Raw genomic sequence first — 136,737 nt, 5'->3', positions numbered from 1 at the left:
GAATTATGTTTTCACGTATATTCGAATTACAATCCGATGCTACCAGATAAAAGAGTTGAGTGTTCGTTGAGTCGGTGCTTCGACAAGAGAACCATATTGAAATACAGCGCAACAGGATGGCACAACACAGAGGAAGACGAACAGAGGCGCAATTACTAACAACTAGTTTCATTGAAGCCAGATCCACTGGTACATATTTATCCACAAGCTGTGCAGACGCACCGTTTCAAGGAAAAATGGAATTCGTCGAACAGGAAGTCATGCTACAGGAAGTCATGTTACAGGAAGTGATAAAAGTGATGTTAGATATTGACCCATGTCTATGCTGACAGTTCTTTAGAAAGGGGTAGAGAAAGTTATGCAATGGCAACTGTACCAATTCCTTGAAAAACATAATGTGATTTCACATACCCAGGTTGGTTTCAGAAAACACCAATCTGCAGAAATGGCTTTAATGGAGCAAAAGGAGTTTATTCTATCCCAGTTTTAAAACAAACATGCCATGCTAGGCATATTTGTAGACTTTACCAAAGCGTTTGATAATATCCAGCATTCTACGTTGTTTCAGAAATTACAATGCTGTGGAGTTAATAAAAAGTTATCTAAACATCGCCAACAATTAGTCGAGATCGACAGGAACTGCTCGGAGATGAAGTCTATATGTAAGGGTGTACCGCTAGGAAGGATCCTTGGGCCTCTTCATATTATAGCCGAAATAAATGACTTAATTCGCATTTATTCTGACAATACATACGTTCTATATGCCGACGATGTCAGCATACTTGTTTCGGCTGAAGACAGTATAACACTCCAGGAAAGAATGAACCAGATTATTGCGAAAATGAAAGATTCTTCATGTTTTAATAATTTAGACGTTAACACAACTAAAACAAATGCGGTATAATTGAGACAAAAATAAGCCAATAAACGATAATTTGCAACTTACATATGGTGATGCAGAAATTGAGCTGGTAAATTATATAAAGATTCTGGGAGTTAGGTTTTCAAGCAATATGCTTTGAAACGAACATGCCGACAGGATGCTGAACCAGTTATCGCTCGTTGTGGGTATGACATATCGATGTAAAACAGTGTTGCCATTTAAAGTAAAGCTTTTGCTTTATAATTTGCTTTTTTTTCATTCCTCACTTATTGTTTTTTGGTACCGGACTGAACAACTACTGCGAACTTGGAAAAACTATATCTGATACAAAAGAAATATATCACAATACTTTTTAACTTACAGTGTGATGCCCACACGGGTAAATTTTATCATCAGGCTGGAATTTCGGGAGTACAGAACCTCTATACTTGTGAGTTAACCATAGCGATTAGCGGCGAAGTGAACGAAAATCGAGATTTTCTACATGACCTTTCACATCTACAGCAATACATTACACCGCTTATTAGACGATATAAAGAAATGTGGAAAGTGATAGCGCCGAAAACAAATTATTACAAAGATAAGTTATCCTACATAATGGCTACACTACTTAATAAATATGCGAAAGCTGGTATAGATTTTCCGCAGTGTACACAGGTCGAATTGCGAAAATTGCATATGCTAGGTTTTAAATTGCATTGCTTCTCTGGGCCCCCTTATACTTGTTCCTGTGTTTTGCCGCTTTATGAAATCAAGGTAGTCCCTGCACTTTTTAATTTCTTGCTGTATGTGTGTGGCATCAGACAAGGGCGGTCGGCAACCGATCATTTTGTGCGCATTGAAGGATATATCCGCGATGCATATTACACAAACAGTATTTCCTCTCGATATTCCTCGACATGGAGAAGTCATATGACACAACATGGGGCGTTACGGGATCTCGCGAGACTTGTCCGGGAATGGGCATCCGTAGAAATATGTTGAAAATAATTGAAAGCTATTTGTCGAATCATATCTTCCGCGTAAAAATGGGCAACGTATTATCGCGACCTTTTATACAAGAAACTGGTGTACCCCAGGGAGGCGTACTCAGTTGCACACTCTTTATCGTAAAGATGAACACACTACGTGCTTCACTGCCACCGGCCATTTTTTATTCCGTATACGTAGATGATATACAAATAGGCTTCAAATCCTGCAACCTCACCGTGTGCGAAATACAGGTACAGCAGGGCTTAAACAAGGTGTTCAAGTGGGCAGACCAAAATGGATTTAAAGTCAACCCCCCCAAAAGCTTTTGTGTTATCTTCACAAAAAAAAAGAGAGACCTGGTCCCAGACCCTTGTGTACAACTGGGCGGACAACAAATTCCTGTCAACAAATAGCACAAATTTCTTGGTGTTATACTTGACTCCAGGCTTACTTTCATTCCTCACATAAAATATCTTAAAGAAAACTGTTTTAGAACAATGAACTTACTTCAAATCCTATCCCACACAACGTGGGGTAGCGACAGACAGCGTTTATTGAACATTTACAGGAGCCTAGTTCAATCACGATTGGACTATGGTGTCCTGGTTTATCACTGTGCCGCTCCGAGCACGCTAAAGATGTTAGACCCCGTCCACCACTTGGGTATCCGCCTGGCCACTGGCGCCTTTAGAACAAGCCCTGTCGAAAGTCTATACGTAGAGTCAGATAAGTGGTCACTCCATTTTCAAAGAACATACACCAGCTTCACCTATTTTCTCAAAGTGCGCTCTAATAAAGAACATCCGTGTTTCATAACTGTAAACGACTTTACCTGTGAAACACTTTTTCATAATAGACCCTCCATGAGTCTTCCTTTGTCACTCCGTGCAAGAGAACTTAGTGATAAAATGGATGTCCCAGTTCTCGAGCATCGCCTAAAGCCTCCAGCTAAGCCATTACCGCCATGGGAGTGGCAGGTGATAGACTGAGGTGTCCTTTGTAGATGTTACAAAGCACGCACCTCACCTTGAAATCGCTATGCATTTCCTTGAACCTCAGTCGAAGTACTCGTGCTCAGAATTCTACACAGACGCGTCAAAATCACATTCTGGCGTATCTGTTGCTGCTGTTGGTCCCTCATTTTCTGAATCTGACGTATTGAATCCCTTAACAAGTATCTTGAAATGTAGGGGTCCTGGAAAATTCTATACGTTGGATCGCCGGCCGCTTTGGACGACACCCTGCTTACCTTTTACACGGCGTTTTATGGTAGCATCGCTTTTTGAAGTCCATTAGACTCAAGAGGTATCGAACAATCTCACAGGTGTTGTTCGAACACAAGTTGCTACCCACTGAGAAGAGTATTCATAAACTTTCCCTTAACACTGTTGGCTGCAAGAAGACTCATGCGACGATTCATGACACGTATTTTACTTCACAGCATCACGCCTGTTCATGCAGTCCACATGGATTTCGTGTAAATTGTGGAACGTGATGTTATTCGGCAGTTTTTTACAGGCAAGCTGTGTACCTCTACCGCCCAAGAAAATTTTCGTGTCGTTGTTGGCATGGTAAGGAAAAAGCTCCCCGCACGTGGGCCGATACCGAAGATAGTCCAATACCGGCCCGACCCGCGGGTGAGGTGAAGCAGGCGTTAAACACTCCCCATACTTGGGCCGATCCCGAACGTAGGGCCAAACCGGGCTGAATCGCGGCAGAGGCGAAGCAGGCGTTAAGCACTCCCCATACGTGGGCCGATCACGAAGATAGTGCAATGCCGAGCCGACCTGTGGCGGCGGCGTAGTTCGCTATTAAGGGGCCCATATACACAGCTTCGCTGGTCACCCTTCTTCACAGAGTGGAAGGGCACTGAGACTTTTTATATGTGATCGTACTGGCATCCTGCTACATGTTGACACGTGTATTTGGTTATCGAGATACTGCGTTTCATCGTCCAACAAATGTTATCACTCAGCTCAAGCGCGCCGTCATGAATCGGAGAATTCTGGAATGTTACCGATGGTTCTATATGCCGTCTGTTGTCACCGAACCTTGTGTTATCTGACTGTATGCGCGACTGTAATTGTGTAGTACTTTCCGGAAGACACGCGGGCACCAACGATTGCTCTGGAACATTTGATGGCTCACGTATAAAAGCCGACGCGCTTGACCCTCTGGTCAAATTTTCGACAATCGCCGACTGTGTTCGCCGCTATCTTTGCAGATTGAGTGTGTCTGTTTTTGAGGGCACAGGTTAGCCCAATAAAACACCAGTTTCGTCATTCGCAGTCTAGCTGGTTACTTCACCGTCACAACCGCGTGGCAGTACTAACCTATATATGCCCAAACTCAGAAAAATTGACAAAATAACACTTTTTTTACAAAAAGGGCATTTGCACCCTCAACAGAAAGTACAACTTTTTAATTTATTCTCAGGTAAGTACAACACTGTTTTCCAAGCCGTCCTACATGTAGTACACTGGGCATAATTGCTGCTATGAACGGGTGTGGTAAACCTTAAAGCATTTCACGTGTACACCCACGTGACTCTTTTCGCACCAAGTGGTTGTTTTCCCGTGGCAGTGAGCGCACCTTTTCTGTTTGCATTGAGGTACAACAACATGGTCAGTGCGGTCGAAACGACTTTGCGCCTGCATGGCGGGCTGCCGGCATTTTCCGCGGGGCGGCGTGCTTCCGCATTTCTGAGGTAGGCCACTGCAATCGCCCTCCGAAGCGAAAGGTGCTCAATGTTCCCGTTCTTTAGCTTATACAAATGTAGAGCGTTGTTTACGGATGCGTCGAGAAGGTAGGTAAACAGAGAAGAGTACCCCTTTTTTCCTCTGATGGCCATCCTGCACTTTGAGATGATCTCGTTCATTTTGTCTACACTTCCCGTGTTGGCATTGTACTTAGCAACCACTGACGGCTGATTTACCGCAACTTTTGATTTCTTTTCTCTTGAGTATCGATTCACCTGCTGCGTTGGCTCAACCCCTTGAGCATTTGAGACAACAGTAACAAAACTGCTGTTCATCCAGCGGCATACCTTTGCTTCCTTATCAACGTCCACTCTGTAATCAAAATTGCCTTGATCTTCACATTTCATCGTTTTTTGTGTAAGAAGCAGACATTTGTCAATCCTGTTTTCACGAACGGTTTCAGTGCATTTCACCCCGATAGCAGTCAGTTTTCGAGCAAGCTTCAAGCTCGTGAAGAAATTGTCAAAAAATACGTGAAAACAGAGGTCACTTTTATTCTTGAGTATGCCAACCATGTCCATCACAACGGAACCACAAGACCAAGGTAATTTTTGCTGTCGGTCGTCCCGCCAAATTTTCCTCGGTAGGGCTCAACTGACAACAAATAGCCGAGCGGAGTGCACAGGCACCACCACAGTTTGTATCCTAATCTGATTGTTTTTCCCGACATTAATTGCTTGCACCCATGTTTTACAAAATATTCACACATGCTCTCGTCGATACTGTAGCATGCAGAAAGCGGTGCATGAAATAAAATTGTAATTGAAAAGCTTGAATAGCGGCCGCATCTCGCAAATCTGTCATTCTGAGGCAGGCTGTTCTTGTCCGCAACATGGACATGTGAAAAGATTGCTTCAAAACGGTTACGCCTCATGGAGTTCGCAACGGGTTCGTTGTGGCAGTCAGCAGACATTTCTCATAACATTCTTTGGCGAGGTACAGGCACGTACCTACTAAGAAGGAGCACATCTATGAAACACTTCATTTCTTTATCTGTAACTCCTAGGCTTCGATATTTTTGGTCCGCATAGCGGTTAGTTTCCTGCAACTTTCAACCTGTTGGTAGCCCGGTCACTCACTCTGGGGTAATTTTCACTTCAAATCCCGCTTTCTTCCATATTAGCGCTGGATTTCGTGGCCTTTTTGGCTGGATAACCATCGTCATCGTCTTCACTGGACATATTGTCCAAGTCCACAATTTATGCTCGAAGGACGCTTCCAGGCAAGCGAGCCATGTCAGTGTAATTTTCATCGCCGCTTTCTTCGTCAGTCACCGTGGCTGCAAAATTTTTGAGGGGCAATATTGCCAATGTGGAGGGCACGTTGCCTCCAGTGTCAACAATGTCTAGGACATCATTCAGACTTCTCGGTCGTGCTTTGTTCGCATATAACAGCGTACATGAGATTCCTTCCCTGGGGAAAAAAAGCAGAAAACAAGATGAGCTTGTAATCCATTATCTACTTTGGTAAAGTGTTCGCCAGTAAATGTTTTATGTAGTTACAGACGTAAGTATGCAGTGCGGCGGGAAAATACGGGACGGCACTCCAACGCACGCGTCTCATCAAAGCCTGTTCTAGAATAGCCGCCATGCGAAAAAATGCAAACTAAAAAAAAGTAATGTATGATACACCAGATAGTGTAACGTGTCCTTGAGCAGCGCATGAATAAGCGGCACGGTGCTTATCCATGTGATAAAGTTACGTAGCGGTTGCTTCCGTTATTTCACATCGCCCCCTGATACCTGATTTGCCCAGTGTCCTAAATATAGGACGGCTGGGTTTACCGCATTGTAACTTATGACCTCCTGACATTTGAACGACACAACTCAATCCGGTTGATTTATCACCTCCAATGAGCTGGTCGAAAAAGTATTGCAATAAGTCGACGGCAAAAAAATAAAAGTGTCATAAGTTGCTGTTTCTTAAGCTGCATGGCATATTTCGCACAGAGTACCCCATCGCCCGGATGAAGTAGTCCACACGTAGCGATAGGAAGGGCAAGCAGTGTGTAGGCTTGCACACATGGAGCCAGAGACTTGCTTGATTCACTCTAGGTGGCGCTAGCCTTCAGTTAAAGAAATATCGATTTTAAAGCTCGTAGAAGAAGCGTCCTTCATGTTGGTCACTGCGCATATATGGGTTAAAGACAGGATTGCTGTCCGTCGTAGGCATATATTGAGTGATATAGTTGATAGAAGGCTAAAGCTAACAGCATGCAAACCGACTATGATTTGTACAACAGCAACATGTTTTGATGATTAGATACGTTTAGGCGTTTTTTGTTCTTTAATTTCGCATGGGGAATTACATGTTTAGAAGCTTCTGTAAAAATAATCATCTGCAACCCTATGAGCAGGGCACAGCTCAAACTAGATTTAAAAAGAATGCATAGAAGCGCGCAAGACACATTAGTGACAAACAATTTTGGTACGGACGGACACCACAATTTTATTTCTACCCAATGGAGTGTCATGACGATCATGAAAACTCAGTATTGCGCACAAAGAGAAAAATAGCCTATCACACATCAAGCAGAAGTTGGCGCACGGCATTAATTGTACTGCCTTCCACAGGAGCTTATGCCTAATACAATCATGCACTGAAACTGCTGAATGCAATTTAATATGACAAATCAGAACGCGCCACAAAACTATAAGCGTGCTTCATTCTGGCTATCAGTTGTGGCCTCTGGTCAATCGACCGCAACAGCGCCTTCCGACGTTTACCAGCGTCAGCTCGAGTGGCGCAGTTAGACGCACTTACGTTCGCAAGACGGCTAAACCCCTATCGTATACATTCCTTCTTACGTCGGTAGTTGTGATGACTGTTTAGGTTTTGTGAACCGACTTACGCTTACTATTAGCACAAGTACTGTAGTTTGCACCTGTGCTGTCATAATGTACACAGCCTCCCCCCCCCATTTTTTTTCTTTTAATACTACGCTCTTTTCGTAAGCATTTCCTACGCCAATATTTGTTCGTAAGTTCCCTCAGTCAATTCCACCCCTCAGTTTCTGCTGAGCTGCTTTGTGTATTCATTGGTGTGATCGAAAAGAGACTGCCAACGTGAAGATAACGTTATCTAATGTTTAACTTTGTAATGACTCACGCCGATGGTTTCCAGTCGGTAATACCTGAGGCACAATCCAATTGAGACTTCTCCATCGCCACAGCAGAGCTCCTCATCCCGGCACCGCTATGACATTCCTGAAAGCTGCCAGGTCACTGTTTTTTTTTTTTTTTTTTTTGCATAGCAGCCGTTTTCTTCCTTACTATGAGGCACCTGTTTATGGTTAGGAGGAGGAGCTCGTGCGCAACGCTTAGCATGGCTATTCCTTAAATGCTGCGCGCCTGGGGCGAAACTTCCACATTTAATACAGGACACCAATCTAACATTTCAAGCACGACTGTCTGGAGGTACCGAACCACAGTTGTAATTCTAGAACAATTCGCAGCATAGTTGGTTTTCTCTTACCAGGTAGAGGTTGATGAAGACTAGTACAGTTCAATTCTCTTCATCCCGGGCGCGCTTAGCGGCTTACCAAGGAGCTGTAAATATTAACTCATAATTTAGTGTTAACTAAATTACGTATATAGAGGCCGCTATAACGTAAAACTATTGCAATCTGCTCCTTTCTAAATCTCCTGACGTCAAATTTACGTAACCTGACGTCAAATTTACGTAATTACGGACGCAAACACCATGTGGCAATCTGCAACATTGCAACACCAATGAAACGTCCCCCTTATTTACTGAAGGTCACTTTTGCTTGCTTTCTTAGGCAATACCATTGCCCACATTCAGCTGTTCTAAAGCGAAATGTGTGTTGGCTCACTAATTACAGTGGTGTCGTGGTTACGAAAAAAACCCAGTTGCTCCGAAAGCAGAGCAGCTGCCGGAAACGAGTTGACAGCTGCTACGGCGCCGGAGGGTGAGTCATCAGTCAGGGCGGGAGCTGCATAGGCGCGCGCTCACGCCACGCGTGCAACCAATCAGAGTCGTTTTGCTTTCGCCGGGGAGGGAAAGGGCAGGAAAGGGTGGCGTTAAATCGTAACATATATATTTACAGTTTATCATGGAGGTTGTCGTTTACCGACCGCTAAACAGAACACTTTATTGAACACGCGTGGGGAATTCAAATGCACAATCAGTGTCACATAAAGAAGCAACCGTGATGCCATTCACTACATTCCCTCGGCATGACCCGCCCACCAATGAAGAATAGCAACTGAAGAACAAATAGTTGAATCTGAAGATGCAGGATGAGATCAGTCTGCGAAGTGACATAGCTGCAGATCAGCAATGTCATATATGTTATAAACTGCAATTTTAAGGCGCTGTTGGGTCTCAAAACACCAAAGGGCATTTGTTTTGGCGCTTCCCACGAGCCAGCTCCCTTCTTTAGCGCCCGCCCAGACATCGGCACAACCCTGGCACCAACTGTTCACCGGTCAACAAAGAATCTCCTTTCAAGTTGACAACGACCACTGGATTCCGTTGACGTGGTAACCACCGTGAAGGCCGTGCATCTTAGGCCTCTGCAGGCGTACCGTCAGACAAAGCCCACCAATTGATGCAAGGAGGCAACGCCATCCGTGGGAACAGCGCTGACTTAAGGTTACCAAATTGGCACTTAGTTGCCTCGTATACGAGGGTGAGCACACAACATTAGAGACGTACTAGAGTAGAGAGCTGCGACGTCATGGGTGCCATTTTGCGAACCATTCGACGATTGTGACTGGCCGAAATACAGCCATCAGATTTTCTATTCTAAAGACCTAAGGGAATGAACTGCTTTAAAAGCGCTTACTTTAGGTGCAGTAGTGTGTCCTTACACCTGCTGGCATGTATGTGCTGACGTGTCTTAATGTACGCACACACAGCTTTTCTTCTGGCGCTCCTACTCGCGGATGTACTCATCCTTGCGCCTTGAGGATTCCTGACCTTAAACGCTACCCCGAGCCGCAACAACTGGGTGATAGTGGTGAGACGCCACCTGCAGCCAACTCCAGTCGCCAACATCTGGTGCGCGAGCGGATCGCAGCGCTGAGATGGAATCTGCAACCAACGTCAATCGCGAAGAACTGGTTCGTGAACTGCTTCGTGGTTCGTGAACGCAGTGCACCATGACTGCACGGTACAGGTTAAGTGGCTGGCTTTGTGTTTGAGTTGTTGAATCTTTCAGCCTAGGCTTACTAAGGCCGATATGCGCCTACAACTGCGTAAAGGATCTGCGTAAAGGAAATCTAAGTACACGGGTGTTTTCGCATTTCGCCCCCATCGAAATGCGGCTGCCGTGGCCGGGATTCGATCCCGCGATCTCGTGCTCAGCAGCCCAACACCATAGCCACTGAGCAACCACGGCGGGTGAAAGCAAAAAAGAAAAACAAAGGTGAAACGCGGGTGGCTTTTACTTCCGTTGCAATTTGTGTGAGTTGCACAACAAGCACATATTATGTACCGCTGAGTGAAAGCTTAAAGTAGTGACCATGGACCTCATGAGTTTGACGAGGGCTAGCTTGTTGCGGTTGTGTGAGGAACTCGACGTCGAAGGAAATGATCCCAGGTTGGTAGCCGAAATTCGTAAAGCTATTTCAGAAAGCAATAATGATGAGGAACAAATGGAATATTTCTGGAACCTAATTCTAGAAGAACGAGAAAAGGAGGACCACGAAGAGCTAGCAAAGAAGGAGCGTGAGCGAAATGGAGAGGCAGGAAATAAAATTAGAAGAAACAAGTAGGGCATGTAAGAAAATTGACAGAAGCTCTAAATCCAACGGTTGAAACAATGCAACAGAAATTTGAATCAAACCAGCATAAATGTCTGGCACCCGTAGAAATAGCACTGGGAAGGTGTGAGGAAGTCGCAGACATGGTTCTTCCGATCGTAGAACGAGAGGCGAATTTTCATGAGCCTAAAAGCCTTATAAGCCTAAAAGTGCGTTCATAGGTGCTACGGCATCCGCAGACCACGGCGTAGAAAGCGAAACTGATCCTAGCGAGCCTAAATGTACGTTCCTGGATAATGCCAGATTCGTAGACCGTGGCGTAGTTGCTGAGGAGCCCGTTGATGGGGTATTGAGTATTGAGTATTGGGTATTGAGCGTATTTAGCGCGAGGAGATAAAGTGAAATTAGAATGTTATGGAAATAGCTACGCTAGCTGTTGACAATTCAACACAGTTATCAATGGGGTAGGTCGCGAAGATAGCTCTTGCAGCAGTCCTAAGTGGCTCCGACTGATTAGACAAGAGCACCAGTGCAAAGCTCAATCTGCCAGAAAACAGCATCGTTGCGCGATTGCCCCCACATGCGAGGCAACGACGTGACGATCTGGAAACCTGAAGTAGAGACAGTTCCCACGGTAGCTCTCAAAGTTGGCCCCTTTCTTCAGTGAGTGGGCTCTCTGTGACGGCCAGCTTGTCAGGGTCAGGTTCAGGCAGAGTGGTCTTCGCGGTAGTTACCGCTTTCACGGAGGGCGGCGAGTTTTGTTACCTCGATGTGAGCTGTTTACACGTTGCATCTTGGAGTCCCAGCAATGGTTTCGTTGTGGCCATCTCTCTTGAAACACAATAGCACACACACAACCACAGTGCACATGGAAGCGCCGTGCTCTCACTGAGAGCCGTCGGGTCTAGCGGACGAAGAAACACACCTGCCCTATCTAGTAAACACTAAAAAGTAGCCATCTAATAGCTAAACATTCGCTGAAGCTTACAATTTTGTGTTCAAACCAGGTTTCGCAAACTTCTGGCGGAACATACGGAACATATATGGGATACGGAAAAGTCATCCCCAATGACAAAATACCGCTTGGCGTGCAAGCGCCCGATATCCACTTAAATCCACCAGGCTTCGCTTGACCCAATAACTTGAACCTAAAATTTTGTGCCTCCAGAGCGAGCTCTCAAGCTTCTCAGAGCTCACCCAAGTCACACTGTCGCGCTGCAGGAGACCAAAGGCAGGATAGATACACAAGAATGCTCCAAATAACTAATAGAAATATCGTGCACCGCACAAACGCCGTGAATAGTCTGTTTTCACTCTACGTCCCTTTTAGTAAACCAATGAAGGGGGCTAGTTGGTGAACGTTCATGGTTATATCGCGCTTAATTTTACACTGACAATATTAAGTGAAGGACAGGACGTGGATGTAGTACGTTCTTGCGCTACGTACGTCCACGTCCTGTCCTTCACTTAATATCGTCAGTGTAAAACTAAGAGCAATATAACTATGAACATCTACGCCCCTATTAACGCACGTACTAGAGCCACCAAGAGCAATATTTGCTTCATGCATGTATCAACAGAGTCGCTCTCACTTTGCGGTCAAAACATTTAACTCACATGCGCCACTAACACACTAACGTTTTATTTCTCTTGTGCACAAAAGACACGCGTTAAAGAAGCAACCGAAAAAGCGTTGCGTTAATTATGCGTCAGAAGTGCAACAATGTTCGCCCACCTATTTATAAGCAATTCCCCGGACGCTCTAAACGAAACTCAATATGCTGCCGCCTTCTAAATACACGTGCGAGACGAGCACCAATACTTTCTTTCTTTGTGTGAGCTCAAGAAACGCTTGAAGAGAACGATACAAGCACTTTCTCAAATTGTGCACTCTAAACAACAGCTCCTCCAAGTAACGCATATTACTTTTAAACAAAAATCTCGCAAACACTACCAAAACTCAAATGATACTGAAACGCGCCACTACAGGATTTGAAAGTTTAACGGGAACTTGACGTTCCAAGCGTATCTTCCAAGAAAGAAGCCTATCTCCTTAAAAACAAGAAGACATATCGAGACAATAATGTTTAAAAACATTATGCGGTTGCAAGCCATCGCTTTGAAAATATCGGTGAGCTTCTAAAACAAACAATCTAAGCAAAGCTCGAAACTTGTTTATTGAAATGATCTCTGGTATTGGAGATCTCAGAACTTCTAACCAGTCACTGATACAAAGAATCGAACTGATTTTTCCACAAAATTTGTATCCCGCTTTTGATTTCAAATCGCCTACGATTTCGTCATATCTTTAAGCCGTACTCGAGGTGGGCAAGGTCTGAAAGCTCTTGTCAACCTTGTCATCCGGGGAATACAAAGGGCACGTTAGCCTTTTCCTTTGTTGTAGACTACGGACACTTCACGTATGGCAAAATGGCTTCTGGACATCGTGTTACGATTTCAATGCCGCGTTTGACCAATTCGGGTCGTCTTACCGCGTCACTCTCATGTGCTGTGCCTAAGAGAGCTCGAAAAGGACCCAACTTCGCATCATCACATCACTCTATTTTCTTAAGGACGCCTACAGGTGGCATTAAATAAGAGGAGGGTTTACAACGCCTGTTTAAAATATAGCCACATGACGTGACTCATAAAGAAAATTGGTTACATCATTCAAGTTGATGAACAATTTATTGGCGCAAATTGGGGGTGGGGGTGGGAGGGTCGTTCCAGTGTGAAGCTGAGCCTAGAAAAAAAATGAAAAAGAAAATGTAACGGTGTGGTCACATGTGCGCGCCACTTGAAGTTCATGGGCGAGGCGAGACATAATTGCCGCCTGGATTTGTTCACCTTCGAGCCAAACGTCCCTTTCTTTACTTCCTCATCGCCAGCTCGGACGTGCTCCGATTTGAAACATTCGAATCTACAAACACGCCGTTCTAACTTTTTCATGACGCTCTCTACAAGGTTTTAGAGCCATTCGCTTTATTCGGTCGCTTTGCCTTTTCTGCCGCATTCTTAACTCTGCGGCACTTCTTAGCATGCTTTCTGGTGCTCGCTTTCTAGCCTTCAGCTCGTATCTCGGGCTCACCGGCACTGATATTGTTGGTCACGATTGCCATCTTAACCACGCAGTCTAAATGATATGCGGGTAAATAATCCTTATCATAGCAACCTCGACCGTCGGAGAACTTTAAACAGTATACGGGACATCGCAGCTATAATAACTTGCGCCACGTTGCACGCATACTTCGGAGCTGTCCGCAAGTGCACTGCTATCTATCTATCTATCTATCTATCTATCTATCTATCTATCTATCTATCTATCTATCTATCTATCTATCTATCTATCTATCTATCTATCTATCTATCTATCTATCTATCTGCTTGCGAGGACAAACATGCCTAAAATATCTAATCAATGGGGATATCCGGTATGGGCACGTGGTCATTATGCGTCATGGTAGTTCAATGGCGGCCATTCCAGATTAGTAATCTGACTCTCGTCACGCCGTTGTCATCACGCCTTCTACGCCAGCCCAGTGGTGCAAGTTGTCTAATAGCCTGGGCTATGATTATGCGCTTGTCATCGTGCTGTCATTTTGGTTGTTGCATGGTCGTCATGCCAGAATCCGACACCCGTCGTGCCTTCATCTACACGCCATCGTCGTCAAACACGCTTCGTGAGACAGTTGTCATCATACCGCTGTCACCATACCCACTGTCATCATACCGTTGTTGTGCGTGGTCTTCTTTGTGTCGAAGTCATGATGCCGTCGCGGTCATTCCATTGTCGCCATTTTAGCTTCCCCATGCGACTCTCATCATGCCATTGTTGTCATGTAGCCGTCAACACCTTACCGCCTTTGTCGATCCGTCCACGTCATTCGTTCTTCGTTATGATATCGTAACCATGGTGTCGTCATTCAATCGTCATTATGTATTGCATTGTATTCAGAAGGACGCTATAACACATACGGTGTCATGCCGTTGTCATCTAGCTTTGTCATGGGGTTTTTATATCATTGTCGTCACGCCATCGTCGTCGTACAATGGTTGCGATCCTACTGTCCGCATTCTGCTGTCGTCGCGCCGTGGTCTTTATACTGCGGTCATAATCGTAATGGTATCGACACGTGTATTCGTATATCTCTATCGGGTGACCGCGTTTCACCGCCTAACAAATGTTATCGCACAGTGCAGGACACGCCTGCATGTATCAAAATTTTCTCGAATGTTATCGATGGTTCTATCCGCTGTCTGCTTTTATCGAACCTTGTGTTATTTGATTTCATCGCGTGACACGAATGGTTTAGAACTTTGTGGAAGACACGCGGGTCCCAGCGATTAGTCTGGAACATTCGACGACTGATGTATAAAAGCTGACGCGCTTGACCGGCTGATGAGATTTTCGACGATCGCCGATTGTGTTCGCCGTTATCGTTGTTGTTGAAGTGTAGCCTGCTTTTGAGGGCACAAGTCCGCCCAACAAAACGATAGTTTCGTAAACTACAGTTTTCCTGCCTTCTTCATTGTCACTACCACGTGACAGTATTAAGGTGTAAGCCTTTTGTGGCTCATGAGTGTCCGGGCGCAGTCCGTGGTGGACGCAGGAAAGCGGTGATCACCAGCAAGGGGAGCAAGGAGAGGAGGCACCATGCAAGTAGCGCTGTGCGAGTGGGCGCGTGGGAGAGCGTGGACATGCGCGTGGGGGTGCGCGCACATCGGCGACAAACCTTGCAGCCATATGGTTGTGACTGCATCTCATGCTCGCGGCCACAGCGGCGTCCGTTCGCAGAACAGTTCAGACACCCGCAACAGAGGCATTCATAGGCAGGCTTTCGCCTATCGCAGTTTGTCGTCATGCGTAGTCGTCATATCGCTTTTGTCATTCCATCGACGTTGTTCCTGCTTCGTCATTCCATTGTCATCGTTGCGTCGGCATTACAGAGTCGTCGTCACGCCGGCGTGCTCATGGGCGACCTCGAAGGCCAGTTCCATAGCAATGTGGACGGATACGGAAGTATATTGCTTATAGCGGAAGCAACGGAACGCTCACAATGACCACTGCAGATGATAAGCAAACGTGGCTTCAGAAGTACTCCACGTCGCTACATTGACCGAATGATAATCGCGTTCCCACTGACAGTCTGCGAGATTAGTTCTGCCATATTCCCCTCTCTCTCTATCAGCGCGAAGGAACCCTTTTCCATCCACCTCGAGTTACATCTACATTACGCATCAATTTTCCTAACTCAATCTCAATCCCAATTTTCTGAACCTCATCACCCAGCATTATACCTTGCCGTCATCGGCTTTGTTGTCCTTGCATTTACACCCATCTAATCGGCGTCTGGTTATTTACCCTACACCTATCTCACATAGCCTGCCAAACTTTACTTATTCCTCTAAGTTTCAATTAGGAAACCAGCTACCCCATTTTTATTGCAGTGAAGGTTGCTCTTTCTTTATTTTTCTGATACTTTTGCCTAGAGGTTGAGCATGCACTTGGTATGGCCTAGATAATAGGTTCAAGTTCCAATACTGCAGGAAACCCACAATTCCTTCTTATTTGAACAGTGTGGTGTTCATGTGTGGTGCTGTGTGGTGCTCCGCTGCACAAATGGGATTATCATCTCCAAAAAGTCTTTAATAAGCTCTGGTGGACACTCCCCTTATTTTTTCCAGGCACATGGGCACCCATATCTGTCTGGCGCAAGCCGTGCTTCACAGCATGGCTCGCGCCACATCATGGAGACAAAGTCATTGCCATCGCGTGCATTCCAGCAGAGCCCATTGGGCTATGGATCAACGATTTGACAACAAATGTGTGATTATGACTCAAACGTAAATATTCGGCTGATATTTGCCTGGTTGGGAATGATTGAAATAAATTGAACGGTGTTTAAGTGCGCCAGCAAATAGTCTACCTAAGATGACTTCACCTCGCAAAAAAACAATCGTCCACGTAGCGCAAAAAAAGCTTTAGCTTGAGTGTAAAAGTGCAAAGCGCCCGTTTTTCCGTCTCCACCATTGCGAGTGCGGCGACTGTAGTGAGATTGCGGCAGTCGTAGCAGTTTAACTATTCTCTTTCTAGAACTGGCTGTATAAATAGAAGTAAGGGCTTGAAAAACTGTATGGAGATAACGCAGTGTCGAGGTTCGCATTACAACGGTGGCCTAATGACGATTTAGTGACTGCGGCATGAATAGAATGGAGTGAGAAAGAATGATAGACGCCGATGAAAACAGGATGGTGACGTGACGGGGACGAAAATATGAAATCAATGGGATCATGACGAATGTACGATGACGATGATGCCACGACGACCGCACGAAGCTGGAATGAGGACGATGGAACGGCCATGAAGGCATCACAACCGAGAGGGGAAGGGGAACAGTTATTATATTTGCCTATGCCTCCACCCTGCTGTCAGATTGAACGCCGCATGCAACAGCGGCGTCCAATAGGGGAGTAGCTTTGCGCCGCCCTTCACTCTCTTCCATGCGTAATAATGCGAACGACAATTAAAAAATGGAGTCGGATATTTCGGAGCACGGACACGCTAGAAGAATTTTTCCAACTGAAACTATGTAGAAACACGAGTGCCTCTAACTTTTCAGTACAAACACACCCACCTGCTGCAGCAAACAAAAAGTTAATTATTCAATTTCATGTAATTGGGCTGGTGACAGCAATAATTGTAATCTTACTTTGCATTCCCTGGCCTCATAACTTATTTGCAAGGTTGTTCTTCGCGTGCCTCCCTGTGCGTAATTTTAAGAAAACCATGAAAGTTAATTTAGAACACCAGGTATATACAGGGTGTCCCAGCTGATTGTAGCCAGAGTTTTAAAATATGCAAATGCAACGTGGCTGCAAAGAACAAACGTAACGTTGTTTGCCGACGCTTGGAGACATTCCGAATATTTTTCGAATTCCGCTTAATTAGAGAATTCGTCTTAATTAATTATTCAACTTCTCAAATATTATAATGGGATGAAAAGCGTCAAAAAGAAAATTGTAGAGCGACATAAAAACCTCCCGATACAGCTTTCTGTTGCTCAACACGTGCTATATAAGTGTTTTTCCGAGCGCGAACGAAGCCTGAGAATAAACGCAAAGTACGTCGAGCGGTCAGTCCCGCGGCAATTTTGCGTGCATTTGCCGGTTTCTTTCGTACTAGGGAAACACATTTATGTTGTACGTATTGAGCAACAGAAAGCTATATCGGGTTCTTTTCATGCCACTCTGCAATTTTCTCATTGACACTTTTCACCTCATTATAATATTTGAGAAGTTGATTATTTATTTAAGACTAATTATGTAAGTAGGCAAAATGAAAAAGATATTTGGGTATCTCCAAGCAATGGCAAACAACATTGCTTTTGTTCAATCTTGCTACGTGGCATTTGCATATTTTTACACTCTGGTTAAAGTTAGCGGGGACGCCATGCATATATGCAAAGGTACTGTCATTACCGATTGTCGGGTACCGGACATAGTGTAAAGCTGGATTGAATCGGTAGCACAGGGGCAACCCTGGAAGCGCAGACGCCGCAATTGTTCTGGCGTCAAAAGAGGAATCATGTGACGCGTTTCGCATCGTGAGACCGAACGCCAATTTTGTCGTGCTATATTGGAGGTTTACTTTATTGTGATTATTCATAAATGTTGCCCCTTTTTATTGAACAGTACTAACGACCGCATTAGAGGTGAGAAAAAAATTAATAGGCTTCTAATGTTTTTCAATACACTCACGCTGTCGTCATTTCGTCGCGTTCATGCCTCCGTTGTGATGCCGTCGTTGTCGCAGAGTCGTTCTGATGTCGCCGTACTCACTCCACCTTTGTCATACCAGCTTCGTCATTTTACTGTCGTGTCATGCCATCGTCGTCACACAATCGTCATCTTAATGTTGCCATGCCGTCTTCATCATTCTGCTTTCGCTTTTCAATTCACGAACATTTCCATCGTCGTTTCATCAATGGCATTGTGTAACCGCCTTGCCTTCATGATCTTTCAACCATCGTCAATCCGTCGTAGTCATACAAGTGTCGCCAGGACGAGTTTTTCATTCCATTGTCACATTACGTCGTCGTCATACATTCGAGGTCATATTGTTGCCGTAATACCGTTGCGCGCGTTCCGTGCTCGTCATTCGAGCTTTTAGCTTCGATATGCTATTGTCATCGTACAGTGGTCGGCATGCCGTTGTCGTCAAACCGTCGTTCAGCCTTCGTCATATTAGAGACCTTTAGCGTGTCCGCTATTCCGGCAAACCGGGGCGGTATTGGTGGATTACCGGATGGTCAGGGGCGTAAGCGTGAGCGGCCAGATTGGTGGCGCCAGCTGGTGGTGCAAAGCTCAAGCACCTAAACACAGAGCCGGTTACTATATTCTTCTTAGCTTGGGTGTAAGTTTTCGGCAGCGGCGTAATTGTGAACACAATTATGCTGCCGCCGAAAATTTGCACCAGCAGTGAAGCAGAATAAATTAGGTTACTGCAATTTTAGCTCGGTGTTTGTCTGATTGAACTCTACCACACCAGGCGGCTGCACCGCTCCGGCCGCTCACTTTTACGCCTCCGACCATCTGGTAATCCGCCCAAACCGCCCCGGTTTGCCGGAATAGCGGACACGCTAAAAATCTCTATTGCCGCCGTCAGTCCGGAATGGTCATCCCGCTGCCGTCACGCCGTCTACGTCATACCATAGCTGTCAGTCCTGCTTATTCATATCACTGTCTTCCTTTCGTGATCATCTCACAGTCGTCGCCAAGCCATCGCGCACGTTGAAGCATGCTGCAGTCATAATCATTCCGGTGTCGTAATGCCTTCGTCTTAACGCTGTGCTCTTCAAACCACCGTGATCACGTAGCTGCCGCTGTGCCATTGTGGTCGTTCTATCCAGTCACTCCAGTGCCGTCATGCTGTCGTCGTCACACCATAGTGGTCATTAGATCGCCGCAATTCCATGGTCATAATTTTATGTCATCATGCGTGGGATCCGCATCTTCGAGTGCCAGAAGTTTACGTAGAGCTGGTGTATCACAGCGAAAATGTGTCAGACTCGGTAACGTGGCTTTGTATTTGGAAACGGTCTTTGGAAATAAGTCTTTGCAAATGAAAACTTCGGCTAAGCCGATTTAGACACTCTGCACATCATCAAAGCGATGTTTGCATTTTTGCGAATACACGAAGTCAATTATGACCGTTGCTGGATACCGCTGTCTGCCGAATATCTCACACGCAGGGCAGCACTACCATTGTTGCCACCCTTGCTGATGTCCTGGCTGCTTTACATCGCTTTCTACCGAATTACTCGGTGATTCAACAAATCACATCAATATATCCTCACTGCAATTCATATACGCCGTAAAGAGCACACTTCCTTTATAAAAATAAACATCTGATGCCTAATTTGCTAGAGTGTGGGGTCTGGCGCGTCTGGTTTGTCGTTATTTCACCCAGTAAAGTGCAGTTTACTATTGCGCTATTTCCAGAATCTGTCCGCTACCCAGAATACGGTGTCATAACAGGAGCTCATACCGGGTACACGGTAATCTGAGTTCACGGGTGCCATGTGTCCCGGGTCTCCGCGTCCTGCTTCGTTCACTGGCAGAGAGTTAATTGTTCTGGTGAAAAACGCTGTGAAAAATACAATCGGCTGCTTGTAAGTCCTTTAGACGCTTCATGAAAGCTTCCCTTCCCAGACTCCAACATGTAGGTTCGAAATGGATATTTTTATCGAAGGTGTGCTTACTATCCCAGTGCTATTGTCGGTCACCTGCTTGAGAGCCTCAGATTTGCCCGCAAGCAGAAACCAGTTCATTCAATTTGCACCGTGCTGCTTGGAGATTATTAATTCTTAGTGGTAAATTCTGCCAGTTCTCATTTCAAATTTGACCCGCCGTGGTTGCTCAGTGGCTATGGTGTTAGGCTGCTGAGCACAAAGTTGTGGGATCGAATCCCGGCCACGGCGGCTGCATTTAGATGGGGGCGAAATGCGAAAACACCCGTGTACTTAGATTTAGGTGCACGTTAAAGAACCCGAGGTGGTCAAAATTTCCGGAGTTCTCCACTACGGCGTGCCTCATAACCAGAAAGTGGTTTTGGCACATAAAGCCCCATAATTTTTTTTCATTTCAAATTCCGGGCAATCTTGGTCCACACTAACATGTACTGCCTTGTCTAGGCACTTATGCCAAGCGCAATATATTCTACTTGTGTACTCCAGGGACTACCAAATTCAAAGAATAGAAGGATCGGAAGTAGTTGTTAGAAAATTACAGCAGAAATGTTTTGAGGAAGGTAATCCACATCTTACAGCTATTACACAATGTGTGAACCAGGCAAGGGACACGTTAAAAGGACCCTAAAGGAAAAATTATTTCACCGGTGTTGGTGAATTACCTTTCCACATACGAAAAACCACATTCTTACCGAGACACGACTGTTGCTACGCCAGAGAAGACGCAACAACAAAATCCGCGACTTCAAATTTGCAACGCCACCTTCGGCTATCCGCACCAGCTCACCATGACGTCATCGCTTTTGACGCCATCTGCTCACGCCTACCAAACTTGCATCACAAAAAAAAATTACTATATCGTATTTTAAAAAAGAAAAATACTGAACTTCGCAAGTTCCAAGAACTTTTATTGAACCACAACCGTCAAAATGCGAAAAAGATACTTTCCAACCAGTGACGCGACAATGACATACAGGCCCCGAGATTTCGGCATGACATTCAAAGTTAGAACACTGACTATCGTTCTTGTTTATAATAATCAACCGATTGCCGCAATACCAATCAAAGTAAAATTCTTCACGAGTACCTTTTCAATCCAAACTAGTTCAGTGCTCTTTTTCAATGTTTCTTCAAGCACTCCATCTTCTACGCAGGTGTACATTTGAGAACGTATACAAAAATTATGAGCCATTCCACTCTGTGAAGGTGGTTGACGAGTAAAGCTGTTTAGCACACGACACGGAGGTAACTCACAATTTTTAACAAAGGTAAGAATTCATTTGTACACTTGATGGGTGGTCATCGTGATGAAAGGTACGCACACATTGTTTGATAATGTCAAATTGATACACGTACTCCGCTAGGTGGTCGGTTGGGTCAGATCGGTGTGGCATCGGAAAGGATGTGTCGCCAACACGGAACGAGTGAACCGCTCTCTTTTTGCTACCGACACATCCACACTTGATTCACCGACAACGCCAACAGGGGCAGTGTTATCGCAGCTAATTTAAGCAAAGTGAGTAGCCATGAACTTTACCCGACTAAGAGTCAGTGCATTTTTTGCTTGCTGATGGGGGTATGAGCCATTGCTCACGAGGTATGAGCCATTCATGATGACAGTTTTGGGCATGCTCTTCTTTATGTTGTATGCGTGATTTGAAAGAATGTAAGCACTGTTCGCTTAACTTTGCTGCGTGTTTGTGGCCTCTGCCTTACGGGGTTACTAGCATTGCATTTTTTCCTTGCCTACGGGAGTATGAATGCTTACAGGTGTATGAACCACTGATGATTATAGTTTTCGTTCAAGCAGAACAAAATATCATGGAACCCTATCCATTTACAGCTTCGCTGTAGTAAATTTTCATATTTACCACGATAGCTTTCATGATCCCTATTAAGTAGAATTTATTTTCTAGCAGCACGCTAAGATGCAATCCCAAGTCCATAGTAGGCGTAACACCCTATATTCTAGAAACTTTTTAAATGCTCTCGCATTTAAAAGAAAACGCATCAAACGTATTTGCCAGTCTTACCATGAACATTCGGCATTACTGCATATTTTCTCAAATTTATTAACATATATTGCTATAGTTCGTCACGATTTTTGCGCAGAGCGCGTGTGCTCAATGTCTGGCTGCCACCTTCGAGCTCTCTTTCTATCGACCAAAGACACGAACGTCCACTGAACGCTCACGAAAAAGCTGAAGCTTCCAAGGACCCAGAACATCTCGTTGTACGAACCAAGGTCGTCCCTGAAGAACCCTGAAAAAAAAAGAGAGAGGCATGTTCAGTACCCCAACAGAAACAAGTTATTTTGGATTTGAATCTATACTCTAGGCCCTCCAAGAAATTAAATAACCTATGAACAAGAATTAACAGTCTCACATAAAGGGCAAGGCACTGATGGCGAAACAAGGTTTAGCGTTACGCAAGAGAACGGCGCGCAGTGTTGGAACTACAGGTGAGTCCGACTGACAAAAAAGAGATGCACAGCTGCGCCAAAATTTATGGCGTCCTTATGCGCGTTAATGCGCCATGTAGGGCCTGTAATGCAATCGCACAGGCGTCACTACATTGCCCGTAAAGAACCGCTCCAGTAAAATTACATAACTTTAAGGTATGAGAACTGGTATTGCTCTGCCATTTCAGCATTTCACATTCTGGTAAAAGTTAAGCTAAAATTCATGCGCTGTAAATTATATGTTTCATCAAGTATGTTTGCAGGACACCATACTCAATTAGCGTTATTGCGATAGCAAATTTATGGAGACCCTAGGCGCATTTCTGCCGTCACCATCGCCGTGATCTTCCGCATAAAATATAAGGGTGATAACACCGCCGCGCGTCGTACGCTGTATGTGGAAGTGAAAGTACGCGAGGAAAGCCGACCATCGCGGCTGAATCTGGCGCGCGCGAACGAAAGAAGGGGAGAGCAAACAGGCCGTCTTCCATCGCGCGTATGACTGCGGGGGGACGAGAGGGAGAGAGGTGGGTGCATTTGTGCTCCGGCAGCAGCTAATGTCCCTGAATGAAACCAATAGGTAGCGATATATTTTATGTTACAGCCGCCGCTACTACCAGGAGCATGCAAGGAGCAGGAGAGTAGGTCTGCCTCTCCGAATTGGTTGAGCGCCATCACGTGGTATTTCTCGCTTGCTTTTCTCAATATTTTTTTTCTTATTTTCCTCTTATCGGTGCACTCACCACCTTGACAGTTGGCCGTCGAGTTTTTGCGACAAGGATTTCGCAAGGTATATCAGAAGTTTTCGCTAAGTTCCGTGGCTATACGCGTCATTGAAGAACTCAGTTTTTGTTTTGAGTTATGTTAGGTATTGATTTAGGAGTACCAGAGGTGCAAACGTTTACGAACGGAACATTCTTCTTTGTTGAAGGGGCACGGGGCTCAGGCATGGGTTAAGCTTACCCAAGCCTGAGCTCCGTACCCCTTCAACAATAGCAGGGGTCCTATTCTCGGTGCTCATGCGTACTTGTTTTCCTTATCGCGCTGCCGTCAACAGGTGTATGAAGGTATGGAGTGCGTAGGCCCTGTTCTCTCATAAATCGTGCTAGAAACGTAACACGTATCATTCTTGTAGTACTGAGAGAGCGTAGCTTTGTCAGTCCATGCTTCTGTTAGGCGCTGCGAAGCTTATTGGCCTTGCTGCGATAGTTTTGTACTAGCGGAGGCTTAATTGTGCTTCTTGGAGGAGATGTCGTCCGAGCCGATGACAGACGGTGCACCATCACTTCAGTCGAGGACGCCTGTTCGCACTGTATCCCGCAAGGATATAGTGTAAGGCTTGTCACGTGGACATGGAGATGTCGGTTTCCTGTTTCTCCAACAGCGTACCAACGTACTCCGACAACGACTACATCTTCGTGGAGGGCAAGCGACTGAGAGGAAAATACCGCAAGACAACCAAAGACGTGAGTGAGCTGGGCCACAACGGACCGCCCACACCAACTCGCAGGATTGCGTTTGTGCCTCTCAACGTCTCTAAGAATTTAAATTCTGTACACGGACACATTCTAAACAACTACGTTCGTAATGTGGCTACAAAAGAAATTCACAGTGCATTTGAACACCAACAAAAACGCAGTCGCAGTGTAAGTAGTGAGGCAGGCCGCCCTAAAAAAATTGAACACCGGGCGCACACAAGGATACATAGAAATCCAGTCGTTCATCGCGCACAGTCGTGGCGCTAGGCCAGATGTTATGCCCAATGCTGTGATTGACATCCGTGTCGAATAGCTACAAGGGCTTCTGTCTCCAACAGTGAAGGTCATCGATTTCCACCCCTTCGGTCACTCGACGAGCGTCAAGCTTCCTTTCGAAGGAGACACTCTACGTGATCATGTCAAGGTGGGCTACGGGAGACACCTCTTGTGTCCTTATGTGCCCCGACGACTGCAATGTCACAAGTGCCTAAAGATAGGTCATGTCAGTGCTGTCTGCATAGGCCAGACAGTATGCCTCCGCTGTGTCGGCAGCCATAACGTATCTTCATGCACAATAAAAGAAATGAAGTGCTCGAATTGTGATAAACCCCATGACATCAATTCAAAGGATTGTCATAAAGAGAAAAGGATATAAAAATACTGATCCAAATGAGCAAGACAAGTATGTCCTAGAATGAGGCGGCAATGTCAGTGCAACACCGGAGGGGACGAATGCGTCGTCGCCGTGGACAAGCTGTAGGTCCAAACGAGAGCTCCATGGCTATAATTTAGCAGGTCCTACAGATGCTAGCTGAATCGGCATCGACAGAGCGCTCTAAACCATTGCTTCAAACGAGCCGTGCAAATCTGGTATCAAATGTATGGCCACGCTTGCCGATACGCACACGGGCCTTAGATTGTCAGCGCGAGCAAGGACAGTGCACTCAGATATCACGATCAGGCTCTGTCATCAAAGCCATGCTGCGACAAATAATCGACGCCCTGCATCTGCGACTGTCTGGTTTAAATACTCCAGTGGCGCTAACACCGACGAAATTATAATAGCTATAGAGAGTTTCCTAGCTACTCTGCAGTAACTTCTGCCCGCGAAGAAAGCTCTGCTGTGCAGTGAAGCGCACACGAACGCGCTGCACAGAAACAGTATGTTGTGCTGTCCCCATCATATTCATCATACCACCACCCTCCTTCCTCTTCACATCATATCTCTGTTATTGCCCCGAAACCCTTCCCCAGCGTGGAGTAGCAGGCTAGAGGGACTTCTCTCAGGCCGACCCCTTTCTGCCATTAAATATTCTCTCACTCTCTTTTATATTTACTGGCGGCCAAGTTCTATAAGTGGGTGCCACTGGTACTGTATAAATCTCTATAGGCTGATGAGTTCTATAGAGATTTATACAGTACCAGTGGCAGCCACGACGATAATGGAAGAGAAAAAAGTCTAGAGGAATTCAAAGTCCACCGAAGGCGGTGGAGCGCAAAGGACACGGCACTTATCGCTCTTTCTGCGTTTCTCAGGTTGGTTTCTTTCTTTACGTTACTCATCTTGCAACGCGCTCTTTCCGCTACAGCCAATCTACAAATTTGTGTTCATTTGTTGTTCTCATTGCCCTATTTTGGAAAGTCATAGACCTGCACAGCTGCAAACGATGTCGCGTTGCTGTGAATGTCGCTCTGTGACAGATGAAAGCGAATTGTTTCAGACTTGTTCACAATGTGAATTTTCGTATCATAGCGGTTCCTGCTCCGGCGTTGCTGAAAGTGCCATTAAGGGCAAACGAGATCAATTCAAAAAGAATTGGAAGTGCGAGTCTTGCAAACCTACAGGAAGTAAAAGCTCCTCCTCTGCTAAAGCATGTAAGAATGAAAGTGAGATAATCAAAAAACTTGCTGAAATGGACCAAAAACTAAACTTGCTTGTTAGTCTGCCAAACAAGGTAGACGGGATCGAACAGGCCATCCAAACACTTTCCGATCACTTTGATGAAATTCAACGAAGGCTTGAGAGCCACGAAAAGGAATTAAACACTGTCAAACAGAAAGTAGAAAAAATAGAGAAGTACGCTTCTCCTAGGGAGCTCAATCAGATTCAGGCTGACATAGACGCACTTGAATGGCACAGCAGACGTCTTAACATTGAGATACACGGTGTACCTGAGGCTGACAATGAAAACCTACTCGAAAAGGTAAATGATCTTGCAAAGAAGCTTGAACTTCAACCTCTATCTAAGGAAGATGTTGTGGCAGTTCACAGGCTCCCGGCAAAGCAAGGAAAAATGCGAGGAATTATTATCCGTCTTGCACGGCAGGAACTGAAGGATGCATGGATTGCCAAAAGGCGAGACTTAAGGGACAATCAGGGCAACATCTTCATTAACGAAAACCTAACCTCTCGCTCGAGGAAGCTCCTCGCCACTGCCAAAGAATGGGCAAAGGAGGCGGGATACCAGTTCGTGTGGCACTCAAATGGAAAAGTTCTCGTACGTAGGGCAAACGGTGAATCGGCAGTTGTCGTTAAGGGTGAAAATGATCTTCATGCTCTATTGCAATGAACGCCAATTTCTTGTTGCTATTATTTGACTCTTTGCCGAAATGAATCATCTGGGATGTATTGACCAGCAGGATTGGTTCACGTTATTGGCCACTCAAAAGAAGGGACTGTCTTTCATACATATGAACATTCAATCAGTCTCCAGCAAGCCACCTGAATTAGAAACTTTTTTTTCTGATATAAACAGTCAGTGTAATGTAGTCATGCTAAGCGAAACATGGTATTGCTCTGATGATGTATTTCGCCTGCCTTGCAAAATAGTATTCTATAAAAACCGAACCTCACGTCGCGGTGGAGGAGTGTCTGTTCTGATAGATGATTCTCTAACATGTGAACTGTTAGCCGAGTATTCTTGTATGACAGAAAATTGTGAAATGTTGTGTGTACAAACACCGGGTGTACTCTTTGCAGTATGTTACCGCCCGCCAGATGGTTTATTGGAACCTTTTTTCATTTTTTTAGAGTGCATGCTAGAATTTGCGTCAGAAAACAAGTATAAAGTGGTCTTAGGAGGAGACTTCAACATTGATATGAGTTCCGATGGTGCTAGGACAACGATATTTCAAAGAATTTTTGTGGCAAGCCGATATATAAATGCGGTTGAAACCTTCACGAGAGTAACAGAAACTACGAAAACCACTCTTGATCTCTTTATAACGAACTATTATCCATTCTTAGTAACTAGTGGAGTCTTAAACTGTCCTCTCAGTGACCATATGCCGATAGTCATGTTTATCCACACAAGAGCAAACGATACCGAAAGAGATAACACTGAAAAAACATTTCAGGCAATAAACGAGCACACATTAACTGCGTTTCAGGATGCCTTGAAACAAGTATCTTGGAATGAGGTTTTTCAACAAAACGAGGCAGAGCCAGCATACAGCATCTTCTTAAAGAAATTCTCAGCTGTTTATGCGCAACATTTCATACATAAGAAAAGAAACCAGAAAGCTTATCGGAAACCTTGGATGACCAAAGAGCTTCTAAAAAAAATAAAGAAAAGAGATAAGCTTTATGCCAGGTTCATAAAATCTCGGAACAGCGAGGATCTAAAATCCTTCAAAATTTTTAGAAATAAATTAAATAAAGAGCTAAGAAATGCAAGAAATCGCTATTATTTACGTACTTTTTCTTCATGCGAGGGACAAACAGAGAAGATTTGGAACAAGTTAAATGAACTAATGGGACGTAAACAGAACACTGAACCTATAAAGAAAGTTTCTGTAAACGGATGCATTTTAACCGGAGATAATTTAGTTAACGCATTTAATGATTACTTTACAGACACTGATTCCCATTTATCACTAAGCCCACCATGTACATTTCAATTCCCTGCAACTATGGACACTATTTTTTTCCAACCGACAACACCTACCGAGGTTTGTTCAGTTTTTCTCAAACTAAAGAATTCATGTAGCTACGATGCTGATGGCCTCCAAATAAGACCTATCAAACACGTCATTTGTGACATTGCACCTGTGTTAGCTTAAATTTATAACTTATGCATAACATCAGGTACTTTTCCTGAAAAAATGAAAATTGCAAAAGTAATTGTGTTATACAAGAAAGGTGACAAGCTTGATTTAAAAAATTACCGTCCGATATCTATGCTCCCGCAGTTTTCTAAAGGTCTTGAAAAAATCATTCTTAACCAATCAACATCTTTCAGCAATAAACATAAACTAATAACAGACGCTCAATACGGTTTTCAACAAGGTAAATCAACAGAATTAGGACTTGTAGCACAAAAAGAATATATACTGCAGAACCTCGAAAATAAGTCACTTGTAATTGGTCTATTCATAGATTTCACAAAAGCGTTCGACTGCATAAACCATGACCTCCTAATACTTAAGCTTGAAAGATATGGCATCAGGGGCCTTCCTCTTCAGTTACTGACATGCTACCTTAGAAATCGACAGCAATATGTGGCTATAAACACTAACATATCATCTACACGAAAAATACAAACAGGTGTCCCTCAGGGAAGTATCCTTAGCCCATTTTTGTTTAACATCTACATAAACGACATAGTTCTTATCCACCGAGAAGCAAAATTCATAAACTACGCAGACGATACGAGTGTTTTTTTATCAAACAACTCTCTTACAGGCCTCATTAGTGCAGCGAACACCCTATTAACCCATCTCTCAAAATGGAGCCAGGACAACTTTTTAAAAGTAAACTCGAATAAAACACAAGCAGTCATCTTTAAAACAAGAGGTACATGTACTCCATTGACCCACAACATATTTTATAACTCTGAGAAAATACAGGTTGTTGACACGGTAAAAGTACTTGGCGTATGTTTTACCGACACATTGCAATGGGACGCTCACGTGGATTTTGTGCTGCAGAAACTGAGCCGCGTAACAGGTATACTACATCGAAATCGCTACCTTTTAGCAATGTCAGCTAAATTTATCATTTATAATGCACAGTTTGCCTCGCATGTAAATTACTGCCATCTTGTATGGGGCACGACATCAGCTTCCAATCACTCTAAAATACTATTGATGCAAAAAAAGATAATACGCGCTATCGCAAATGTGCCCTACAACTCACACTGAGAATCTTTTTACCAAGTACAACATAACAAAAAGTCATCATCTCTACAAACAAACCCTCCTACGCACCTACTACTTTCAGGTAAAAAATAGAAGCAACTTAATTACAAATATAGCAAACACAAAAGAGAATACACCCACATATGATACGCGCAGCCTTGAAAAATGGCTCATACCCTTCTCGAGGACAAATTACGGCCATCAAATGGTCGCAAATACCTTGCCACGGCTAATAAATTCTTACCTAGAAGCCGGCATTGACATCCATGCCTTGACACCATCGGAGCTCATCTGTCTGGTGAAAACTACCATTTAAATCGCCATGATTCCATAAAACCATATGCATTCAATGAAAGAAATCTAATTTATTTAATGTAACCCACTGTTCTTTACTTTTTTCATTTCTGAAAGTGTTCTTCGCCACCGGTCTGCCAATATGTAAAGGGGGCCAGGGACCACTCAAGCTGCCAAAAAGCAGCTTTTACCTTGGCCCCCTCCATTTGCTTGTAAATGGGCACAAATAAAATGAAATGAAAATGAAATGAAAGGTAACGCTGGAAGAAGTAAAGAAAGCCTTGGGAGATATACAAAGGGGGAAGGCAGCTGGGGAGGATCGGGTAACAGCAGATTTGTTGAAGGATGGTGGGCAGATTGTTCTAGAGAAACTGGCCACCCTGTATACGCAATGCCTCATGACGTCCAGCGTACCGGAATCTTGGAAGAACGCTAACATAATCCTAATCCATAAGAAAGGGGACGCCAAAGACTTGAAAAATTATAGACCGATCAGCTTACTGTCCGTTGCCTACAAAATATTTATTAAGGTAATCGCAAATAGAATCAGGAACACCTTACACTTCTGTCAAGCAAAGGACCAGGCAGGATTCCGTAAAGGCTACTCAACAATATTTCATATTCACACTATCAATCAGGTGATAGAAAAATGTGCGGAATATAACCAACCCTTATATATAGCTTTCATTGATTACGAGAAAGCTTTTGATTCTGTCGAAACCTCAGCAGTCATGGAGGCATTACGGAATCAGGGTGTAGACGAGCCGTATGTAAAAATACTGAAACATATCTATAGCGGCTCCACAGCCACCGTAGTCCTCCATAAAGAAAGCAACAAAATCCCAATAAAGAAAGGCGTCAGGCAGGGAGATACGATCTCTCCAATGCTATTCACAGTGTGTTTGCAGGAGGTATTCAGAGACCTGGATTGGGAAGAATTGGGGATAAGAGTTAATGGAGAATACCTTAGTAACTTGCGATTCGCTGATGATATTGCCTTGCTTAGTAACTCAGGGGACCAATTGCTCGCTAGCCTGGAGAGGCAAAGCAGAAGAGTGGGTCTAAAAATTAATCTGCAGAAAACTAAAGTAATGTTTAACAGTCTCGGAAGAGAACAACAATTTACAATAGGCAGCGAGGCACTGGAAGTCGTAAGGGAATACATCTACTTAGGGCAGGTAGTGACGGCGGATCCGGATCATGAGACGGAAATTATCAGAAGAATAAGAATGGGATGGGGTGCGTTTGGCAGGCATTCTCAGATCATGAACAGCAGGTTGCCATTATGCCTCAAGAGAAAAGTGTATAATAGCTGTGTCTTACCAGTACTCACCTACGGGGCAGAAACCTGGAGGCTTACGAAAAGGGTTCTACTCAAATTGAGGACGACGCAACGAGCTATGGAAAGAGTAATGATAGGTGTAACGTTAAGGGATAAGAAAAGAGCAGATTGGGTGAGGGAACAAACGCGAGTTAATGACATCTTAGTTGAAATCAAGATAAAGAAATGGGCATGGGCAGGACATGTAATGAGGAGGGAAGATAACCGATGGTCATTAAGGGTTACGGACTGGATCCCAAGGGATGGTAAGCGTAGCAGGGGGCGGCAGAAAGTTAGGTAGGCGGATGAGATTAAGAAGTTTGCAGGGACGGCATGGCCGCAATTAGTACATGACCGGGGTTGTTGGAGAAGTATGGGAGAGGCCTTCGCCCTGCAGTGGGCGTAACCAAGCTGATGATGATGATGATGATGATGATGATGATGATGAAGTTCTATAACACGCGCGCATTCACTTTGCGACGATTTGGGCCGCGGCCGCACTCAGTAGCAGACCACACGAGCCGAGCTTTGTTGACGGCAATCAGCGCTCTCGTGGGAAAATGTCCCAGGAGCCGACAGTTTCGTCGCAGCAGCCGACGCCAGAGGACAAAGCGCTCTGTTATTCCCTTTAATGGTGGACCACTTCGCGCACATTATTTTTGTTTCCGATGACCGTTTCCCACAGGGTAAGTGTTAAAAGTTATCACTCGGCGCGACGTGCGCCTTCTTGTATTCGAACTTTCTTGCATTACACAGCTGATTTTATAGCGAAAGAGTCTCGTCTAATCAGACAGCGTGCGCGACGCTAATAGTGGTGTGTATTCTGCGACATACGCAAGCACTAGGAATTGCGCTGGAATGTAGGATGAGTCGCGTTTAAGTGGCCGACGCGCTCGACCCGTAGTTGATATTTCGACGAACGACTACGGTGCTCCCCGTTTTGAACACTCGAATTTGAACACTGGAAGAAATATTCGAAATTACCTTACATTTCTCAGGGTAGTTCCTGTTGAGAAAGTAAATTAGTGGTTTCGAAAAGAAAATTTGGTACACTTCGCTCTGGGCGGGAATCGAACCGGTGCCGCCGGGGTGCTGGACGAGCACACTGCTCTAGGTGTCTGGCGTACTAAAGGTGCGCCTAGTGCGTGCCGGCTTGCACATGTCACGTCGCAGCCATCTCACCAGCGAGTTCGTGCGTCATTGGGCGGCACCCGTGATTGCGGAGGAGGTGGCGCCGCGTCATGAGTGTGTAAGTTGAGCGCGTTGATGACGTTTCGAGGTCCAAAAAACGGTATATTTTCGCATTCCCATACAAAGGAGTCTTAAGTACCTGCCGAATATCAGCTTTAGTAATTGCTCTTGCAGGTTTAGTAATTGCTCTCTCAGGTTTAGTAATTGCTGCGCAGAAACACGGTCGCGCGCATTCTGCGCATTGACGTCGCAGTCGGAGTGGCGGCGTCGGCGGCTGTCGGCGGCAGGCCATGGAGGAGCCTGCACGCTTTTGCTGCTCGCCTGGACAGCCGCAGAAGTAAGCAACTGTGAGAGAAGCGCGTGCCGCTGCGCCGTAGTTAAGGGATTGCCTTGGTTCCACAAGTGTACTTCCCTATGCGGTTCGTTATATCTTGCAAGAAATATAGCCCCGATTGTACAACTTGATGCTTTACCAATGTGTCTTACAAATAAGTGTAACGTCGATCGTATAACTGCGTGTATTACCATGTGTGCAGCAGGCTTTCGCCTTCTTCTGTTACAAGAGGGTAACAGCTTCCGAACTTTTAATGTTTATTTTGCTGAACACAAGTTCGCCCAATCAGGAGTTCAGTCTTGAACTAACCCTCCGGCAGTGGTATCAGAGGAGCAACCAGATACGCGCTTCGTCCGTCTCAGTCACGTTCCGTTGTCAAGAGCTGTTGCTCGTTTTCTTCAGACAGGTACCAACCCAACCCAAGTCAGCACGTTATTGCGTCATTAAAATGTACTGTGTAAGCCACTGCCGTGAGGAAATTTACAAGCGTGTTAGTAAGCATCACACAGCGTTTCTCCACTTTCCTTACAACTGCTCTTCGTTCGTCTGCACAGCAAGACAAGCTTTTCAGTCTTATTACCACCAATGCAAACTAAACTCTCTTACATTTTGGTCGTTCACACTTTCCTAAACGGCAGCAGTTATGCGCCGTGCATGCAAGCAGGCAACAAATGAGAAAATGACGCTCACCTACGAAAGGGGCCTTTGCTAAGAGTGCTGGTCCACATAGGGCGCCCAGAACGGTATACCCTGCTGCAAGTTTTTCGATTCCCAAATACTGGGCCATCAGAACGCTGTGCATGGTAATGGCACAGCCGAGGAATAAGGCCACGCCTAGGCACGCCACTAGCAGGACCCAGTAGGAGTCACAGAATGGCAGTGACATAGTGCACAAGCCAAGGAGAAAGTAGTTCAATATGATTAACGTCGACCGCTGCAGGATCCCACGATCAGTTAAAATAGGAAGGACAACCCTTCCCACGAGATCCGTGATAGACGTGTAGGTGATGAAAGACACGGTGTCTTCCAGGGGCATCCCTTTGTCCATGGCGAAGTCGACGATCGTGGAGAAGAAAATGTCGTAGTTGAAGCAGAACGCTAGCCACGTGATCGTGAGAACGTACACCATGGGACACTTGAGCACTCCGAGAATGTTTCTTAGCATTACCGCAGTGGCGGAAACGTTTTTCCCTTGCTTTGAATCCGCTGTGAATATCGATGGCCTCCTTGTCCCCTGTGTGCCTTTTCTCCTCTTGATTCTGTCTCTCTTAACCCATGGTGGCTCTTGGAAGGCAAGACTCAAGGCGACCAAGTTCATGAGAACGGCACCAAACAGCAACAGGCTGCCTCGGAACCCGTAGGTGTCTCTAAAGTACAGCAGCATATGGGTGAAGATGAACGCAGAGGCAGTGGATCCGGCGAACATGATGCCGTTGGCGGCTCCACGGTACCGCTCGAAGTACATGCTGATGAGGACCTGCAGCATGGTTATCACAATGCCAAGGCCCAGACCTGCACATAGCGCGAGCAAAACAATGTCATGAAACCAATACGACACTATGAGAGAATCTGCAGCCCAAATGATGTCTGGCTACACACAAAACAGTTCCTTGTCTATATGCACGTAGAGAAGTCCTTCGCGGCATTATACGTTCAAATTTGCATTGACCGGCCTTGTTCACAGGCATAGCTTTCTGCAACAAGTCCATAGACATGCAGGGTGGCATACTCAAGGTGGTTTGTGTACATCACTTGCTCCCCATTTTTACAACTTCCGTAGCCACTTCTCTACCCTCCTGTGGCATGCCAGAACCTTATACAGGATGCGACCGACAGTACGATACACAAGCAAATTGTGCAGGGACAAGGAGGCATTGTAAAAAGAACATGGAGGCAGAATAGAACAGAAACATACCTCGGTGAAGAGAACGGTTAAAATGCAGTGGTTTAACTTCGCTCGTTTACGCGCATGTATTTACACGTTGATAAATATAGTAATCACTCATTCACAGTCGCCCGCTTTTGCTTTTTTTCTAGCAATGCACTAGCTGGTCCTGACACTGCTGTCCTGCCACTCATCAACGCTCACTTGTGCTCACGAACACTTACGGTGGCCAGCCGCAGTGGCCCGGTAGCTATGGAATTACGCTGGTGAGCTCGAGTACGCGGGTTTTATCTAGTCCACTGCAGCTGCATTTCGTTGGGGGCGAAATGCGTAAACACCCCTGGTAACTAAAATAAAAAACAACCTAGTTTTTAGGTGGCTTGCCTAAGTTATCTTTAGGTTTTGCGAGGTTATGCTAGGTTTTGTTAAGTTGTTGGTAGGCTTGGCTAAGTCGTGTCTAGGTTCTTCGAGGTAATGATAGAATTTGCGAAGTTGTTTCTAGGTTGTGCGAGGTTGGTGTCTCGGCGGGCTTGAGGCTGACAGTTTCCGAGCAGTGGCAGGCTGTGATCACTTTCTCGGCGACGCCGAGTGTTCATGCGCTGATTCTTGTGTTCCCTGGACTGAAACTCGGGTTCCTTGACTCGGCATCGCCTCTTCTCAGCCGCAGTTTAGGCGCGGTGTTCCGGATCGCTTTGGCAACGACGCGTCGCTTCTTGCTTAGCAGCACGGGGCTCTTCCTGGTAAGCCGCTTCTTGGGCGTCCGCAATTCACTCCGTCTTCCCATGGCAGCAGCACGTACGCACGGAGTAGAAGAGGCGAGAGGTGTGTCGCGTGCCGGCTTCTTTTTTATTGCGACAGCGTGCCTTTTGGCATAAAGAAATATTTAGACGTGTAGATACACGCCGGATTCTTGGAAGAAGTCCAGAAATATTAGGTGGTGGGGCCCCAGGATCCAACTGTCTACATCTGGCGGCCGGCCTGGGGGTGATCCACATCGAAGCAGGTCTTTCTGGCGGAGGGCATGTAGAGAGGGCCAAGTCCACAGGAGGTGCCCACTGTCCATCTCGCAGACTGGAGCGGGACAGAAGGGGCAGGAATCGCTGATGGAGGCGCGGTACTGTGCCGACCACGACTAGGTTACCGCATGGGTGAGGGTGACACGGAGACGTAACCTTCGTAGCAAGACCTCTCTCCAGCGCGCTAGGCCGTCAGGGAGGTCGGTGCCACAGGGTGAGAGAAGTGCTCGCTTGGCGCGTCGAAGGTCTTGTTCTTCTGTGAGGAGCCTTGTCTCCGGAGAGGTGGGGGCTAATTGAAGTGGACGAGAAGTTTTATTATGACTTGCTGCATCCTGTAAGGCTTGTGGGGGATGTGCATTGCGACGTATCCGTTGTACACGCACTGTAACGGGTAATTTCTCAACTGTGTCCTGAATCTCCTGCGCCAAAACGTCGCAATTCAGAACAAGCCCCAGACAACGGATGGCAGCTGAGGTATCGGTGAAGGTGTCAATGTGCCTACTAAACGGCGGAAGCAGCGGACAGAGGATGGATATTGCGTCTCATACTGCAAAGTGCTCCGCCTGTGTCGACGGCCAGGCAGGGGAGCAAGCATACGAGCAGGTTGCTATTTATGACAATATTTCCGGACAACCGATAACCGTGGTGACGCGATCATCACTCACGCTAGCCTCGACATACGCTACATGTATGCAGGAAGAGCTTGCACTCGTAGTTGATGAGCTATTTGCTATTATACTCGACTCACTAATGTGGCCGACGGATCGTGTGTGTATGCGAGTCAGAGGCCGATTGTCCGTAACTTGCTGATAAAGCCATGGTGGTCGTGCCAGGCAGGTATCGCAGGGCATCACTGAACCGTCTGCCATATACTTCTCAAGAGGTGCGGCTTCAGGGATATCATGGAACTTTGCGGAACGAGCTCGGCGACGCTGGTGGACCAGTTCATCTAGCGTATTTATGTGCGCTTCGGCCTGGAGTGCGTGAATAGGCTTAATTTGTGGGAGGCCCGTAATAAGCCGCATTGCTGCTCGATTGATAGATTCCAAGCGGTCCCACCCTGTTCGTGTCATGTGGTGAAACTGGGCTTGGCATATCAATCTTGGCTGCAGCACAGTACGTATGAGGAGGAGGGCGATGGTGGTTGTGGCAGCACTTTACTTTTGAGAAATCCTACGGATGAGTTGCAGCATTTGGGATGTCTTCTGACGTGCTGTGCGAATTCAGGGGCCGGCGGAGTCGGAATTGTACAGGTCCAGGCCGAGGACTCGGAGTGAGTTGACGACTGAAATTCTGCTTCCGTGGAAGAGAAGGGCAATATGGGTGGTGTTAAACGCACGGCGGCCGCGCGCATTCGCGACCGTCTTTTGAGGCGACAACGTGAGTCCAACAAAAGAACACCATTGATCTATGTAAAAGCGAGCTTTTAGATAGATCTTGTGGCTTGAATTTGGAGAGACGGGTGGACGGTCCAGACTGTGATGTCATCCTCATAAATGAGTGCGTGCAGGTCAGCAATGTCGCCCAATCGCCATGCCAAAGGTAGGAGGCTAAAGTTAAAAAGTATGGGGGCCAGCACTGACCCTTGCGGTACACGGCGTTGTGGCCGAAATGATCCCATATTCTCTTTGTTGATCCGGATGGCGAATTCACGAGACGTAAGAAAGGTGTGAATCAACTTGCATATGTGGGCGGGTAAGTGAATCCAGCGTAGCACTTCAATGAGGGCAGCGTGGCTGACGTGGTCGTATACCTTGTGCACATCCACGTCGAGAACGGACCTCACTCGGGTCGATCGGCCTCCAATCAAAACTATAGAGGACAAGCGACCTAGGCTGCCTTCAGCACCAAGGTGGGGGCGGAAGCCGACTTGCGAGGGATGATAGCAGTGATTTACGTCTTGCCACCACTGCAGACGGTTAGCCACGATGCGTTCCAACAATTTCCATAATGTACACATAAGGAGAAATCGGTCGAAGATTTGATATGTTGTCGTGAGATTTGCTGGGCTTTCGGATGGCGATTATAGCTGCTTGCAGCCAGTGCTCCGGTACAACTCCTGACAGCCACACAGCGTTTATCGAGCTGAGAACAGCTTTCAAGGTGGCTCTTTATAAGTTTCTAAACGCCTCATAGGTCACGCCGTCAGGACCCGGGGCAGTCTTCAATTTGGCTTGGTCTATCGCAGCGAAAAATTAAGCAACCGTAAACGGAGACTGCATGCCAGCCATAACGTGAGCTGATGAGAGTGCCCCTGCACTCGGCGGAAGCGTAAATTGGGCGGAGACCACAGGTGGTTGCGTATCCTAACCGGGAAATAATGCCTGCGCCATGTCAAATGCAAGGACGTCTGGAATTTTGCCCGACGACAGGCACCGCTGGAACCCGGGTCAAGAGAGCATCCACCAACTTCCATTGCTCGGAACGTTCTCCAAATTGAGGCGACACTGGTGGTCGGATCTAGCGAAGAACACCACGCCAATCAGCGTCGACGTGAGAGGCGAAGTTCGTGGCGTCTAGCTGCAGCTGTTAGCTGACGGTGGTGGCGTTGAGCCTACACGGAGTCTGGGTGTCGGCTGGCATGAACCTCTGCCTGGCGGCGCTGTGCCCAAAGCTGTAGGATCGGGTGCCGGACGAGATTGTTCAACCCATGACGTTAAAGTGGTTGTTCTGACCGCCGATTGTAACCTTGGGATGGGGTCGCATAGTGGGGCGAGAGCGTCCCTTGATAACGAAGTACGAAACATGTCCCATTCGATCACCCTACATTGGCGACGGAGGCGGTAGGTTTTCATAGGGGCTAGACCGAGCCAAATGGGATGGTGATCACTCCCCGCAGTCTGGTTCCCGATGCCCGGTAGCTGTCTGATGGCCCAACCACCCGGCCAGGTCTGGTGAATACGGTGGCATTCGTGGGTGGGTGCAAGGTCTTGCAGGCATGGATACGTCATTAATCGGACTAAAGTTTTTCTGGGTGAGAGTATCAAGGATGACACGCCCACGTTCACTGGACACAGAGTACCCCCCCCCCCCCTCACGGTGAGGAGCATTGAAATCATGGGCGATGAGAATACGATAACCAGGATCATGCCGACGAAGCCAGGTGATCCACCCTAGACGAAGGCCTGTCCCGAGTAGGCACGCACATAACACGACACAAGCGCAATAGCAGACTCAGAGAGTTGCACCTCTAAAGCCACGACTTCTTGCCACGCAGTCCACCATGTCACCATAGTTATAGCCGTCTGAACGAGAGACTTCATACTTGAGGTTGCATGTGATTGCGCTGTAACAATATTTATGTCAAGTATGCACCAACTCGCCCAGAAAGAAGTTTTAACGAACGAGAGAGGTTCGAAATATATAGTTGATTTGCATGGTTTATCACCTTACAGGCACGCACGGCGATCTGGAAAGGAAGGTCTTGCGTAGGTAGTAAACGCCGAGATTCGAGGAAGAGAGTTCTGCTCCTGCAGGAGGAACGCCGAAGCTCGAAGTGAGTCCAAGTGAATGCGTTCTCGGAGCTCACCAACTTTGTTATCGAGACCCCGACAGTTCCATTGAACTACATATGAAGGCGGGTTAGAGGCCATTGTGGCAGCCATCATAATAAGTGCTCCGCAAGAGTGGCACTTAGGGCCTGTAACCGTTGCACGACATAACGCAGAAGCGATGCCGGGTCAGAGACGAGTATAGGCGCAGCTTCACGCACAGACGCAATACCTGAAGCCGGCACTGGTGGAGGAGATTTATGAGGCGTTTGCGCCGCCGATGACCTATTTGTTGTCGACGAAGTGTTCGCAGTGACAAGGCGGTTGCAGCGAGAGTTGAGTTTGGATAATTCGGTTTGCAATCTTTCCACGTTGCGATCGATGTCACCCGATTCCTTTTGAAGTTTCTCCTGGGCCGTTGTTGTAGACGGACGATATATGTGACGAGTCCGGCTAGTAACATCGATGTAAGTTGCCTGTGGAGTAGATACCTCCTTAGATGATGAAGGGTCATCTTCCTCGACACCAACAGTTCCTGGGTATGTGGAGTAGGGCGAAAAGTGAGAAATTCGCCTTTACTTTTCTGAGCCTTGCGTTTCGTTGGGCAAGCGCGATTCATTATTGAATAGTCATTGGATTTTGGTCGTTTTGGATTGTTCATTGGAATGGTCATTGGACATCGAAAGGCTTGGGAGGTGTTTGGCTCATTTGTCTGCACCGGAGCCGGATTACGGCACGATGCACGCATGTGGCGTTGTTGTAGGGACGGATAAAAGTATACTACGCTTGGGCGGTATGAACGAGGTCGAAGGACGCACCCATTGTAGATGAACCGGTTGGGTGGGGTAGCGGGTTCTCAAACTGTTACCAGGCATGTGCGACCACGTCCTAGTTAGCGGGATAGCAGCACATGATGTGTGTCACAAGTCAAAGTATCACGTAGGGTTTCCGGTGATTCATCCGGATCGACCCCTGCTACCACGGAGCGAGAGATGTCCGTGCCAAAGGGCAGGTATGCTTGAACGGGCAGGACGCGTCCAATGGGAAGGGTTATTGCTGTTAATGTGCACAAATGTGCACTCATTTTTTCTAAGGACGGAACCCACACGGACGCCATGTAAGAGGCTGGGTGATATGTGTAGCCTGAGAAGCCCGTCGCGGTGATGCAAGAAACGAGCGTCTTCTGAAGGGTCGTCATAGGGATCTCTTCTATGTTGTAGCCTTCCTTTGGACGGATTGCAACTTCGTACGATCCAGGGGGGCTGTTAGATAGGCGTTCCGGGAGAGCGTCTGGATTGAGCAGACACGGACGCTTTTGGACAGGAGGCAAGCACGGGAGACGCGCCCGGTGATGCAGCGTTGCAATGAGACGCCGGTGTTTGCGGGTGTTCTACCTCGTTTTCCATGGTCTCTTCGTTGGTGGCGTTTACCGACTCAGCAGCAGGAATAGTCGCCATAATCTCCACAGGTAACTGCTGCCGCAGCTGCTCTTTCATGTGTGGCCTTTTGCGCCTTGGCGGGATCGCTGTTCGCGCGATGAGGCGACTAAGCCCAAAGCATTCTGACTCGCTTTAGGCGACGCTGTCTTGCCCTCGGTATGCTCCCGGGGGCCCTCGATGGCTTGGTTCACTGCCACAGGAGTACTGGCTACGCGGAGCGGCCAAAGGTGCCAGATTTCCACAGTTCCAAAGGGGAAAAAACACTTCAAAAGCCGGAGCTGCAGGAACACACGTCCGACTAAATCAAGCTTTGTAGCTCCCTCACCTGCGACGTCACGACTCCGCCCCACGCGCGTGGGTTGCGAGGAGGTTACGTCGCTCGGTGCTCTCGCAGGTGGTCGCTAGGCAACGCAAGGCAGCGCACACCTGGGCCAAAGCCACCTGCCTGGGCTCAGTTGTCTGGTAACGCTCCACGGCGGAACTAAAGCTTAAACAGCTCCGCTGCTAAAATATAAATATATATTTATGTTAAAGAACCCTAGTTAGTCAAATGTAAACCGGAGTATCCCACTGCGGCGTGCTTCATAATCAGATCATGGTTTTAGCATGTAATGTCCCTGAATGTATTATTTACATCTTGGTAATACTCTTGTAGTTACGTCCCCTATTGCACACGTACATTCAAATCTCTCACTCGGACTTGCACTACAGTAGGAGAAATGTATGTGAGTGAACATGAATAACGTCACTCGTGTGAACATGCCGACCTCAGAGTATTTTACACAGCTCGTGGCAATGGGCACGCATTAAGAATATCAGCAACGACGCAAGTGCACTCATGCTGTTCTTGGTGTGGCGACGCTTAGGTTTTCTCATCTGGCTCCATTTATAAAAGTTTTTCGGAAAGAAGCATACATCACTTCCACTACGAACCACTATTTAAAAGAGTAAACGAGAAGAAAGGGGGTTAACTGAGGGGCCCAATTTTTATTAGTCATATCATACGAAGCCAACAAAGACTGACGCCAAGGACATACCAAGGTCCTAGGTGTCAGTCTTTGTCAAGGACTGAGTCGTTGCTCTCATGGCAGTGCTTCCTTTTTCCAAGTGTTGCGTTTGTTCAAATTACCTGACGCTGAAGGCCGACGGCATGCTTTAGCAGCTATAAGACGTAAGCAGCAGGCTGCATGGCAGTCTGACTTCCCTCGAACCAGAGCCCTATACCCAATTTACCGGACCACGTGAAGTGGCTCTTTATAGCGAAATAAAGTTCACATTCCATGCGCATTATTGTTACGACTGACCCGTGAGATGAACAAATCACTCTGTGTCACGCTGCCAATACCACGGCGAAATCCGCAATATTTCAAATACCCCGAGCAGCGACAGCTGTTAAAAAACGCCTAGAAGGCCACACCCGCCGTGGTTTTTAGTGGCTATGGTGTTCGGCTGCTAAGCACGAGGTCGTGGGATCTAATCCCGGGCCCGGCAGCCGTATTTCGATGTGGGTGAAATGCAAAAGTACCTGTGTACATACATGTAGGTGTACGTTCAAAAACACCAGGTGGTCCGAATTTCCGGAGTCCCCCACTACGGTGGGCCTCATACTCAGATCGTGGTTTTGGCACGTAGGACACCATAATTTATTATTTAATAGGCTACAATGGCGAACAGACGTTCCTTAGCCACCGCGCACGCATTCTCGCCTCCTTCCACGCAGCGCGCGGTGTCTGCGTTGGTTCGGCACTGTTTTCTCTTTTCAGCGATCGAGCCAGACGGTTAACGTATGCCCATTCGCTCCTTCTAAAGAGTGTTCAAAAAAGCTTCTCAACTGAAGATGATACACTAAAGGTGAAGCCAGCCAACTCCATCTTACCATGAGAGTCGATTAACGTTGGCATTTGGCGGAGAACAGGAAGCGTTTCCTGCCCGCGTCCAATGATATTCACAAGGCCTGTTTTGCCGTACCGATCCTTCTCGATGTGTCTGTCGTTGCCGCTGGCTTTAGGTTGAAGCTTGAAAGTCTTGGTAACTTGCACGGGAGATTATGATGTCACGACTCAGCCTACGGCAATATTTTTGCCCGAGACATCATTCTGGTATCTTCCAATTAGTCTAAACGTTATATTAACAAATCAAGAGCGGTTTAACTGTGACTGTTCTCCGTGTAGTTAGGCACGCTTTTATTGTTGAAGTAAAGAAAAGCGCTGGCTTCACTTCTGCTGGTAAGAATGTGTGAGGGCTGCCACTCCATAATTTATTTTGATGACCTCTTTTCTCCTTCTACTCGGTGAGGGAGACTCCCGCGGTGTATGAGTGTGCGTGTGTACGCGTCAGTGTCTTTCCCTCTGGTGCGCGAGCGGTACTCGGAAAATATGTTGAGCTTAACAACTAAGATACCGAGTGGCGGCCGCAAGTGTTGGTGTTCCCGAGAGGCTATAAAATATGCCGCCGCAAACGGACTTCAGCATTCAGCACAAGTTTATACAGTGTCTGTCGCTCTCCGTTACGAAGCTTGTAGAGCTGACCGCTCCGTAGTGGTGTAATTAAAGTCCGTGTAACTCGTTACGTCGGTCGTCTTGCGTTTCTGTCTGGGCCTAACGTCCTGGTCAAGCCCTAGACCGATAGGACCGCGCTGCCTCCGTGGTACAGGGTGCACATGCGGTTGTAACAACTGGTGCCAGCAGTGCGAAACGATATCCACTGGTTGTCTGCATGAGATGCAACAGCACATGGAGTTGGTCATGGCCAGAATTTTGGTGGCGTGGTTTAGTTAGCGCATTGCCTTTGCCTGCTGAGTTTTAACGGTGGTTTCTCAGTGTGACAAAGTTGGTAAAAGCTGTCGTTTTCGCCTAGTTTGTGAGGATTGTCAGGAGCTCGGTTTAGCTGAGTCAAGCAATGCACGTTTTGACAGCTTGAGAACGGAGAGTCGGCTGGCTTTATTCAAAAGTAAAAGCAGGTTTGCCTAGTGGCAGTGGTAGCACTCCAGTTAGGCAGCCGCTTCAGTCCAAATAAAGAGCAAGAGACCATAATCCCCATGGCTAGGCAGGGTGAGGTAACCTGGATTTTCAGAGCAAGGGGCAATGACCCCCATGGCGGGAACAATGACTTGATGGACGGTCGCTACAAGGGTTTGTTCGCCGTAGAATGACGGAGACTTATGTGTGAATGGCGGAAGGAACCAAGAGTTAACGTTCAAGATTCGCTGGTTGCACGCGGTCGCACCACGCTGTTTTTTTTGCCGTGAACGTCAATCTTCAAGGTTTTCTCTGAACGCGAAACCACACGAAAGGGGCCTTCGTAGGAAGGAGTCAATGGTGGCTTGATAGACTCGCGTCGCAGAAAGGCGTGCGTGGTTGTGCCCATTATCCGGAAACTAAACACAGGTAGCCGGCGGGCGATTTATTGGGGTGTCGGTCGAAGCTGGTTGATCAAGGAATACAGGCTTAGTGCTGCGCGGCCGCTGGCGAAGTGCCTTGCTGGGCGCGCAAAAACTGGCCTGCAACCCATAGAGCATCTCTGCTGCGCGGACACTGAGGGTATGCTTGATTGTTGTTCTCAGACCCAGTAATTCTACAGGTGGCCTTTCCACCCAGTGCTGTTTGTCGAGCGGGGAGGTCAATGACGACTTCAGTTGTCGGTGGAGACGCTCGATCATGCCGTTGCTCTGTGGGTGGTAAGCCGTGGCGTTATGAAGGCACGGGCCGTGCAGTCAATCGAATATTGGCGCCATAATTGATGGGGCGCGAACGGACGAGTAGCTGCCTGCGATATGTCGCACGTGTCCAATGTTGCGTAGGAAAGCGGCAACTCCATAAGCTGAGGAGACGAGGCTATTTCCAGCAATTGTCGCAGCTCGGGGTCGTTTTCCTGGGCGGAGGCTAGAGCGTGGAAATCCGCTGGGCCAATAGGCACAGAGCCAAGCGGCGTCAATTTCTCAGCTGCCTGATTTTCAGTCCCAGAGATATGGCGTAGGAAGTTCGGAGATGAAGGAAAGTTGCCGAAGCTCACGTTCTGAGTACGAGGAACTGTTGTTCTTGAAAATGAACGTTAACGCCTTGTGGTCGGTCAAAATATAGAAGCTATAGCCTTCAAGAAAAAAATGGAAATGCTTGGCAGCGCAATAGATGGCCAACAGCTCCCTCCTGAAAGTGCTGTAGCAAGATTCTATATGTTTGAGGCGCATTATGAAGAAACCCAGCAGCTTCCAGTCTGTACCATCGTGCTGCTGTAGTACTGCACCCACTGCCCTGGTCAACGCGTCTACCATAAGGCGAGCGGGTGCGTCGGGCATTGGATGAATCAGCAACACTGCAGTTGCCAACTCTGTTTTGGTTTCCTGGAAGGACAGTTCGTGCTGGGAGGATAAGTGGAAGATAGGCGTTCATTTATTTATTTGTTTATTTGTTTATTTATTTATTTATTTATTTATTTATTTGTTTGTTTGTTTGTTTGTTTGTTTGTTTGTTTGTTTGTTTGTTTGTTTGTTTGTTTGTTTGTTTGTTTGTTTTGGAGTCGCGACGCAGTAGGTCATTAAGTGGCTGAATAACTTGCGCACAGGATGGTAAGAAGCCCTGTGAAAATTCGTGAGCCCCAGAAACTCCCGCAACTTTCGGAAGATGTTGGAAAGGGGAAGTCCTCGATTGCACGCACCCATGGTTCCAGTGGCTTCATGCCTTGGGGTGAAATGCGATGGTTGATGAAATCCATGGCTTCAACACCGAAAATGAATTTCTGGGACTTTAGGACCAGGCCGTGTTCATCCAGTCGCTCAAATAGAAGGCGAAGGTGCTCTTTGTGGTCTTCGTCTGAGTGACTTGCAACTGCAATATGGTCAAGGTAGAATAAAATGAATGGGAGCCCGTGCGTAACCTCGTCCATGAACCTTTGAGAAGTTTGCCCCGCATTCACCAAACCATAAGGCACGAGGACAAACTCAAATAGGCCAAACAGAGTGATTGGTTCCTTCGGAGTGTCGCTAGGCTCGACCGAAACCTGGTGCTACACACTCATCAAATTGATCTTGCTGTACATTTTCGTTCTTGCGAGACGGGTGCCGAAGTCATGTATGTGGGGAAAAGCGGATATTGACCCTGAGTAGGGATGGTATTCAAAGCTCGGTAGTCACCTCAAGTGCACCTGTCGCCACTGTCCTTCTTTGGAATCAGATGTGGGGGTGAAGCCCAATTGCTGTAGGACGACATTGCCGAACGCGTCGTTGTGAGAATGGCGGTTGCTTAGGACATTCCATGGGGGGCGGTGTAGTGAGGTACGCCGACAAAATACGACACCACATTAGACCTAAGAATTATCCTTTGCAGGAGCGTATCATAGACTCCACAGAATTCCTTGATGCGTGAAGTGATTTTTCAGGAGTTAATATGGCGTAGCCAAGCACAATGAACATATTTTAACTCACTGACGAGACGACACGTCTCCAGTCATCTGAGAAGAGCGAGGAGACCGAGTGAGCAGCTGCCGCTGTGTAATGCCGAGTCGTCTGCATATGTGAAGCCAGCAAACGACAAGAGTGCCACTGCCTGCATGTTCTGTTATTGGTGCGACCTGCTCAGCTGTGTAGCCACACAGTGAAGTGCATACACCTGTGCATGTCGATGGCGCACTTACTAGCCTGTAGACAATGGTTGGGAAACGCCATGCCCTTCGATACGTTGGTGTTGAGAGTAGTGACAGCCCAAGTACTTCAAAGCAACCAAGAAAGGGAAGTGTCGGCGTTTGAGATTTAGGAGGGCGGGTGCTCGTGCAAGATCGTATTTGGCCCGCTACATCTGACCACATAGAAGAATGAAACACTTTCTAGAGCCACCTTGGCGCCAACGCTACACGCCTCTGCAACCTTACGAGTTTAATTACGAAAGGTATCGATCGGCAACAGTTTCGTCATGCTGAGCGCTACACACCTATAATGTTAAGCACTGATGACTATAACACGTTCGCCGTATTTTGTCACATTGGTTACATTCTATAATGTCAACCCTGAATAAAGGGAAAATCAGACATCCACCCGTTCGTAGCAATTGCTACAAAGGAAACCCACACGGGTTCCTCGAAAGAAAGGCCTCACAGTTGAAGAAAAATTCGTCCTGGTCCGGGACTCGAACCCGGGACCACCGCCTTTCCGGGGCAGCCGCTCTACAACCTGAGCTAACCAGGCGGCTAGCAGATGGCAGGGCGAAGTCGAATTTGTCGACAACACACGAGGCAAAGGCAAGGTTTGACGTAGTAGTTCTGCGGAAACCCGCAAGGTGGAGAGAGGTAATGAATAAAGGAAAAATCAGACATCCACCCAGTTCGTAGCAATTGCTACAAAGGAAACCCACACGGGTTCCTCGAAAGAAAGGCCTCACAGTTGAAGAAAAATTCGTCCTGGTCCGGGACTCGAACCCGGGACCACCGCCTTTCCGGGGCAGCCGCTCTACCACGTGAGCTAACCAGGCGGCTAGCAGATGGCAGGGCGAAGTCGAATTTGTCGACAACACACGAGGCAAAGGCAAGGTTTGACGTAGTAGTTCTGCGGAAACCCGCAAGGTGGAGAGAGGTAATGAATAAAGGGAAAATCAGACATCCACCCGTTCGTAGCAATTGCTACAAAGGAAACCCACACGGGTTCCTCGAAAGAAAGGCCTCACAGTTGAAGAAAAATTCGTCCTGGTCCGGGACTCGAACCCGGGACCACCGCCTTTCCGGGGCAGCCGCTCTACCACCTGAGCTAACCAGGCGGCTAGCAGATGGCAGGGCGAAGTCAAATTTGTCGACAACACACGAGGCAAAGGCAAGGTTTGACGTAGTACTTCTGCGGAAACCCGCAAGGTGGAGAGAGGTAATGAATAAAGGAAAAATCAGACATCCACCCAGTTCGTAGCAATTGCTACAAAGGAAACCCACACGGGTTCCTCGAAAGAAAGGCCTCACAGTTGAAGAAAAATTCGTCCTGGTCCGGGACTCGAACCCGGGACCACCGCCTTTCCGGGGCAGCCGCTCTACCACGTGAGCTAACCAGGCGGCTAGCAGATGGCAGGGCGAAGTCGAATTTGTCGACAACACACGAGGCAAAGGCAAGGTTTGACGTAGTAGTTCTGCGGAAACCCGCAAGGTGGAGAGAGGTAATGAATAAAGGGAAAATCAGACATCCACCCGTTCGTAGCAATTGCTACAAAGGAAACCCACACGGGTTCCTCGAAAGAAAGGCCTCACAGTTGAAGAAAAATTCGTCCTGGTCCGGGACTCGAACCGGACCAGGACGGTCGGATGTCTGATTTTCCCTTTATTCATTACCTCCCTCCACCTTGCGGGTTTCCGCAGAACTACTACGTCAATGTCAACCCTGATTGGGCCTCGTCAAACGTAGGGAATAAGCGGCGGCTAAATACAATCTAACATCCATAAATCTTTGTACAATGTTTTATTTTCGCTCAAACTCTTAAGAGCAACTCACATTACTTCCAGATTACTTCGATAAAGCTTTTCATCGTGTCTCTAGAGCATTTCTACTCACTCTTGCTTCTTTTTGGACGTACTGCTCCATGTAGTGGTGTTGCCGTGAAGACTACGCTTAGCCTCCGAGAAGAGGAGCGTGGTGTGCCGATGGGTGAAAGCGTTGAGAATTATTATCTAGCTTGTGGCCCACAGAGTCGCACTTACTCAGTGGCCGAAGTTCGCGAGAGACAAATGAAAGGGAGGCACATACCCTGGCAATTCATGTTGCAACTCGCTAAGGAATTGGTGTCAACGGCGTCCACTGGAAGGGGCACATAATCAGAAAACTTGTGGCACGGCCTCTTAATGCGTCAGGTTGCTCTCTTTGACGATAACTTGTGAGGGGATTTCGATGCCACTCATCATCCCAGAAATTCAAAGAATATCCTTCGCCATTGTAAAGCGACATATTTCTTGTGGCACATACCTAGTTACCGAAGTTGGCGTCAAAGACGTTCATTGAAGAGCGGCACACACTTCCTCGCACAGGTCCAGTGACCAAAGCTGCCATCAGAGGTTTATTGAAAACCAGCACAGACCCATTGCCACGTAGCGAGTGCTCCAAGTCGTTGTCAGAGATTCTTCGAACAGCGGTACCTACAAAGATAGACATCTACAGTGCCCCATGTCGCCGTAAAAGAGGTTCGTTGAAGTGCGGCACATATGTGCACATTGCCAAGTCCTTGTGAGCCAAGTTAGTCCGATGGTTGATTTCGTACCCTGTTCCCTCAGCACAGCAGCCAGATGCGCTACCCTTTTGGCCACTGACTGATCAATGGACTAGGTAGCAGGGGAAACGGTTACAAACATACATGCATCCATAAATACATACACATCCCCCGGAATGTACGTGAAGTAGCCTAACAATGCTAACGCAAATAAAGTCCAAGTCTGAAGTTTTAGCCATGGTGTTCTGCACCTACTCAGTTCAGTGGAACAAGGTAGTCTGTGGTGCCACGAAGGGGCCTTTGTATTCCTTTAAATACACACATTTTCACAATATGGCAAATGGAGGGTTCCAAACTTGGAAAGTTGCACAAAATTTCTTGCACAGCACACCCTTTGAATTGTTCTACAAGTTAAGGCGTGCAACATGTTCTTGGCAATAAAACATTTCCATGTTACATGTAGTATAAGTGATTCTCTATGCCGGATTGTCTGAGTCAAGTTATGAAGCTATGAATTGAGGTAATCTTTTTAGGCGGGTCAGTGCCGGTGGCTTGGGCTTAGTGCACCCAAACGTATGGCAACGGGTACCTAAAGTGTTCTTTCTTTTCGTGACGCTTTTCACTCAATAGTTCGAGCTTTCTTCTAGCTCAACCTTCTGCATGTTGTATCTAACATAGTAGTTCATGAAATTTTTCTTTGCAGCCAAGTCGTTGTGGGTTTATGAATGAAGTGTACTTCTCCCTTAGGGTTTTAATGGTGACCTTCGCAAACGATAACTTGTGCTCTGTATCACGAAATAACCTATACAGAGATTTGTTATTAATGTTGTTCCCGCCCCCAAATCACCGCGCAAAATACTTCAGCATGCAAGGACTGATATTACTAGCTCGTATGTGTAAAATGCCACTGCCTCCATGTGCAAAAAGCGTTCTTCTTTCAATTAGGTTTGGTAACCTTGCCTGTGAGGACTCGGCTACATTAAAGAGATATTTGCGTGACAGCAATAATTTTCCGCTAGTTAATGCACCCAAAGCAATACAGCGTTGTTTTAGAGGCTGCAGAAAATATATTTTGTTTTGGTGCGTGCTTCAACGAACTCTTTAAATAGACCTTGATCTAAATCCTAATTATGTGCATTAGCTGGCGCCGACTAGCTTTAACAATGTACCCTTTCATATGGTTTTGCTTATTGAAATTGCATAACCGTGCAAAACTTTAATGTTGGATCGAAATCCTAAAGCTGTAATTTCATCAGCAACTCATTTTATTCAAATGATTGTCCAACTCAAAAGTATATGTTAACAAATGAAATTTTTTTCTAGATTACTCGTCTGTATTGTTAAGGTGCTTACCTTTACCACTCTTTTTTCTTGTTTTTGTGGAGATCGGCCATGTCCTTAGCCGCAGTTTTCACGAATGAATAGGTACTCTGTGCTCTTCTGCCTATGTGTCTTGCTCACCGTGCGAGTGGAAAACGTTTCTTAGCTTGTTAATCGCTTTTCCTCAGATGAATCACGTGTGCTGCACTGAAGCGTCGAGGTTCGCATTGTGCCAAGGACGCCCTTGATTCTTTTTAGATCAATGAGAAATTTACTCGGTGGCGAAACCATAGGAAGACACAAAGAAAACTTCCCTCTAAAAAGACTCCTCTCGTCAAAACAGTGTCTTTTATCTTTCATTTTGACGTATGTTCATATTTGAAGCCTTCAAAAATATCTGATCTCACTTTGTCTCCTCGCTGAATGAGTTCAGAACGCCACTTCGCTCAACCACTCTCTCAGTGGCAGACGCGGATTCAATGAAATCGGAAACAAAGCATGCGGGATGCAGAACTGTTAAATTACCATGCATAGCTCCTAGCGTGACGCTGAGCCATGTGATATCCGGGGCAAATGAAGATGCTATGACGCCGGCTGCAGCCAGCACGGATCCCCCAACCAGCACGGGAACTGTGGTGAAGACTTCGCTTAGAGGTCCAGAGATTAGGCCTGCAAAAAATATAAACGGCGTAACATTTATTTTAGTGTGCTAGCAATTATAGGGACACTCGAAGCCAATTTCGACCGTCGTCATCGGCGTGAGAATCTGCATATATTTAGGTATTCTTATGCCACATAGGCCATGCCATGCCATATAACAAGCGGCATTTGCCGGTTATGTCGCGACAGTCACAAGGCTGCTCAACCACATCTTACGTTCTTGAGAAAACTATTTCTGAGATTTTTGAAAATCGCATCCCGCTAGCAAATGTCATAAAACATAGCACTGACAGTGTGAATGGATATTCGCGCCGTTATGCTCACTTTATTACAGTCACTCTCGGATGACTGCTAACTTCTCGCTGCGCGTTAACTAAGCGTGACGGCGCAGGCCGTGTGCTCAGTAGCCATGAATGGAATAGCTTCACTCTTTCGGATTCGCTTCGGGACAGGTTTATTGTGCAATAAACTACTAGAGCGGGGAAATGAAAGTGGGGAAAGAGAAGTAGAAATAACTAAGCAAGGAGGAGTAAGACAGGCAGCAGAAGCCTCGCGGATACGAGTGGCCGCAGTGGCCACTGTCGGGTCAGCGAAACGGGGGCGCGGTGGAATTCCCTTGTTCAGAGACGGTTTTCTTAGGCGCCCCCTCGGCTATTGATGCGATCGCGCGACACATTCCCCCTTTCTTCTCTTTAGTAGCGTTTTCGTTGTGTAATGTGCGTTGTGCTGTCACCTAAATTCTCCACATCATCCCCCGTAAGGAGCACCGGCTCATTACTGGCAGCCATTGTCCATAGAGACTAGCTATTCGTTGTACTTTAGTGGGTGCAACAGTTTACAAGCGCTTATTCGTCTGTCTGTTCCTGGGAAGGTTTCCACAACACGACGCATCTTGCACATCTCGCGAGGAACCCGATCGTACCCGAGGAGAACTGTGTCTCTGTCACCGATACCTCTTCCCCTGCCTGGCTTTGTGGCGACGTCTTCCCACTACGATTACTATAGGAAGTTCTGGCACTGCCATCGTTCAGCCACAATGGGAGAGATCGTTAGTAGATAGATTTGTCTGATCTTCTTGCTTCTGGCTTAAGACGTTATTGTGGCGTAAATTATACGCTTCATCTACCTTCATAGGCATACATATTAAAGCTGTTTACACATTTCTTTAAATGCAGAAGGACTCTGCGAGCACTTATAATCACTGCACATTGCAGCGATTCCGATTGTGCACGCGTCCCTGCCGTAATGGCTTCTGTTTCCTCCTTTGTGCTAGAGGTCCTGTGTTCGAATGCACCAGTCGGACAAGTGTTTGAATGAATATTTCAATATTTAAAACACAGTAAGTTCGTGACAATGATCAGTTTGCGAAGTCACAATGCCATTGAAAGCCAGAAGGACGAAGTCTAGGCAAATTCATGTGCTAGTCAGCATCCCAACGCTGGCTGAACCACCCGTTCGCAGCTCCCATTAAACTAGTGCCACAGCTTAGTGTAGTACAGGCATAAATGTGTGAGGCACGGGCGTCCAGAATTTGGGCAAGATTGTGTAAGGAAGCGCTCTCTCCAGGTGGGGACGGCACCATGACACGGTAACCGCTCCGTACCGTACCAGGAACGGCACTGTGACGTGATGAACAGTCCCTGTGCGGTTCAAACTTCCCACAACCTGCCAACTGGAAGTGCTCACCTCCGCAGTCGATAAGGGAGCCGATGAGGCTGACAGGCCAGGAGGCGAGGCCGCGTTCGACGTTCATCTGCTCCATGATTCCGACCATGAGGAAGCCCGAGCAGCGGCTGGACGACGACTCCATGACGGTCATGAAAAAGGCCAGCACCGCCACCCACCAGCACTTGTCAATACCGGCCGCATCAGACTTCTTTTCGGCCTGTACATGGCTCGGCTTGAAAGCGATGGGGTCACAGCCGCCCAAAGAAAGTCTTCCAGCCGCAGTTAAGCGCCTTGGTGGAGATGGCGTGAGCTCCTGTGACTCCGGCTCCAACCTGCAGTTCATATATAACTGCGTGTATTTAAAAGGAAGCTTCACCGCAAGAGCGACAGAGATATATTTGTTACTATGTGCTCAAGATGTTTGCTGAACGATATGCCTAGCAAGCTACTCCAGGTTGTAATGATTATGCATGAAATGACCATCTTCTACACAGTACGCACGCACACAAATGCATGACTAACGAGCACAGGGATACGCTGTAGCAAGCATCTAGAGCGTCTAGTTAAAGCCAGTGCCATGGTGGACAACTCGCCTGATTCGAATACGCCGGTACGAAGAAATCGCTACAGCAATCTCCACTATGTCTGTTGCATTTCAAATAAAGTTGCTATCTACCAACTGCAGGCAGCAAATTTTTTTTACGTCAATTTAAGCAGCCAGATGAGGCAGTAGAATCCGCAAAACATGAAAAAAGAACTAGAGAATAAGGTTTACAAAACTATATCATTATTTTTAAGCTGCAGCTTCTGTGACCTCTTTAACGAACAAATACGCAACTCCAAAGTGTATCACTAAATTAATACCTAAATTTTCGTGATGCCATTGTAAGCATCGTAACGATTCCACGTAAGCTGTCCGTTGTATTACTGCGTTTTGTTCTAACACATGGCGTATTAAAAATTGCGGTCTGTGTTCATGGTGCAGAGTTAAGGATCTGTAAACTGTGTGATTCCATTTTCTTAGTTTGTCAATTTTCCGCAACATTGCAACAATATTGAAGCCCTATATCAAAATTGTGCTTTCTACTGTCGGTAAATTCGGCCTTCTATCGTAAATGCAACAAATTGTGTTGTCATCGGTTGCGCGCTTCTCTGATGAGCGTAATAACGCTTTTTACATGTATTTGAATTCGGAATGCGGATCTATCATGTGTCACACATAAAGCAAGAAAGTGAGCAACTCAAGTCGGAGATGAGTAGCATTACCGAGTAGGTTCACCTAACTTGCTCAAGCATTATGCGAGCGTGCTCTTCTAACCTTATTTGACCCCTGCTACAATACATTGGAGATGGCCTTGTGTCCTATTCAAAGGTAACTCTGAAGTAGTCAAGCCGAATATTCTCTTCGAACTGAGCGTCAGTGGGAGGCGATACCTTACTAAAGCAGTTTAGTGCTATTCCTGCCATCAACGTTTGTTAAAATGGACGCTAACTTGTCCCTGACCTCTGTGTAAAAGCATCCTTGACATACGTTTCTAGTACCGCAAACCAGAACGACACATCGACATAATATTACCATGCACAATGTTACATATTGATCAGGCAAAGACAAGTGGTTGCTGTGAGAAAAAGCATTACTGCAGTATCTCAGACATCACTACAGCGCATACATAGACAAGAGACCAAAATAACGACGAAGACAAGCGCTGGTTCTATAAAACTTGCCGCCCTTAACATCTTAGTGTGTACTTAACGGCGCTTGTCTTCGTCGTTCTTTTGGTCCCTTGTCTATGTATGCGCTGTAAGTGATGTTTGAAACAATGAAATACCAACTACCCTGTACCCAAACCTTGCTTCAGTATATTACTGCAGTAAACGGTTACTGTCTCGGCGTACATAAAGAGGCTACTTTCAGCACCTAGCCACTGTATATCTCAACAGTCCTGTTTTTCAAGTTTATAATACGCAAGTAGGTATTACGAACTAACTTGAAATAGTATTCTGCCTCTGAGCTGTATTCAGATATCAGCAGGTTAAAGCCAACTTTTTGTGCCAGCTTTAGACTTTATAATTTACGAGTAAACATGGGTTGATTTTATTGGAAAGCTCGATATGTGTGTCTAGCTAGATCCTGGTATTATGTAAGGCCTACAGTATCTTCAAGCTCACCTGTGCAAGGTGTCAAAAAATGTGAAATTTCGCATACACGAACGCAACTTGCAAGAATTGCTGACTGTCAACTTGAGCTACTCCAGCACATATTAATATTAGCTGATGCCATTAACTATCAAAAAATTTGCAGGCAGTTCATCAAGTATTGTTTCGAACGCAAAACTTCGATGGATAATTATTCGACCCTGTTATACAGCACCAGACGGATTGCTTTCCACGAGGACAATTGCTGTGATTTGGAGTTCTTTGGGGCTACAAAAACTGCACGCGATATATGTTTTGAAGTGTACATCAGCAACAGCACCTTGCTATGCTGCGCGATGGAGTTGCGCTCGCATCTATCCGCACGTAAAATTATGACCACCTTTAGAGTCCCTGTCACAGAAAAGAATTGTATTGAAAGAAGGCTTAATCGTGAGGAACATATTGAAATTTATAAACATGTATCATTCAGCGCTCAACAAGACCATTCATTAAAGCAAACAAGCAGCAGCAACAAAACAACAACAGAAAGAATATTTCAGTGAAAGCCATCGGCCAGAAAGCAGTGGAGTATTCTCTTACAACCAGCTATTGGTTGTCCTAAATTCTAGTTGATGCATAGAACTACCCCAAATATGTGGCTGATAATTTTTTTCTCATGCAAAAGCAGTTATCGCTTGCGCATGCGCTTGTCATTGTATTGTTATGAGGAGTCGTAGTGTAGATTGATCTAACTAGTGGCTGTGTCTGGCCGCGTATAGCATAATGCGAAATAGGGGCCTTGCAATATCCTCTCCATCCGGAACACTCATTCCTTTTTCAGAATGCGAAACTTCTGCTTGGGAAAACTTTGCAGTTGATGGAGAGTGAGCAAGCTGGAGCGTACCGTTAGGCTAAATTCAAGCGACTGGAGCACGAATAGTTGCACGTCGCAAAGTTATAATATCTTCAGTTTCACGTAAAACTCATTCAATGTATTACCTATAGCAAATCTATAAAACATATGGCCCTTAAAATGTAAGTGTGTATATAACTGCTAGGGCAGAAATGAGGCAGAAGATGACGGGGCACAAGTGCAACAAAATTTATATTTTTCTCTATATTTTTGACATACCAAAACTGTATTCCAATTTAGGGTGTGGGAAAATTACGAGATGATCCTTTCGAAATAGTTACTTCAAAGTTACTGTAGGTGAAGATTTTTCTATCCGTGTGCGTAACATCCGAAAATAACTTTGGAACAGCAGCAAGAGCAACCGAGATAGGGGCGAAAAAGTTACACTTGTGTACGACAAGATTAAAATCAATGGCCAGGTTTACGTCTGGGACGAACACAAAGGAGCCCGAGTGCCCGTGGTAAAGAAACGTGCCGTCCCAAAGAAAAAAAACTGAGTAAACATGAAACGCCCCCCAGCCTAGTGATAGTGAACATAAATGCCCGAAGTGTTGTGAACAAAAGCACAGAACTTGAGGCATTTGTTATAGAACATAGACCAGATATTTTAACAATAACCGAAACATGGCTTTCTCCTGATGTTTCAAGCAGCGATATCTTCCCTCCGGGTTATACGGTCATGCGCAAAGATAGGTCCTCTCGCGGTGGTGGCGTAGCAATTTTGATAAGGGAAAATATTTACGTCACACCTATGCCTGAAATGGTTGATGCTGAAGCACTTTGGTGCAAAATCTTGACACATCGATCCTCCCTTTTTATAGGCACCATGTACCGGCCCCCTAATACTTCCTATGATATGCTACACGTGCTAGCAAATTATATGGAAAATCATTTTACACATGCTACAAAGATAATCCTTACGGGGGATTTCAACCTTGCTAGTATTGCATGGGACTCCCTTGATAACATAACTGATACAACTCACGCAGAGGTACTGCTTGATCTTTGTTTTAATCAATGTTCAGCGACAGTCCCTGGCATCTGTTCTAGCGCACCTTGACAGTAGACCATTGTCCCTCGACACGATTTTCACATGCCGCCGACAGAAGACATCGCAGGTGAAGGCGACAAAGGGACTACTTCGGTTTTTGAAAGAGACTGGATTGGACAAGCGGCTGTGAGAGTGATGTCACGTACCATGCCAGATTGATGGACTCCAACGGACGATGTGTGTGTGCTGTGCTATGTGCTCTCTCTCCCTCTCCCTCTTCTCCATCTTTAATATCCCCCATCCTTCTCCCATGTGTAGGGTAGCAAACCGGTTAAGCTAAACTGGTAACCTCCCTACCTTTCCTTCTCCACTTTTTCCTTCCTTCCTTCCTTGGCCTTAGACAAATCATACGAGAGCCAACACGTGTTACTGCAAAAAGCAGGAATGTACTCGATTTGTCGTTTGTGAGTGATGCTATCGCAGAAGACAGTGTTTCATGGGAAGTTGTAGACGGCATATCGGACCACAAAGCTACTAAATGTTGCTTACTGTTAGTCGCACCTCCACCTACCCAAAAAGGGAGTACACGAATTTTCGACTGGGCGAATGCCGACGACGTCAGCGTTCTTGATTATCTAGATCACTCTTACTCCACTTTCACAACGTTCTCGAATGATCATACAGTTTCAGTGAATGGATTATGGCCAACATTAGAAAGAATCATTCAGCACTGTTTATCAAAATATATTCCCACAAAGATCAAACCAGTACGTAGGCCAAACCCTTGGATAACAAGAAACATAATACAACTAAAGCGAAAAATTGCCAGATTAAGGAAACTAAGAAATAAACTACCGCTACCAGGCATCACTATTAAAATACGCGAAAACTCTCTGGCACTAAAGTCAGCCGTAAAAAAGGCAAAAGATGAATACATGAATGTCACCTTAAGTAATTTTATCAAAACATCTCCGTCAAAGTTTTGGCGATACCTTAATTCAAAGTCACGGCAGACCAGTAATCCATCACCAACTGAAGCTATGGCAAAGGCTACAGAGTTCAATGAACACTTTATTTCAGTATTTACACAAGACGACAGTAGACAACCCAACCTTCAATCCCTTCCTAGCTACTCAGCAAAACTAGACGACTTAATCTTAACCGAGTCGGGAATTTTTTCCCTCTTACTTGAAATTGACCCAAAAAAAATCCTGTGGTCCTGATAACATACCAAATGCATTTTTGCAGCGCTGCGCGGAATGGATGTCCAAGTTCCTACTGATTATTTTTTTTAAATCATTGCAAATGGGCGAGGTTCCAGTGAAATGAAAAACTGCTAAGGTTATCCCTATATATATATCGGGTGACCCAACCAGCACAGCAAATTACCGACCAATCTCGCTTACTTGTACGGCCGGCAAAATCCTTGAACATATAATCCTAAAACACATAGTGTCATTCGTAGAAAAAAATAATTTAATTGTCCCTAATCAGCATGGCTTTAGAAAAGGATTGTCTACGACTACTTAATTGATTGAGACAATCCACGACTTAGCGATTACATTGGACAAATGCAGTCAAACCGACATGATATTCCTAGATCTATCTAAAGCATTCGATCGAGTTTCCCATCCAAAGTTGCTTCAAAAACTTATCCACTACCTCGGTGACAACAACATCACCAAGTGGATAAAAAGTTATCTTACAGGTCGACGTCAATATGTATGTTTCAAAGACTACTCTTCGGATTTCGGGGATGTGCTATCTGGCGTCCCACAAGGAGCCGTTTTAGCTCCTATCCTCTTTCTTCTTTTTATCAATGATTTACACATTAATACTAACGCCACAGTAAGAATGTTTGCAGATGACTGTGTTATCTACAAGGAAATAACCTGTCGCGATGATCAGATAACCTTAAACAGTGCACTTGAAAATATAACACAATGGTGCCAAACGTGGCAGATGGTGATTAACACAGAGAAAACAGTTTGTATGACTTTAACGAATAAAAGAGCGCCCATGAACTACCCGTATTATTTACAAGGACAGATGTTAAAGAAAGTAGAAGAGTATACATATTTAGGCGTCATAACTTCATCAGATCCTAAATGAGACAAGCAGGTAACATATATTGTTAATAAATCACTGTCAGTTCTATACTCGTTAAAACGCTCGCTCAGATCCGCATCAATAGATACTAAACGCTTAGCATACATGTCACTAGTTCGCTCTATACTGGAATATGGAATAGTATGTTGGTTTCCCTTCCGTAAGCAGTACATAGCAAAATTGGAGAGCGTACAAAGGAAAGCGATTAGATTTATTTTTAATAAGTATCGCCGTCTTGACTCCCCCACAGAACTATTAAGGCGAGCAGAACTTCCCACTATACAAAATCGAGCTCGACTACTTCGTCCTAAGTTTCTTTTCCTTCTCCTTAATGGTAGTACGAAGTTCAATGCGAGTGACTACTTGCTACAGACAGATACACGTAGTTCTCGAACAAAATACACCAAGCACTTCAGAGAATACAGATTTCACAATGACATATTCAGGTACTCCTTTTTCCCGCGTGCAATCCGTGAATGGAACATGTTGCCTGACGACGTTGTCACCTGTACATCACTCGAAACTTTTATCGCCAAGTTATCAAACTATGCTCTGTAGCTACGGTCTGCACATAAGTGAGCTGCGTCGTACAATGGCATTCCAATTCACTTAGCAGTATCTTGTATTCTGCCGTGACATAAACACCTGCTGAATCTTGTCCTTTGCGCATTGCACATCCAAAAAAATTACAGTTTCTTTCCTTGTTCTTCTGTGTGCTAAACCTTCCTGCATAGCGTTTACTATCATTTTTCCCCGCTCCTGTTATAGAAATTGTGTAATGATTATAGAGTGCATATGTACTGCCTGGTTCACCCAAACTTATCTATGTCCGCGCCTACTTGAACTGTGTTCTCTTGAAGATGTATCTTACCCCTTTCCTGCAACAGCCTCATATGTGAGGCTAGCAGTATGTTCAAATAAATAAATAAAATAAATAAATAAAATAATCTAGTAGCTATGTGAGTTCTTCCCAATGTTCACATTCATATTTTAGAATATGAATATCCAATATTCATATTATAAACACACATAGAAACCTCAGTTTGGAGCACGCAGTGCCGTCCATCAATATTTAGCCAGAGCCTGAGAAGGAGACGCTAAACTTCAATGGCCTACCTATGCTCTTTTGTACAGCAAAATTTTAGGAACATCGAGTTCGGTAGCAGATCATAACGTCCAAAGCATTATGAATTATTGTTTCATCACAGAAATAAAGAAGGGCTAGCAGAGAGAGACAATAAGAACGCCGGAACGCCGTCCCTCTCTGCTTGTACTTGTTCATTTATGCGCTGGAACGATGTTTCTTAATGCAATCCACAGCCAACTAACCCAGCTATCCATGCTTTCAACAATGCAAATTGCTCGCATTTGAGCCTTCCACTATTTCATCGTCAATGAAGGGTGAAAAAAATAAACGATGATACGAATAGTATGCAATCGTTGTTTCCTTCGAGGCTTCCTTACAAATCTTATGAGGAGAGTCATTTGCTGAATAAATGTTAGACAGTAACATTGAATATTTACTTACTTGGAAATTGTGAAAATTTCACTTGAAGTTGGACGTCTTGTGTTTGCATCTTCCATTCTTTGTGAATGCCGTCGTTGTTCCATATGTAGTTTGTGAGAGCCCTGCGGGAATACAAATATGAACTAAGCATTTCTGTATTCAGTGGCACTCCTGAATGTGAACATATATGAAAACAATGTATATTCCACAAGGCGAAGTACATGAAGGCAAATGAAGTAACGCATGAAGAATGCGCTTATCCCGTGACAACATGAAACACGAAAAACAAGCTCACCATAGACAATGAAAACGCTGTTTTCAGTACTGTCTTGCAAATTCACATCACAGAAGAGATCAGAAAACATCGCGAAAAATCAAGTATTTAGTAGAAACGCGCCCTAATGTGCAAAGTTCTACTCGTAATACAGAACACAAAACTGTTAAACTTCTCCGCCCTAACCTCACTTAACATTCATCACAATAACCGTTCATAGCATATTCTAATATGTATCTGATCTGCGATTCCTGGTATCATGCAGTAGGCGACGAAAGTATACATCTATTGTGCATGTTCTTTTGCAAGCCGCGTTAATGCACGGGCCAGCCAAATACCCTGCAATGTTTAGCTGCGAAATTGTTTCGCAGTAATTTGTATGTACATTTCGGAGCGTTCGTTCCTGCAAAAGATCTTTCGCCGCCCATTCCTCTTTTGCCATCAGTGCAACTACACACTACGCACTCTGCAGCTCAATCACACTTGCACGGAATAGCATGACGACTATACACGGTGACAACTTTCTGTGGCCGCACAGCCAGACGCAGCCAAAACGCACTTTCGTTACAACGTACCTGTATGTAGACCGCAAATGTAATCATCTGTAGGCTTCGTAGCATTTAACAAAGCGTACAATCTATTATTTCTTTCGTAACAAAAATGTCTTTCTTGTAGTAAATAAAAAACTTCGCGCGTAAAATATTTTCGTTTTTGCCTTGGCGCCGTAAGCTCATCTGAATTCATCTATCAAAGAAAGTCATGGCAATGATGTGTTAGCGGAATATTTCGTTGCGAGCATACGATAACTGCGAAAGATGTGCAACGTTAAACTCATGCCCGAAGCGCAAGTTGATCGCTGGTCGCGATAAGCCGCCTCGATGCCGTCAACCTGGCCGTCATGCGCGAGTCCGCCAGCTGTACAAGCCCAACAGCAATTCCGAACTTTATGTTTCATTTCATAAATTCGTAAATTTTATGGCATACGGAGTCGGTATTCTCGGTCGTTCACTGTGAAGGATGTTCTCATTTTGGCAACATTCCGAGTGTATATAGCACCGGAAGCGTCCGCGTTTGCGGGAGACAGTGCTGCGGGCGCGTTGTGACGACCGCGTTCAGCGTCAGGGATGCAATCACCCTATCGCTTGTAGCAGCAGATACATCGAAGGTCGCGGTAGAATGCTGGCAGCGTCATTTGCACGCACGCGTTCCAGCGGAGCCGCGGTCCACTACTGGGTCCGCAGTTTTCGGTCGAGTGAGGGAAAAACAGCGTGACAGGAATGGTGCTGTCCGTAGACGAGAACGGCGGCTCAGCCCACAATACTAACCCCCGTATTCGGAAATACATCTTAACTTGAAGCCCATGCTTTCGCTGATCTAAATAACTCCTAGCGTGAACGTGCCCAAGACGATCATTGCGTTTCCTTCGGCACGTTCACGACAGCCGTCATTTAATGGGGGCATGACGCGGCCACCCTACATCTCGAGGTTTTTCGCGAGCGATTGTCGTAGAGGGCCCATTATGGCTGCAAACGTGCAAAAACTCGGCGGTAAAGGCGCATTTCTGTCCAAATTATCAGCCGGAACTTGTCGGCTCTACGCACCGCTCGTCGGCGCTTAGAGCCACTTTGCCAAGCCACGTGTCACGCCATGTGTAGAGTGTACTAGACATTGGTCGAGTGGACCAAACGGCGCTCTCCCGATTAGGCGCCCCGTGTCGAAAAATTGTGCGAGGGCGCTGCGAGCCAGCTGGATGGGGGCGAAGGTGTGCTTCGCGATATATTCAACGTAATTTTGACCGATCGAGCCCATACGCCCTTATAATGGTACTTTATTTCAACCGCAAATTTATATTGACAGCTTTCTGCTGCGTATACATATTTAAGAAATGTGTTATACAACATGACGTCTTCAATTTTGCTGTCGTTGTCAAGTGCACCGTCTACTTGCGAGCTCGCGTTCGCGTCCAGGACGCTCGCGGACGCCCAATTTTTCTCGCAGGAAGTCTGCGCAGTAAAATGTTTTTATGGTTTTACTTACTCTGGTGTGCCCGCGACTCTTGTCGACCGGTACCAATTGTAGTTTTCGCCAGTTGAACTAATATTTTTGACATTGTTTTCTAAAAGTAACACGCTATTTTTTGCCAGAGAAGCTGCCTATATCCATCATGACGCTACATAAGAAAATTTTGTTGATGACGCGTCATTTTACGCGCACGTCTTGTTGATGGAATATTGATCACGGACAATGATATAAGGAAACAGTATTATGTTGAAATAAACCAGGGTTATTAATGGCGTCGCTCGAAGAGAAGCAGATGGCCAATGTAACTCTAAGTTAATCTAAGAAGCATGTATATATATATATATATATATATATATATATATATATATATATATATATATATATATATATATATATATATATATATATATATATATATATATATATATATATATATATATATCCACCACCACAAATATATCCAATATATACAAAATGTACTGATTGAAAAAGTGGACACACCCGACCGGAATAAGCGTGTTTCATTATGAAGCTGCACCAGGCCCAGCTGAACCAATTGGCTTTTCGAGAAAAGTATTCAAGGCAATTATTGGACATTAAAATGAACAACTACGTTAGGGAATGGATATTGTCTATGTACTCAGATGGAATCGGGAAGACAGGGAAGTCTTTACCAATGTAAATCTCTATAGCCTGTCTGGCTATCTCCTTGAACGTGCCACCAGGCAAAATGAGATAAAAACATATAGTCTAATAGAATGATATTTGCTTTTCAGATCGTATTCGACTTCAGAATTCACTATTAAAAATTCAGACCAATTCCGTTCTGTGAAAGCGGATGACCAGCGGAGCTCTTTGTAACTATAAACAAAATAAACAACAAAACAATATAACCCATATATGCACGTTGTTAAGGTTATTTGTATTGGTGTTTAGGCCGTGACCACAGTAATTATGGCTTTATGGTCGCTATAATAGACAGCCACGCGCTCTATGGTTACAATGGAGATCTTAGTGAACGGGGAGGGACGAAGACGAAGTGCTTCTCTTGCGGAACACATCTCGCCCGTCTCCGTGCTTTTCTGGACTTCTCACTGCACCTGTGGGGTCTACCGCCCCCTCCATCGCGGTGATGGATGTGCAACACCCCGAGGATCCTCCCGGTTCCCGTTCACCCGCGGACATCGGTTCGAGGAAGCGAGGAAATACATCGAGTGGTAGCGAGGACACAGAGCTGTACTCCGCATCAGGTGACGAGTCCTCGGAAGACGGCTTTCGACTTGTCCAGTACCGCAAGGCCAAACGAAGAATGATCAACTCATCTTCGGCGTCCAGCTCGAACACTGTGAAAACAGCGCCTCAACGATGGCCTCACTCCATCCTGTTTGTGCCACAGAACGCTACTGACAACCTGCGCGTCCTGAACAGGCAAGCACTCTCCGTGTATCTCGAAAACACTGTGCGAAACGAGATCAAGGATGTCAGGATAAACACTAGGCGAAACATCCTGGCAATCGATGTGATGAACCCGAGCGCGCTGACCATACTACAACATGTAATGCAGCTGGGAAACATCAAGGTCCGATCCATCATGCCAACGAATGGTGCCACAATAACAGGAGTCATCTATGACATTGACAATGAAATTCCTAACGCAGACCTCCCAGTTCTTATAAAGCCAGCAAGTGAACGCAACGTCATTGTGCATGTTTGTCGCCTCGGCAACACACGTTGTGTGAGACTAACGTTCAAAGGCGACTGCCTTCCACCCTACGTGAAGGTCGGCCACTTTCGCCACCAGGTTCGACCATTTATTCCAAGACCAATGCAATGCTTCAATTGTCAGAAGATTGGCCATGTGAAGGGTGTCTGCAGAAATTCGGCCGTGTGCCCTCGATGTGCCGAACCCCACTCAGAAGACAACTGCAGCGCAATCAAGTTAAAGTGTCCTAACTGTCAGGGTGATCACTGCGCCTCTTCCAGAGACTGTCCCCAGATCAAGAAAGAGATCACCATTCTTAAACAAATGGTGAGAGACAACTCTACCCACAAAGAGGCTGCTAAGAAAGTACGGCGAAGACGACGTCACCGTCGAAGGTCTTCACGACGGAAAACATCCAGTTTTCTGGAACAGTCAACTCGTCAAGCAGCATCACCAGCGGAAGTTTCGAGCCCTCCGAACACCGATGTTGGAAGGGAGAAAACTGCCAGATCTCTCTCCACAAAGGAATGGCCGCCACTTCCACGTACACGACCGCCAGAAGAGCCGCAGAAGAAGCCGCCCCCAGTACAGCAAGGTGCTGTATCCGAGGAGTCACGGAAAACAGATGAGCAAGTGATAGCACTCATTAGGCCTTTAATGAATGCCATTCGCGTGTTGCTAAGCAACATGCACACACCGTCTGCCAGAAGTGCGTTTCAAGTACTGGACGCTCTGAGTCCGGTGCTTGCAACCCTTGAGTAGATCATGGCTCCACAGCCACGGTCTTTTAGGGAAGAGGTCCGACAAGCAGCTATTTTTCAGTGGAATGCGCGCGGACTCAGAGCGCACCTTTCAGATTTCCGTCGCTTCGTGTACGCCAATATGTTCCCCATTATCGTCATTTGCGAGCCGAACTTATCGAACACAATCAGGCTTTCTGGATATGAATTATTTATGTCTTCAACTGTTTATGAAAACAGTAAGGTTTTGGTGTGTATTCGCCGTGACCTCACCTACACTCATCAGCCTGTACCACCTAATGACAACAATCAATATATATGCCTACACGTAAGGAAAAAGAATTTGGCCTTTACTTTTGTCGGCGCCTACCTATCTCCGTCAAGTCGATTTGATTACAAAAGACTGCAAGACATCCTTTCCTCAACCTCCAATCCCTGGGTCATCACTGGAGATTTCAACGCCCATCATACACTCTGGGGAAGTCTGATGATCAACGCAAGAGGCAGAGCTCTGGTATCTTTCGCCTCCAGTAATGACCTTTGGCTGCTGAATGATGGAAGTCCTACCTTCTTACGTGGCTCCACCTACAGCAGCTGTCTTGACTTGGCTTTCGTCTCACGAAGCCTTGTCAGACGTGCAGGGTGGTTTGCGAACATAGAGACGCACGGAAGCGACCATATCCCCACGTACATCAAGATCAGAGGATTGTCCCCTTCCAAAATACGGGATACGATCCAAAGAGTGGACTGGCCTAAATTTCAGTCTATTATGGAAGAACACTGCGACGCCAATCCATCTTTCGACTTGGAAGAGGCAATCAAGAGCGCGGTGCAAGACACTATGCGCACTCTCACATGCTTTTCGAAACTGAACGAATTTGATGTGGAACTAGAACGACTTCGAGCAATCCGACGGCGTGCTGAACGAAGATACCGACGTACGAAAACAATGGACGATTTACGGACCGCCAGGCGCACGCAAAAGAAGATACAGCACCGGTTAGACAAGCTCGAATCGCAACGTTGGACTGCCTTCTGTGAGTCGCTAGATCCGCGCAAGCCTTTATCGCAACTATGGAGAACGGTGCGCGGTCTCCGGACACTCCCCGTGCAGCGATTCCCATTCAAGGCGCTTGCCCTCACTCAAAAGAGATCGGAGATTGACGTGGCAGAGGATTTCTGCGCCAGATTATCCGGCCAACTCACAGCTACCAACATTCCATCGCCTTCGAGTAACTGTCCGCCACCTCGTGATCACTGGATGGATCTACCATTCTCAATCCACGAACTTAAGGCAGCATTAGCTTTGTGTAGCCGCACATCAGCGCCAGGACCTGACGGAATTTCCTACCGAGCTCTGTGTCACCTGGGTGAGCGAGCGAGAGGAGTTCTCCTTGAGGTGTACAATGAATCTTGGAGAGATGGCACACTACCAACAACCTGGAAGACAAGTCGCCTTTTTCCACTGCTGAAGCCTGGCAAGTCGCCGTTGGAACTTTCATCATATCGCCCGATCGCGTTGGCGAGCTGTGTGGGCAAAGTAATGGAGAGGATGGTCCTAGGACGCCTGGAGTGGTACTTGGAGTACCACAACACCTACCCAGATGCCATGGCGGGCTTCCGACGTGGTCGATCATCGATCGATAACGTCGTCGACCTGGTCACCTACATTCAACATGAGAAATGCCGTAAGCGTCTCTGCACTTCCTTATTCCTCGACGTTAAAGGGGCGTATGACAACGTTACGCATGAAGCCATCCTCTCTGCTCTCGCAGAGGTAGGAGTGGGTGGTCGGATGTTTAAATGGATACGGAGTTATTTATCCATGCGATCCTTTTTTGTAAGCACCGAAGAAGGCCATACTTGTCTACATTATAGCTACCGCGGCGTCCCCCAGGGCGGTGTACTTAGCCCTGTGTTATTTAATCTAACACTAATTGCTCTCCTTGAGCACGTGCCAACTGCAGTCAGGCTATCAATGTACGCGGATGACATCTGCATATGGACGTCTGCAGTAACACGCCTACAGTTGCGAGCGAGAATTCAGAGAGCCGCCACACAAACTGTTCTCTACCTTCGTAATCGAGGCCTGGAAATTTCCTCAGAGAAGTGCGCACTAGTCCCATTTACGCGCAAACCCATGGCCAACTACAATGCAACGATAAATGGCCAAATAATACGACGGGTCCGATCGTACAAGTTCCTAGGTGTCATAATCGACAGGGACTTGTCATGGAGCCCACACGTATCATACGTGAAAAAACGGTTGACAGGCATCTGTCACCTCTTCAAGTTTTTCGCTGGCAAGACCTGGGGAATGTCGCCAAGTGCGATCTTGCAACTGTACAGGGTGCTTTTCCTAGGATTTCTGCGATACAGCTTGCCAGCAATAAACAACACAGGTAAAACAAATCTACGCACAATACAAAGTCTTCAGGGTCAAGTGCTCCGGATCTGTCTAGGCCTGCCTCAGAGTGCTTCAACAGTGGCTACGATAGCAATCGCTGGAGATCACCTTGTCAGGACCCACATTGAAATTGAAGTACTCAGGACCCATATAAGGCATCTGACCAGGACTCCTCGTCACCACTTGGCCTCCATAACAGCGGACAGACCACACACATCTTTCAGCCGGACAATAACCGCACATGATGAATCATTGCCAGCTTGTTTCACCCCGGCTGCGAGACCTTCGACTCCTCCATGGTGCCTCGCTCAGTCAAAAATCAACCTCACAATACCTGGTATCTCGAAAAAAGCTGATCTATCATCGCCAGCCCTTAGACAGCTCACGCTACTACATTTGTACGAGAATTACCGTTATTCTACGCATATTTACACTGATGAATCTGTCCTTCCAAGTAGCTCCGCGGCGGCAATCGTCATACCAGCGAAAGCTACAACAATCAAATTTAAGACGACCCACACGACAACATCGACGGCAGCAGAGCTCGCAGCGCTCTTTACTGCCCTTCATCACATTGGTGATGAACCACCACATAAATGGACAATATTCTGCGATTCGAAGGCGGCACTGCAGTCTCTACTGTCACCTTTACGACGCGGACCACACGAACAACTAATATTTCATATTACAGAGACGTTGCAACATATAAGTGAAGCAGGCCATGAAATAACCTTCCAGTGGCTTCCAAGTCACTGCGGGATTATCGGCAATGAACGGGCGGATCACGCTGCCCGCTCAGCCCATACTGAGGAGCGCCACGTCCCAATTCCTCATTCTAGAACTGACGCAGCACGGAAGCTCCGCCTACTTGCTCGGCAGTGCACCGCGTCGCAATGGAATGAGCCACATTTAAGAAACACGCGACTGTACTCACTTGATCCAACACTAAGTCTTCGAGCGCCATCACAGCTTCACCGTAGAGACGCCACGCTTTTATGTCGACTTTGGTTGGGCGTTGCCTTTACTAAAGCCTATGCATTCCGCATAGGGATGACCGACAGCCCAACCTGTGACCACTGAGGCCATGAAGAATCAATTGGCCATATTTTGTGTGCGTGCCCGCAGTACAGTACACAGAGGGCATGCCTTCGCCACGAACTTGACCAACTGGACGACCAAGCGCTATCCGAAAAAAGAATTCTACAACATCGAAAGGACCTACCGTCACAGAAGAAGGCCGTGCAAGCGCTATTGCGCTTTCTGCGATCTACCAGCCTGTGTGAACGACTTTAACTGGAACGCCTGTCGTGTGTGTGTGCCTCCATGTGTGCGTGTATTTTTTTTCTCTTTTTTTGCATTTTCCTCTCTGTCATCTTTCTAACCCCTATCTCCCATCCCCAGTGTAGGGTAGCAAACCGGAGACTCATATCTGGTTAACCTCCCTGCCTTTCCTCTTCATTCTCTCTCTCTCTTAGTGAACGGGAGGACCGATGTCGTGTCGCGGAGACATTGGTCTTGATGTAACATTGATGGCCGAACCTTTCCAAGAGAAGCGCCAAGAACCACTTTTCGTTGGGGCGAGACGCATCGACGCTAAATGACGATGGAATGGGGGCCCACCGGAAGGACTCACCCAAATGTGATGATCTTAAAGTCTTCAGGGTCCCTCTCTGACGTTCCCGCATGAACTTGTGCGATGGCGACAACGATTCCGTCCCCAGTCTGTACAGGGCAGACGTCGCCACATTGCAAACCAAGGCTCTCGCCCGTCGTCGGTAAGGCCTAGGGCGCAACGGCCAAGCTGTCGTTATTTGCGTAGAACCATCATCCACCATCGATCACCGGTTTTGACACATCTGGCTTCAAACGCAGCTGGAACACATACGCTGATACGTTTTTGCCTCATGCTTAAGCTATTTTACCTTTATTGACGGCGCCATCGTTATTTCCTGCGCACACCACGAAACGCTGGAAACCAGCATAAGACAGCTCCGCAGTGAAATTATCGAATAGCCATTTCCGTTCGAACGCACCGCATAACAACACTTTTGAAGTCTCGAAGTTGAGGGGTCGATGAAAGTGAGAGCTCTCATTCAGAATGATTACACTGCTGGAGAGTCGCGTCTGTGGCGCAGAGGCGCACCAGTTCGTGAGAAAGTTAACGCACGGGTTCTAATCGGTTCTGCTGAACAAGTTCCCAGCTTTCATTGAATAAAAACGCCCCGTTTTGGCGCAGCTCGTAAATCTGCTGACTTGATTTAGGCAAGCAAAACATTTTTCCGGCGGTCTCACCATGTCTGCTAACAAATTAAAACCGGGTGCCCAATGTGGCACGACACTCATCTTCTTCAATGAACACATCAGGTTTACAAATATCTCTACGTGCGCGTGAGGAATACCGTTCCTTTGCTTCATTATTGTCCTTATGGTAGTGCACCGCATAACTGAAAGCAGCCGTTTAAAATACAGAAGTTGCTTAGTTGAGCGTACGTACAGTTGTGAGCGACATTACATTTAGGTGTAAAATATTAGATAAGCGTTAGATGTTTTTTCTCAGAAATTGCCCAGTATATTTTTTTTCTTTACACCCCTAGAAAAAGCAGATGGACGCAGCTACCTTTTTTTTAACTAAGCAAATTCTGGCGTATCGCGTCTGTCAGTGTGATAATAAGGCGCCCTGTTCAGTTCTGACGAACTGTGGTTCCTTAACGCGTACCTAAAGAGAACTACACAAGTGTTTCCCCATTTCGTCTTCATCAAATTCTGCGATCGGGTCTGAACCCGTGAGCACAAGGTTAACAGCGCAACGCCATATCCACTATGTAGCCACTAATCAAGCTACAGTGCTGCATATTTTTTTATTTTTTTTTGAGCATGGGCTGGGCAAAATATTTTGCATGGCTTATGGACCAAAGATTAGCATGTATAATGGCTACCTGCAGCTGTTTTCGGCGCCCGAGGTCCGACCGCAATAATCGAACCCGTGCAAATTACTCTGCATTCGATTGCGCGAAGAAGACAGAAGCATGAGAGCAATGTTGAGCTCCAGGTTTCTTTTTTCCTATGAGAATGCTTCCCGTAAATATCTGTGTACATGGTGTCGAGTGGGGCACACATGTTTTATATGTTTGGAGCGGCAAGTAGGAACATTGCGTATGTTTTTTCCCCCTGCGTTTCGCAAGACCTACTGATGGAAACCTCTATGCGCAAAAATACACAACAGAGATACATGCTGCTTGAAGAAGAAAAATATTTTTTCTCCATACGGAAGCGTACAATAACATAGTAGAATGAAAGCCGACAATGTGGCAGCAATGCACGCGATATCACCGAGCGGCATTACCAAGAATAAAACGAAACAAATAAAAAAAGAAAGGCACCTACTCCTGAGGCATAAACACACGTCATATGCAATCATAAACACTATTTGAGCTGTCTGAACGCATATTCCAGCGTGCGAAGTAGTACGAATGATCCTTCCGAGAAGTAGCGCAAGCAGTTTCCAACGGCGCGACCTTGATGCGGCCCTATCCGCTTCGATTGCAGCGCCGCCGCAGCATTTTTTTGTCGTCGAGCGCCTCACCATAGAGTAAGAAATTCAACAAGAGGGGAAACTCGGCAAAAACTGGCAACAGGAATCGCGTCACGCCCATATCAACTCCATCCGTTAGTTGACGCGAGCATCAGAAAAAAAGAATGTCAAATGAACTTACAGACAACGTGTTATTTTTTATTATTCTTCGCCACTAAAACAAAAAGAAGTTTTGCGTGTAAATGAACTTATACTTTGCGACTTATTTTTCTTGGGTTGCCTAGCAACAAGCCAGCGGCACGCCAGACGCGCGTGCATACGTCATGCGCCAGACAAGCCACAGGAGCCAGCGTGGCCGGCAGCGCATGTGAAGCTCGCGCGCTCGGCGACCCGTTTGTTTTGTATGCAGCGCGTTCTTTTTTTTTTTTTCTTGGCTGGAGCTCGCGGGGGGGGGGGGGGGGAGGCGCCGTTCGCTTGTGTTCCGTCTGCATTTCGACACGGCACCGCTGCACTACTGGACTAAAGCAAGGTGAGAATTTTGTTTCAGTCTGCGACACACTTCAAGCACATTTAGGCTTACCGCACAAAACTGAACCTATATATTGACGCAGTTATCAAAAAACAGCGCCGCCGTCCAGGCGTAGTTGAGTTGAGTTAATTACTCGTACTGGGAGATGTTTGCGACGCTTTCTATGAGCCCAAGCGTTATTATAACTTATTTCGGTAGTTATTTTGGGCACGCTCGCCGCACCTGGCTTTGTGACGAAAGCAGCTCGGCTGTGGAACGCAGTTTCGCGTGTACTGAATCTTACCGGGACAAGTTTTCGCGCTTTCTCTGACTCCAGACATTATTGTAACTAATTTCGCTACTTTTTGGGGTACTTTTCAAGCACAGTGGCACCGCTCGTTGCGAGCCGCAGTTAGTTTCGCGTGTACTAAATCTTGCTGGGAGAAAAGCGTGGCAGTTTGGGCGAGTTGGTATGTCATGACTGTTTTAGGCTTGTAGCGCAGCTCAGGAAGAGCAAAAAAGGAAGGAGGTAGGGGTAATCAAAGGGAACGGAAAACACCCCTACCTCCTTCCTTTTTGCTCTTCCTGAGCTGCGCTACAAGCCCTAAAACATTACTGGGAGAAGTTCGTGACGCATTCTCTGACCCCCAAAATTATTGTCATCCATGTCGTAACTTTTTTGGGATACATTTAAGGCATGCTCGCCACGCCTGGGGTTGTGAAGTTGTTAGAAAGAAAGCAAGCCTGCCGTGGTGTTAGTTATGCGTGTACGGAATTTTAGTGGGACAAGCTTGTGACGCTTTTTGTGGCCCTGCAATAACATATACCTGATTTCGGTACTCACGCTTGCCGAAAACGCGACGAGCGATTGCCGAGAGTGATAACACGGGAGTGTGTTGCTTGCGCTGGCAGGACGCGTAAAAGATAATACCGAGGAGCTCAAGAGCTTGACATTTCTGTCTTCCGAGCGACTGGAAACAAGCTTCGCAAGCACGAATCTGTCTTGAGTACGACTAAAAGGCATTCTGCGAGTGTGTAACATGGTCTGGCTCAGAGCCTCTGTTGTAGCCACCTCTCTGTATTTGGCGTACCATCGCGTCGACTGAGGCCATTGGAAACGCGCAGCCACCCGTGTATTTGTTCTCTTAAAGTGCAGGGAATAATGCCGGGGAACGGAGGGATGCTTGAAGATCGGATGTTTTCTTCGGATGTTATTGCATTCATTGGGAGGGGTCTATTTGCTACGAAATGCATGTAAAAGTGAATTTATCTATAATGCCGCTCGTTCACCACTTAGGCACGTTTCGCCTCTACATGCAATATGCCTGTTAGGTCAATATACCAAAATCATACATGCTTGTAATTTACTCTTTTTCGTTGATGGCATCCGGTAGAGCTTCGTACGGTAACGACTGCTGCTTACCTGGTGCCATAACTTTGGATAAATGCACAAGCCCAGAACGAGGATTTATATAGAGGAAAGTAAACATTTCAACATTTCAGAAGACGTCTTGCGTTTTGTTTGGGAAATTGCACGTGACACAGATTCGGTGGATGCTTGTAAAGATCGTTCCGAATCATTTTCCCTAAATAATAAAATGATTCCGCGCCATGTCCGAAGTTGGTTCAGCAGTAGAAGCGAAAAAAAAAAAATGCCGCGCCGATCAGCGGAACCGGCGTGGCGTCTACCAACTGACGTTCAAAACGCCCGGGCCAAAACCGAAACTGGAAGGTGTTAATACCATCCGCTTGGGGTGCTACTGTCAATTCGGCCGCTGGGCTCTATGGGAGTGTCCGCTCTTTTTGAAAGTTCTTTCTCTATGGCCTCACTGCAAAGCATGCGTCGCCACAGCCATTCGTCCCATTCAACCGTATTCTAGTACCTTGTGCTGAATGCGACCGCGCCCTCCTCTGCTATAAAATCACCCACCACACCACGTGAGCTCAGTGCATAGCTGCCTTCTTTTGCCGTATTTCCATCAGATATAGGGTGACATGTCTTCTACAACTCCAACTTTGCGTTGTTAAGCAAGCGACGAATCTTAGAGCAGCAGAAGCAGCGATGGTGCTACACCCCTCCCCCTCACCCAGTTTGAGTTTGACTTCATCGCTACCAGCTCAGTGACCGTAAAGAACACAGTAGCAATGCTGTGAAAGACGAAACTAACTTTTATTCGGTGAACCTGTGCCCACAAAAACAGGCTACGCTCAAAGAATGGCGAGAGCGGTGAACGAAGTTGCAGATCGTCGAAATGCGATCAGCGGGTCAAGCGCGTCGGCTTTTACACATCAGTCGTCGAATGTTTCAGAGTAATCAATGGGACCCATGTACCTGCCACAAAGTTCTACGCTATTCGCGTCGCGCATACATGCAATCAGATTGCACAAGGTTCCGTGACAGACATCGGATGGAACCATCGATAATATTCCAAAAACTTCCGATACATGCAGGCGTGTCCTGCGTTGTGCGATAACATTTGTTGGGTGGTGAAATGCGGTCGCCCGATAAACAAAAACAAGTACAAAGCTGGCGCGCGCACACCTTGTAGGCCATGAATGAAGACATCCTAGTGAACGTGGTCAACATAAGATAGAGACATTGGTATTGCGTGAAATACTGCTGTCTTTCCGCACTCTTATTTCTTGCTTGCAGCACTGCTTAGCCAGCCGTTGGCGGAAGAACAAGTTTGGTAGTACTTAGCACAGTGCAAATTGTTACGCGCATAGATTGTTTGCTGGCATGCATTCTATGCATCCATGCTTCTCTATCCGTAGTCAACAAAACTACATTTTTTGAAGCTCTTGCGCGTTACCACAAGTTTCTTTTTTTTTCCCTCGGTAGTTGCGTGAGGCACATTTAAAGAAATGCCCGCGCACGTGAGTCCGCGGCGCAAGGATTTAGGGCGATGTACACTTTAGCTGAACCATTACTTGGACCCACTTTGTTGCACCCGATACTGCAAAAAAAAAAATAATAATAATAAGGCTCACGTTTTGCCGGTGCACTGCCAGCCGGATGGGTCGGTGCGCGAACACGGTTGGCTTCGCGCCTGGCGGCAGCCTCAGTTTTCTCACGCGTATCCCGAACTGGGTGAGCAGGCACGTATCTTCGCTGTAGTTGTCTGGCTTGAAGCGTTCCGAGAACAAAACAAAAGCGTCACATGAGCGCCAGTTCTTCCTGCCCACATTCATCTCACAAGCCTTACGCTTGACGGGCTGGAACCTGATACACGATAAGGAGCACTCCTGCCTTCGTTCGCTCTGGCGCCCCGCAGAACTACATTGGCGCCGCGGTGGCATTGTTTCAGCCGCTCCAAGTTGAGAAATTGCAATGGCAAGCCTAACAAAGCAGAAATTTCCCGGATGCGCACAGATTTGCAACACCGATTTTTCGTCGGAATATGCATACTCTCCCGGCAGGCATGCTGCATGGGACGTCAAGGCTCGTGAGCGTGCCAGTGTTGCTCAATTGTTATGCCGTTTGAGCGTAATTAAATAAAAACATTTACAAATTGCTTGATGTCACAAATGCGCTAAACTTTCACCAACGTGTCCTTGAAGGCACAAGGATTACCTGACACAATACAGATTATGATCGAACATTCGGTGTCATCCCCCTTTATATCAAGTCAGGCGTGGGCTTCAATTTAAGATGCGTTGCTCAATACGGGGCAAAGTCTCGTAAAGGTTATTCTATAAACCAGCGGCCTTCGGTCCTCCCTTTTCTCAATAAATGAGTTCCTTTATTCATTCCCCGAGAACGGACAATCAAGAGCGCCAACTTTGTATGCCATGGAATCTATGAAATGGCTTGTTTCCTTTACGTATGCCTTCTAAATGCGTCATTCCTGTTCATTCCAGGGTTTTTTAAAAAATGGTTCAACTGAGTTCAATTGAATTCTCAGGTTTAACGTGCCGAAAGAGAAAAGAAATATTGCTTCAATAATATTTCCTACGTTCCTCCTCTAGATAGAATATTGAGTTCCACAGAACATTATTGCTATGCGTTCGTACGCGTAAGTAAACACCGTACGGCTATGCGTCAAATCAGAGAAGACCTTGAAGTAATGTGTTCACGAGAAGAGCTTCACTAACTCCACTAAGATAGCGGAAACTGAAACCGCCAGCAAAACGTTGGAACCACTTGGCGTAGTAACACAACTACGGTAGCTCCACCCACGTGGCTTTCGCTGTGCTGCTACGGAACTGTACACATTGTCCATGCGTACGAGTTACGTGAAAATGCTCCTTTTTGCATTTGATTTTGAATATGTTTTATTGTTACGAAAATGAGACGCAGAAACATGGCAGCGCCTTTGTGGTAGCCCCTTTTTTCACTCAGGTCTTCCTCTAGGGCTAGTATACTAACTCTGTGGATTCTGCCTTCATGCACCCCTAGGCCGCTTCAGTGCTTGGACGAGCCGCGATGAATGATCGCTTCATGTGGCCTGTCTTCCCGCCCACGTAGTGCTCGAGTGCATGTTAGTGCAAGTCTCGGAAATTCGTTGGAGCGAAAGCCAGCAAGAACCACTCTTGGAAATGTAATTAGTAAGTGAACGTTTAATGCAATTTATACCGTCGTTAAAAGTATAAATATAACTTTGTGTAGTTGTGGAATACTTTCCTATCGCTGTCTACGCTTCGCCTTTCTTTTAATACTAAGTTTCGTTTCTATTGCATCCTGGAAAACACATATCGGGGTGCCATTCACACAAATAAATAACTATCAGTGCGAAGTTGTGACAGCATTCGTGTATCTATCCAGTCTAAGCGACTTTATCAGCATACGCGAGTGGCACTGACTGTGAGGCAGAACAGGCAGCCTCGGACTAGAGGCAGGAAAGTATATAGCTTTACCTGTTGTACTAGTGTTCAGTCGCGGAGGTGCCTGCAGTGAGAGGCCTCAAGAGGTCATGGAGTAATTAATGTGAGAGTGTATAAAAACGAAATAGAGTGAAAGCAACAGAGGTCGTGAAAAGAATGGACGTGCCCTAATGAGAATACGTATTCCATGTGATAACTTTTTTATATGAGCTATATGGCGATTAAATTTTTGGTTCCAGTCAATAATATCTAAGTATGCGCATTCCTCACTTGCTGATGATAAATGGTTACCAATGGAAATGGGCGGAATGCATAGCGATGATTTATTTTGGGATCATAATAAAGGAAATTTAGTTTTAGTGCGATTCATGGCAAGCCTATTCATTTTGCGCCATTCTATCAACTTATGTAGATCACTATTAGGCCTGCTTACTACCGCTGACAGACTCTCCAGAAGAATAATTGTAGTATCATCGACGTATAGTATACACATAGATGTGATGCAGTTAGGTAGATCATTAAAATATAATAAGAGTAACGTACCCAATATAGATCCTTATGGTACAACTAAATTAGTCATCTTGAGGTTTAGAAAAGGCATCGGAAATACTAACCACCTGGTATATGTCTCGTATGTAGCTGCGGGGTAGTAGTAAAGGAGAACCTGTTATACCTATTCAATGTAGTTTAACGTTAAGATTGTCGTTGTCATTGTTATCATATGCATTTGAAAAGTCTACAATCAAGGGTCCTGTGCATTTACCGTCATCAATGGCATTTTCTAATTTCTCGGTAAGGTATACAAGTGCTAGGTCAATAGATTAACCCACTGAAGCCTAAATTGGTCAGGTGAAAGAATATTTAATTTGTTTACGTATTTTATCAGTACTTTCTCACCTATTTTCTTCATGAACTTGCTAAAGGGTAAAACACTGATTGGCCTATAGCAGGATATTAATGAGCGACTTTCTTTCTCAAAAACACGGGTAATCCTGCCAACGTTAAGTTCGCGCTGAAAGGTGCATGTTTTAAACATGATATTTATAATTTCAGATAGCACAGCTTTAAATTGCAGGGTTTAATTAGACACTTTTAGTTTCCTAATTACTGAACACAGAGCTTCGCTCTAATTCCGGTTGTGCTTTTTCAAAGTTGCAAAAAGTGGATGCGTCTTTTATGCGTAATGCTTCCTCTTCATCAGCGAACACCTTTCCCTTAGGTCATACGACAGCTATCGTGATAAACAGAATCTTTTCTTCCAACTTGGTTCAATGTACGCCGCCTTTTTTTCTCTTTCTTATTATTTTTTTGGGGGGAGGGGGGGGGGGCGGGTGATTCCTAATTCCTAAGTGCCACAGAAGTCACTCCACTTTGCGTAGAAACGAAAGCGGGCAAGGGATGTTTGTGCGAGTCTTGTCCAGCTAATTGGATTAGTGAAGAGGATGTAGGTTAATGATGTTATGTGATAACTTTATTTGGAATCGGGCAATTGGGAGGCCCAGGCCTGGGGCCGCCTAGATGGCCACTGGGAGCTGCTGCTCCCGTGCGGCTTCCTTGGCTCGCTGGACGGCCCAAAGTTGGTCTTGGAGTTCTGAGCTGAGCAACATGGCCGACCACCGCGCCCGTAGATTTTCTGGGGAGAGTGCCATTTTATTTTGGTATATTTCACATCCCCACAACATCTGTTGAAGGGCAGCTCTAACAGACTTGCATAGCTTGCACATATCGCTCTCGTATCTATCGGGGTAGAAAGTTTTTAGTTGCACCGGACTCGTATAAGTTTTTGTTTGTAGTCGCCTCCAAGTAACGGACTCAGCTCTGTACAGTTTAGTGTGAGGCGGTCGGTGGTAATACTCGCCTCCGATTGTGATAGAACTCGGTACTATCGCTAAATCTTGTTAATATATTTTTTTCTCTCCAGATTTCCTCCTCCGCTTTCTCCTGACCGATGGAAGTCACTCTTCCCTTAGCTCGGCGAGTAAGGCCTCTAGCTTCGTGGTGTGCTACCTCGTTGAGGTTGACTGCGGCAATGTCTGGAGTCGTATGCGCTGGGAACCAGAGCAATTGCCTGCCGTTCTTCTCTGCATTGGGGAATTTTGCTTCATTGAATCTGATGATGTGCCATGCCTCAGGAGAGATCCTACTTTTTGCATAATTTCTAAAGGCCGCTTCAGAATCGCTAGTGATGTACTGAGCATTCGTTGAGACCAATGCTAGTGCAATGGCTACCTCCTCTGCTGTCTCGGAATCTTTGGTATTAACTGACACGCTTGTCAGGGGTTCTTGCGTGTGATCTACGGCTACTCCTACGTAGCTATTTCTGTGTGGGTATTCAGCCGCCTCTACGAAGGTTGCTCTGTCGTCTGACCCAAAGCTTCGGATAATTTTCTCTGCTCTACTCTTGCGTCTGCCGTCGTTGTAACCTGGATGCATGTTCTTGGGTATATTTGGTACTAGGAGTTTGTCACTAATTTCTCTCGTTAGCGTCCTCTTTTCCCCATATAAATGGTGGCAATTCATTCTTGGTTTGCTTAGTATATGCCATTCCGTTTTGGTTTCGGTTAGTCGTTCTGCTTGAGATGTTTGTTGTGCTTCTATGAGTTCGTCCAGTGTCTTGTGGAATCCTAACTTTAGCAAGAGATCCGTGCTCGTACTGATGGTAATGCCTAGTGCTAGTTTGTATGCCTTTTTATCAGGTTGGTAATTTTAGTCTATTCAGCTGCAAACCAATTATGGAAGGCTGCTATGTATGTGATCTGACTGATTACGAATGATTGTACCAGCCGTATTGTACCAGCCGTCTGACGTGTAACTCCAATATGCGGTGGTCACTACCCAAATCTTCCAGTGTGCTGTGCCACGTCGCCTTTTCAATATTCTTGGTAGAGGTTAGGTCTGGGGTTGTGTGCCTGTTTAGCGCCGTGCCAACTCTGGTTGGAGTGGCGGGTCTGTGATGAGCGCGAGGACTAATTCTTGAGACTCGTTCCATAAGTCCCTTCCTGTTGCTGTGGTATATAAGTATCCCCACATGTTGTGTGGGGCATTAAAGCCTCCTCCTATCACTACCAGATTTTCTCCAGCAAGTCTGAGTGTTTTCTGGAATAGGTTGTTGTAATTGTGTTTATGTAGCGTGGTACTGCTATAAATGTTGAGAATAAATAAGCTACGTCCTGTCTTTTTTTGTAGGATGAGTTCCAATACAACATTGTCAATTAGCGTTATGCCTGTGTTGTGCTGCACGCAAGTTATGTTTCTTTTTTACAGCGTGGTTAATGCCCTGGTCTCTACTTCGGCATAGCCAAAAGATCTGTATCCTGCTAGCTTTGCAATCCCGTGTGTTTCCTGCAGAACTATGACGTCCGGTGCATCCTTGTCTTTTAAATACTGGTGCCAAACTGACTTTTTCTTTTCGTAACTTCTACAATTCCACTGCCATATCCTGAACCCTTCTATAGCGCGCCTCATTTCGGGTGCGACTATGGCAGGGAGGCGGGAGGTTGGAGAGAAGCTGATCTTATATAATTATGTGGTTTTTAAGTGGGTAAGGATTGGGGTGCTTCTGACGCAAAGGAGGGGAGTCCATTACCTGGTGACTGGTTTGCCTCTAGGGTGTCTACTATACTCATAACTGCTGCTATTGCCTTAAACATTTGATTCATCATTTCGTCCCGTTTTTCATTTGACTTTGTATCTCTGCTAGGGTCTTTTGAATATCGAATAATTCTTTATCTACAACTGCGTTATCTTGTTTATCACTTATGGCTTGGCCTTCCGTTTGAGTGGAGGGGGTCATCCCCTTCGTCCATTTTATCGTCCGGGATTTCAGATGGATCTTTCGTGCTCGCGTGTGGAGCGGGCGTTACCTAATTTATTTGGTTTTTTCCTTCCTTGAGAATTTTTGCTTCATCGCTCATACGTGTTAGCAAAATCCGCAGTGGCGCGTTCTCGTGTTTTAGTTGCTTGATTTCGTTATTAATGGCAGTCTCCCCGCCAGCCCCCGGGCGCACGGCATCGACCACGTCTGTCCAGCTCACCATGTTTGTGATGTTTGCTGAAGAGGATGGCCTATTCTGGACCTGGATCTGGATCCGGGTCGTGTACCCGGTGTCCTGGAGCCGGACCGGGATGAGGATTTGGTGGTGGATGGACACCTTGTTCTCAATCTGGAGCGTCGCTTCCTGGCGTTTGGGAGGCCAGGCGTTCCGTGAGACTCTACCCTGTCTTCTCTTGAGATAGCGCCTTCATGTTCTTCTTGTCATTCTGGTTACAGTCTGAGCCATTGTCTCTGTTTAGCGATGAAGAGCTTTTTTTAATTTGGCCTCGCACGTCTTGTCTGCGGTCGGGTGGTCCTCGCTGCATAAATGACATGTAGGTTGGCACCTATGGTCTTTATCTAGGTTTAGTGTTCCACATCCCGCACAAATCTTGTTGTCAGGGTTGGGAGATACATCCCCTCTGTGTCCAAGTCTGTTGCATTGGGGACAGAAATCCACTTGTTTCCTGTACAGGGAGCAAGGGAGTAGCACTGCCCTGTATCGGACATACGTGGGCACTTTGTGTCCTTCAAAGAGCACAATCACTGTGGTAGTATAACTGAGTCTCTTTGCTGCTATCACCGTTGGGTTAATGAAGAACACAAGTTTTATAGATGTCAAACACTGCATTTTCCCATAGTGTAGATTTTACTGTAAACAATCGTATTCAAAACATATTCACTGTACAAAAAATAAACAATGGACAGGAAGTTGTTGCCTCGAAGGCTTGTCTGTCAAATCAGCGGTCGTGTGTTCTCGCTTACTCCACGGAGCACGTTACAAAATAAGGTCATCAAGAATTGTACTGTTAGATTTAGGCATTACTGTGTTATTTGCGCGCCAGCGCAACGTGTTAATGTAAAAACAAATGACTCACAGTGATCTATCTACGAGACTCTATTGTTATCTCGGAAGTGTTGAATACAGCACTGTCTTGCTGCCTTCTATCATTGAAGTCTGAACTTCTACTGCATGCGCCGCCAATGCGTTGATTGGAAAACAGAAATGCAGGGACGCCAGAACGTAAGGCTATTCTAAGCTTTTCTATTGCAATTCTGCAATCAGCCCTCAACGATTGGTCAAAAACATTTAGGGCCACCCCCCCACTTCGCCTGTCGCTCACGCGACGTCACGGAAACAGCGATACCTCCCCATCCGATATGACGTGTACACACTGATTATGCACGATTGGAACGGACAAAACAGAAATAGTTATTTCTCATTCGACGCTTTTCGCCATTATTCCTCGGCTATTGATCTAAAGGTTTCGGGCTGCACCCGCTTCACTTGCCTGTCACGCGACCTCACAAAACCGCGAAAGCTCACCGCGTCAAAGTGACTTGTACGTGTTAAAGATGCATTAATATGCCGAACAATACTGAATTCCTTTCGTAATAGCGTCAGGCTGCTCCGTTCCGAAGGGAATGAAAGGTGGCTGCCGCCGATCGCTCAGGCACTGGCGACACGCACCTGCGGAAGAGCATGGGTTTATTTGCCTATAATAAAACTCTGCGTGGCCATGTAAGGTGTTGGAGAACTTTTGGCACGTGTACGACCTCGCTCTGCCAGCTCTTCCTTGCTGAGAATCTGTTTTGGCGGCATTCTCAGTCTTTCGTTGCACGCCGCCGCTATTTTCGACCAGCCATCGCAAGCTAAGTAAGGGGAACCGGACCAATCACAGGCGCCGCCACCAGCCTCTTTATCCGGTTATCTATGTTCAGTGCATTGACTCGGCCCCATCCAGACCCTCTCCACTTGAGCGTGCCCCTCGCCTTCTGGCAGCCTATTACAAACGAAAAACTACTCAATGTATAGGCAATGCATGTTATTCGTTTTGAAAGCAAAGTAACTTCCAATATTCTAAAAGAACGTTTGATTGCACTGGTGATGTAATGGAGCGGGTCACCACCCTATGCTTGTGTTGGCGGTTATGCAAATTTGACGTCAGGAGACTGCAATAAAAATATATTAGAATAGTTTTACCTCATAGGGCGCCCGTTTACCCAAACGTTGTCAGCAAATTAAATGGAGTCCAGAGAGAATACAAACTATGTTATGCAACCGTTTACTCTTATAATTCTTTTTTTAGCCGCACTGCTAAGTGTTTACGTCAAAACTGCAATAATTATCAGATGACAAAAGCGGAGCGCCATCAGCACAGACATGGACATTTTGCGAGCACGAAAAGAGTTCGCAGGAAACTGATCTACTGCAGAGTAGCGGCATTGTCGTATTCGCACCAATTCCAGTGCACAATACGATGAGCTTTGTGACGCAGGTGCGTTCTCATTGTGACTCTCTTTATCGGCCTCAAATGCTTTGCTAGGTCATAACGTACATTCGGCAATTCCAAGACGTGTGTTCGGTCCAGTGACGTTGACGTGATTTATTTGTCTTCTGAAATACTTCGGTTGTAGAACGCCAATCTCTGCCGTCATGGGCCAACTGCGAGCTCCACACGTTTTCTCTTGTTGCACTCTGGTGCGACCACAGTCTCTGAAATTATTCAAAATGATCTTGTGCTCGAGTTGGCAGGCGTTTTATGTTTCGAGAAATAATGCCTTATCGTAGCGTAGACACTTAAACATCTAATATGCCGTTCGCGTGCTATGCCCGATTATGTTTATCCATGGTAGGTTCACCATATTTCAGTAATGTACAAGCACATTCAGGTTCCATTCTTTAAAGCTGAAATAACATGCTCAATGTTGACGAGGCCCTTTATACGTCTCTATTGTTATATGCTTCTTTTCTCAGGGCCCTTATTTCATCCCTCTGTTTTACAGCCATGGTGCCGTACCACAGCCCGTGATAAGCCATAAGCCGAGATTGTTTACGCGGCAGTTTGACGACTGATACATTATTGAAGAGAGAGTCTGAGGATGCGCTTATGAGGGCAGCTGAAAAGCGCAAACAATTTTTTTAAAGAAGTGCCTTCTCTTTAACTGGCCACTTCGCCAAGCCCTACAAAAGATTGTTAGCCCTAACCACTCCGTATGCGTTTTTTTTTTACCCCTTCTGCTAAACGCTTCAATAAATTTTGTAGATTACAATACTTCTCGTTCGTTAAGGCTTGCTTTTGGTAAGTACATCGACGAAGCGAAATAGGCCGTCTTTTATTGTGCACGCACGTATTGCGTCTTCAACTGAGCATACTGCCTTGCTTCAAATGGATTCCGGACCACAGTGGCATTGAACGCAATGAGGCGGGCGAGATATTTGTGACTGCGGGACAAGCACATTTTCCATACCATAACCAGTCTTGAATGTTCAATAGTAAATTTTAAGCGTTTATTTATGTAGACTTAGAAAAAAAACCTCAGTGAAACCACTTGGTTGGCCGACAAAGCAAAGTAATCTCTTCTATTCAGACTGATTCGTTTGGGCGCTTTACAACTTCCGTACTCATTGGTCGCACCTTCAATACATGCACTGTGCCCTGAAGGTGGCCTACACACCTTGCTTCCTGCATAGGATCAAGAAGTGGCGCGCTGCTTGCGACAACTGTGACACCTCTGATGCCTCTGTAGAACATCCGCTCAAGGAGTGTCCGCTACACCAGCGCCAGCGAGAGACCCTACGGAGCCACTTTAACGGGCTGCATAAGCGTCCTTTATCTGCGGAGAAGGTGCTCGCTCTCTGGTCGTCGCCTTACTAAGAATCACGCGCTCTCTTAAGTCTCCTGCCAGGTAGTGACATTATGAAGTCGCTTTTTAAGGCGATCTTTTGTGGCGATTCATGTCGATCAGCTTGATTCTTGAATTTGCTTTTGTTTTCATGCCGCGACTGTACAGATCAAGACTGTTCTGGTAACGCTTACTGTGACTAGACGCTCGCATGTTTCCGATACAGCGTGCTCCATATTGTGTAACCATCTACGTAGCGAAGTGATACTCCATTCCAAGGCAATTTTTTCTTTCTTTTTTCTTTAAATGCGTAAGCATTTCCGTGCCTACTCAACGAGAAATTTCTACGTTCATCACGTAGGACGAGTGCAATGGCTCACATACCTCGAAAAGATAGCTCATACCCCCTAAGCAAGCAAAAAATGCAATGGCTTATACCAACGTAAGGGAAAGGCTGCAAGTGCTCAGCAAAGTGAAGGGAGCAGTGCATACATTCATTGCAATCACCCGTACAGTCCAATGACCAGCGTGCGTTCCAATATTGTTATTGCCCGAGCACATTCGAAAGGGGAGCTGTACGTTTCGATGAAGAGCAAGCTCTAAACAAGCATCCCTACCATCACTAAAGCATTGGATATTCCCCCTCAGCAATTGTAGTGGCAGTTGCGCAACAGCTTCGCTCGACATCCAGGTTGATAAGGGCCGGCAAAAGTTGATAAGGCTCGGATCATGTTCAATGAGGTTGATAACGACCGACGGGGGCTGATAAGGGTTTATGCTGGTGGAATCAAGTTTCATAACACCGAATATGACACCGTGGGGTGTGGAGATAAGCAAGTGGCACAACGCTTACTCATACACAGACAACTCCCAGAGGAGTTTCAGCGTGAATTTTTTTTACTTTTGTTCTTTTGTTAATTGTGTTTAGTTCGTAGATTGCTGAATCAGTGGATATTATTTTGATAATTGCTTTAGCTGATGCTTCGGTGGACTGTTTTCCCACATGGGAATCAAATTACTTAATAAACAACAACAACGATAGCAACACGCTTATGCATGTATGCACGAAGAGAAGTAATTCGCACGGATAAACGGCGGTCCGAAAACGCTGCTTAAGAACGACTAGTGTGCTGCTTCCGCATAGATTGATGTGAGAGCCCTGTTGCTGGCGCACATTCCAGCTGTGCGACAAACTGGTTTAAAGGTTGTGACTGCTTTGATAAGCAGGATGAGCAGAAAAGTCAGGATATTTCTGCCATGAAATATTTATATTGCTGCGAATGCAGCTACGCTGTATGTAGGATGTCTTGGGAGAGGGCATATGTATGCTTTCAGAAAGAGTGACACAAATCGAGTATGCGGTATTTGCCAAGAATCATGCTTGTTAATGCGCAAAAAATCTAAGCTAAAGCAGATTATACATTCAAAAAAGGAAATGAAGGCATGAACAAGTAAACACCTCAGTAAAAAAAAGGTGAAATAGCGGAGAATTATATCTAAATTCGGAGGATTCTGTAGCTTTCTCTATGCACTAGAACCGTATGGGGTCATCCGCCGTGGTTTCTCAGTGGCTATGGTGTTGGACTGCTGAGCACGAGGTCGCGGGATCGAATCCCGGCCTCGGCGGCCGCATTTCTATGGGGGCGAAATGCGAAAACACCTGTGTGCTTAGATTTAAGTGCACGTTAAAGAACCCCAGGTGGTCGAAACTTCCGGAGTCCTCCAGTACGGCGTGTCTCACAATCAGAAAGTGGTTTTGGCACGTACAACCCCATTATTTAATTTACCCGTATGGGGTCACCTTTGGTGGCCATCGTCGCGATACTTGAAACGCGCGCCGAAGCAGGCAAAAACATGAACCTGGTTTACTCTAAGAAATTAGCGACAGTAGTAGGAAGTTTGTCGGCTACTAGACACCTCGAAGCGCCACTGGAATTCTAGGAATGGGAATTGTCGGGATGACGCTAGAATCAGACATATTACAGCGTGCGTCTGGCTGGCGAGCTTGGAAGATACATGTTGAAAGAGGTTGAGTAAAACGAGCATAAAATAAAAACAGGAGCCAGCATTTGGACTAATGCACGTCTTTTTCAAGGTCACTTGAAAAACGCAAATCCGCTCCTGCTTGGCTCTTGCTTTCATCTTGTTCTCGTTTTGCACATCGTTTTGAATGTTCATCTCCCGCATTCTATGCATTTTCCATGGTGAAAGTCTGTAACATATAAAGCATGGTGTCGGAACACGCACAATAAAACAGGGGGAGGGGGAGGCGCAGATTAAGAAGAAATAGAAGCGTCGTAGGTTCATTGCAAGAAATATTGGTGCCGCCCAACTCCAAATTTTTTGGACAGAATAACATTGTATTGTCGTGGTGAGGAGCGCCGCGACTTTGGTACACGCCTGGTATTCGCGCGGCCACGGTTGGTGCTGGGCAACACCAGTCGCCCTGCGCGCTGCGTTGCGACATGGCGCCCCGGTACATTATTAGAGCGATAGCTCTGCTACTTCCGGTGCGAACCCGGAAAATGACTAGTTCCGTAAATCTGACCTTCAATCTCAGCCAAGGTCATACTGGAACGCGCAGAGCGCCGACGGCGCCAAGCAGCGTTTGTGTGTTTCCCGTAAATCTCTTCTCGTGCGCCATTGAGGGGCGACACCTGCAACTAAACTGGCCCAGTCATCGCGCCAGCCTCTGGAGACGCCTTCAGTGTAACGCTAAACCATGCTATCGCTTTCAGTGCTGCGCTTTCGGGTAAAACTGACAATTTTTTGGATCAGTCTTCGAGGATCTCTAGCGCAAAGCTAAACCTTGCTATCGCTTTCTCTGCTTCGCACTTCGCGCAAAACTGCAATTTAAAAACGAATAATATATTTGTTTGGCTACTGATGCAGTTTTCAGTCTGACCGAATGGAGTCACAGCACAGGGTGGAAACAGTGATTACTTTTTCGCCACCGCATGCGCATAGACGTGAGGCACGGATACACTCATATACACCTATCTCTGCGGTGCTGTTGCTCTCTCAATTTGTGCGCATGTGTGGACACCTGGTCTATTGCCGAGTGAGAGGCAATGGTTGTGGGATTAGTGCGTCCGGTAGCACTCTACGAAACGCAGTGTTGGCGTTGACGGTCGCATGAACAATGGTTTTCTTTCAACTCTTGGTTGAGAACATGCTTTAGTGTTATTTTAATGAACCTTTCATTTTCCCAGCACGAAGTAAACACCGCTAGTCTTGCACACCATGCGCGTGAGGCCACGTACTTTAGTGCCGTGTGGGAGAAACATTTCGAAACTCTCCTGTAATGTGCTGTGCAGAATGCTGAAGAAAAAGAGAGCTCTCTAAACCAAACATTCGTTAGCTTTGCTAATCAATTGTCATCGTTTCTGCGTGATTTTTTTTGTGCTGATGGCGCCCTTGCATTGCGAAAGCTTTTCTTCTGGGGGAGCAAGTTAGGCTGGGGCACGCTTGTACAAATGTCATTGTTGAGAGCAAAATAACATTTCTAAACTTTTAAATGTAAGGCCTAGGCAAGCAGAAGTTGTTCCGTTGTTCCGGGTTCAAAATAGTAGCCCTCGTTAGCAGAGCCAGCCCTTCCTGCGTGGTTGTCAGATGTTGATTTAATGGCTTGCAATCGGAATATAATTCAACATAGATTTAAACACTTCTATTCTGTAGCCGGTCGAACCATCGACAGCATCCATCGGTCTAGCGAGATTGACGATGGCATCAGGCAAGGCCGTTGCGTTCATTGATGCTTGCAGCATAGTCGTAAAGTAGGTGCGCCTTCTACGATTGCGTACCCTGACTTCGCAAGGTCTGCATAAAGTCCGCTACGGTATTGACACCCACACGTTTGCTAACGCTCCTGGCAACAGAGTGCGGTCGTGGACTACAGCGCTAACGTGGACAGCATCAAAAGCTACTTCATGACCATGTACCAGAATTTCTTTGAATCGATCGTCTTAGCTACGCGAATTCCATGATAGCGCACCTGGCTCTTATTGACAGGCGGCCATTCAAGGCCGGGATCAGTCCTGTAGCCTACCTTAAGCGGTGTACCCGATTGCAGCCCAACTTACTCGTCATGCGGAGGGCTTCTTCAGCGAGAGCATAAATATCACAGTGCTTTGGGGGTGGCAAAGGCAAAGGAAGAAGTCAACAAAAATGTCCCGTAACATATATGGCGCTTGCAATCAGGCCTACTCAGTAAACTTTTCTCTAGCGGTTAATAATACGTGTCGGCTGTCGTAGATTTTATGCGAAGGACGTTAACATACTGAATGGGGCGTGAAAAGTAATATTGGCATAGAAATGTGGAACGCTGCCGTTTTCGAGCTTCGCAGAAAGCAAAACCAGCACGGGGCTTCATTATAGTGGGTCAGGAGGCGCTGTTCGGTTGCAGGGAACCCGCGTAGCAAGCCCTGTGGGTTTTAATATCACGGACATAAGTCTCACGACGGAGGGAACGGTGGGGCCTTGGAAGATGCTTGATCTAGAAGCGCGAATGGAGGCGCGTACGGCTGCCCTATCACGCCCAGCAAAACACGTGCAAAACATCATACTGGCGCCCATGGGCCTGTTTCGGTGGTCTAGAGGTCATTTCAGAGCCAGAGGTACCCAACGCGCAGGCCCTTGAGTGCCATACTAGCACCAGAGGCACAATTCGCCTTTGGAACGAAACTTTTATGGGCGTGCCGGAGGCGGATCACGCGCAGGATGGCATTGTGTATAGGTGGGCGTGCTTCGCTGGGGTACCTTTAGTGCATGCATTGCGTGATTTTCAATTAAGGCCCGAGAACGGGACAAGTCGGTTGTTTCTTTCTCCGATAGTGTTATGGGAAACGCCGGGACAATTTAACACGTCAGAGTAGAAAGGCCTGTGCAATATTTGTTTATTTGCTCTTTGTTGTTTTCTTTCCCTTCTTCCATTTATCTGAATGTTCCGAGAAACGTAGAGAGTGAGCGAAACAGTGACCAGTGAGTGACAGCTCAGTTGAACCAATCAAATCAGGGGGGTCGTGATCTGTTATGAAGGTATTTTAGAGAAGCAATGGACGAATGACAACTGGGATCCCAGCCCCTCACGAGGATGCCGGACGCAGGAAAAGTGCTCTGTACTTTCGGCTCTGACGAACTGAGAGTGCCGCTTCCACTAAACGAAAGGTCTGGGTGTACGAGTGGTGGTATTCACTGCCGGCTATGTCGAGTTGTTACGTCGAATTGGCTCTAAATGGCTGTCGATGTATGTATTGTGCACACAAAGTATATTCTTTAAGTACTAACGTCTGTGGTGTCCAATCTCTGATGGAGGAGGAGAAACGACGACGGCGGCAACTGAAGAAAAGTTTCCATCCCAAGAGAGCTGGTCACGTCAGCTCGCAACACTCTGCCCTACAAAGATGAAGACGAACACTTTACTTTTTGCTCTGTGTTTCTTTTTTTTCTTCTTTCCTGATGATTCTCTTTCGCGGTAGTTTCGCAGTGTGCATACAGATATGATATCCCTTTTCTGTGTATTTATCCTCTGTCATTTCAAAAGTTCAGTCACTTTAGTCTACGCTAAAGACGATGAAGGCGAATGTCTGCACGCTCACAAGGCATTAATTTAAAAACATGAAATTGTCATTAGAATGCGTTGTTACTTCCTATAACTTGTTTTCTGCCACTAAGGGACGTGGATTTGAGTGCCCTAATCAACTCTATCTTAATTAATTGTGACTTTATTCACTTCGCCTTAATTAACAGTAGAAGTCCTGTCATCAACCCACACAAATGGTTGAGGGTTCGACCATCATTAGTCGCACTATCAATTTTGGTGTCGTTGAGTTCCCGTCCCACCAAAGGTCGTGGGTTCGATTGCCTTAATTAGCACCAAAACTCGTGGTTTCGACTCTCACAAGCAGTCGAGGGTCCGACCCCCGCAGAAGGTCGAGGGTCTCAATTGATTTCGTCCTATTTAACAACACATGTAGTGGGTTCAACTCCTACTAAAGGCCGAAGGTTTGACTCCAACCAAAGGTTCTGGATTCTAGTGCCCTAAGTAACACTATGTTATTTAACTGTGCCATTATTAACTTCGCCTTATTTAACATCAAAGGTAGTTTGTTCCTATGTCGGCCTTCACGATATCAATTGCGATCTAACTTGGAGATTTATTCGGTGGGCCCATATGTCCATGTTTGGTCGTGGGCTCGAGTGCCTTAAATTCATCTTAGTTGTGTGCATTGATTGACTTCGTTTTAATTAACAGCAAACGTAGTGCTACCAACAGCCACATCATCAGCAGCCCCATCGCGATGCCCACACAGTGAGAAAAAAATTGTTAGAGCAGCTGCATGCGCACGCGTTTTAACACTGGATTAAGAAGTGCGTTTGCACACGATGGTTCTGAACCCTTCCTGTGTAAGCAGCGTTGTTTTGAGGTCAACTGCAGCAGGAAAGCTCCGCGTCCCGGATTGCGGATAATGTTTTGAACGAGATGAATGCCCGTGGTGACTAGTACCAACGTACATACTTTATGTAGTGGTTTGCTGAATATGCAAATTTCAGTGTCAATACAGTAAGTTTCATATCGAAGACTATCAGTAGGGCATCACTGATTTAAATAGGGTTTATTATGTGGTCTTATGGCAATTCAAGGTTGCCTCTCGAGGAGCACGATTATACAATGTGTGGCTACTTCAAATGTATTTTGAGAGAATGAATGAATGAATAAACCTTTATTGAAACAGTGACTTGCCAGTGGAGGTGGGATAGTCCCTTATTCCAGCAACCGTTTGGCCTGGACAGCCCACGAGCCCAGGCGACGAATTGGAGCTGGTTCACCAGGTCTGGCTTCTATATTTCGGCCTCCCACATTTTAGTGAGGAAGTTTGGGCCTGCATCTGCTGTTGCTGCTTGCGTCGCTGGGATGTTTGCTCGGGTTTGCCGACCAAGAATTGTGAGGATTTATTTTTGATTCTGCTTCACAAGTTAACCACTTAAAGTAACCTTAGGCATTATTCCGTGTAATAAAAAAGGCTTGCCACAATTTCAACTCAGATTTCTTGTGTTCCAATAGAATCAGGTTAAATACTCCGGATTAGAACACGCGTTTGGAATCCATATTATTTATATATTCGACGAAGATTGAGTGAGACTATTCAAACACGCCCAATACTTTTTCTTCGCCTCCTCTGCAGCACCTTAAAGAAAGTGCCGACATAAACCAGTGCAAATCGTCGATGGAAGCCTCTGGGCGTTGCTACCCAGCGCTACTCATCTGCAGATCAGCAGCCTTCAGAGGCGGTTCATGAACTCAGTGTCTCATGAACTCATGGTCTCATAGGAAACTTGGCTAAGCGGGGAAGAGAGGAAAAGTTTGTTACGCTTTTGTTCATATACGAAAGAAAGTCAGTTTTGCCCGAAAGGCGGAGCATCGATTGCGATAGCAAATTACTAGAAAACTGTACGAAGAAATTATAGTAGTTTTATCGGCTGTCTAAACTTGTAAACATTTCCTTGCAAAATGGATTAATGAGCGTGGTGTCATGCGCGCTCAAGCAAACACGAACACATCTGACTCGATCGCCGTGGTCATTCGCGGTCAAAATGCTGGCGTGAGGTAGAGCGCAAACAGCAGCGAGCGAATTGGCCTTCCTGCTGCCTTTCGCTTCAACACAAACTAAGCGGTGAGAACACAGCGTACACGAAGCTATTAGCCCTCAACGCGCATAAATTCTGCATTCATTGCTGATCGCTTTCAAGAGAAAGACTATGTGGCCGCGTTCAGCCACAATTATGGCAGCCGCCGCCGGAGTAGAACACGTCCTGCAGCCCTTATAAAAATGGCGCTTGAAATGTTGTTGGCACATTGCTGATGAATTGTTAATACGCTTTCAACAGTACCTCCACAATGATTGAAACACGTAGAAATAACTCAATACAGTTGCTGGGTAGTTCCCAACAAAAATTTCGTTGAGTAAATGCTGTTGCCATATTTTTGGATTCTATTGAGTATTATTGAGTCATTCTTGAGTAGTTCACAACAATAAGCTGGTTGACTGAGTGCTGTGGACATTTGTTGAGTGATATTGAGTACTATGAGCCATTTTTGAGTCTTAACAACACTGAAGTCGTTGACTGAATCCTGTTACCTTTTTGTTCAATAATATTGATAATTATTGAACCATATTGAGCAATATTGAGTTTCAAAATTTATCTAAAGAACACGCACACATAGATATGTGTGTGTCTTTTGCACAACTCTTGTTTTATTTATCAGTTACTCACCATTAGTCATAAACAGAACGTTTCACGTTACTTGAACCATAGACGTATGTACCGAGTGGACAGGGGGGAAGTGCCCCTCTCCCCACCATGCAGATACGCCTACAGTTCAAGTTACGTGACTTGGCCCCGACCCCACTTGTTAAAGTGGGCCACTCTGGCACTTTGCCGGCATTCGCGGGCTTTTTTCATGCTCTGAAAACCACTTATGTAGCACATATTCAGCAACAGAAAGCTGTATCGGCAGTTTTTCATGTCGCTCTACAATTTTCTCATTGACACTTGCCATATCTTTAAAATACTTCATAAGACGAATAATTAATTCAGACTAAATGATTATCTAATCAGGCGAAGTAAACAAATAATGTCAGTATCTCAAAGCGAAGGCAAACAAAATTACCTTGGTTCTGTCCAGCTACGCGGCACTCGCAGATTTTTAAACTCTGGCTAAAGTTAGCCGGGACACAACATATTATATATATATATATATAAGTTCGCAGTGACCATATATATAGACGCAGTGACCAGCAACCAATGATTCGATGCATCCTACATTCTCATCGGCGTCCATTGTCACTGGTCAGTGCCCTGGCTATGCCTTAGGAAACGCAATTGCCTCCACGTTATATGTGGGAAGGATGGTGGAGAAAGTTCAGAGCATTCAAGTCTGGGGTTTTACATGCCGAAACCCCTATTTGATTACGAGGCACACCGTAGTATGCGACTCCAGATTTATTTTGACCACTTGGGGTTCCTTAACGTGTACCCAATGCACTGTAGACGGGCGAGTTTGCATTTTAGCCATACCGAAATGTGGCCGCCGAGGCCGGGATTAGAACCCGTGCGCTCGGGTTTAGTAGCGCAAACGCTTCAGCCACGGCGCCGCCACGACGGGTGCGGCGGAGAAAGTGGCCAATATGGTTTTAAAGCAAAGTTTTTTTGCCTCTTCCTTCCACTTTCCCGCTGTTGCTGCAGTGGCTGCTGCTGCTGTCTTGCACGCCCCATCGGGAGGTGGTTCAAACCGTGCATATATATGGCAGAAGCAGGTCAGAGTGGAAATGCGACGCGAGGAACTCCTTCGGACCTTTGTAGCACTTCGAATGTGATCGATGCCCTCTGGAGCTTCCTGGGCGTCTCCACAATATCCTCTTCACGGCTGTAATTATGCGTGATCCCCCGCAAAGGCATTGCAGAAACTGTAGCGTTTACATTTCTGCTAACTTGCAAGTACAGAGGGAAGGTGGACAGAATGGTAAAGAGTAGAAGGTAGAGGAGGCAGCGAATGGGCAAACCAACGCGGCCACGAAGCGAGTAAAATGAGTGCCTTGGCACTCTTTTCTCACTAGTTGCAAACATTAAGGGAGGGCGAGAGCGGGAAAAGGGACGTGAGAAGGCGAGGAAACGCTATTATAGTTGGTTGCCTCAATGCGCGTACCACCGAGGCACCCTAGTTGCTAGCTAGACAAGAGATTCGTTGAGGACCAAGTGGATGAATTTGAGTTCAAGGTGCTGTACGTTCCGTTTGTGATATTTCTAAAAAATAAACACCATGCAAAGCCACATTAAAGCATTGTACAGTAGAGGCATCGCCATTCAACACTTGTGTCCGCTGTGGTAGCATTGTGGCTATGGCATTGATCGAAGTCGCGGGTTGGTTGGCTATTGCGCTAGCCACATTTAGAGGAGGGAGAAGTGCAAAAACTCTTGTGTACTTAGGATTTGTTTCAAAGAACTCCAGGGGTCAAAATTAAGCCGTAGCCTGCCACTACGGCGTACCTTATAATCCCACTGTGGTTTTGACACGTACAGTCCCATAATTCAATTAAACTTTCGCACTTCTACCACGAAAATTTATGCCGTGGGAGGCAGTGACAATACTCGAAATATTTATGTTCATTTATGTTTGTTACGTTATATATACATACACTCCTGAAGAGCACTCTTAAAATATTACACACTTTGGGTTGTATTTTGTCGCCCAAAGATAATCATCTGTATTGCCCACATTTCCTTTTTTTAACACTGAGTCCGGTACTTCCTAGTCACGAATGGTTTGCGCGTTATCAGTTTGACAGATCATACTCGACTGCAAAGTAACGAGCGGCGAGTTTTCAAGAGAGGAAACACAAGCAAGGCAGATGAATATTATTATGGGACAAGCCCCAAAGGGTGCAAACTTTTTTTAAAGTGAGGCCAATTCGGATTTCTCAAGAGAGCGTACAAGTGTTGTGCCTTTGTAAGCACTGACATTTTCATTTGAATTTAATTTACGTTTATTATGTTGGTCTCCGGAAAAGCCCACGTTGAATGGCTCAAACCAGCATACAAGTATTGTTCTTTGTGATTCCTCGCTACATTTTTATGTTAATGTTTTATACAGTTCCTTTTCAATTTCATCTTTCAAGTATGTTCAATCATTTCCTACCAAACCACCCACTTTTGTCAAGAACCGTTCCTTTATGACACACCGTTTCAAGTTTGCTTGATATGAAAATGTAGGTACGATGAGAAAAATTGGGTTTCATAGGTACACTTGGGTCCTTCCACGTCAAATAAACCAGCCTTTTTTTAACATCACAGATATAGCTGAAAAAATTTACAGATGTTTGTTGAAGTTCCAAACTCATTCTCCCAATTTACTTTCTTTCGCTAAAATTTTCCACTATATTGACAAAAGTTAATTGTTCTTGCCCCGCTAAACTAAAGGGCACTGGTCAACGTTTCATTTCAAACACAAATTGTATGATCCACGTATTCAGATGGTGTTCATGTCAAGACACTGAAGTGGTCTGACTGCAAAAATTGCAAAGTTGAATTTTTTTTTCTCAGAACGCAGGCACATCCACAAGGCACAATATAAATATACAATGGCACCCTGCTTGACATAGTATAGCTGCAAAATATTTGAAGCCTTGGAGGTTCAGTTCATCGCTGTAAAAAACGGTAAAGTTCACTTTTTTTCGTAGAAAGCTTCGTGTTCAAGTTAAAAAAAATTGCTTTGGTGGCCGGTGTAAAAGTACGTGATACATTATTACATAACGCTACGTGTCGGCTATGCATGTGACAAGTTACAAAAAGGTATGATGATTTATATGCGAAAAATTATTTTTTCTAAGGTTCGTTTGTGGACCACGCATACAACATCAATATTGAAGCCTTGTCGTCTAGGAAGGAGAGCTTGTCAATGAAATTAATGACAAAAGCTAGTCAACAAACTGTGACTGCCTTTTTTATCAATACGCAGGCAATCGACGTTAAGCGTCGCAGTCCTCAGTCTTACTTCTTTTGAACATGAGCGCGAAAAGTGGGCGCCAACCACGTCTGACCGTATCAGACTGAACACGGCACATATGAATTCTGTAGCCGAGCGTATTCAAATAGCTTTAACATGCAAAAACACAAGAATTTGTTCATGCTCGTGTAGGCTTCCAGTTGTAATTACATATGTATTTTCTACTTGCGTCGTCATATGACAGTCTTTGGGTTCGGGGGTGCAAGGGTAGAAAGTGTCCTGCTCCCTGTATATCGCAATGCATGTTCAATGCCGCATTGCGTTGCAGTGCGACAAGTCTTTTAAGATACTTTCCCTGAACGATATCTGTGCTCTTTCCGGATTTACTGACTACGTAACAGCAGAGATTTCTTTTTGTAAACTGCATGAAACATATTTTTAACACTGCAGGGCTCCCTCAAAAAATTAACATGCACTGATAATTTATGTGCGATGGCTGCATAGTTTACCAGGCCCACACCAAGCACAAGCCTGATATTAGGATGTGCGTCTCCTAGCAATAAAACGCAGACCACAACAGCGCTTCTCTGTCATCTGTGTTGCAGACGACGCCAGATTTGTCGTCTACATTCCCGGCCAACAAGTTTGTGGATGGTTGGAGAAAAACCAGTGCCGACACAAAAATTCAAAAAAGAATTGCTTGCATTACAAATAATACCTTCTTTAACTTCAGGCATGCATAGCACCAACTTAGAGCAATCTGATATTGTCTCACATATATTTTTAGGCCAACCACCAAAGCTGATTTCTGACCTTGAACACGAAATTTATTGCAAACGATTAGAACTTTACAGTTTGTTTACAGGCGATCAGCTGAACCTTCAAAGCTTCAAATATTTTTCTGCTACACTATGTGAAGTGGGTTACCATGTCTAGCATAAAAAGAAGAATCGTGTCGAGACAGCTGCCATGAGAGTTAGCGTAGAGAAGATAAGATGGAGGATACTCTGTGGTCTCATGCTTCGTGGTGCTGTATGCGCAAGTGATATAAAGTAGTACTTCGTCACCTCTTTCGGCTTGGAATATACATAAATGGATAGCATTATTAATAACTTCTCTCTACCTTGCGGATTTCCGCAGAACTATTATGTCAAATGGATGGCATGTTCACATGAGTCTTGTTCACGCCTTCTACGAGGCCATTGGCCTGCAGGTGATATGGAGTGGCATTTTGGGACTGGCAGGAAGACAGACGTAGGATCGTCTCAACGACGTCGGCGACGAGCTGACGCCCTCGGTCACTGACGATGACTCGTGGAGGACCGTAGCGTAGAATTATAAAGCGAAGCATAAACTGCAATACGTGGAAGGCCACTGCTGCAGGTATTGCAGCAGTTCCTGCGTACCGTGTCAGGTGGTCCACACAGACGACCACCCATCGATTGGCATTGTTTAATCGCGGAAACGGGTCGAGGGGATCGACACCAACAGCCTCGAAGGCAGAGTTGGGAGGTGGTACAGGATGAAGTCAGGGAGGCGTAGTCGTGGGAAGCTTGCCACGTTGGCATTGTTTGAAACCCGTGACGTATTTCTCCGTGTCGTGTCACATCTTGGACCAATAGAACCTTTGCTGGATGCGGTGAAACGTTCGGGCAACTCTCATGTGGCCGCAGGTTGCGTCGTCCCACGTGAAACGAAGAACGTGGGAACGTAGAGTGCGTGGAACGACGAGAAGCAGGCGGGCTCCTTGGCCTGCATAATTCCCTTGTAAAGGATATCGTCTTGGACCTCAAAACAGCTTGGGTTGGCGTGTTCATTCGCAGAGATGAACAGAGTCTCTAAGCCACGGTCGCCATGTTGTGCTTTCCGGAATGTCCCGATATCAGGGAACGGGGCATCCACACTGCTCGAGGTTGTCAGCGTCGCGCTCTGTCAGAGTTAGAGGTAGGTGCGATAGGCAGTCAGCGTCTGCATGGCGGTTACCTCTTTTGTAGCGTACTGCAAAGTGAAACTCTTATAAGCGTAGGGCCCATTGCACAAGTCGGCCAGAAGGGTCACGTAGGCCCACCAACCAACAAAGGGAATGATGGTCGGTGATGACTGAGAAACCATGGCCGTAGAGGTATGGGCGAAACTTGTGAATGGCGAAAACGAATGCCAGGCACCCCTGTTCTGTCACTGTGTAGTTGCGCTCTTTCTTGCTCAGCGAACGGTTTTCATAGGTAACTACGTGTTCAGCATTGTCATGGCGTTGCGTGAACGATGCACCGAGGTCGATTCGGCTGGCATCGGTACGAATTTTTGTAGAATCAAAGTGACGCAGCACCAGCCCCGATGTCAGCATGAACTTTAGCTGCGTAAATGCGGATTCATATCCGGAGTACAGAGGAAAGGCACATTTTTTTTGCAGCAGGTCAGTCAGTGGTTGCGCTCTATCATCAAAATTTTAACTAAAGCGGCGGAAGTATGAGCATAGACGCAGAATACTTCGTAGGTCCCGAAGAGATTGAGCCTTCCTTAAGCTGCTGACAGCGGGGACTTTCTGGGGATCCAGTCTAACGTCATTTCTGTCCACAATGTGTCCCAGAACCACTGTTTCGTGCTCTCCAAAAGAATGTGTTCGAGTTCAATGTGAGTGCAGCTTTTTCCAGAGAGGTTAGAACAAAATCAAGGCGACGGTTATGTTCCTGGTATGTTCGGCCGCATATCATCACATCCTCCAGGTAACATAAATAGATGTTCCACTTGAGGCCCCTCAAAACTGTGTCCATATATCTTTCAAACCTTGGGGAGGGGGCACTACAAAAACCGAACGACCTCCAATTGAACTGACATAAACCGCCGGTCGTAAAAAAATCTGTCAATTCTTCGTCAGTCGTGTCCATAGAAATTGGCCAATATCCGGATCTCAAGTCTGCCGAGGAAAAATACGACGCCGAATGTAAGTAATCGATAACGTCATCAACGCGAGGAAGTGAGTAGACGTCCTTCTTGGTTATGGAGTTGAGACGCCGAGAGTCAACACAGAACCTCCGCGACCCGTCCTTTTTCTTAACCAAGATAACAGGCGCAGGCCAAGGACTCGACGATTCTTGAATAACGCCGGTGGTGAGCATCTCGCTGACTTTCTCTGAAATGACTGCGCTTGGACGCGAAACTCGGGAAGGCCTCTATTGGAGAGGAGGCGCAGATCCGGTGTCAATCTTGTGGCGAGTTTGTGAGCTCGGTACCTGAGTTCCGTGCGCCTTCTGTGCAAAATCAATACTTCAGCGTGTATGTCCGACAGAGTAACTAAGGCCCTGCGCTTCTGCGAGGGAATGGGGCTCTTGCATTGCCCAGGGGGCGCTGCGAAAAAGGTGCTAAAAAGCGCCCTCTGTCCTAAAATGGGTCGTACCAAGCTCGGTCGTCTGCTTCGGAAAGCACGTTTACAATATGGACCCGCCACTGTCGGTTGTGTTCTATCACGGCTTGCAGCGAATATCGGGCGCCGAAGATTTTTTCAGGAGTGGCACGCTGCGTAAAGGCAAGAAATTATGCAGTGCCGAATACGTGTATGCCGTTCAAGAATTAAGCGGCGAAGTTTTAGCGCGGTGTCAATCGCAAGTGAAGCGAGTCGCGTACGAAGTGGAACTTCAGGTAAGGTTTGCACGCTGCTAGATTCAGGCGCACAAACGCGAGGAAATGCTTGCTGTAAATGAATCCACAGCAGCGATAAGCCGGCATCATGTGTACGGAACTGCTCGAGCGCACGACGGTACGCGCGGCGACGGCAGCGGTCTTTCGACATGCCGCGAAACGGCGGGCCTCCTGCAATCTTTGTTGACTGCATGCCGCTAAACAAGTAGTTATGCCTGCGTTGTAGTAGCGGCCATCTGTCCCTTTTAGTAACTGGTAATAACTGATGCAATGCATATGAGCTCGCACGTACGTGCTAATCTCGGTGCAGCGCGAGCTCGTGCGCTGCTCGCTTGATGTAGCTTTTAATGACAACGCTCGAAAATCGATCTGCTGTAATCAATACTATCTTGCTGCGCTGCCTCAACATGCTGGCTTGAGGTCAAGTATGAGCACATTCAACCTCTCTAACTTGTGCTGCTCGTAGTGGGGTAGTGAATTGTCACCGAATCAGCCCGGCCATTTGTGGTCATTTGCACACACCTGGGTACTTCACCACTTCGCACCGGTCGAATTGTTAATTGTCGCTGTGGCCGCGTTTCGAATCGTGAACAACCAGCCATGCCTGCTGCTATGTCGGTCTGCCGTCGGGACTGTAGGTGCAAAAGACCGAATTTTAGAACGCAGATCTATAATCAAGCAAGCTTCAAGACAGGTGAAGCAGTCAGCATGGCGCGAAGTTTCGCTTACCCAGCGCGACGAACTGCAGTTATACAGCGCGCCCGACGCTCCGCTTCGTGAGGCCTTGAAGGGAAACGATACAATCAGATGTTGGGATTCAGGGCTTCTTGTTCATGACAGCCCACGACGCAGCAGTATCGATGGTGACGTTTTTTCGATGCTGAGCTAGGTCCCTCCGGATCGGCGTCGCCGATTCCTTCTGCTTCCAGCATTACGTCCCACGGCACACGGAGAGTCCGTTTTCGTTAAACTATAGGCTGCGACCAGCTCGCAGCGTGGTCGACGTGGTCTGTGAGAAGTGACGAGCCTTTTCGCACTCGCAACAGGGCAGAAAAAAGTGCGAATCGACGCAAAACTCGGCCTAGAAACGTGCTTCGCCACAGCCAGGGCTCAATACGACCCAAGCTGGTACGACCCAGATGTCGTTTCCCGCGCCGCCACCAGGCGCCGCTACTATACCTCAAACTCCAGCGCAAGACGCCCATAGACATGCTAATCATTTTTATGTACTCCGATTAGGTAACAGACGCATGAGCTAGGGTCTTATTGTAGATGTCACACTACTTTTCAAACAGGGCAAGACATACGCATACCCTCCGGCAGCATAACTGACTCGGCTGTACAGTTCACCACCCATAAATGTGTTTTTTCGCCACTGAGCGATACAAGGCGGCGTGGCACAAAGATGTTTTTTCTTCAAACCAAGTAAGGGCAACGGCTCAATCATAATGTCAATTGAGCGAGTACTCGGGTCGCTTGTCGAAACACTAGACGTGGACCAAACCGGCATAACAAAATATTTTACTACAACGAGGTGGTCGCTTCAAGTGGAAGGCTGTTGGGAGAGAGCTGACGATAGTACTTAGGCTGCTCCGCAATCCACAGTCGCACTAAGCTCTTTAAAATAGTCGATGCCAAGGGTGGCGTCATGCGTGAAATGAGCAAGTACTAAAAATTCTGCCTTGAACGCCTTGCGAGCGACAGAAACAGACATGGTGCATACACTGACTGAACACAGACACGTGCCGCTCACTGCCGAAAATGTAGGAGGTTTGTCCCAATAACACATATCCTTACGGCCAAGTCATTCCTTCAAAACTAAACTCATTACAGAAAGAGATACTCCGGTGTCTATCAAAGCTATTGTGCGTACATCGTCAACAAGCACATGAACCTTGTTTAGAAGCTTCGAAACTGGCGGGGGAATACTTGTATGCAATGTGGTATGTCCAGCTACCCCACCTCCATCGGCCGCAGAGGCTAGTTTTGCGGTGGCGAAGATGAAAGCCGCGGCTGGGGTCGTGGAGATGGTGACAGTCGCTCGCGCATGGTAGGCAGCGTTAGGCTTCGCATAGACGAGGGAGAGTCACTGCGGACGTTCTGCCGCCAAACGGGCTGCTGGGCAGTTTGATCCCAAGGCCAGTAGGTTGGATCGGGCCGTTGGCTTCGCTGTGGGAATGCCGCAGATCGCTCGGAAATTATCATACGTGGGCGACGTCGCGTAGGGCAAAACCGGGCGATGTGTCCAAGAACACCGCACTGGCAGCACACACGGAGTACCAAAAGTCGCGGTATTGTGAGTGTACTCGACACGCTGTTTCCACTCTTAAACGAAATAAGGCGGTCGGCTGTTGGAGCTGTAAATGTCCCGGGGCGCGTAAGGCGGTTCGACGTTAGTGGCCCTTGACAGTGGAGCCCTCAGCAGAATCCCGTGTTTCGAGTAGCTGCGCTCGTCAAAACTTGCAGCATTGATAGTTGTGGATGGTATATCACACTGCGTGTCTCTAGTTTCCGCAGGAACAGAAGCATGCCGACCTAGTGTGGTGGAAGAAAGGTGGAAGACATCGGCACACATCGATGGCCGCGACCGTCGTGACATTGGCCACACGTCCAAACTTCGAAGTGATGCGATATGTTCTAAGGGCCTCGAAGGCTCTACAGCGATTAATCTCGCCAGCCATTGATTTCAGGCTCTCCTGGCCGATGAGAAAGTAATAAACATACTCGGCAATAGCTTTGAGAGTATTTCCCACTTTGTCTTCTTCCGGAATTCCAACCGTTGGATCGACTCACCCGCTGACGTGCATGAGTGCGACTGAGGCACTCATGCACGTCGTCGCCGGGTTTTCTTGTGAAGGTTCGTAGCTCCCTGTAGTGGTAAGGAGATGCCCTCGCGGATCGTTGCTGGCAGTGGCGTAGCTAGGTCGTCTGGCACCCGGGGCCCATAGGTCTTCGGTCACCCCCCGCCCCCCGGGTGTAGCCGGCGGAAAGGGTGTCTTCAGACATATATGACACCCCCCCCCCCCCCCACTGGCCCCTTCCACCCGGGGCCCACGGCCCCCCGGCCCCCCCTGTTGCTACGCCACTGGTTGCTGGGTGTATCTGTACGAGCTCTCGAGGTAGTGTTGCCAAGCCCGTAAGTTGACGGCTGCGGCGAAACTCGTACTGTTATGCTTCCGTCGTTAATAGACGCAGTCCCTCAGGTAGCACTGGGCAGTAGCTGGCTTGCCCCGCGCCTCCAGCACAGTTTGTTCGATAGCGGTGCCTACCCAAACCCGCATCTACAGTGACATACGTCGGCGTGAAAGAGGATCGCTGGAGATCAGCGCGTATTTTGCACTTGCATATATTATACGCAAGTTTGTCCTATGGATGGTTTTTAACGCTGTTCCCTGAGCACAGCAGACCGAGGCGCTAAGCATTGAAATACGAACTACACAGTGACGCAGGCAGGCGACAAAATGGATACACACGTACGTGATACTTAGATACATAGATAGCAGACCCAAAAGAATAACAATGCACTAAAGCTTCTAAAATGAAGCGTCCATAGCAATTGTTGTCCACCACGCATGTATGGCGCATGCGCCCAAGCATGCGCCATGTATGCGTGTTTTTGCTAGCTGCCATCTACACTTGAAACTGAACACCACGGGTTCCACACTGGTTGTGCTTTATAAGGCAGGCTGTCATCCGATATGTGCTCCTGCTTCCAAATAACTTGTAAAAAGCTTACTTCTTGCCGCAAAGAAAGAAATGTATCCAAACGAATCGAAGTTTCTGCATGCTATTTGCGGAACCGCGTGCTTTGTCAGAGTCCTCCTTGTTGCAAAGATGGCTGCATCGTGCGCTGTCAAACTGATAATGTCCATTGCACGACCAGAGCACTCACGGGTCCTTCAATAAATGCTTTTCCGCTATTTCACGTTTCGTGACAGCGTTGTGTTCAATGAATTGTTGCTACAAAAAGCCGGGATACGATAAGGTCATTCTCAAGTAGGGCAGCTGATGGTAGAAATTGATGTCCACTTGACAATAATTGCTGGCGAGGAGTGGCCACGAGCAGAAATGGATTACTGGCCGCTCCGATAAGAACCCGTGTCATCCGCTAAGTGTCTAGGGCTAGGCTTAGATTCTACTTCGCTGGAAGCGTGTGAACTCATAGGCACCCTATTAAATAGCAATATTTTGGATTGATGGGCCTTTGCAACCCGCTTTCTTAATCCTGCAATATTGAGATGGGATGGCAACCGACATAACCGCCAAGTTGGCTAGAACATCTTCATACAGAGATTAGGAACTTCGTAGATCCACGCGCAAAAAAAGGACAGGGAATTTTGCCGTCACAGTTTTTCGACAAATTACCGCATGATGTGGCATGTAGTTGATGCTACGGCCGGTCAGCTTCTCCTTTGAGACTCGTTCGTTATGATGATAATAGGTAGCTCCTCGGACGTGTTTTGAGGGAAATTCAGTCAATGCTCTCCAAGCTGACCACAATCGCTTCCGGGATTCCTAATCATTAGAGCTACTTGGTAATGGCCAGCATTTCTGTTTACGTGATTGTGCAATGCTGCGAACTCTGAATGTTATTCCGTTTTCGGAGCTAATAGAGATTCAGAACAGCATGCACAACCATATTTAAAGACATAATGTTATGGGACACAGTGATCTTTACTTCTGGGTGCAGTTTCGGCCCTTAATAAATATATCATTTTTATGAACCCGTGATTAACTAAACTCGCTACAATATGTCGTGGTCGAACATGGAGGCATCAATGGTTCTCGCTTTAACATGAACCCTATGTGATGGCTACCCTCTCGCTATCACTGATCGCCAGGGACGGTTGAAACGGGCTTGTTCCTGTTTCAAAACTCACTTGCAACGTTAGCCATGAGCGCATAGGCTCCATGTTATGAGGAAGTTCGGCAATCCTGTTGTTCACAGGCCTAAGTAGATCCGTCGTCACAAAAATAACAGGATGGTCGCTTAGATATTTTTGGCCCCAGGCACCAGACCTCACCCAGTCCTCTAACTTCTCTCTTGGGTTGGTGTTAACGAAAATTAAACTAAAATTCCTGAGGGAACGCGTACCGTAACGTCCCATAAAGGTGTTTTCGTTTATCGCTACGAATAGCGACAAATGCTATTCTAATTTTGTCTGTTATGTTCTCAAGGGCAGTCGCGTTGAGGCGCCGCGTATTGTATGCATGCGTCCAACTCCTTGTGGTGAGCGATGTCACGTCCGTGAAGAATCATATCCCAGACGACATGATCAGGGCGCAAATCGCACTGCGATCGCCATATGCGCTGGTTCCTTGCCCAACCCCCCCATAGGAAGCGGCTATGCTACTGTGATCTGCGCGTTTAGGCGATTCGACTTTGCTATGCTAACTTGCCAGCACCTATCCCACACAATCATGATGCTGACTTCCTTTGGAGGTAAAGTGTGCAGATTCAAGAACCATGCAAGAAGACGCACTTCGGGGCACAGAAATAGAACCATGTTGCTGTTGAGTGGTTCACTGGTCATGACGCCTACCAGGAGCACTTCTAGAGCGTACAGTGCGACTTTCGTATTTATAAATCACCCAGGAAGTGTGATAGAAAGCTGTCGCCAACGCAACTTATCCCGTGGCTTCGTGTTTCCGAATGTTAACAAACACGGTCCTTCACTACACACTGCGTAATACTGCAACACGTTGGCAACTTGGGTGTGGGCGAGCCAGCGCTGGCTGCTGCTGTCTAGCAGCACACGGGCCAATAGTCACCCATGCTCAGATGTCGCCCAAATGGGGCCGGTCTGTACCAGCACAGACTGGGCTTGGGTGTCATTGCTGGAAGCTGTAGTAATTGTGTAGTACGCGTAGTAGTTCTTGCGACGAGGTTAGAGTCGCAATGTACTGGGACATTACTACGCTGGTATTTATTATACGTGAGAATGCGGTCACTCCGACGAAACAAGTCATGTGCTTCCGCACTGTGCAGTGGTAGCAGAGACGCGCACTCGGTAATCTCCTCTGTTTCTTGTTTGCAGAAGGTTGGCAACGTTATTTTCTATGATGCGAGCGCTGCTGTTGTACTATGTGCAAGCCCGCGTCTGTGGCTGGCTTGACTCTGTCGCTGCCAAAGCTGACGTTGATGAAATGCTAGCATGATTCAGTGACGTGCTGCTCCCTTCGGCAGCATCCACAGGCAGGTGGATGCTGCCGAATCCATTTACACTAAACCTGTACAGTGTTCGCAATGACACGTTCAAGTTCTCACTTTTCCCACGTGCGATCAAAGAATGGAATCTCCTCCACTCAGACATAGTTTCCTCTCCGTCACTTTCATCATTTATCAACCTACTAGACACATCCAACAGAGAAGACGCCACTTAACGCATCCTCATATATTGAACTGCAATACTTACTTCTGCGCATGGAATGTCTGCATTTCAACCCCCAAACTGGTCGCTTCTGCGCAGTTATCTATTAGCTTTAGAACTTCTCTAATCTTACATGTCTCATTTATTCGCCATTTTGATATAAATTCTAGTAATGCTATATTATTATATTGTTATACCCACTATATTGTTATATTGTTATGGCCATATTGTTGCACCAAGCAAAAGTATTGTACTTAACATTGTCATTAGTGATTTCTACAGTAGTTAAGGAACCCTTTTTCTCTTTCCTTTCTTTCTTTTACTGTACCATGTGTCACGACCTGCTTGTTCCTTTTTGTAAAATTGTGCCCTCCTGCTTTGGTCTCACTGAGATTGGCAGTATTGCAAATAAATAAATAAATAAATAAATAAATAAATAATGTCTCTCTGTGGGCGTGCATTTGGCTGATTCGATGACAGATTTTAAAAGTGGCTAGAATCAAGCGGTCGTCGTTTCATTCAACGATTACCAACCAAGCCTTTCACCAGCGGCGTTCGTTCGGTAGACGGTGTATATTTCATTCCGTCTATGCCTGCCTGCCTACGCGCCGCCTAGGCCACGTGACATTATGTTCAATAACCTTAAGTTTTTGTCGGTCGATACGCTTCTCGGCATCATGATTGTACTGTCAAGGTTCGTTGATCGTTGATCCTACGTCGATGGCACCTTTTGCAGCTGCTCTCAAGTACGTCAATAGATATTTACATTTCTCAATCTGTGCATGTTGGGTGTTCTCGCAGCTTGTCATTACTGTACCGATCCTAGAGTTCCTTCCACTCAAGCAAGCCGGCACATGCGTAAGCAACTGAAGCCTGCCGAACGCTACCGAGCGCTGACGCGGCGCATTCTCCTGGCTCTGAGACGGAGCAGCCTGTTCGCTACTACGCTGCATGGTCACTGCCTGGTCGTGGTCCTCTGCGCTCGTAGACAGGTCGCTGATTCCAGCAGGCTGTTGACGCTGCTCTAAGACAAACCATACCTCCAGGATTGCATGGAGGATCGTCGCATCGTAGCCGGTCGCACCCTAGAGTTCGTTGTTTAGAGCATAGTCCTGGGTTGCAGCAATGGTCTCCTTTGTCCCGATTGGGGAGCTTAGCTTCTTTGTATGTCATAATATTAACATATCAGGATACCTCTCGTGCTTCGGTATCAGAATCGTGGACCACTTTAGTCAGCGGCACTACAACGTAAACCCCATTACATTCTTATTTCATTCCAAACTCCCGGCTTCATATTTAAGTAATGTCCGACCCAAGAATGTGAAGTGAACTGCAAGGTTGCTTCCACAACCCAATGAAACGTTTTTCTCGTTTACAGGAGGTGACGCATGTTCGGTTTCAAAGCGAATAGCATTGCCTACAGTATGACAAGTTTTATTTTATTGGCTTACGAGAGGCGATGACCTCACAAAGAAGAGAGGCTTTCAGTGGGGCCGAGGTAGCACAGTACCTGCAGATCGGGTGAGGCAAGTGATGTCCCCTTCTCTAATTTGGCCTGTTTGAACTGCCTAGCTTGAGGTACCCTGTTAACGATTGCGGCAGCGTGCAACACGGAGTTCAAAATTCCGCCAAAAGGGATGCTCAGGGAAGAAACCTTGGCAGTGTGATGTCACATACATACTTAAAGGGCTCGATATCATTATGCTGTCACGCAGTGTATATTGTTATAAGCAAATAAACTAATTGTGACCGGAAACAGCGAGTAATAAGTGTCAGAATGATCGGTGGACAGTCTTATTTTCCTTTTAGAACGGGCAGTCTCCGGCTATTCCAAAAATGTTCATATTTTTCGGCTTATGGATGCTTATTGATACATGCGTATTGCGTGTTTTCCGTGTACAAAGCTCTCAGGTGCCCCGATGAGGACGACGAATGCCCTCTGGCTCTCGAGCTGTCGGCTAAACTGGCCAGCGCTGCAGTTATCCTTTTTAAATATACTTTGTAAATAGTCTCCAGTTCTTTATGCTTCGTTCGCGTAAGATTTTGGTGAAGTGTGCCGTTCCCCGTCCTCGCCACGGAGCTTCGCAGCTGCCGCACCGTCCTGCTTTCCGCCATGGCTCCCGTGACGACAGCTTCTCTGCTTCTTTTCCTGCGACCCCTACAATAACGTACGTTACGGTTACCAATCCCCGCGATCCTGTCATATTTTCCGGTCAAGATAATGTCGACGTTGAGGAACGGCTTAGCCTGTATGAGCGTGTTAGCCGAAGCAACCGCTGGGACCCTACCATTATGCTAGCGAATGTCCTATTCTACTTGGGCGGAACTGCTCGTGTCTGGTTCGGGACACACGAGGACGAGATCTGTAGCTGGTATGCTTTCAGGGAGATCTTTTAGGGAGCTCTTTGGAATGCCAACTGGTCGGCAGCTGGCTGCTAGAAATGAGCTTGCTACCCGAGTTCAGTCTTCTACTGAAAAGTACGCCTCGTACATTAAAGACGGGTTCGCTGTTTGCCTAAAAGTCGAAGAGAAAATGGACGAAGTTGAGAAAGTCGGCCACGTATTCAAAGAGATCGCGGACGACGTGTTCTCCTTGTTAGTCTTCAACAATATGTCCACCATCGAGGTCATTGTCAAGGAATGCCGCCGCTTTGAGCTCGCCAAAAGCTGCCGCATCATTCCACAGTTGTCCCGGCTCCATAACACGGCTACGACGTCGTCTTGCGTCGACCTTACCGCTTTACCACCCTCAAGTGAGCACGTCACACGTATTGTTCGCCGCGAGCTCGAGGCTACAAGTCCTGCGCCGTTCCATTCACGCCCACTTGAACCCACCATTGACCATCCAGCCCCAGCGATCGCTCTCATTCAGGCAGTTGTGCGGCAAGAATTTGCACACCTAGGTTTTCCTGCTGCCTGCTTGTCTCCTGACCTGACACCGGACCGGTGCCGACAGCTACGCCTCACAGCGATCTGTATTCCCCTCCGAGATACCACAACCCTTCCGAGTCAAGAACACCGGACGACAAGCCCATTTGCTTCCGTTGCCTCCGCATTGGCCACGTCGCTGGCCACTGCCGCACTTCATGGACGTCGCCATATTCGAGCTCCTTTTCTCCGTCTCCTCGCCCTCATGCCGACCTGTGCCGTTACTTGCCTCGCCGTGTGCCGCCTACCTCTGACGTATCTGTTGATGACAGTTGTTCTGCTTGTTTGCCGTCACCTCAGCGCCGTCGGTCTCCGTCACTGCAGCCTTGCCGCTATTCGTCGGCGACCAATTATGGACCCTCCTGGACGAAAAACTAGATCACGCAGCTCCTGGAATAGTGCTGCATTCTCTTCATCGTGTCGAAATCCTCCACTGACGCTCCCAACGAACCAGAACTTACTTGATGTTCACATCGACGGTATCCCTTTGACGGCGTTAATAGACACTGGAGCCCAAATGTCCATAATGAGTTGTAACCTCCGTCGTCGAATGGGGAACGTTCTCACGCCTGCTATTACATGAGCCCTACACGTGGCCGATGGCAGCACTGTTGGCAAAGTTCTGACTGGTGTTGCAGAAGTCGCGGGACGCGGTAGTACTGAACTTACCGTCACAAGTTGGTGGCTGGACGTAATTATATTTATTCAATCGTGTTTTTTAGTAATTGTAACAACGTGTCATTATTTATCATTATTTGCGGCGCCTCCAGGACACCAAAGCGGCAAGGGGGTCACCAAAGCTAGAACCTTGACTGGTCCGTGGGTGGGGAGGCCGGCGCGTGCCAAGGGTGTATAAGATCGGCTCTCCGCTAACGCGGACAGCCAATTTATTGTGCAAACACCCCCTGGCACGTTTCGGCCTCCCAGGCCCCGACACACGGGCCACCCTTACCCCCTTGCATGCCCTAGAGATCATGCACCACCTGCTTTAATATAACCTCAGGTGCTCTCCTGAGGCCTCAGTTTGCCCGTTGCATGTGCCCTGCTAGAGCAGTGCTTGAAAAAATTCAATCTATCGTAGCGACGAAAAAAAACGACCCTCGACTTACACAACACCAGACAGAACATGGCCGCACTGTTGACGCCACTGGGATGTGTGCTTCCCGTATAAGTATCGCCGACCGCCACATTCCTGTTTTTCCTACCGTACTGAGCAATTGTCCCCATGACCTAATCCTCGGACTCGACTTTCTTGCTGCGCATTCAGCTTTGATCGACTGTTATGCCGGTACCCTCTGCCTCGAACTTCCTCTACTCGCGCATATTCGTGCCGAACTGCGGAACAACTTTAGTACGACCACCTTCTTCCCCCTGCCGTCTAAAGCCTTGACTTTCGTCGATTTTCTACCATCTTTTCCAGTGCCCGACAGTGATTACGTCTCCACACCTGTTCATGATCTCGTTTTGATGTACAATATAACTGTGCCTCACTCCGTCGTCACCGTCGCCAATAACTGGACATGTCACCCCGTCGTCAATTTTGGCCTGACAAATCAAGTTCTACCCCAAGGGATATCGGTTGCAGCGCTGAGTGCTATTGGAGCTGACCACGTCACATTGTTTGCAGTAGACGTCTGCTCCGATTCTTCACCATGTCCACAGGATGCTATTTGCCCTGACGCAATATTTCGTCCCATGATTGCTACAGACCTATTGCCTGAACAAGCAGCATCTCTGTATCGCCTTTTGGTTTCCTACCGCGACATCTTCGACCTCAACAATCGCCGTTTGCGCCAGATTTCACTTGTTAAGCATCACATAAATGCTGGTGATGCCAGTCCTATTAATCGCCGGCCATATCCAGTTTTGCTCCAGAGCGTAAGGTTATTCAAGATGAAGTGAACAAAATGCTTAGCAAAGGCATTGTTGAACCTACGTCAAGACCTTGGGCGTCGCCCGTGGTGCTTGTTAATAAGAAAGATGGCACATGGGGTATCTGCGTATATTATTGTCATCTAAACCGCATTACCAAGAAAGACGTCTACCCCCTTGCCTTGCTTTGACGACGCCCTCGATTGTTTCTACAGTGCCAACTACTTTTCTTCAATATACCTGAGGTCTGGCTATTGGCCAATTCACACTAATTTAATTTTACTCGATAGGAACACCAAAATAATCAGGCAGGACCAGATTTATCGCACAATAGAAAACATTGAGATTTGGTGAACGTGAAGATCATGTAGGTGTGTTACGCTTTTCTGTGTGTTTCCTATCCTTTTCTTTATCTTATGGAGAGAATGTTTCCTTGGATGGCCGCAGCTTGCATTGGAGTACGTGTAGCTGGAGTTCCTGACCGCTTTTTTCTCCTAAATTACATGCGTCACCAAAATGCGTTACCCTGAAACTTCGAACTAAAAACATGCACCAAGTTGGCATACAGGTATGTACGCTGAAATAATAGCACGAAATTAGAGCAATAAGGATGAAATGAGAATCACGTGCTCTCGTTGAAACTGCGCACGCGTATAACCAGACCAGGACGTTTGGTTTTACTCAACAAATAATGCAACGTTAGGTATTGCGATGCACGAATGGCAAAATAATAAGTGTCCCAATACACTTTCGGAGAAAAAAAGATCCACCAAGTCAGCGTACGTACGTACAGAAGCATAATAATGTTGTAATTAGCCCGAACATGCCGAAGTTAAGCTGGTTAAACCAGTTGAACTTCGGCCAGTGCGCTCGCTGAAACTATGTGGACCCAAAACACGAAACGGAAGAGTGGGTTCTCTAGCTAAGATAATATAGGCAGGTCCAGAAGGTATTCGAGTCTAAGCAATCCACCTGGCACACTAATGCGTCCTAAAAGACCATGACGTTCGTCAATGCCAGCTGCCCTTGAGCCATTTTATTTTTGTTACCCGTCTCTATGTACAGCTTTCATACCACCATTAGGGTGTGTGTGGGGAAGATGTGAGACGCGTTTGTAAGCAAGCGTCTACGATATTCATTTACGGCCGGCCAGAGAAGCCAGAGAAGAGGCCATGGTAGGAAGGTGGGAATGCGAAAATTTCTATGTAGGTTGTGCTGCGGGGCTGGACGTGGCAGGAACGAGAGGCTGGATATTTGGCAGTAGCAAACTTGTCTTCAGGCATCGCTGTCGTGATGGCAAAGATTGAGGTCTGCGTCCGACTGGTGGTGAGGGGAACGTAAGAGGGCGGTGAATTGCTGCGGGTGTTGCCTTCAGTCCTTGAGAACTCCGACGATGTCATGTTGGTGTTACAGTGCTCAAACTAGCAGTCGCGATGGACCACAATAGCCAAGCCCACCGCTGTTTTGTAGGTCGTCAACGGCATGGTAAGCGCAGTGGGACGTTGTGTGGTGCACGCTTAGATGGTTCAGGATAGGTACCTTGACGAAAGCATTCGGTGTCGGAGGACTGCGTCCAGAGTACCGCGCGCTTGTGTATATCAGCACGTGCGACTTCAGGTCGTATTATCGCTCTGTGCTTTTTGACGGTAGGGGGCAGGCTTCAAAGAACGTCAGCTCGGAGGACACCCGCCAGAGCCGTACACCCGAATGTTTGGATAGTGATGACGTTACTATCAAACCCCCAAGATTATCAGGCGCGAACGAGGGAAGCGAAACGTTGAACTCCTTTCATGCTGGTACCAGCATGCCGGTACCTACGCTGGCTAACCTCCCTGTCTTGCTTTCCCTTTTGTGCTCTCTCTCATGTGACCGTGCTGGGAGAAAGAACGCGAATCACGTACGGCTCACTTATTGAAGCAACCCAGTAGATGCGGGCAATCTTTTTTTTTGTTGTTGTTGGAAATGGCAGCGTCATCTAGCGGGCGCTCACCAGGTAAACAGCATGACGTCATCCTGACCCGGTCATCGAGAACGACCTGCTTTCTAGCTCGCGCCTAGCTGCACCAGCGGATCATCGTCTTTATTTGACGTTCTCGAGAATGGTGGCTAGTGGCGAGCTATAATTGCAATAATAAAAGTAGAAGTCCCGTACACGTTTTGTGGGAACTATTTTGGAAATGCTTTGTTCCTGAAGAAAGAAGAGATGTGTGCGCAGTTGTTAAATGTGATGGGCTTGTGCCACTGCTTTGCCCGGGCCGTCACCACCAGCTGCATCAGCGTGCGGCTGTCCCGTGCTCTCCCGGGTCGTGCTCGGGCCATTATTCGTAGTTTTATCTACCTCCTGCTGTCTCGGCCGCTGACCAGGCGTTAGATCGCGATACCCCTAGTGCCTATGCCTGCCTCCCACAGCCCTGGCCTATATGCCGGCCTATGCTCGCACGCCAGATTGCGACGCCAGTCTCGTCAGCCTCCCAGGTGCCCAGGGCGCCTGCTGAGAAAATGTGACCGCCCCATGGTGCTCCTCAGACAGTCCAGGGATTACCGTATCTGCCGTAACTTCGTCCTAAGGCTTGAGCGTGCCGTCTGTTCCCCGATTGGCTGAAACAGATGAACCCAGCATGAACGATGAAACTTGCCAAGGTTGAGGACTGGGCGTGTTGGTATAGCATATTAGAGGCTTGATTGCGCAACATTTCGACGACACACACAGAAGAGAAACCATAGCGCTCCATAGCGTTCTGTGGTGTGTGTTTCTCTTATGTGTGTGTCGTCCAAATGTTGCACAATCAAGCCTCTGATATGAAGGACGAGTCATAAGTCGACACGACGCGGAGTAGCTCACCAGCGAGAAGTATAGTCCCATTGGACGCTCCCACTTTCTTCCCTAATCTGTTTTCTATATGCTACATGTGTGGCTTCGTCACAATATAGTGTTTGTTCGTGCCCAGTACTTACTTCTAGGAGATCGCAAGCCTGGGCCTAAACATCTTCGCATGAGAACATAACATTTATTTCTTTGCGAATACGCTAGGGTACGCCACAGATCTTCGTCACTGACTTGCCTTTCGGCCATCAATGTTCAAAGGAGAACGTTAACATTGTTGATTTGGTCTCAGTGCCACTAAAACAAAGTGAGAAATGCTTGGCAGTACACCAACGACCGCTTAGTTGAAGGCACGTGCACGCAAGAAGATGGAGAGTTGAAGCTAATAGCAGTGGTCGAACAAGAGATGTCTGGCGCCGACATCTTCCCCAGTGAACTGAGTTCTTTTGTGGAATGATCGTCTCGCACTCTGGCGAAGACAAGGCTTGTCTACTTCAGGAGGAAAGCAAGTCCTGAAAATCCTGACGAATACAAAACCCTTGTTCAAACGTCTATTCCAGAACATCTCTTCTTCGACCACCCTTTTGCATGAGAAGGCGTGCACTCCATCCAAATTCGCATTTTATGGCAGCACCACCCGTTTATGAACGAAACATGCAATATTTCCGCCTCAAACACTGCCAACTTTCCTTCTTGCGTAAGGCGAATAACTTCTCCCGCAACCCCACCCTTGCTCATTCCTGCAGATTTTCTGGAATAACTTTGCCGAAATATATTTCCATGCTTTTAAAGTGGAGGATGCGTCAGTTTCAAAGATGTACCACGGTTAATGGTGGCTTTGTCACTGCAAAATGATTCGGTGTATGGTGTACAAGTTTTTTTGGCAGCACCACGCCCCAACCCGCCTCACCCTACGCCAACGCTGTCACAAGTTTTTTCGCACCACCTCCTCCTGCGCAAGCCGGCCAAGTTTACCAGCTTAAAAGGCCGCAGTCGCTGCGGTTCACATAAGATCGAGTATCCGAACAGGCGCAATGAAAACAAGTGCAACGTACGCAAGGTCGCCCTCAGCGCGATGGTCAGGGGCACTTTCAAGGTAGAACCGCTTCCGAGAAACGTCCACCCGCAATTCATCGATGGGCGCCGAAAGGCGAGGGCCCGAGCACTGCTTAAATCGGCTGCCAGCTGCCGGGGACTGGCCGCATTTGTATACGTAGCCCAGTATGGGCGCTGCGACTGGTACGCGGCCGTCTCGATGCGCTGGGATGGGACGATCATTAACCCGGCATCGGTTAAGGGGGTAACGTCCGAAGTGGCCGAGCAGGTGGCAATAGCCATGGCAATGAGGGACCCCGAACGTCCTTACGTGTACACAGATTCGCGATCGGCAACCAGAGCATTCGCCTCGGGCTCGATATCGGGGGAAGCGGTGGCCGTCCTTTGCAACGAGGGAGCCGCGAGTCATCACATCGTCAAATGGTTTCCGGCCCACATGGGGGCAGACGTGCACCCCGACTTTCCCAACGCCAACAAGCTGGCGCACGGCCGCGCACGAGGACTCACGCACCGCAGCGATCGTGGCGAGCGAAGCGGCGGGAAGGAGGGGAGCACCGAGACCCGCTGCTCACCTTCAACGAAATAACAACGCACTATCAGCTGTCGAGGAGGACCTTCCCGCTCCCCCACGCAAAACTAACTAGACCACAGCCATCGATATTAAGAATGCTTCAGACAGGGTCGTTCCCCTCGGGAGGCAGACTGAGACTTTATGCACCAGAGGTAGAGCCCCAATGTGCGGATTGTGGCGAATTGTACTGCTCGCTAGTGCACATGCTCTGGCAATGCTCCGCGTTAAGCGGCGCCGTGTTCAGTAAGAAAGAAGACTGGGTAAACACCCTGCGAAACGACGACTACCCGACCCAGCTCCGGGCCGTCCAGAGAGCTCACGAAAGGGCAGAGGCTCACGGGCTTCCCTTCCCAAGGTGGGTGCGGCCCGTGGCCCCTGCCGACCACTAAACCAAGAGTGGGTGGGGAGGGGTCCCTCAGGACTCAATAACGTTATTTCCTCCTCCTCATTCTGCTGATAATGTGTCATGCTAGTGGGGGTGAAAAAATTGCCATTGTTGAAACTCTGCGTTACCAACTAACTCATGATTGGGCGAAATTTGCCCAGCAAACCGAGTAATACTCAAGCACAACAATAGCGGCGAGCAGAGTCGACGATCTTCTAAAATCTGATCAGGAGGTCAAGCGCATCTTTTTTTATACATGAGTCACCGATGGTTGCACCGTATTCTCTGGTGCCTGCGTGTCTTGCAGAAAGTACTACACAATTCGTGTCGCGCATAAAATCAGATTACACAAGCTTCGCTGACAGCAGACAACGTATAGAGCTATAGATAACATTCGAAAAACTTCCGATAGCTGGAAGTGCATCCAGCGATAAGTGATAGCGTTTAATATTTGTTAGCCGGGGAAAACGGCCTCACGAGAAAGATAAACGAGTGTGTGTCAATATTGACAGGTTAATTTGCGAGGTGTGAAAGCAAGAAATACAGCGGTCCATGATTAAAAGAGCCGCTTTTGTTCTTGTCGTAATTCGGTATCTTCCAAAGTACTTTTAGTACTAAAGGAAAGTGCCAAGTGAAATAGCCTTTCTCTTTTTGTAGCTTCTGATAGCGACAAAATTGAATGGCTTGTGGAGGCAACTGCTTTTCGCACATGTGAACATGCTGTATAATGGCATATCTCATTATTAAGTATTTTCCCAATTGGCGCCTTTCCCATATATATATATATATATATATATATATATATAAATTGCGACATGCTGGCGAACAGTGGGCCCAAGCAGAAACCTGAACTTGTGCTGTAACGCTGAGGTCGGACCTTTATTAGGCCCGAGAGACCTCCGCAAAGTCTACGCTGACGATGCGCCCACGGATGCGATGAAAATGATTATATATATATATATATATATATATATATATATATATATATATATATATATAATCTTACAGACCATATTTCAGTGAACTCATAGTACGAGCGAAGAAAATTAATAGCGGAGGTAACCAGGCTCCAAGGGCACGCAAGATAAACACCATTCATCGGCTATACCACGCAGTCGGCATATGCTATGTTAAGCTTTTAAAAGCAAAACACAAATGGCAACTCGTAAACTTACAGTTGGACGTAGTTCAGGTCAGATCTCCGACAGACCGAATGTGTTCAGAGATTAGAGGGCATGGACGCGCTTTTCGAGTTAAAGACACTGCAGTAAAACATGTGCCGCATTTGCCGAAGCCGTCTCCTTGAGCGAGGTGCTACACTCAATAGCGAACCGTTGCTAAGTCCCGATTTTGACGCCTCCAGGCAACGCCGGCAGGCGCGATGAAGCTTTCAACAAAGCTTACCTCTATTGTTTAGTTTTAAATATACAAGCATAATGGGTTTCACTGAAGCGGGAGGGATATCAAAAACATAAGCATAGAAAGAGTTCAAAGCGTTGACTCGAGCATCACACATGTCTTTTTTTACGGTTACATTCCAGAGCTGCTAGTGTTCTATCTAAATGTAAAAAGAAAAGGAAGTAAAAGAAATGTCGCAGGGGATGAACCTTATATGCCAGCTGGCAGCAACTACACAGATGGTCAGAAAACGTAGGTGCACATGCTTTCTCTTTACTTTTGACCTTTGTTTTCTCATCTAAAGGAGATGGTCCAAAAACGTACATGCAAATGCTTTCTCTTTACTTTCGACCTTTGTTTTCGCATCTAATGGAGCATCCAAAGTGCTTTAAGAACGCCAATGTTCTGATAACGCAAATATGGTACGATTCAATTTCTGCGAAGAGTCACGGTACGGCGATGTTTAAACGTTGAATTTGCCCATATGTAGTAATTTTTTTTGCCCTTCCTTGGGTAAAAAAGCGTAACACAAAAACTTGAGCATTTAAGCAGGTATCAGTGCGGCGATCAGTTTTGTGTGTTTTGCGTAGTACGGAAATTCGTTTAACCAGGGCATCTCTGCATATTGAAATCAACAAAATTATCCTTGTGCTGTCCTCTTCCTCAAGACCCCTAACTACGCATCTACGTCTTAAGCCAGTGACGTCAGTAAAAGACATGCAGTTGGTAGCTCGCACACTCGCATCTGGGTAGGGCAAGCACTTGAAGCCCTTTAGGTTGTACGTACCAAGCCTCCCATTCTTTGCATAACGCTGCAAGCGCGGCTTCTTCCCACGTAGTTCCATGTTCACAAAGCCTGTGGAATATCGCATTTTTTAACCTCAAAAGGAATGGAAATAGCCGCCCCAATAGATCGAACACCCTGGCTGTTTTTTGAAGCAGAAATCACGTTGTGTCTTCCTCATGTGTCTTCCTTATTCCAGTGAAGAAGATCGTCAATATAGGAATTTTCCGCTAGTTATTTTATTATGGCAGATTGCAAAACAAAATCAAAACAGCTGAATAGATACTGTAACTTAGCACTCACAATAAATGGGCTTGCTTTCTTGCTAAAAGAAATGCTCACGCTATCGAAAAATCTCTTGTTATAAAATTATGCGTGTCACGTGTACATTGTTATGAGCGGCGTACCAGTTCAGTGTGTGCCTCGCATGAAAGTTTTCATCTATATGGGCTTCGTACAGAATAATACGTGCCACGTATAGAACCAAATGAGCCTGGAATCGATTCTTCGTGCCCAAATTGTACGTTAATGTGTACATTGTATGTGCGTCAGTGCAGCCATGTCTTGCTTCAAGCGGGTGACATGCAACCAACAGGCCCAAGCAGCTATACTAATGCAAACTTGTTCGCATCTTGTAAGAGCTTTAATGCACACCTGCATGGTACAAAATTGACTACATATATTATACAATTAGCTCTGCAGGATCACTTCAATGTCTGTGTTTGCCAAATATTTACGCAACCAAAATTGTTCCTCAATCCCTGCAGGGAGCACTGGTGATGCTAACAGTGCACAGTAAGATTTTGTATGAAACATAATTACAAGATAAGTTGCTCTCCAGTAAAAGATGCCTTACTGTATTGTTGCATCATTCTTATTCTGCACTAGTTTTTCGCAAGGAGAAATGTTCAGTCAGGATGGTGTTAAGTGGATGTAGGTCTAGTATTGGGATGAAGCCGCTGAATAAATGAAATTGTGGAGAGGTAATCAGAACCTGCAAGAACTTCAACTATTCATTGTAGAGACAGGCAGAAAAAGTGGCAAGCTGAAGATTTTAAAGATGGGAGCCATTGCAATGGAAATCATTGCAAGACAGCCATGCTTGCAACATGTGCCAGAAAACGTAATCTGAATTATGACATCGTTTACATTAACACGAAAGCTTTAATGACTACGAAGCCACTCATTTGCTTGCCAAATTGCAGGATACATGACAAAGTTGCTTTATAAATGATGATACATTGTCTGTATACATATATGTTTATATTACCGGCTTGTCTGAATGTACAATTAAAGTTTATTATTTAAGTCCCCTATTCAACATTTATGACAATAGCAGAAACTTCGATGGTTATTGCGTTCCGTGGCAAAAGCAGAAGCCCCATCGGAAATAGATAAATAATGGCAGACAATCAACTCTGTGTATAACATGCTTGTTTTATTCTGGTGTCCCGCTTCCAAGTGGCTGGAAAATATGAATCTTTGGAAAACAAGTAGTTTCAAAATATATTAGTGAAATGCCTAATGAATTCGTGCGCTTTGTAGAAAGGCATGAAATGAAGTGGTTATGATGAATTAAAGCTTGTGGTTCTAGCTTTCATTAGATCAATTTAGAGTGATGTGCTGAAAGCCGGTACTCGTACCTACCATTTGCAATTCGTAGTGCTTGCTTTTACTTATGTTATATTATACTAAACATTATGTGAAACCCGATAAGAATTCCGCCAAGTGAATGGAAGAAAGGGCTGATATTTACTAAACACTGCATGTGCTCCCAAAGGCTTATCAAATGTGTAACTCGGGAATCCGCACACTGTCAAATGTGTCATTGTAATAGAAGTGGGCCATATGAGTTCATTTTCTAGTTAGCAGAATGCTGCTCATGTCAAAACCTGTACCGTTGTCCAGACAAATGCATATTAACATCCCGCATACATAAAAATTTGGTAGGAATAAACAGCGGATTACGAAGCTAACAAAATTGTGTGGAGGAGGAGGAGGAATAAACTTTATTTGTGCACAGCAGATTTGAGACCTAGGCCTCTCTGCCTAGATGACGGCCTCGAGCCCTTGGGCACTGGCGGCATCTTCGGCCTGCTGGATTGCCTTTAGTTGGTCTTCCGGTGCACAGCTGAGCAACGCGGTCTCTCACTGCTCTTTGGTCTAGTTTATTTTATTCTGTGTGGGTGTCCGAAGGCAAGCCCAAACCATATGTTGTAGGTCCGCCCTTTCTTGATAGAATGTACACCTACCGCGTAAAGGTCCGGGTAGTAGCGGTGGTAGGCCACCGGGTTCGGATATATATCTGTTTGTAAGAGGCACCATGCCGTCGCTTGCCGTCTACTCAGCGAGCAGTGTGCCGCGCGTAGAGGGGCACTTCCCAATATATTTTGTTTGGTGATCTCGTTAAAGCTGGTCATCTGATCTCTCTCTGTTCGCAGTATTTGTTGCGTGTCACATGCTCGGCCCGTCAGTTCTCGAGCTATTTCGTTCCTATTTCGTTCCTGGGAGTGTGCGGGTGCCCATATAATGTGAATGTCGCGATTTTCACGAAATTTGTCTAAAATTCTCAGCGCTTTCGGTGAGATTCTTCCTTTTGCATAGTTCTTGACGGCTGTCTTGGATTCGCTTACTACGATGTTAGCTTCCGTGGAGGCTATTGACAGTGCAGGCAGCCTCCTCCGCCCCCTCCGCCTTCCCTGCTTTTACTGTGCCACTAACTCTGCAGTCGCCTTCTGGACTCGTACCAACTATCGACATACTCTGTCTATTTGCGTACTCTGCCGCGTCCACATAGACCACGTCCCTGGCACTACGGAATTTTTTGTGGAGAGCTCTCGCTCTTGCATTTCTTCGATCTTGGTGAAACTCCGTGTGCATGTGTTCGGGGATTGGGTGTATTGATAGATGTTCTTCTATTTTCCTTTGGATGTCTCTCCGCACTGCGTGCTGTGCTTCGTAGGTTTTTTCGATGTCATTTAAGATGTGTCTTCCTGTCAAACGTTGTGTAAGCCTTTCATATTGCGCTACTTTCTGGGCCTCAATAAGTTCGTCTAGTGTGTTGTGCACGCCGAGCGCCTAGAATTTCTCGGTTGGCGTATTTGCCTGAAGTTCCAAGGCTTGCTTATATGCCCTTCTAATAGTGTATTCTATCTTGGCTTTCTCCGCAGCGTAGAGCTTGAGGTAAGGGACCACATGTACAATACGACTGATTACGAATGTTTCTACTAATCGGATGAGATTGTGCTCTTTCATGCCATAATGCCTGTTAGATATCCACTTTATCAGTTTGATTGTTTGTTGAACACTATTGCCAAGTATCCTAATGGTATCTCCTTTATGGCCGTTTTCAGGTATGCGGATTCCCAGTATTATCAGGCTCTCCACTATCGGTATCGTGGTGCCTTCTACTGTGACCGCAATGCCCGGCCGTTCTCTAATGCTTTTTCGACCCCGGCATGTGGGTCTATAGAGCAGAAGTTCTGATTTTTGCGAGGAGCGCCTTAGTCCCTTGTGTGGAAACATATTCTTTCAGCAGAGGCTGAAATTATTGATTTGCTTCATCACTTGCAAACTACATGCGATGGAGGAATGAGATATTGTGTATTCATATGAATACTTGTCCAGAGTTACTATGCGCGGCACAACATGTAATATTCCTGAATTCATGTCGAAACATTGTAACGCCTACTGTTGAGTAATTGCTTATAGTCTCCTTTTAACTCGAATATATGAGGAATGATATGAAGGAATGAGTGATAGTGTGATATGAAGGAATGATATACACTAGTTCAGATAAGCAGACTTCATTTGCCTTTAACAATGTGCACAGCCCTCAGTACTGAGAACATGTTGAGATATTGACACAACATTGTAACGTTGACGTACCGCCACAAGTTTAGATACGTTTCTTTATAGCTTGATGTCCAGAGCTGCATTCCTATGATCGTGTAAAAATACCACTCACGCTAATTTTCAACGAATAATAAAGCTGGATTATTTCAGCCCCATTAAAGACATTTTCTACTATCAAGCAAGAACAGCTGTAAAAGGCCACTCATTTAAGAATAATAACAAACCCAAAATTTCATGATCACAATGTAACATCATGCAAACACGTTATGGGTTCTATCGCTGGTGCAGGTAAATCACAAAGATAGTGTTTTAAACAAAACCGGAATTCACTGCAGCACTTGGCTGCACACAGATCGTAGACCACGGTACATTTGTGGCATACACCACATCGGACATATGCATGCAGCGGAGACATGTGGTTTCTTTTGAGGCAACTTTGTGGGTCACACGATAAACACAGAAGGCAAAGACGACAGGAGCGCCACCCGTGCACATTCAGCAAACAGATACGAAAGAAAATGCGGACGACACCGGTGTAACCTGCGCCGCACGAGCAAAGAACCCTCATAGATTTAATGTTTTTCGGCTGAAACTGTTACAACGCGGCCGGAAACATGGCACACTGCACAAGTATACATCCGATAGCCTATCAACTGTTCCCGATGCTACAGTTGAAGTGGACGATTGCAGAAAGTTATTTAAAACGATGTGACAGCACAGGTAGCACAGACAGGAACGCAAAACGTTATGGAGGGACTTCAGTACTCCTGACAAAACTCCAACCAATCCTTCAATTCAGGCCCCAGCGAAGGCTTCCTAAGGATAGCATAAACGAATCTCGAAGGCTATGCGTTTTCTAGCTGCATGCGGCAGCAGTTATTCAAAACCGAAATTCCGCTATAGAATTTCTTTCTATGCTAAACAGCAGCGTACAATATAGACGGTTCGATGGTTGTATTTGTCTCGAACATATATAAGTAGTCGGGCGCAACACGGCCATAACGTTAGTGTACGTGGTAATATTTCAAGTATCACGGAGGAGACAACAGCTTCACACGTATGCAAGTGGCGCTGTTGTTATTCTTTTGTTTTCAACGTACAACAAGCTGCTACTTCTGTGGTGTTACGATGCGCTTGTTTGATCATGTGCTTTTGTGTTTGCTGTATTGAAATACGACGTAGTTAGCACGCATACAAGTGCCATAAGATAGCTTGGGTTGTGTTGCGGACTCGCCTTATGTGCGGCGAGCCAGGCAAATGTGGACCAACGATTTTTATGCCGTGGGGTGCGTTCCCTTTGTGCGTGTGGTTGTGTGAAGTTTGGTGGGCGCCGCCAATAAATAATGTGTATTATCAGCGTGCCTCAGCTCGTCCACTACGCAGCGGCATGTATGCTGGGAGTAACAGCGTCGACGCAGTAACGGCAACTTGGAGAGCGCTTTCCGACCGCGTCGTGCCATGCGAAAGGCAAGTCATCGTGCTCACTAACTTCACGCGTATTGTACGTGCTTCTCGTGCGTGCACAGAGTGTGGGAACATAGGAATTGGAACTCCCAAGGCAACAGTGGAACCTGGGCTAATGCTTGCTAGGTGCTGGTTGTCGGAATTTAGTTACGCAAGTTACGAAATTGACGAAATTGACAATCTTGATAAGCGTTTTCTTCCGGTAAAAAACAGTACGTTCGGAAAAAATTGTGTTCATCATGTGCACTTGTGCGCGATCTCCCGCTTTTCTGCTGAAGCTGCATAATAACTCATCTGCATCTTCACCTATTCTTACTGCAATTATGTTTCCTCATCTCATAAGTGCTTTGACGCTGTAAATATTCTATGCTTACGAGGTTTTGGGTTTACGAGCAGTTCTAGAGAAAAAAATGTCAGCAATCAAAGCATGCTACTAGTACAGCTTACTTTTTAAGACAAAATGTGTTGAAATAGCTTATACATAACTAAACATGGAACGAGACAGTTGCTTAAGCTAAGTAATGAAACAAAATTAATTGTTATGTAAACAAACATTTCTTTATGATGTGCTGCTGCTGCTGCTGCTGCTGACTGCGGCCCACAACAGCGTCCACATAAAGAAGGAGCCACAAGAAATGCAGGCAACCCTTGGATGGCTAGCGTAGGGCATTGTGTAATCTGGATGGTTGGTTCATTTAAGTATGAAATGTAGGCGTTCCAAAAAGTAGGATATCGGTATCATTCGTGGTTAAGTTTCTCAACATATTACTCTACACAGCTTACTAAATCGGCTAAATATTTATGCAACATGCTGCTTATTTGTGTTCAAGGCTGTCATGCACGTATTATCCTTTTCTTAATAAAACTATGTCCTGATGTTGAGAATTTTCTTGCATCAATAGCTTGGCTGCAAGTAAAATTATATTTTTGCTTAGTGCACAGCATATTTATCATTTTTTATTTTGATTCGATTGTTTTGAAACTGTTTCCTATGCTTTAGCTCTTTTTTCCGAATGCTTTTTTTTGTTTCTGCTACACGCCTGCGCAGTTTTTTGTACATGTAGGAATTTAAAGTGTAGAGGGCCAAATATGTCTCAGCTATAAGCACATGGCATGTTTAGCATTGTTTAACATTCATATTCAGAATTATTTCACTTGTTCCTAGAAATATTGCCACTGGAAAAAACACATTTGACGAAGTTGCACTTCTTGAGTTGATACATTAAAGTCAGTATTCACTGTGCTGCAGCTGCTACTGTACTGAGGTGTTTTCCAGGGAGCTTGATATTTCCTCTGCCATTATTTTTCTACTCTTGCCAAGCTATCCCCATTCATGCAAGTAGGCATTGCAGCAGTTGCGAGTTTGGGTCCAGTTACATTATATTTCACTCTAAGGCAATATAGCATAGACCACATAGCTGGTGGATACTTCAGTGTACTGATGCTCAATCATTGAAGGACACTATTTCGCACATAGTGCTGAATTGTCGGCTGGCTCTTGCTATGGTGTTTGCTCATTACTGCAATGTAGTGCATCAAATGAATTTGATTCCAACAGCACCACATAGAACAATCTTATTGGCACAAGCGTAATTTTAATTGTGATAATAAACTAACAACCCATAATTATACAGCTGTCAATAATTATTTCTAATGATTTGGGTCCCTTTCTCCGTGTTCTGTTTCATCCTGTGCATTTGGTCTTCTGCATTTTCCTTGGTGCTGTTCAGGTCAGAATATGTTCAACCAGCAAGTCCAAAATATGATGGTATCAGTCAGACTTCGATCACTGGGCACACGAATTGAAAGCGTTTTATCTAATACTAAAATTACTTTTGACAAGACTAATGTCTACAAAAACCATCCTATCCCCTACAACTCTTATAGATTTAGGTTGGGTAGACAAGCATCTATGGCTAGGTATACCTTATTACCTCAATTCCTTAAGCTAATAAGGTAGTACCTTATTAAGGTAATACCGGATACCTTATTTCCTTTGTAGCAATTGCTACGATTGGGTGGATGTCTCGTTTTCTCTTAATTTCCTGTGCGTATACTTTTTACATATTAGCTTGTGTTTTAGCTACACGAAACAGCTTATGTTGTGATTGTTTAGGTCAAATTGATGGTTGATGCACCTGCTTGTTTTTGTTGATGCGCACTTATACTTTTGTGGTGTCTTAAGCGCTGTAGTTGTGTGACAGCAGAAGTATTGGAGCAATGTCGAAGCTAGCTTGCACGTACTATTGCCACAGTATGCTAACAGATACATATAGCCGTATTTGTGCGTTTTCTGAACACCAGCCGTGTTCACTGGGTGAAATTTGTAGTGTCCTTATGAGTTTGCCACTCGGTTCATGTAACTTTTCAATACAGAATTTACACAGTGAGGGAAGGAAGACCATAGATGGTGGTCGCTAACAACTGATAAATAATTTTGATGGAAGAATTAAAAATAGCAATACCACGGGACGTATGCTTATATCTTTTTGATTTTTTTTTATTCAAGTACCCTAAAGGCCCATGTGGGCATTACATAGTGATGTTACAATGAATTATTGATATATACAGTATACGCATTTAAACAGATAATGCATGCTACAATAAAAAGAACACAAGCGGAAAAACAGGAAAACAAACAAAAAGAAACCAGTAAGAGCAATACAACGACACGTCCTAAACGCTGAGATACATATAGATTTAAACAGGGTGTTACACAAAATCAACGTAACTTGGTCACTTTGTACAAAAAAAATTCTTGATAAAAACGCACACATACCAGCAGATACTGCATTTAACAATAAAGAGCACAAGCAGAAAAAAATTTATGCAATACACGTGACCCCGCGCTAACTCAGAACAAGATCATTTGCGCAAGGAACTTCAAAATATGGTGAGGAGAAAAAAAAAACAAGAAAAAGAAGAAGGCGCGCAACAACACAGTGATGCCTATAACAAATGAGCAAGAGAATACTATGTTAGTACGTTAGAATACTGTTTTAGTTTTGTTAGGAAATCATCCTGACCTAGGGCTGATACGATTTCATGTGGTAACATATTCCAATGGTATATCGCGAGAAGGAGGGGCGGGTGTCTCAAGAAGTTAGTGCGCGCAAGAACGGGCTGCACTTTAAAGGAATGATCCAGGCGCGGGAAGATACGATGGGCGGGCCTGATGTGGCATGCGCTGAAAGACGACGTGCAGTGATATAGCTTGTGAAAATGGGAAAGAAGTCCTATCAGCCTTCGATTTTCTAGCGAGGGGAGATTTAGAGATATCTTTATGTTAGTGATGCTAGAAGTTCGTAATTTTTCGTGATGAAGCGGGCTGCTCTGTTTTGGACCCATTCGAGCTTGTTTGTGAGGTACGATTGATGCGGATTCCAAATAAAAGACGCGTACTCTGTTTTCAACGAACTAGTGTCGTATAGGCTAATAATTTAGTGGACTTGTTTGCCGACTAAAGGTTACGCCTAATGTAGCCAAAGGTTTTACAAGCGCTGCTAGTAATCGCAGTGGTGTGACGATTCTATGAAACGTTTGAAGATAAATGAATTCCCAAATATTTTATTGTTTGCGCGTATGCAATACTAATGTCGTTCATCACGTAACGGGTAACCCTAGGGTTACTAGATCTAGTGAAGGCTATAGCCTTATTTTTTGAAATATTTATTTCTATTTGCCCCTGTTTACACCAGTCGGTAATTTTCGCGAGGTCAGATTGCAAAATGTCAGTGTCGAAAGAGTTAATTATTCGTCTATAAATTACGCAATCATCGGCAAATAGTCTTATTGTAGGTTTAATATTACTGCTGATGTCGTTGACGTACAGCAGGAATAAAATTGGTCCCAATACAGATCCCTGCGGCACTCCGGATTTAACTAGTGATCGCGGACAAGAAAATTCATTAGTAGTTACAAATTGGTACCAGTTAGTTAAAAAGTTACTAATCCAATTCGTAATCGTACTATTTATGTTAAAATGGCGTAGTTTTAATAATAAACGGTTATGAGCTAACTTATGAAAAGCCTTTGCAAAATAAATAAATATGGCGCCTATTTGTGAGGAGCCGTTGATAGCTTGGTGCAGGTCAGAGACTAGCTCGAATAACTGCGTCTCACATGTGCGACCCCGTTGGAAACCGTGTTGGTTAATGAAGAGGAGATTGTGATCGGTTAGGTATTTCATAATTGGTGATGATATAATGTGTTCTAAAAGCTTACATGTAATACTGGTCAGTGAAATAGATGTGTAGTTTGAGACAGATGACGGGTCACCGGACTTAAAGATGGGAATTATTTTAGCTATTTTCCATTCGTTAGGAACACATCCTGAATCAATAGATTGTTGAAATAGAAAGCATATTTAGCGCCAGCAAACAAGGACGTAAGGGAGACGACAACACAATGCGCTAACTTCAACAACTTGATTTTCAGGAAGTACACCTATATAAACCATGCACAGTGGCGCCACCTTATTCAAATCTTATCCATCCAAAAAAGCCGTCTCCTTATCTAACAGGTCGATTGAAGGGGCACTAACACACGTGTCTCTATTCCGTCGTCTCCCTTACGTCCTTGTTTGCTGGCGCTAAATATGCTTTCAATTTACCAACACGCCCAACAAGTGGCAATGTTGAAATAGGGCAGCGAAAATGCGAGATATCACTGGTTTAGTAATTTTTAGTAGTTTTGGACAGATTCCGTCTGGACCGGGAGCCGAGCTGTTAGAAACACGATCAATAGCAGCTTCAATGCCCTTTTGGGTGATAACGATATCACTCATGATGGAGATAACAGAACCGAGTTCAATGTTAGCGGGAACGGGAAGTTCACTTGTAAAAACAGAACAGAAGAAATAAATTATTGCAGTAGCGACCTCCGATGATGGAAGGAATTCACTGTCTTTCTTTATGGAAATTAAGCCGGATGATGATGGTTTGGGGTTTATTACTTTCCAGAATTTTTTTGTGTTGTGGGTTAACATGTTCGAAATATCATGGTTGAAAGATTTGTCTTTCGCTGCTTCAAGTTCTGTTTTGCATAACTTGGATTGTTCCCGATAACACTTCCAGGTATCATCAGATGTCGAATTTTTAGCTTTTAATGAAGCGCGCTTTTTTTTTATTAATACAGCGCCTTACGTGAGAGGCGAACCATGCACTTCCAGTAGACAGAGTTATTTGTATTTTTGGTATGTATTTTTCTTTTAAGTTCAGTCAGCTGGTTACAAACAATCATCCAGTTATCATTGCTATCATGATTATGCATGCCACTCAAGAATTCTACACAAAAAGCCGAGAGCTCGCTGGTAATCATTTCAACATTTGCTCGCGCATAATCATAAATGGTTTTCTTTTCCTGTACACTTGTTTTGCGCTTTATATCGTATCCACCGTGAAGGACGTTGTGGTCACTAATGCGATCTAACACATGAACAGACACGTTGTCAGGTTCAGCGGTCAGCACAAGATCCAAGATAGCATCCCCCCGTGTGGGTAAGGAAACTATTTGGCTTAATCCGTACGAGGTAATGACGTCAAGAAAATCCTTACATTCTGCTTTCCTTGGGCCGCCTTCAGCTGTAACCATCCGCCAGTTAATTCCAGGGTAGTTATAGTCACCAGCAAGAATAATAGGTGAGCCGGAAAATTTGTTACATAGAAAGCTTAGCAATTCGTTAAGGCATTTAATGAACGTGTCCTGCGAATCTGGAGGACGGTAACAAACACCAACGGCACAAGTTACACGTGAGATCTGAAGCATGACCTACAAAATTTCAATACAGGGGCCCGTGTCAAGTAGGCGTGCTTGGAATTCTTTTTTTACTGCAATTATAACACCACCACCTCGTGTTACTAACCTGTCTTTTCGAAACAAAATAAAGTTTTTAGAAAGTGATATTTCATTATCAGACACATCGCAAGCCAGCCATGTCTCTGTTCCCAGTATTATATCAGGTGAGCAGGACTCGACAAAAGCACAAAGGTGATCCTGTTTTGCGAAAATACTTCTGAAATTTGCCACAATGATACAGTTTTTTGTCATCTGCATTGAAACGTCCATTACCATTCGCGGGAGCCTCGTGTCTAGGGATGGCGACCACTCCATTGTTTGAAGGGTCGATGGTGAAAGTTCCGTTGCCCATTATAAGCTTATCAAACTGCAATTTATAGTTTTTCATTCTGCTGGCGCTTCGTGCGTGCGAAATCACGGAGAGTTTTTCTGATTAGTTGCATTCGCGGTGAAAAATCGTCCTCGATCCAGACTCGAGGGGTAGCGAGGTCTTTTAGTTTGAAAGAGTTTTTTAAGATATTGCTTTTGTCATTGAAGTTCATAAATTTAACCACAATGGGCCGAGTGCGATCGGGTTTACGTTGACCAACTCGATGGGCTCGCTCTATTTCACCTGCTTGCCGGTTTGCCCAGGTTCGCCCCTGACAAGTTCAGAAATAAGCTCTTCCGTGTCGCTCCACTTTTCAGCAGCTTGTTCGGGAATACCCTTGAATACGAGATTATTTCGCCTCATTCGATTATTCAAGTCATCCACAACGATATTTGCTTGTTGAATCTGTTCCTGCTCTGTTCTTCAACTGTACTTTAGATTCTTGAACAGAACCGACAGCCGTAACGCTTTCACTCAAGTAGTCAACAGTCTCAAGTCGCTCTTCAATTTTCGAGAGTCGCCTTTTGACGTCTGTCACAGTAGTGTGGATATCTTTAAGTTTATTTGTCACTTCCTTGTGAAATCGCTCGTTTGACACTGTAAGCTCCTTCATTATTGTCACAAGTTGGTCAGTCTTATCTGGACCCGGATGAGCCTCAACATCTCCCGCACAGATCAGTAAATGAACAAGAGAAATAAGTAAAAGTAGTAGGCGTCCACCCACGAAGTAGCGCCTACCAAAGGAACACGACCGGAGCCACACAAGGCTGCATGGCTCCGCAATTCTTTTCGGTTGAACGAAACAGCCAATGCGGACGCGGTAAGTGCACAAATCAATACCCATAACTAGTCAGTCAATGACAGTGGACACAATGGGGGATTGCAGCCAGCTAGCGATTCAAAAGACCTTAAAGAGGCACATTGCTACGCACTGACCTAGAAAAACATCACACTGTTAGCTCGAAGCTTTGGGCTGCAAATCCTGCTCGGTCGGCGTAGGCGATCCTTTTTACAGAACACAACAGCCGACTAGAGGGTGCTGCAGGCGACGAGCAGTAGAAGGACCGATGAACTGCTGATAAGGCGCAAGTTCCCTCAGGGGGAAGGTGTAAGTTATGATATAAAAGCATAGAATCACGATAAACAGTATTTGTGCAAAGAAAAAAGTAAATGTGTGAAGATTAACCTGCATTCCTTCTCATATAAAAAGGGCGCCTTTTTTTCGCCTATTTGTAATTGGGACTGGCCCACACGTCTTATATGTGTGGTATCCTTCACTGACTTCTTTTGTCAATTTGTCACCGAGGGTGAAAACAGATGAACGATCTTAATTCAGCCTTAAGCCCTATCGCGGCAATGCACGGCCAAGTTGGACCAGCATATTGGTATCTTGAGTGAAATATGGTGATTTCTTTGGCACAAATTTGGCACCTGTATTTATGGGCAGTCCGCTCTGTGTACATTCCACCACATGAGAAAGATACAGGACACTGCCTCTCACACACACTAGACAAATTCGGTGGTATCTTTAACCAGGAAAACTTCGATTGCCTGTTTGCCTTTCTCAATTCCCTTGAGGATTGTTGTGCGTATGCTGCCTTCTTTATTTTTCGATGGAAATGTGTATGCATAGCAGTTCACAAGCGAGTTGAGAAAGGCACCCAGGCAAGGGAGGCTTGCTTAGTTAAAGGTACCACCCCCAAATTTCTTTTGTGTCCGTCAGGTTTAGTGTAGTTTATTCCTTTCATCATCTGTGTAGTTGGTGAAATGTACATGGGGCAAACTGGCTGGTGCTTCAACGTGCACCCAGGAGGGCACGATAATTCATTCCAGGGACAAGTATGCTCGTCTCACTTGACAATCAATTGACACGACTGGTGCGGCGCGTTAGATTTAGATTGTTTATCTCTTTTGTTCACCTATGGCAACTGACTTATGAAGAAATACAGTGAGGAGAACCACATCAAAGAATGGGACATGTGTGAGTCCATGCTCATCATGGCTGCATGACAAAGAGGCATACTCTCTAAATGACATGAAATACCAATCACTCTGTTCTTTCTTCTATTTGATTATGCAAGTACTGTTTATCATGCTTTTGTACATTGTATTGCAACTTGTGCCCTCTTTCTGAAAGAATGTTTGTGCAGTAGGAGTGCACATGCAGTGTGAATATTTTCGTTATTCCTTCCATTAAAATAAACGCTCACTTGATAACTCTTATGGCCTGTCGTGTCCCTTGTTGTGACGAACACAAAAGTTAAGCTTGAATATGCACCAACTTTCTCAGTTACTCATCAGCCAGTGTTGATAAACTCGAAAAGTTTTGAGCCAGAACATTCTTACCTATTATGTCACTTCCAGTGAGTATAGTTTTTATAGAGCATGCTAATATGTACTTCTGCATTTATAGTTTGTGTAATGATAGCCTCGTAGCAGAAGCCAAGAGTTGTACAGTTACAAGCTGTGCTTTGGCTGTCACTAATTGCCCAGAGGGTCATCAGAGGCGGATACTAGGCGAGCTCTTTTCGTTGGCTCGTACATCCATCCTGTACCACTTTCTGCACTTCACAAAGCTGAAAAACTCGACATGGGCTCACTGAAACTGCTTATGTATTGCTTGTATTGTCTGTTTAAAATTTACTTTCAAATAAAGGTAAGCTATATAATTTCTTGGGCACCCCCTACATTAATGACATTGGACGTACCTCCATTTCCGGTCACATTTATCCCACGTTTAGACAAACTTCTTTTTGCTGACATAAAACCGATGGCCGATATTTTTGATTGTATAAAATCAATAACCAATTGTGTAAAGAGTAAAACGCGACAGAAATGCATAGATTGATGCTAGATTTCTCAATTGGGTTCCTGTAAACAAAGCGAATTAGTTCCTTTGATAAGAAAGTTCGGCGGACCGTGTGGGATAAGAACCTGGGGTTAGAAAACAGCACCCTTCGTTGATGCTACACAAGCGTTTTTCGTTCTGGCCGTTTTAAGGTATACCTAGTGCATGTGCGATATTGCGAACGTCACATTGCAGCCATGTGGTTGACTAAAGGTGATTTCTCCTTCTCACGCATAAGCAGTCTTAATGCATCTCTGCCCTCTTTTATTGCAGGTACACCTAGAAAATGTTGTATACATGGACAAGGATAGGTGGGATCTGCTCCAATGCCATAGTAGGGTCTCCCTGTTCTGCAAAGAACTGGCGAAATCGGTGTAGGCAGCCCCGGCATTCAGATAGAGGAGCCTCATGCGGGCTCTTTGCCGGTGCTTCCGGAGTGACGGCAACACGGTTGAGAAGCCGGCATTGAGCTACCATAAATTGGAAGCTGAAGAAAGTACCATTCACATTGTCTCAAGTTTGTTTGTCTAATGTTTCTAACGATAGATGCATTACACCCAAATAAATGATTTTCCAGATGCACTTGATGCATCTCTATCAACAAGTGGTGCCCTTGAGGACGAGAAGAAATCGCGGTGCTCACAGTGAACCGCCGCCTAGCAAACATGCCGAGAAACAATAGGTAAGCGTGTAGTTATGAACATGTGCACATGCAATAAATCTCGCTAATTGCAAGTTGTAGGGGCCATAAAAGCCTCAGGACTCACCAAAACAACACGATCCAGGCAAAAAAATTGATTGCTAGTTTTTGTGGCTACTTTTCTTCGCTAAAACACGCTGCTTTTATTTGAAGAATTTTGGATCGTTGAAAGTAATCAATGATCCTGGGTTGTCAAGTCCAGTAGATTGCGGCTTCAAGGGTAATGTTTTCTAGCAGGAAAACTGCTCCATTTACCATGATAATGGCCGCACCCCTGAACTGTGTGGCATCAAAATTTGTTTCCCCCACTTCATGCTGTGCTGGCACCTCATATATACGTATCGTCGCAGCAAGTACTTACGGCACTAACGACATATGTTCGCTATTTTGCGAGGCCCTGATTTCACACCAGGCTTTCACACTTTCGTGGTCAAAAACGTGAATATATGAATTCGCGAATAAGTCTAAAATGGTCAATGCCATATATTTACGGAGCCGCTGCGTCTTAAAAAGCACGCTAATTCGCTAACGTTTCTTAACCAGCATGTGCTGGCACTCTGCGAGAATACAGGGAAATGTTTTTGTCGCGCCTATGGTTTTGGTTTTGTTGAATTTTTTGGCGCCCCCGTGTCTGTTACTGCTCGCACATCTGAGTGCGCGGTGGTTAGTTCTGCTTTCGTCCTGCAGGCGGTTTCTGCTTCTTGCGCCCGCAAAACTGATAGCTGTCTGGTTTATAATCTCTGCATAGGTGACCGCTTCATTCTCACTCACTTAATGCTCACAGGAGTGCGATTGCATTCGTTACAGGTGGGCACCGCCACACGCAAATGCTGCCGTGCCTGCCCTCCCCCCTTTATTGGAGACTCACAAACTAAATGTCTGTCGTCGCCAATGACATGAATTAGCGAAGGTTTCTCACTCTTCGTTTTCTGATGAGCACATAACCATATAGCCTTTATGAGTGTGCTCACCAACACAGTTTGATTAAGCTATGGACGAATTATGCTATACCAATGCAAAAGATTTGTTTCTCAGTTAATGGCCCTCTTAAAAATTACGGAAATCTTTTTATTGAACTAGGTATCTCTGAAGAATTTATAAACATGCAATAAAAATACTCTTCGATGTTGCATTTGGCAAAAAAATTCTACCGTCTCACGGTTAATCTTGTTTTGTGATGTAGTGCCATGAGCCAGCTTGTGCAAGTTACGCACAAGCCCTTATAAAAGGTTCTGAGTGTGTGCTTGAGCTCAACAACCATTCTTCCGGCATGCAAGAACGAATCGAAGGCTGTCTCCCAACATTTCTTCTAATAATTAACTTAGATACACCGTATCTTGAAACATGGCCTCGACAACGAGAACCCGTGGTCAGGCGCAATGTTCTAATTATCGAGGTTTTACTGCATGTAGCTTCGTAAATATTGTATACCGGCCATTCAACGTGTGTATACGTGTTTGTAATTAGGATTTTTTCTGTGTATAAAGATTCATCCCTTCAAATGCAGGCACACATTCCCTAAGGTACATTGCATCTCTAAAGGAATTAAGTTCTTGATGGCTTGGAAAATATGTCTCCGGCCCAAGTCGAATGCAGATAATCATTTCTCGAAGGTTTTCTAGAATGTATATGAGTTCTTTATTGCGCAGATATACATTAACCGGCTAATATATATCTCCTCAATAAAGAGCTCCACAGGAAAAATTAATACAGAGCCCATCACAAGAGTGCATCATGGTGCAGGTGCTGCATGAGATATCAAGTCTACAATCACACATTTGTTGTGCAGCCCACGCAGGCAATAGTAATGTAAGTCAGTGCATGCAAGAAATACAAGGCCATCGCATGGTACTGCAGTGCATATGTGGGACAGGAGTCCCTCCTGTGGTAGCAGATACGTGGCACACGATGCCTTCGTATTCATACGTGGGATACGAGACCTCCGTATTCATACGTGGGATACGGGTCACATACAAAAAAATCTCGTATTTCGAGCCACATATAACAAGTGCATACGAGATTTTTCAATAGGGCACGAGTCACACCTCTGAGGGCCTGGTACTAAATTCTGAAGTACTAAATTCAGAAAGAGAACACTGTTACTTCCAACTAGTCAACATTTCTGAGGACGTTTAATCCAAAACCCAAATAAAGGAATCCAAAGAAAGAAAAAAATTCTAAGCACCCTGAAAGTACACTAGGTGGGGAATATACTAAATACATAGGTGCATGTTTTTCTGTCGTCCTAGTACATGCCGCACGACTAGCCGCTCAAGGCACATTGCGTGTATTGGCGGGCTTCTTTTACGCTCAGAAAAATATTTTTATGTAGCACATATTAAGCACCAGAAGGCTGTACCGGGAATTTTTCAGATCGTCCTACAATTTGGTCATTCACACTTTTCATCTAATTATGATATTTGAGAAGTTGACAATTTATTAAGACAAATTATCTGGTTAGACAGATTGGCGAAAATAATTTCAGTATCTCCTAGCGACGGCAAACATTACCTTGGTTCTGTGCAGCTACGTTGCATTAACTCTGGCCAAAGTTAGCAGGGACATCCTGTCGTGACTTTTTCAAGGTATTTTGGTGGATTGAATAAGGCACTCACAAGATCCGTCTCACTAGCAAGTTCGTTCTGCGAGAAACTTGCGCTATATCGGCACTGTGGTGGCATGTTTATGCAGCACGCTGACCAATGCCTTGAAGCTTCATTCATTAGGGAGAAATTTATTCGTATTTCCTCAGTACACCATTACTGGAACACGTCACCGTGGGACAAACCAACTAGAGGAAGAACGTGTGGTCGCTAGAGTCATATGGGTCGTTAGCTCGAGGCAGACAGCAGGTGTCACAGCACACGAAAATCCTTATCTGATCCCCCGGCTGTTCGTACATAAACGGGCCCACAGTAGTGGATACTGACGACTGAAAAGGCGCGCGCCTTCGTTATCCGTTCTGTCAGTGACAGAACTGACACGAACTCGTCGGTCCACCGCTGCTTTCAACAGAGCAAGAATTTTGATAAGGCTGTCCTTGGGAAGTACGATTTCTTCGTTACCCAAAACTCCCAAACTTTTCCGAATCTCAGCGAGCGTAACAGCAAAGCCACAGTGAAGAGTGCGAAAATGAGCTGCTGTACAACAGTCAGCGCAGCAAATTGTTGGATGGGAGTCAAGTAAAAAAAAATGCATAACGACAGCACAGGCGCTCACCATCACTAACAGATGCGGCAGCAGGTCAAAATAGGTTGAAATTCGCTTTTAGTTCTGTTACCTCGACAAATGTGGACTGAATGCATTACTTTATAAAACTATTTAGCGTGCAGCATAGCTAGAAAACGTCCAGCCAGTGGAAAAGTTTGTCTTATCAGAATATTTGGTACCAAAACGCTTGAAGAGACCCTTTTACGTGGCCTCTCACCTGTGAGCGAGCAAACGTAAAGAAGTGTTTTTTGTTACCTCTTCTCTCTTGTACAGCATTTCGTATATATTAGAAAATTTCTCAACATATGTGTAATCGGAAGTGTTTTATGACGTACATGAAAGGCCGTTAAACAATTCTCTGAATTATTTGAGGTTGGTAGAGCATAACTTCCGAACTCTATTTTTATCCATTTTGCGGATACTGGTTGAAACTTGGCCTGGCAGAATGAACACCATGAACAAAATGGGAAGTATCACCTTCGTCACTACTGCCAGTTCCAAATGCACTGGTAAAGCAAAAAATTGCTTACTCGACGCCCATTCTCCATGCTTTCTTGCGACCTTCGGAGGAGAGACTGCAACGTTTATTAGCAAGATGGTTTTAAATGTGTCTTAGCGTCCCCGAAGCAGCCTGGAATCCTCTTGTTACCCCTGAAGCTCATCATTCACTTTTTCAAATTACCTGAACGGCTTAAACTTCTAGACACGCGTACCGCATCCTAAGGCGACACGAACGGCACCCACTAAAGAAATAAAATGAAATGAAAGTGAAATTCATCAGATTATTCAGCGACATTGGTGATTACCGAGTTTGGAAGAACGCAGAACGAATCCCGGTTACACACCTTGGATCCTGTCAACGCCCAAGATAAAATTTTCAATCGAGCGTATCATACGTACATAGAAGTGTGTTGAGAGGTATGCTGCGCAACAACTTGTACTGTTCGAAATTTACCCCTTATATCCATCGTATATTCATGTTTATGCAGACGAATAATGCCAAAATGATTCGCCTGCATGCGGATTCGTTATCCTGGACCTTAAGCTCTAAAAAAACGTTTACATTCTCTCGACTCATATCTTCTACATATTCCGAAATATTTGCAATCCTTTCTGTCTTGCACTTCATAACGTCAGGGGAGATCACACAGAAATGGGTAATATTTGGTGAGTCCTGGACCTACGTCAATAAATAGCACAGACCGAAAAGCGCTGAATACAGATTTGGTGAAGCAAACTATAATGTAACGCACAAGATAATGTGCATCATAGCGTAAAAGTGTATTCCAGGACACTGCAACATTCTTGAAAACATTGCAACGGAGGCTCCAGCAAAACAGGGGCACGAATACAAAAATGAAGTAAATATCCCTCTTTACTCACTGCACAAATCAGCACAAACACTTGGTTTGATCAGAAATCGAAGCGCTCAGAGTTATTCATTATAGATCGTAACTTTAAGGTGTCCATCCCTCCAAACTTGAGCGACAAGAGGAACTTTGTGAATTTATTGCACCGTTTGCAATTTGGCACAACATTCAAACGTCATTTTGTACAAATAATTCAGCGAGTTGCCAGTCCGTCGTCCCATTGGGCCTAGGCTGATGACTATGTACAGCACTTTCTCGAGTTCACGTGAGACGATACCGTGAGGCGCTTACTACAGGCAGATTTATTGTGGCTAGACCGCAGACGCTTCACTTTGCAAAGTGTACTTGGAAATAATATATATATAATGTTATTACTCAGTGCATCGTGGTTGGCCCTACTGTTACATTTTCCTAGGATACCAGTGGCTTTATAGTATGTTTTATGCGTATCGCGCATGTGTGGCGTTATGTGTTTTTACATGCCTTGCTATATAGATATGAACTATCTTTATGTGCG

General features: G+C 45.9%; 1 protein-coding gene and 1 non-coding gene across 2 annotated transcripts; both read right to left on the bottom strand.

The window, feature by feature from the left end:
• Nucleotides 1-22,045: 22,045 nt before the first annotated feature.
• Nucleotides 22,046-74,548, bottom strand: LOC126538408 (monocarboxylate transporter 12-like). The gene is made up of 6 exons (XM_050185246.3): nt 73,787-74,548; nt 59,632-59,732; nt 51,973-52,286; nt 50,152-50,295; nt 33,001-33,822; nt 22,046-22,354 (listed from the first exon to the last, which is right to left on the bottom strand). The coding sequence occupies exons 1-6, from the start codon at nt 74,093-74,095 to the stop codon at nt 22,188-22,190; spliced, it is 1,857 nt and encodes a 618-aa protein (XP_050041203.2). The 5' UTR covers nt 74,096-74,548; the 3' UTR covers nt 22,046-22,187.
• Nucleotides 46,807-46,881, bottom strand: TRNAS-GGA (transfer RNA serine (anticodon GGA)). The gene has a single exon. It is a non-coding gene; the product is annotated as a tRNA-Ser (tRNA).
• Nucleotides 74,549-136,737: the final 62,189 nt, after the last annotated feature.

Source organism: Dermacentor andersoni, chromosome 3 (assembly GCF_023375885.2).
Source record: "Dermacentor andersoni chromosome 3, qqDerAnde1_hic_scaffold, whole genome shotgun sequence".
Classification (NCBI taxonomy): Eukaryota; Metazoa; Arthropoda; class Arachnida; order Ixodida; family Ixodidae; genus Dermacentor; species Dermacentor andersoni.
This window is presented reverse-complemented; position numbering and strand designations above follow the sequence as displayed.

Excerpts from the sequence above, each read along its gene's own strand:
- LOC126538408 (XM_050185246.3), bottom strand. The coding sequence starts at position 74,095 with ATGCCACCGCGGCGCCAATGTAGTTCTGCGGGGCGCCAGAGCGAACGA. Across the intron at positions 59,733-73,786 it reads TGGCAGTGCACCGGCAAAAC|GGCTCTCACAAACTACATAT; the intron begins GTGAGCCTTATT and ends GTATTCCCGCAG. Across the intron at positions 52,287-59,631 it reads GAAATTTTCACAATTTCCAA|GTTGGAGCCGGAGTCACAGG; the intron begins GTAAGTAAATAT and ends TATGAACTGCAG.